Source organism: Rhinolophus sinicus, chromosome 17 (genome assembly GCF_057876585.1).
Source record: "Rhinolophus sinicus isolate RSI-liver-muscle chromosome 17, RSI-T2T, whole genome shotgun sequence".
In the NCBI taxonomy this organism is placed as follows: Eukaryota; Metazoa; Chordata; class Mammalia; order Chiroptera; family Rhinolophidae; genus Rhinolophus; species Rhinolophus sinicus.
In genome coordinates, this window is record NC_142517.1 from 155977460 (window position 1) to 156081965 (window position 104506).

At 37.0% G+C, this 104506-nt stretch overlaps 1 protein-coding gene across 4 annotated transcripts; it reads right to left on the reverse strand.

Annotated features, from left to right (window-relative positions):
* Positions 1–1548: 1548 nt before the first annotated feature.
* Positions 1549–93950, reverse strand: GALNT3 (polypeptide N-acetylgalactosaminyltransferase 3). 4 transcript variants are annotated; one of them, XM_019727335.3, is made up of 12 exons: positions 43878–44761; positions 33979–34061; positions 23513–24138; positions 19250–19422; positions 15742–15891; positions 13865–14099; positions 13275–13392; positions 11543–11743; positions 9404–9535; positions 9089–9190; positions 3609–3761; positions 1549–2707 (listed from the first exon to the last, which is right to left on the reverse strand). In XM_019727335.3, exons 3-12 carry the CDS (start codon positions 24025–24027, stop codon positions 2585–2587), a joined length of 1902 nt encoding a protein of 633 aa, XP_019582894.1. In that variant the 5' UTR covers positions 24028–24138; positions 33979–34061; positions 43878–44761; the 3' UTR covers positions 1549–2584. The 4 variants fall into 4 exon arrangements, with proteins under 4 accessions (XP_019582894.1, XP_074193400.1, XP_019582895.1 ...); XM_074337299.2 differs by lacking the exons at positions 33979–34061; positions 43878–44761 and adding an exon at positions 93756–93950; XM_019727336.3 differs by lacking the exon at positions 33979–34061 and having other exon boundaries at positions 44353–44761.
* Between the last annotated feature and the right edge of the window lie 10556 nt (positions 93951–104506).

Here is a 104506-nt window from a genome sequence, read left to right on the forward strand (position 1 = left end):
TAGAAAACAATTTAACTTTGTTCTAGTTTACCCTAAGCATTCAATCTTGTTTTCTCAGAAAGAACAGCTCCCTGAACCTTTTTGCTCTTATATTTTTATGGTTTACATAGCATTTAATTAAATGTCCAGCAACAGTAAGGTCAATTATCTGGTAACCATAAAAACTTACAAGTTCTTCACCACTGGTTGTAGTAACAGGAGACGTTAGTGTACTGCTTATTTTCTCCTGTGGTAATTGTGTGATCACATCCAGCTTCTCAGCGAGCCCACCCGTCAGGCTGACCCTAGCAGGTTCGGCAGTGTAGCTTACCAAGTTCTTGGGACTTGGGCCTCTGGAAGGCAGGCAACATGCCAGGTCTCCTGCAGCATGTGTCATGGTAGCTTCAAACTGAGCAAGAGTTCCACAATTTCACACTTGAGTACATTCAAATATGTCAGGTGGATGTCAACCAGGCTTCATAAATAGCTTCCTGTTAGCACTACCCTCACCCCAAAGGACAAATCCCTAATGAAAGGAGTTATATGATACTTGAGCAATAGCCTGAGGCTCCCAAATCAGGTAAAAAGAACTCTCCCTTTAATGCATGTAACACAGCCATAATAAAATCAACCGAATTAATCTAAACAAATTTTGGTTGGCTCTTGACATGACAACACATGACTAATACACAGAGGGCACTCATTTTTATTCTTTTAAATACGTTTTACTCAAGTTAATTTATAAAATATCTTTGAGGATTGTTTTATTTATTTCTGTATTGTGAGATATAACAAATTATAAGAGCAATATTCGCTCTAGAATAAGAAACTGAGAAACAGAAATTGTCCATGTAAGTCAGCACTAGTGTGTATTTCACAATACATATTAGTATTAACCACAGTAATAAAGAAATACCTTGGTTCACTAAAGAAATATAAAATATGAATACTGAGCTGTCATCTGCACCATAAAACATATCATAATACCACTCATTATGCTATTTCAAAATTGTCTTTCTATTTGCTCCGTAAGACCTAAGTCAAAGGCAATATGAGTGTTACTTTGCCTATCTTAACTTCTGTCCAAAGTTAGACACACAACAAACGGTACTTGAATTGAAATGAAAGTTGGCATTGTAATAAGTTAAAAGCAGGATTAAAAAAAAAATTCAATTTCACGTTACAAATAATGAGAAGATGGGACTAATCATTTAAAAATATTTTCTTTTGTAAAACTAAGATTCTGCCAGGTTTAAAATATGAAGCCAATCATACTTTACTTCTTAAATAAGAATACAAGAAATCTATATATGAAATGACCAGAAAGAAAGTAGTGTTAAATTTCCTAAGCAAGCACCACTTAAAAAAAAAAAAAAATTACTCTATCAGATGCTCAAGGAAAGTTATCAAAATTAATATAAAGTTTTCTAAATATCTAACACAGAATCTTCTCCATTCTCCATTTTTTATGCCATGAGTATCAAATGTGTGAGATTTTCCTTAAGAAATATCTGATGGATCTACAATCAGTGCTTAGAAATTCAGTACAAAATTCATGCTTCCCCCATCTATTATCAATTGTGTATTTTATCCAAAAGAGAAAAATACTTAAACCAAATAATTACAATAGTGATAAGGATTTGTTTTATTGTGTTTTCCACATAGAGAGAAATAAGGATTTTTGGTGAAAAAAATTCATTACAAAGACAATTTATTAATTGAACAATAACAAATTGAATCAATAGCAAATCAAATTTAGCTTTAAATGAGTCAAGTATTCTGCATTTAAAATTCAATTTCACAAACATTCAAGATTCATGAATTTTGGTAAGAAAAAAGACTGGCAGAAAGGAAGAAGACACTTTTTCAACAGATAGTAATTTATAGTGTTTTTTAATTGCTTTGGGAAAACACACAGTATAGTTACTTAAGAAAAGTCTTTTCAGGAAGACTTAAGTGCTTCAAGTCAAGTGGGCTTCAGACTAAAAAATATTTTAAAATTTGCCAAGAAATTGAAGTGTTAAAAATAGTCTTCTGCTTATTAATTTCACTTCACGTTTAAGGAAACATTTGACAGATAAGTAAACAAAAGGTAAAAAGAGTTTACCTGCATTTTCATATAATAAGTTCTAGATCTATAAAAATTTCCTGGTTTGTACACAAAGGCCAATGTTTGACCCTCATTGATCCATTTCTATGTAGTTAAAAAAATACAGTATCAAATCTTTCTCCCTCCCCCCAAAAAACTAGAATATTTTAAGTCGTGAGTATGTGAATGACACTATGCATATCGTCAAGTGTACAAAACACACAAACATCACTTTACTTGGAAAATTATTTTCATCATACTGTAAACATCTCTTCCCCTACATCTGGACATTTCAAAATAGTCTTTGGTATTATTAGTTATTGTGCTTTGAAATGGAAACAAGGGATTTCTGTAGCAATGCTACATAGATATTGTAAGATATAAATAAGAAAAATGCACTTGGAATAAGTTACAATTAGCTGCTTTTGCATAATTTTCAAAAATTACAGTGTATGCCTAGTCACAGTTTTATGAGAAGAAAATCTCCTTTTTCAACTCCTTAATTTTAAGGAACACTTAATCAGTTTGGCTAAAAATCCATTTTTGGAGTAGATCTGATGGATTGCATGACACTAAGCTTGGATGCTCTCCATTTGCTGAAAGGCACATTTTAAAGAATGGATTATATAGAAGTTGATCCTAGAATAAAAGGAAACACAACAGACATTAAGTTTCAAGACTCATAGTTAACTGATAAATACAAAAACTACTTTATGGTCTCATAGAAGCTAAAGGGAGACCTGCACACCAAAACGGCATCATTCTTAACTTGTGATCTTTCTAAGATCAACTATGTCTGATAAAATCTTGTCGGTTTCTGGTATAAACAACACTATTTATGCCACTACAGAAGGTATTAAATAAATGAACACAGGTATACAGAGCAAGATCTCAATCAAGTTTTCAAACAAGAAACATTCCGTTAACATATCCATAAGTGACAAAATCTTTAAACAAATTGTCAGCCATAGAGTGTTCTTGTATTGCACAAAAGAACTTTCAGGTAAGAATTACTAGGGTCCAGCTAAGCCCTAAAACATACTTCTAAACAGAAAACACCTTTCATGTGTTATCTCAGTTCTAGATTCACACACACACACACACACACACACACACACACACACACACACACACAAATTACTAAAGTAGGGAAGGAAAGAATTAAGCACTTTAGGTAAGAAAAAAATAGTGATTTTCTTTTCTCTCTGCCAGGAAAAAAGTATGCCTATTACAGAAGCATTATAAGAAACTTTAAAAAGATAAATATGGACAACTATTATTAATAATTCACAGAAGTGCTGATCTGCATAAACCATGTTGTAAGTAAGCAATTTACAATTAATTTGTTCCTAAGAATATTTAATTCATAGTATATTATCTTTTATCACATAGGGAGACAAATATAACAAAGCTAACAAAGGCTAAGAACTTCACATGGATAACATTAATACAATATGCTTCACACATTTTCCCAAATAAGCAATCAGAGCTATTGAAAATAGTAATTACATAAAGGGGTGAATTAAGTGCACTGAGGTACCTTATGAATCTCCCATATTTGTTCTCCAGTGGCAACTGTCTTGTGACCTTTGTAGGTACACGCCTTCAGCTGAACGAGACCTTGAGCAGCATGGAGGCACAATTCCTTCTGGATGTTATGCCGAATTTCATGTTGAGCAGAGTATTCAAAGTACTGTGAAATAAAGAATGTTACTGACAAAAGCACCCTATATGCTTAGTTGCAAAATAACAGCCCAATTAAAAAAAAAAAAAAAAAAGAGCAACTTAATGAACAATGAAGTCATGTCTACTTCAACAAAATAATACAGTAAAAATATGTATCAGAACATAAAGTGAGTTTTTATGATAGAAGATACTATAACTTTTCTCCAGCCTACTACTAGCAGGTAACTACTTAATTAAGAAGTTATTATATTCTTCCCCATATTAGAAATTGGAAGTTATCAGGTAGGATGGAGGCTCGGACAGGTACTCCATAAAAAAGGGCCTGGAAAGCTCTAGCAAGCACATTAACTGTCCTCTTCCTCCCCACAAATGTTCCTTCTCTCTTATTCATCTCAATTACTGGCATTTTCATTTAATTCAAACTAGGAACATTTAAAAGGGGTTTATCTCCATATCTCAGTTTCATTGCCTGTAAGATGGGTAACTGGTAAGTTAATAGCTCCTACCCCATAGTACATGCAAACCACAACAGTAACTGGTACATGGTAGGTATCCAATACATTTTAGCTATTGTTACTACGATTGATGTTTCTCCCCACATTTCTGATTAACTATTCCCTTACTCCTACTGAATTTTCTTTAAATTTTTTTACCATCCCCACTCATCCTTACTTCCATATCCTCACTTCTCTTGTTCAGGCACTCAAAATCTCCACTGCAACACCTCCAGTGATCTCCAATTTCTGCTGCTGTACTTCAATTCACTCTACTGCCTGAGTAATTGGAAACTCACTCTGCTTAAACTCACTGCTAGACTTTTATAACATGTATTTGACCTCCTACCTCCCTTGCTTAAGTGCGTCACTACTGTAGTGAAGATAAAGCCCATACTCCTTAAATGGTACATGAAATCTTCCCTGGTCAATCTTTTATCCACCATTGCCCCAATTATATAGTATGCTCCTTTCACACAATTCTACCCACACAGAACATGTATATCCATAATTCTTTGCTGTGCTCTGCCTGGAATATCTTTCATCTCTGCTTAGTTAACTCCTTTTCATCCTTCAAAGGCCAATTCACATATTACCTTCCTTTTTTAGTTCTCCCTGAATTTTTCCTACTGCACAAAATGACACCCTTTTCCAGGTTCCCATAGTCCACTGGAGATCTTTCACTGCATGCTATTGGAAGTGGGTGTGTAGCTCTCTGGCTGCACCAGAGACCAAAGGTACAGTGTATCTAGTAATAACATTCATTACAAATCAAGTATTTCATAATGTTGACATACCAAAGATAAAATAAGTGAACATAATTGATTTTCAATAAATAAATAATTAGTCTTAACACTAATATTTATTGAGACCCTGTTATGTGCTAGGCAGAGACTGTTCTATACCCTTTCTATGTATTACAGTAGACACTCTACAAACATTAGCTGAATTAATCCTGCGCTCCCCTGGTCTCAGTCTCATGCGTAATTTACTTCCTTCCACAAATATCATGTCGGTCATTTTTATAACTGATAGTTCTACAAGATAGGACTTTGAAAGAAAATGGGTTTAGAGCATGAAAACAGCACTCTGGCTATACTTCTTTAAGAAAAATAAACCTTAGGATCTCAAAGATGGTAAGAAAGGCTGCCCAGTATTTTATTTTACTCATATTATTATTTTTTTAAATCATTAAAAGGGACATGATAAGGAACGGACGATAGTTGAAGATACTTAGGCAACAAATAGCTGAGGATATTGGAGAAACGTGTAACTCAGAACCAGGACAAATAATCCGAAGGGAAAGTGGAAGAAGCAAAGCATTGTGTTAAAAAGCCATAATGACAGCCTGCATTGCACCAGTTTACCATCAATTTTGTCACATTATCAAAATACTTATTTTTACTTGGTTTACAAATACTGTCACAATGGAGTTTTATGTTCTGAAAATATCGTTATCTGTCAAAACAGTTAAAAGGAGTGTGAGGAAATGATCAAGTTAGCTACTATCTCAAAAACGTTTAGCACTCAAGGAACTAAAATCTGCAAAGTGGTTTAAGCGCAATGCTTGATTGAAAATAAAATTTAAAGGCAATAGACCAAAATAAAATGGAGGGACCTTGTCTTTTTCACTACAAGAGTGCAAGTCGCATGGCTGTGCTAGGGTGATAGAAGCCAGAGTTCTCTTCTTAAATATAAATTGGAAAATATTATTCTCTTGCCCTAAACCGTCAGATGGCTTCTGTCATATTCAAAATGAAACCCAAGTGCCTTAACGAGGCCTGCAAAGTCTATGTGACCTGCCACTAACCTGTGTCTCTGACCTCATTTCCCACTCTTCCCTTCCTAGACCACTCTGCTCGAGTCACACTGGCTTTCTGCGTGTTCCAGGTACCTGCCACGGGGCTCTGGCCTCACCTGCCCTGTGCCAGGATGCTCTCCTGCTGGAACATCCTTCCTCTCCCAACTCCTTCAGGTCTCCTCTCTAAGGGCACCTTCCCAAAGAGGGCTTCCTGAAACTTGGAAACACCTCCCACCCCCCAACACACACACGCACACCATACCCCTATCCAGTTTTATTTTTCTTCATACCCAAAATTACATGTCTATTTTTTTCCCGTCCTTCTAGAACACTAGCTCCAGAAGATCAGGGACTTTATCCTTTTCCCTACTATTAACAGTGCACGTTGCATTACAGGCTCTAAACAAATATTTGTTGAAAGGATATATTAATTCTTTCTTCACCCCCACATATCTGAAAGACAGCTATAGTCTACTTATAACTTAAAAATTATATTAGAGACAAAACTATAAGAAACATCTTTAGGCAACGATAAGAGAAAAACAGATAAAATAATGTATAAAACATATCTTCAACTTTTATGATAAAACAAATGTAATGCTAGAGAAATCCTGAAAGAAATGTATAAGCATTTACATCTAGTGATAAGTGATATTACAAATAAGTAAATATTTCTCATTGCTCGAAATCTTAATTTTTACTTTTACTTTTTACTTAATTTTTACTGTTTCCAAAAGAACACAATTATTTATATATTTTTTTCTTCTAATATATAGAGGGAAAGGAAATGTTAAAAAATATGTATATACCATGTTTCCCCGAAAATAAGACCTAGCCAGACTATCAGTTCTAATGTGTCTTTTGGAGCAAAAGTTAATATAAGACCCAGTATTATATATTATATTATATTATTATATTACATTATATTATATTATATTATACCCGGTCTTATATTAAAATAAGACCAGGTCTTATATTAATTTTTGCCCCAAAAGACGCATTAGAGCTGATGGTCTGGCTAGGTCTTATTTTAGGGGAAACACGATATATGTACACACATGAGCGTGCATGCATGCATGCATGTATATGTGTGTGTGTGTGTGTGTGTGTGTGTGTGTGTGTGTGTATGTGTGTGTGTATCTTCATCCCATTTCAGAATCACACCTTAACCATTCAGTGATGAATCCTGTTCAGTAGCTGTGGCTTCTGGGCACTTTTGCAATCTGCCCCAGTGAATTGGTTGATTTGAGTGAGTAAGGATTGGAATTAGATTAAACTGAGGTTAATGAGTAGGAAAAAACATAGAAGATGATGGACCAGGAGATAAGCTGACCCTTTCTTCTTAAAACAAACATCATCAAAGGGACAGCCCGGTGGCTCAGGCGGTTGGAGCTCAGTGCTCCTAACTCCGAAGGCTGCCGGTTCAATTCCCACATGGGCCAGTGGGCTCTCAACTACAAGGTTGTCAGTTCAGTTCCTCGAGTCCCGCAAGGGATGGTGGGCAGTGCCCCCTGCAACTAGCAATGGCAACTGGACCTGGAGCTGAGCTGCACCCTCTACAACTAAGACTGAAAGGACAACAACTTGAAGCTGAATGGCACCCCCCACAACTAAGATTGAAAGGACAACAACATGACTTGGAAAAAAGTCCTGGAAGTACACATTGTTCCCCAATAAAGTCCTGTTCCCCCTTCCCAATAAAATCTTTTAAAAAATAAATAAATAAAAAACAAGGAAAAAACAACAACCCTAACATCATCAATGTCCCATCCAGTTAAAATAAGACATCAGGAATATTTAATATTGTGAAAATCCTCCATATACATCTTGGACTCTGTACCCAAATACCTACAATTCCACCAAAAAAAGACATACCAGCTCCTCTCATCAGTACACCTTTCATCACACTCTTCTCATTCCAGTCTCATTCCCAGTAGTCACCTTACTAATTCAAACATGTTTTGAAATGTCATCTTTCCCAGAAAAATGTATGGGTACCTCGTCTAATTCATATTCCCTTCTCTACACCCCCAGAGCACTCTGAATGCCTTATCCCAGACCTTTTCATCCTGACTGTAACTGCTGGTTTTGAAATACAGATTTCCTGAAGGAGTTAGAATATAAGTGCTTGAACCCAGCAGAGTATCTGGCATGCAGGGGTCACTCAGTGAATTTGCTGAATGAATAAATGAGAGAAAGAGTCTTTTCATTCCTGGAATTAACTTGCAAAAGGCAAGGCAAGGAATCTAAAAACTAGAAACAATATTTTAATATGTTCTCTACCCATAGTAGGACAAATAGTAGTGACATTTGAATCTTAATTGGTAAAACAAAGAGGCATGATAAGCAGAGACATCATCAATCAAGGAGAATCAAGATCATACCTTTTTTTTTTTTTTTTTAGAACATTTACTGTGGACTACAAAAACAACTTATAATGCAGGGCAGCCAGATGGCTCAGTTGGTTAGAGTGCAAGCTCTGAGCAACAGCATTGCTGGTTCAATTCCCACATGGGCCAATGAGCTGCGCCCTCCACAACTGGATTGAAGGAAAATGACTTGGAGTTGATGGGCCCTGGAAAAACACACTGTTCCCTAATATTCCCCAATAAATTAAAAAACAGCAACAACAACAAAAAACATATAATGCTGCTCTTTTGGTGTTAACAACTGTAATTTGCTATAGAATCCAGTTAAATATACCCTTTATGTATAATTTTGCAAAATCACCATGCCAATATTGACACACATCAAAATCCGCAAAAAAGATCCCATTTTTATTTCAGATGGCATTATTCTAATATTTTCTCATTTGCCTTTCTAATGAATGGGTAAACAACTTCAAATTATTTGCAGAGCCACAGTGAAAGCAAAATAAAGTACTCTGTAACTTCAATATAAATTGCCAAACTTAATCTAAAAACATTCACACACCAGTTTACCTGACTATAACACTGATTTAGGACTTCTGAAAAACATACAACTTACTTGCATTTGTAAGTGCTAATGAGAAGGGAGGATTTCTAATGCAGTGCTTACCTGGTTTCCCCCAAGTCCATGGCACGTATACAAAATTAAGGGCTTCCCTCCTTGATTATTTTCTCCAACATCCAGACATAAAGGCTGACCAAAACTTTTAATCTAAAGGAAAATTTTCAAATTACAAACTTTAAAAAAAAATAAATCTATGTGGTTTATATATTTCTTCAATCAATTTCAAGAAATAGTGTAAATAATAATAAAGTAAAATCTCAAAAGCAATAAACCAGAAAGTATTTCAGCCATTTCCCCTGAACCACATAAATGCTGGTGGCAAGGAGTATACCAAGTAAAAAGGAACAGGAAAATACTCACATATCCAGATATAACAGGATTAAGGTCTGGCACATATACTTCTGGATAAATATTGTTCAGATACCACGTAAAATTTTTACATTGAAGGCGGTGCTTTATTTCAAATCTTTTTGAAAGATCACCAAATGATTTCTGGAGAAAGATGAGAAGGAAAGGGAAGCCTTAATCAAAACAGCACTGATAAAATACTTCAAATGATACTATTTGTACTTATCTTTAGGCATTAAAAATTTTTTTCCTCAGGGAAATGCAAGGTGAAATTTAACCGCATTCACCATTCATCAAGCAACAAGTATACCTACCTGCTCATTTCTGGCTTCAAAGAGAGTCAAGTACCACTGTGGTGCTGACCTAGTGTTATTTTATCCTTCCTTTGTGCCACAAACCTGCCCCATGGGACAAAGTTCTCTAGCAAAATGGAATGGGCAAAGAAGTGGTAGTTGGGAGCATTCAAAATTGGTCCCAATTTTATACCCCAAAATGATCGGTAAAATGAGGTGTGAGAAAGAAGGTATAGAGAAACAGTGCCAACACATAATGGAATTTATATCTCTTCTTTAGTCAAGACTGCAAAAAAACAACACAGTTGGGAATAATTTTTTCTAGTCTTAGGGGTGTTGCTTACTCTAATGGTATCTTAACAATAACAATGTATTGGTAGAAAAAGGCAAGTTTTTAATGAATTGCATTTTGTTTTCCTTTATTTTAAGGGACTAAGGAAACCATTTTTTTAAAAAAGCATTATTAAACTGGAAAAGTGTTTAGTCTGTAGGCAAAATGTTAAAGACAAATTATATTTGGTACCGAAATATATGAAAAGATACACACTCAAGCTTGTTAGTTCAACTGCAGAAAATATTTTCTCTGCAAACTTCAGTCTCAAACCCACGTGTCAGCAAAAAATATGCAACCTAACGGACTTCTGGTTACCTTATGCATTTTACAATATAGATCCCTTTGCCCTAGGGTAAAAATGGGGTTTGTTGGCTGACTTGCCCCCTGTGGTTGACAGGAGAGCATAAACTGTATTTAGAGATCATTTGCCGGCTTAGCCCAGTACCCTTGGGCAGCACACAATCTGCCTAATTTGTCTTGGTGGCCTTAGGCAAAAAAGATAACCTAACCCAGTAGTGCTTTGACTTTGCATCCTACTTACATGGAGACCAAAGAAAGGTGAAAAGAGGTAACCAGATCTTTATGCCAGTCAACATATTGATGTCCTTTAAATCCAATATATGCCCACTCCCCACAAATCAGCACTGTTTCTTATAAAAAGAGTTGGGTGCCATACACTGAAGCATGTTCTTAAAACTGTCGAGTTTATTTACCACATCTAATATTAAAACTATAGGAAGTCAATTCTCATGTATTAAGCATCACGATTCTGCAGAGCTTTTATCTATGACAGGTCAGTAATAACAACAGTACCAAACATTTGTTAGCACTTATTTCCTTATTTCACAGCTATTCTGGGAGATAGGCAAGTATTTGCTCTCTCTTGAGACAGCAAAGAAAGAGACTTGGTTGAGCACACGTTTCATGTCCAGTCAACATCTCAACCACCTCATGAAGCGCCATCCCTGACTGACAGTCTCAAAGGGGCTTTGCCAAAGTAGCCCTTCCAAGTGAGTAGTAGAGCCAGAACTAGGAAAAGAAAGAAAGAAGGAAGGAAGGGAGACAGGGAGGGGTGGGGGAGGGATGGGAAGGGAAAAAGGAAGAAAGGAAAGAAAAGCCTTGATACTCCTGGCTCAGTTTCCTGCTACATTCTGACATTTTATCTATCTCCAGTTCAAAAAGCCGCATAGCACCATTCTTTAGGTATTAAACACATCACGTAAGACCAGTTAAAAATGGTTCCACTTAATCTTATTGTTTTGAGAAAAATACTGAACCAAAGCAGTTACAAAAACTAAATGACTTGCATATTAAAAAAGGACAAGTAGAATGCCTAAATTTTTTAAAAGTTTAGTCAATTTTTCTTAAAAAAAAAAAAGCTGGCATCAATAAGTTATGTATTTTATGAGTTAGAAAACTCAGTTTCAAAAATAGCTTCATACTTGAGTTGACTCAAATAAGTAAAAGAACTTGTGAACTTGGCATGGGTTTTTACTGTAATTGAATTAGTTAGCTCTAACTTACTTGTTTAACAATTTTTGCTGCATCTGTGTTTCTCCTATAAAATATTTCCTTATAGTCATCCATCCAGACTTCTGCAAGGCGAACCTGGTTGCGAGCAATCACCTGAGTGCCTTTTGGAAAGGTATGAGGGCTTTTGCTGCGAAAAACATGTCCAACAACAGAGCAAGGCATAATCTCCAACTGCCCACCACATTGCCACACCTGATAATTAATGATATTTGTTTAAATTTACAGTATTTTTAAAAAATCAAAGTGTTGCTTTTAAGTTCACCTTTAAGATATTAATAAGAGCAAACTATAGAAAAGAGGTTTATCACAACTTCACAAATACTCTCTGTCCCCTGCCAGCTCAACTTAAGTTCTTAAATATAAAAACTAATTTTATTAAATGGTATAAACACGAAAGTCAACAAAAGTATATGTTCAGAAATTTAATAAAATAGTGATTCCAGATCTTTCATAAAAATGAATCCCCAAATTTCGTTTTGCAAACAATTATGCAAGCCCTCTAATATACACAGAAAACCAAAGGCTGTTCTGCATTTGACTTCCATTTTGTTACACAACTTACATGATTATTCCACTTGAACAGTCTCTTTCCCGTGGCATGAACTAGCAGTCTTGGAGTAAGTGGACCCACACTCCATTTACCCCTTTCATATTCAATATTTTAGTCAAGAAAACAATTCCAGATAGTCATTAATGCCAAAGTAAAATCTATTACATTTGTAAAGTAGTTGATCATCATAAAAAAGAAAAAAGAAAAAAAAGAACTCATACCTAGAGAGTCAAAAAAACTTACTAGCATTAACTCTAAATAAAATGGCAAATCATTACATCAATACCTACTCACTTAAATAGCTTGACAATCAGTTCGGCCATAAATAATCACTAAGCAAAAAATCTAAAATTAAGTCATGTATAATACTATATGCTAGTATTAGGGCAAGTGATCATATTCTCTCTCTCTCTTCTTCTTTTTTAAACAAATGAGAAAACTGAGTAATATGTCCAATTTAACAAACTGTGCTTGAGGTCTAACATGTGCTAGGGGTTCGGGATACAGAAATGAATAAAATAAGACCCCTGCCCTTAAGCAGTTCAAACTTGGCTAAGATCATCACTGCCATTATATGTTGGAGCCAAGGCCAAAAACTTAAATCTTCTAACTCCTACTTCAGTTATTTTTCTACTGCATTCCAGCCTAAGGGATGAAAAAATGAATGACAAAGTCATTGCAGAAAATGAATTCATACAGTCAAATAAGTAAATGTGGAGACCATCCAAACCCTTTATTTCGTTTCTCATATTAACTTTTAATATGTATATGGGGAAAAAAAACTCTCTTTTAATCCAAAGAGTTAAGTTCAATATCCTTTAAAATTATACATAAATGTTTTTCCATTCTGACTCCCTTGACAATGAACTTATTTCCTGAAGCACTAGATTTAATTATATTTATCTTGGCTGGAATTCAGTAGCTACAAGTGCATTAATTGGTGTTATTGCCTGGACACAGGCGTTTAACTGATTCCTCGTTACATTGGCAGCAATAAACAAATATATTAAGTTACATTTTAAAAGGAAATGTCCTTATTCCAAAATTTCTAGCAATTAAATTTTAGAAAGCACAAAAATTAAAGATTGCACACATGCTGGTAATCTGTATCAGCCAATTAGAACAAAAAATGTATTTCATTGTTTAATATGTACGCTATATTTATGAACTTACTCTGAAAGACATTTCTATATTTTCACCTCCCCAGATTTCCATTTCTTCATCGTAAGTTCCAATATATTCAAAATAGTCTTTTGATATGGAAAAAAGGCCTCCTGCAAAAGTGGGTGTCCTGAAAAATAATCCATTGTCAAACTTTTGTTAGAAAAACCAAATAAGAAAACACATATTTAAAGAGCAACTCAATCAAATTCACAAACATTAAAGAGAGATCACAATTTCAAAGGTTTTATAGAGATTAATAAAAACTGAAAATGCTATCTTCAAAGTCAAGTTGTGGGGTGAGTACTTTAAGCATCCCTTCCCCACAAAGCAAAATTATTAAGTGTCTTCTAACCAAGCTTAAAGATTCTTAAATAATGATTATGAAGACATAAGAGCTCACCTATTTCTACTTCTTAACTCAGTAACATCCTTTGTAAGTACATAAATAAATGACATCTCTACTCCCTACATATAGAATGTTTGTGTTCTTTATTTTGTTAGGGTGAATTATCTTGGAGGCAATTACCGTAAAAAGCAAAGCCTGCATACATATTCAAATAATTGTACTATGTATAAGACTTTGAGAGCAATCATCTTACTTAATTGGGTAGGTTTCATCTTTCCTTCTTTGCCTCTCATGATCGGGAAGTGATTCCCAGCCAAACGAAAGGCTCCAGTCAAAATTTCCACGGTTATGGTTACTTCCATAAGGAGAAGGTTTGTTGAATTCAAATGTGTTCATGTCTATAGATGCAATATCTGGACTCACAACGGCAGTGTAGTTCTCAGCTATTCTGGCCAACAAAGGTTCTAACCAACCATAGAAACACTCACCTGGAAGGAACACAATTTTTATTAAGTCTATGAAAACATTGAGGGTTTCTTCCATTTGTTTCTTGGAAGTGGGTTTACAGAGAAATGAGAAGAACAGTCATTTGTATTGTGAACATTTATATAGGGGAGATTTCTTAAAGGTTTCTTGTGATGAGATAAGGGTAGGATGAAAAATGTAAAGCAAGATTCAGCATTGTCAGGAAAATTTCCCTATAGATGATGGGAAATCTATCTTTTTTTGTTTGTTTTGTTTTGTTTTACCTTAGAAGGGAAGCAAAATGATACTGGTGTATTTAAGTTTTAGATGATGTATTTTTCTTTATGGGTCATGAATCAAAGATGACGTTTTGTTGATCCATACCACCTAGCCCCCAAAGTGTTCTGATTTACTTAAACTCGGCTACCAGAGTAAGTGTAGTAATCAAAGTCTTCACTTCTCTGACTGGATCTTTGGAGAAAATAAGGAGTCAGAATATTCTGGAATGGAGAAGGACCATTCAAACCTGACCCAGTTATACTGGCAAGTGGGGCAAAGGAATGCCACTAAAGTTCGGGGCCCTGGTCACAGGCCAAGCTGTCTCACGTAACACACAGAATTCCGGAGATTCCAGTGTGTGTAGTCCTACTCAGGGCTCCCCATCAAGAGGAGTTTGGCAGTCATGGCACAGGAGGAACATCAAACACATTCGCTTAAAGGGAAAGAATGCCAAGTCCGGTAGTACTGTAATTTTGGACCACGAGAGGGAATACTGGAAAACAGATCACTTCCTTTTAAAATCACTTCTTTTGGATTACCTTCAGATCTCTCTTCAGTTTTTAAGTGCCTGATATTAACAGAATACTAGATGTGTTAGCTCTAAAAAGATTCTGACAAACCCAAAAGCCCTTCTGTGACAATTAAGGTACGCGGGTAACCATTTGCGGGGTCATACATAACCAAGGGTTGGCCAATTCAAATTAAACACTCATACAAAAAGTAAAATTTACTAAACTTAGAGCTAAAGGGACTAAGTGGCATTTTAGTAATACCTAACGTGTGTATTAAACATTGACTCTAAAAATACCTTACAGATACTTTATTTGAAATCATTGACATTGAAAAATTACATTAAAATACAAAAGGAAAAAACCCAGCAGAAACAAAAACTGACAGTGTTCATGGGAGAGATACCAGAAAAAGTTAGGAGGGGGAACCCCTAACTTGGCACAAGAAGGAGTGTGCGAATCTTTGAGAAAAAAGAAAAAGAAATGAAATACACAACTTAAAAGTGTCAGTACAGGGACAAAGTTTAATGATAGGGTTGATCAAATTTAAACAAACAAAACTGTCACTCATTTAAAAATGTTTTTCTTTTTGACAGAACAAGCAGCTGAAAAAAATCTCAGGCAAGGATAACTCACAGGGAAAGCTGGTCTCTGAAAGACATTAAAGCCGAGGAGCCTTAATCATAGAGTAGGTAAGAAATCTGCATAAGTGAAAGGAAGTTCCTAGCAGAAGTGTAATCTGCTTGGCCTATAATCACCAGCTGAAAATGATGTTAAAGAAAATGCAATTAGGCATTCAGAAAAGGCTTCCTTACCTTTTAAATCAGGGGGTAGGGGAAGAAAAATGTTACAACTATATCTATACATATATACTTACAGTGAGCATCTAAAAATGTGAGCGTTTCAGCTGTTGCTACTGTTGCTCCTAGCAACCGCGCAGTGATCAGACCTTTTCTCTCTCTTTGTCTGACTATTTTTACTATAGAAAATTGTTTTATATATTCCTCTAGTTTATCATGTAGGTACTCTGTAAGAAAAAAATCAGGATTAACTCAAGTTTATTTTCATGTATGACATATAAAAGCTAATAATGAAACCACAGGGCAATAATACCTTCATATTCATAATCTCAGCAGTTACACACATTCTTTCATTAAGATCAAAATTATATCTTTAACTCATTATTGAAAAAAAAAGCTATACATGCAAATATTAACTTCTGAAATATTGTAACATATAACATCATAACACATACTTAGCCTGTACATGCCATATCAATAAATGTGACTGATTTGGGGGGAAATGAGAAATTTCAAATGGAGTGGACCCCAGGAGTTAAGATTCATTTAGAGGTCTGACAAAATTAAGGGAGTAAAAGAAACTAAATTTGGCCAAAAAGATTTGATGATTTTTAAAATTGATATTTAATTTGGAAATTTAAAGAAAACTGCTGAGTATCAAAAGGATTCTCTGTTACTTAGGCAGTGGTCAAAATAATTTGAGACCAAAATGTTGAGAAAAAAGCAAATAAGAAAGTCCAGGGCTATAGCAGTTTGGGTATATTTCTATAAAGACTCAGCAGAAAATTTTCGAAAGCTTTGGAGTCTCCTGACACAGAATTTTTTCCAATAAAAATATGAAAGAAGAAAGGAGCATATAAATCAGGAATGAAGCTAAAAACAGGCAAATTTTTAGTAATAGATGTATAATTTAAGATATTCAATATTCCATTTTGGATGAGATACATTATAAGCAAGAGTTAAGACAGTAAGTAAAAGGAAACACATTAATCAAGTCAGTCAAGTGTTGTTCACATTTTTAAACAATATCTTAATCCTACTTTTTCACCATTAAATTTTTTACTTCTTATTGAGTATATAATACAGTTCCTCCAGTGGGCTTCTTGGACCCATAACACAGCCTCAGTAAGATTTGGGAAGATGTTTGCCAGATTTCAGAAGCAAATGCAGATGGCTTTATCTGTGAATGTATGTTTTTAAAATTCTCCAGTAGTGCACATGAGAGACTTGCTTATTCAAAACCTAAATATTCATATAGGAAGTGACAGCCCAGGAAAAACTTCTGTGGAAAAACAAATCTAAACATTGTTGTCTCTGAGTAATAGGTTAACTTTTTCAAACATCTTCTATGTACCTCAGAATTAATTATCTGAAAGACAAGCAGGATTGTAATTTGTCTTAAAAATATAATTATGGATATTTCTGCTTTAATCATAGACTTGTAAAATAGAAACTTACGAAATAAAAACATTTCAAAGGTCTTAATGGGGATTTTTTTTTAATGGAGTCACTAGATCCCGTCAATAAATTGTTCCATTGTTTGAATTTAAGAAATTGTTTCCTTTACCCATACCTGAACTTCCTATAAATTCTTATCTGCCTCCTAAATTTAGTCCCCATCCACACCCCAATTTTTGTAAGGTTAAGAGCACAAAGCTATAAAATCAGACCTGGTGGGTTCAACTTATAGCACCATTATTTTTAGCTGTGTGACTTTGGGAAAGTTATTTCACCTTTTTGTAACTCAGTTTATCTATAAGATGGGGATGACAGACTTTACCCTCACAGGGAATTGTTGGGAGGATAAAATGAGAGATTACTGCACAAAGGAAGCATTTAACACAGCACCAAGCACAAGGCCTGTGCTCTGACAATGTTGGTTACCTTTTGTTTTGGGATTTCACTATGTCTTTCTTACTTGATTATCCACATATTTATGCTGCTTTTCCCTAAGCCAGTTGAAATCAGGGACTATGGTTTTTACTTCACAAGTTATTCACAGAACTAGGGACACATTTTCCATACTGGGTATTTACTAAACAGCTTTTTACCTGACTCAATAAGGCATATTACACTCGTATGCAAAGATACCCCTCACCAAGAAAGCTGTTTCAAATCTATTGTAAATAGCTATAAAGAACTATACAAATATTCATACCCTTTGATCAAGCTGTCCTACTTCTAACTTATCCAAATTTTTAACTCAAAAGAAGGAAAATAACATAAGCACAAGGACATTCATTGCAGTGCAATGTATAGTAACAATATGAGGTGAATAAAGGTGAATGGTTAAGTAAAATACATCTAGTCCATAATTATCATTAAAAATTAAGTTTTGAAGGTAAAAGAAATGGGGTACTCATATTTCATGAAAATGTCAGATCTTAAAACTGGATTTCTGACATGGATATATAAATTAGGTAAACATTCTATATTTATTAAGGCAGTAATTTAAAAAGCAAAAGATTAAAATGAGTGAAACAGAAAGTTTATGAATTGATATTTTTCATTCTGATTTCCTTTAATTTTATTAATTTTGTGCAATTAAAAAATAGAAGTTTCTTAACTGAAGGCTTACTAGAAGTAATGGTTTATTTTATAGTAGATGTTGCTTTAAATTTGATGAAAGAGTATTAACTCCATTTTACAGAGGTGTAAAAAGCTCATTAGTGCTAGAGCTGGATTTTGACCTTAAGGAGTCTGGCTCCAAACTTGGGCTCATTCAGGAATAAATTTTGTAATCACTGAAAATACCTGTTTGGTATTTAAAATGCTTGTAATGTTTGAAAATTTAGCAAATTAGAGTATTTGTCAGATTAGACTTGTGATTTCAAGGTAAAATATGTAATTTACTGACTATTGACTTATAATTTTAAGTGGCAATTAATTAAAGAATTTGGCTAACTTTGTAAACAATATTGGAAAATTTAAAAGAGCCAAATTAAAATAAGATGTGGTGACTTATTAGTGATTTTGAATGCCTCATTTATATTATTAATTAATTGTATGTCATTTACATTAACTCACTTAATCTTCAAAACAACCCTGAGAATCATGTACTATTTATGTATCTCCTCAATTCCAAGCTGCACAATTGGATACATCTTATAATCAATGGCATCTTAGTTTAATTGGCGTGAGGGTTTTATATTCTAGTGGTATATAAACTAATGACATATCATATAATAAATTTGATGAAATATGGCATTTTTCCCTTTTTACAGATAAAGAAACTGAAGCATAGGGGGTTACATAACCTGCCCCAGTTGCATAGCTGGTTAGAACCAGACCTGGGATTTAAACCAAGGCAGCCTGACTCAAGGCTCAAGTCTGTGCTCTTAACCACTAGGCCTTACAACAAAAGTCACACATGGAGGACTACAGTGTTACGAATAACAGTGTTTCATACATTTCTAAGATGTAAAATATTTGAACATAGACCCTCTTGGAATCTACTGCTATCCACTATCTATACCATCCAAGCTCTGAGATGGCATACAGAGAATACAACATAACCAAATAGACTTTGGATAACACCACAGGGATTTACCTGGGAAACAATCTAATTTGCATGTGTTTTCTTACCATCTACACTAGCATCGTCCACCAAAATGATTTCCTTCAGCAGTATGGCAGGTGAAGAATAGAGCACACTGTGGACAGTTCTAAGCAGTGTGGACCACGCTTCATTATGAAAAACTATTATGACACTGGTGGTAGGCAGAGGAGGACAGCGCTTAAATTTTTGTTCAATACATCTAGAGAAAGTCAAAGTAGAAGAACAATTAAGAATTTTATTGCTTTATGTCATGGCTGTACCATTACTAAAACTATTAATATTTATTTAACTTTTATCAATACAGAAATGTTAGTGAAGTTTTTTACTATGTAAGATGGTCTTAACACTATGTAACTATAAGTAAACCGAAACAGAATTTTTTACGAGCAGACCACTCACCTACAGATCATGTCCACTAATATGGATTACATGTCAAGGATTAAAATATGCTATTGTAAACTTTTTCAACAATATAATTTTAAATACAAATAACATTTGAAATAAGGAAAATAACCTCCAAGTGAGACAAATGCCTGTAAAAATGGCAAATACTTGCAATTGCTCAAATAAAAACTGAGTTTTTCTCCTTCCTTATAGAAATCATACGTTTTTCTTATTTTGTACAATTTTTAAAACTACAATTTTATTAAGTGAATATTCATCTTTGTACAGATTATCTTAAATTAGATATTTTACTAAGTATGTAATATTTTCCAAGTTTATTTAACTAATTTACTTAGTCTATGTTCAAACCAAAAGGGAAAACATAGTTTACTATATATAATCTTTTTTCTCACAATGTTGATCATTCAGCAAAACTTAAGTTCCTACCATATACCATATGCCATGTTGTGTTACAGATTTTGCTCCAATAATTCAATCTATTGTTTAATTGAGATCTAGCATTTTAAATATTTCTTTTAAAAAAAATGTATTTAGAAATTACAAGTCCTATATCCCTATTAAAAGTCCCGTGTTCCTGTTGCTACATGAAACACTAATAGACACAATGAGACAGTGAGTAGTTTTTGACTGATTAGCGGTACTACCCATCAGCTATAAACATTAGTTATAAATTGATCCTGAATTCATTTTTATATGAAGTGCTGGGGTGTGGGTGGACCTGTATAGCCTCCAGCCTTTGAGACTGGAGCTGGTCACAGTCCCTTGGCCTACTGAGTTGAGGTGAGAATCAAATTAAATAACATGTAGGAGAGGGTTTCAAAACATTGTAAAACCAAACAGAGTGACCTGGAACATAAAACATGTGTGGTTTATGGTAAAGATAAATAAACAAAATAACTGTATCTTTAAGTTCACTTAAAAACCATAAATAGTTGTACAATTCTAGACAACAAAATTCTCCCACACAGTCTAAAAGCACTATAAATATAGTGCTGTTCTAACACAGATAAGGAAGCAAATCATTCACTCATTGAGATGAGAGCCCAGAACACTTCCGTTACTCTACCAGGGCCAACGGAAAACCAGAGCCTCCGGTCTGGGACTAGAGACCTGGGGCTGCCAATCCTACAAACTCTCCTAATTACTCTTATAGCCGGACCTCAATACAAATTTGTTTTAGATTCTTTTCTGAGAGGAGGTCTTCAGGGTGGAATACCTATTTGTAATGGTGGAAAAGAAGTTACATTGGGAATAAAGTATTGAGAGGATGTCAACACAACTGAGCAGGAAAAGGAGAAGGTTCTGAGTAAAAGGGATTTTGCTCTCTAGTGCCTTCAGGATTTCAAAGTGTAATATACCTGCGTAGTCAAAGCCAAATAATCACATTCACCCTCACTATTAGATGAAAGCAAATTATTTATTTTAAAATGAATTTTGGATGAACTACCAATTAAAAATAATGTCCAAACACAAACTACCTATTCATATGTGCTCTTAACTCATAATTACACAGAAACAAATGTCTAAATATAAACTTGAATTTTTAAGACAGAAAGTTTTATAAACCAACATAAACTATAAGCAAAGATTATGAAAAACTCCATATTATAATATTTTGTTTTTTAACAATAACAACAACAAAAAACTCCTTACGATTTGCTGTCTTGTAAGTATTCTGGGGAGGGAGTTTGAGGATTTAAAAGAAAATTTCTTTCCCTACATTTATTTGCCATGTGACTAGTATAATATTAATCAAGAATCACAAAAAGGTTTTTTAAGATTTAAACTATCAAACTTCACAAATATTCACTCCAATAAAATATTATTTTAATCTTGCTATTCATTCCTTTGGTTTAAGGTAGGGTTTATTTGCTTGATTGATAACCACTAATATCAAGTATAAGTGTCATGTTATGTCATTAATGCAAGTGGTAATAAAATTTCATACTATGATTTCATAACCCCCCTTTTTTTAATAATGATTTTATTTATTTATTTATTTATTTTTTAAGGAGGGCGCAGCTCACAGTGGCCCATGAAGGAATTGAACCGGCAACCTTGGTGCTATTAGAACTACACTCTAACCAACTGAGCTAACCAGCCACCCCATACCCCCCTTTATTTTTAAACAATTAGCATGTCAAACTTGTGCTTTAAAAACTGTTTCACATGCATTTAAAGCAGTGAAATTAACATAACTTATCAAAGTCACTGCATATTCCCAATCAAACCATTTGAAAAATTTGGAATGCAGAAATGTGCTTAAATTAATCAGTCACATGACCATTTAGCTTTGGGAGAAACTGGATCTCTATTTCTAATTGCATGGAAAAGATTAACAAGTCTTCAGAAAATGTTTTCCTTCTGATATAGGCTACACTTAAAAGAAAGTATTTAAAAATTAAAAACATAATAAAGAAAATATTCAATCTTCACCAACTCTTCACAGTTCTAGGTATCCATGCCTATACCAAAAAGGGTTCTTTATGTGCTTAGTTGTTTTTTTGCTTAATGAATATTAACATTACTGAATGTTAATGCAGCTTCTCAATGCTATATTGGGGCTGGGGGGAAGCTTATCTTCAGCTAACATTGATTGTCATGTCAAAGAATAAAAGTCTTGATTTGTGAGGTGGATTGCTTTCTGGTGAAGACCTCTTCCCAAATCAGTAAAATGCAACACTGTATTTTAACCTACTAATAGAAAAAAAAAAATAGCTGTACCACGTTATTAACAGCTAGAATATTTTATAGACATTCACTTGTTTCTTCACACATTCATTTTAAAATCGATGAGCAACTTAACCCTAAATCACACAGATTAGAATAGAAAAACAGAAATCTAATCTATACAACTTTAATGCAGAGGGACTCACAGTTGGAGCAGATATTTATGACCAGATCATAAATCTAGAAAAATATGAGTGAAACAACAGAACAAAATCTACAAAAGTCCTTTTCTTCAGGTTAATTTCTAAATATAATTATAATCAGAAAGTAAAATATGTAGTCATTGTTTGCTTCCAGTTTGTCCACCTTGCACTTTCAGCAAATCTACAGATGGTTTGAAAGTACTGGAAATTCATTTTAGCTATTTCAATTCAAACAGAGCATTTGAACACTACCTCAACGGTAACAAAATGGTTAACTGAGGACAAACAGCATAGTAGAATCTGGGGGAAATCTGAATCAAAATACTGTACACTAGAAATAAACATGTGAATAAACTGACAATAAAAAGCAACGTTGGCCTGTCAGAAGCTAAAGGGAGAGAACATATTCAACAAAACTCTAGAGAAGGCATCATAGTTGAATTAGTAATTATAACAATCTTGTCCCTTAAAAGAAAGGTTACAGAACACAGGGCTTTCTGAAATATAATTACAGCACAGAGAGTAACCACCAAGTCTGTGACTTAATTCATAAAATATTGTTATCTAACAGCTCTAAAATCTAGGCGCCTTTTTTTTTTTTTTTTTTTTTAACATTTCTATTCTATAGTAATACAAAGAGGAATGGAAACAACTCCTCCACCTCCCACATTTCCCATAAATACTGCCCCATATTTCCTCCTTAATACATGAGAAGGCTAAAGCATGTCAGAATAGTGGAATTTCTTCGTGGTTCTTTAAAGGTCAGACCTAGAATTCAGTTTCTAATTTCTAAGATAAAAGCTTTCCACATCAACAATGCCTCACTAAAATTATATTTGGACATCTCGCCTCAAAAATCATAAGCAAACAAATAATTAAAACAGATTAAAAAAATGGTATTTGCTGACATTTTGCCTCAGAGTGCTAAAGAACAAGCAGCTTCCTTAGGTAATAGCCCGCCCCTGCAAACCCGGACGATAAACAGTAGACAATGAATATTCTTCAACGTACTCGGGAGGTCGAGTGTCTGGTCCAAGATCTCGGTGTAAAGAAATCCTGTCACTTGCAAAAGCATTAAAACAGTGTTTTGCTTCTCCAAGTTCTTTTTCCTTCTGCTCTTCGATACTTAAATTGGTTGTCTTGAATGCTTTCCCAGAAGCACCAGGTGCATTAGAATCCTGAGGTGGGCGGTCAAGAACGGGTTTCAATTCTGCTGCTGTGTAATATCCTTGCAAACAGGGTTTCTCACCAGCATCAATGCTTTGTCTGACAGGTGCTCCTATTTGCATTTTTGGCATTGCATCTTTAATATTGTTTACTGCTTCCAGCATTAAATCAAACACCTTGTTTTTGTTTTTCATGTTCCTTTCCATTCTTGATTCCTCTTTGGAATATTGAACACTTACTTCTCGTTGCATTAAAATCAAAAACATTACAAAGAAAAAAATTACTGCACCAAGCTTCCAGAACTTTTTATGGTAATGTCTTTTAAGATGTAATTTTACTAGTCGCTTTAGGTGAGCCATTCTGACATTAAACGTTTGTCACTTGACAAATAACAGTTATAGTTTCCTCTTTTGCTTATATTTTTTATCATAGATTTGCTGGCAAGAAGATTTCGTTAAATGGTAATATACCTATAAACAGAAATGATAGATGGCGTTAGTAGCTATTCATTCCTTTTGGCATGGTTCAATTCATTCATTCAACCAACAACTGAACATGAGCTACAAAAAACATATTCTTATGGTTAACAAGAATACAAATATATCTTAACCTTCAAGAAAATCACACTTTTGGAAGGACACCATTGCTTTAATTAACTACAATCTATTTGGGCTATAAAATATCAGGGCTTTCTCTCCAACAAACAAGACATTGTGAACTCTGGCTAATAGCCATTACACAATATGCATACATTATTTTTATAAATATATTTTGAGTCCAAAATACAGGTATCTTAACTTAATAATCAAGGAGCAAAGGACTACATTAAACTGATTACAAAGAAAGGCGGAATCCATAAGAAAGCAAAGGTATACAGCTATACATAAAAAATATTGCCTTTTATTTTATGAAGTCTGCCCACAACCTATGAACCTTTATTCTAACTAAACAAATTATGATTAAAAAGCAGCATCACCAACAAATAAGCTGGTATTCTATCAGATTTGCTCACCTGACAGTACTTGTGAATTCTGACAGAACCAATGAAGACCAGAAAATTAAGAGCACTGATGATTGCTATAAAATAGCCATTTAAAAAAACCCCACACAAATGCAAAATCTAACAGCAAAAAGAAAATTACATTAAGTGTTACTTGTACTGTCTCCAAAGAGCAACAGAGATTTTTGAGTTATTAAAGCAGTATTTGGTCTGATAAAATACTGCTTGCAGTTGACCCCCAAGGACAGAGCAGCATGTTTACTAAAACCTAATATAGGCCACCAGAAGCAAAAAAAAGGAAAGGAAAAAAAGATGACGGTGATGACAGCCTGAATCGCAGTGAAGGTTGATTTTCTGCATAATGCTTAAAAAAAATAACGTGAATGGGTTTTAGTGCACAATTACATACCATGCACCATTATAATCATTCAAGTAATTTGCAAGGGTAAAGGGGAAGGCCTGTCCTCCCTAAATCCTACACATATTTTAAGGAAACTGTCATTTATAAAAGTGAAAACTAACATTGACACATTATTCAGCTTCTCTTCCAAAGTTATCACTAAATTTAAAATAAGAAAACCAAGTTCTATGGTGGAACCTCTGGCCTTTAGCAAGAAAGTTTAAGCTGAATAAACAAAATGGCAGAACTTAAATACTTAATTCTATATACCATTTCTAATTGGACTGCTCTATATTTTTTTCGGTATGGGATAAACACTTTGGCTCCAGAAGATACCTTAATTATGATGTATATTGCCCATAAAAATGAGAGTCCAATATTTCTGAGCTTTGGTTGCTTTAAGAACCTCATATAAGTATCAAAATGACCCCTTTAGCTTTTTACATTGTTTGAAGACATAATATAAGGAATTTGAAAACCATAGAACCATTGTGTAATTTCTTATGTTTCAACTGTTTTGCTAAGCTGTAGCTGCAAAATTAAGACACCTCTTACCTTCAAGGAGCAAGGGCTAGTATGAAATATGGCACGTCAACAAGCAACCACAAAGCAGTGTAACATGTGCTACGATGGGAGACTATGAAAGCAAAATGGAGGATAAGGAGAAATGTTAGGGAAAATTTCCCAGAGGTGACACCGCTGGGCAGAATCTTGAAAGATACTCATAAGCAAATTTTAGGCGGGTGGACAAGAGAGAGGAAAGAGAAGGAATGACGGATGTAAAGGTATAAAAGCAAGAAAAGCTGTGGTCAATCCTGAGTAAAGCAGAAGAGGGAGGCATACGTATGAAATGGCAGGACCTGAGGCTGGGAGGTCTCAAATTTACAAAGTGAATTTGGAATCTACCAATTTTTGTCCTGAATAGATTCAATGAAAAGAATTGGATGATTTTAAGGAAGGATCATAATCATATTTGTTTTAAAAAAAATCACAGGTTCCTCAGCACCCGTAAAAGTGATGCATACAAACAAACAAAGAGAGCAGGAAGCATGGAGGACTGATTCAAGAGTCAGGGAAGTGGCATCAAACAGGACTTGGTGAGAGAAAGGGAAGAATGGGGGGGTGGATGGGTAAAGTGACAACATTAACAAATTAGGGAATATAGGAAGAAGGATAGACTTGGGGTGGGGATTAGGGAGATAATTTGTTCAACTCTGCACACGAGAAATTGGAGATGCTGGTAGGACTTCCAAGGTGAGTTCGCTTAAGCACAAAAGACATGTGGGACTGAAAATTAGGGAGAAGCTCTGTGCTAGATATGAAAATTTGAGTCAGTCTCAGGGCACAGAAGAGTTCACCTATAGTATATAAAGTAGAGGTCAGAGAAATAGCTACATTTAAGAGGTGGGGGGGAGAGTAACTGGAAAGAAAGACCAGGGGAAATAAGAAAACCAAACAATGGAGAATCAAGTGAAAATAGATTGGCAAATAAAGTGGTCTTAGATTTTACAATCTGCATCTTATCTTTGAGAGAACTGTTTGACAGTTGGTTGATCTTTAAAAGTAAACTTCACTGGACCTGGTCCAACAAGCTTTAGTGCAAAACCAGAAATAAACCATGGCAGAGAATCCAACAGACTAGTTGTAGTCATGCCCCCAAGATCCAAGGGCTTAGTATCCAGGTACTTTTAGACTAACCAGGGCAATGACCTGATCGAAGAAGTTCCAGGGAGACAAGGATGAGCAAAATGTCAGGGTGTCAGAGGACAGTGGTCCCCAACCTATGAAATACAACCTGATCACCTTTCCCTAACCACAGCTTCGCAATAGATAAATAGGAATAAATCAACCTACGTTCACCCTCCTTTCTGTTCCTGGGACAACCACTAAAAATTCCTGTCCCTAGTGATGTCTTAGTGATCCTAGATTTCTTCAGTAGCCAGAGGTAGGCTAGATTAGAAATTTGAGGAGCAATGAGAGAGATAGTCTCTTTAGGATGTTTTAACACAATACAGAACAAGAAATAGTCCAGAGGAATCACAGAAGGAGACAATAGAACTAGATACTTCCACAGTAGTGATAGTTTTCCCAAAACATTTTATGTCAGGAATCATATTTGTGGCTATGGTGGAGAACTAGAAAGAAGGAGAGAATGAATGAGGCAGTTGGAAGAGAGCTCTTTTTTTCAGAATAAATTATAAACTATAAGAGTTCATCACTAGGGCAATAATCCCTTATTGTGTGTGTGTGTGTGTATCTAAGGGAGTCACTCAGTTAGTAGGTTTTAGTTTAGGATGTCTCTGATGGGGGAGTTAAGGAAAGCTCGTGAAGGACATGCATAGTGTCTCCCTTATTCAGGGTTGCTTTACTGGCCCTTACACATTGATAGTGGGCACCCAGTAAATGTCTGTAGACTGAAAAAGAGAAGGAGGACCAAGATTTCATTTACTATTATAAGAAATAAAAACAATAGTTGACTTTTGTTAAATATTAATTAGGTCCCTGATACTTTAACATTTACTACATAAATCCTCATTTAGTCTTCCAAGAATCTCGCAAAGCTTTTTATTCCCATTTCACTGACAAACACTGACAGTCCAATAGAATAAGTGGCTTGGCCAAGGTCATTCAGTTTAAGTGGAAGGGCAGCATTTCCCCAACTGTGTTCAAACGCAGGTCTGATGTAAAATCCTGATTTTTTAACTAAAGTTATCTGAAATAAGGTATATCAAGAGTCAAAAACTGATAACCTAAATATAAAAGCGATAAGGGGGTAACCCAGGAGGAAAAATCTGAGTAGCCTCATATTACCTCAGGTAAGGTTTTCAGGGCAAACAAGTTTAAACAAAAACTGTTTTCAGAGCATGTTTTTGGAAATAAAGATTGAAGATGAGATTGAGATCATGACAATGGAAGATTAAAAGACCGACACCTTTTATTGGCAGAGTCTAGGAAAGTAGGAACATGATGCTTTGCTCTTTTCAGATTATTTCTGAAGAGAATAGCCTTTTTTTATTGACCGCTGATCAGTTCAAATTCCAACATAGCTTCCCCAGGGTTTTTTTGTTTTGTTTTGTTTTGGTTTTTTTTAATGACTTTTCTGTCCTTTGCTGCTAATGTGCAACAATAAGCTCTCATTAATGAAAATTACACTCAACTTTAAGTATCCCCATCAATGGGCCTTAACTCTGGATACATATTAATGGAAAGGTCTTCAAAAATGCAGTGCCTTTGGCTTCACCTCTAGAGAGTTTGATTTAATTGTTCTAGTGGCAGGGCCTAAGCCCTGCTTTTGTTATTTTAGGCTCTCCAGATAATTCTAAAGAACAGCCAGGGTTAAGAATCACTGGTCTAGGTCACAAAGCTTTGGGCAAATCAAAACTACCACCAGATAAAGAAAGGGCTGTATCCATCCCAAAGCAACCATATTATGAATTCCTAATCCTCCAAAAACAGGTTTTTCAAAATAGATTCTTGATATAAATTGAGCAACAGCTATTTTGACATGAGAGAGAAGAAATCCAAAGCAAGAATGACTCAAAGTTTCCTGAAAAGGGTCAGGAATTCATGCTGATATAAAATGAGGCATTGAAGTTTTATTGCAAATTATGATGCTGTAAAATCATTTTTAAAATATTTTGTTCCTATCATACAGAAAAATTGAAACTCTGAACAATAAAACAAACAAATAATGCAAAAGGCACGTGATAAATTCATGAGCAAAACAAAACCAGGATCCTTAATTCTTATCCCTGGGAATAATGCTATCCATTTTCCTAGACCACGATACCTGCCAAATTTGAAGACCTATGTGAAAACAGCCAATGAAACAAAGCAAATCTCTCCTAGAATCAACTTCTAACTGGACTCAAAAGTTTGAGAATTGAAAAAACAACAACAAAGCAAAACAGCAAACTGAGCATATAAGCTATATTCATACATTAGAAATGATTAGCAGATGAAGGGTATGTTCTTCTCATATTATAAAACCTTTAAACACACCTACCCATAATGGTCATCTTCTAATGATAAAAGATCAGATTCACAGAAGAAGAGAGGAGGATACCATAAAATATTTAAGCTGGAAAAAAAATTAAATAAAATTCAAAGGTCTTCTAGTTTCTAAATCCTTATAAATTTCTAAAAATTAAAATTCAGTGGCCTTCTGGCCTTAAAAAATATTAATCTATGTCCTAGTATATATGTAGATATTACAAAAAGGCTTTAAGAATAAATAAATAAAAATCTACAAAATGATACTTTGGAAGGCTAAAACAATATGCACGATTCTAACAATCTATGAGACTGGGTTAAAATCAATAGATTATTCTCAGGGGTAAAAATATGCTTTTATCTCAACAGAAAAAAACTGAACTCTCACCAACTAAAATAACCTAACTATAAAGCTGTAGCTTCCAGTTACCGAGACTATAGCTTCTCAAACTTCAATGTGACAATACCTCTACTGGGGATGTCGTTTAAATGCAGATTCAGATGGGAAAATATCAAGATAAGGTAAGATCTACCTTTATAGTCATGGTTGTCCCTCCAAGGGGAAATTGCAAGAACTGTTAGTTTAATTTAAAAATTCCAACTGAAGCAATCTTCTAAAGCAGTGAAAAGCAGAACACTTCATAACTGCATGTGAAAGTAGCATTTAATAAAATAAGAGGATAGTGTGGTTTTTTCCATTTCTTGTTTCTGTATTTGTGACGATAAAACTTTACAGCTCCGGGGACTGAAGGTCTGGTTCCAGTTGACTTTAATTGGCACAAAGCCTAATTGGTGTAAGAAACGTGCTTGATGCTGAGTTAAGGCATGCTGTAAAGAGTTAAGGGTGATCACACAAAGCCAAGAATTACAAAATTACATCCCCAAACCCTAGCATAAGTTGTAGCTTTTAAAAAGTACGCTATTGTGAATGAATACTGATTGGATCTTTGCCACACATAATCACCTGGATTTACTAACTGAATTACAAAACAAGACAACACCAACAACAAACTTTCTCTGACAGTAAACCCTTACGTGCTTGGGCAGAAATTTTATTCAGTGCCCCTCATCTGCTGGTGAAAATGTTAGGGACTGGAGGAGTGGCAGGAGGTGATTTCTGCTTGCATTTATTGGTAGAATCAAATTTCATGGTGAATTGCTACTGCAGTTTATTAGTTCTGGTTATGTTTCGGTCCATGAACAGTCACATCCTTGCCAGCAATTGTTCTGAGCAGGAAGTGACTTGTGGATGTATGACAAACAACAAACACTGATGCAAAGCAAACTGCATTGAGTCAGCCACACAGCCATCTCGTAGGAGACAGCAGCAAATGTACCTCAAAGATCCCAGCTCAAGACAAGTAAAGTTGTTCTAGGTGGCTGGAAAATGCTGCCAGCTGACAACTAACTACATGTAATTGTCATAAAGTAGGATGACTTTTGTCATAAAGTAGGACAACTTTCTGAATAAAGGTTATCTGCAGGTTATGAGAAAAAAGCCTAGTGACAGAGTTTGACCTCCAGCAACTGTGAGGCACAGGGTTTAACAACAGAGGGTAGGGTCAGACATCCAAGTTCTCAGCTACACGTGGTCAGATAAACATCTCCATTAACATTATCTCTGAAGGTGAAAGGTTAGACAGGTTCTTGATTTGTGGACCAGCCAACTCTATCTTTGCAGTTTGGAGCAAACAAGTAATTATGGAGCTATACTACCCATGGCGGAGCGGTGAGAATGGGGCTCACATACTCTCTCCTGCCACATCTGCACCTATGAATGAATTTCACGTAACACATAAAAATATATATGTTGATTGTTTATGGCATACTAGAGAGTAGAGGAATTCTGAGGAGTGATTCGAGCGGTTCCACAGATTATCCACTTAACTGATATTTCCCCCATGCAGAATCATGGCATTTTAAAAGATTTGTCCATCTAATTAGTTACCTTGTAAGCACAGTTGATGGTTTTGGGATTTATAAAGACAAAGAAATTACATAGTGATTTGAAACAGGAAAGTTTAATCTATTATTAATAAAGGACTGGAGTAATGGGATTGGCTAATGAGAGTTAAAAAAAATTCTAAAGTACACAGGATATACGGGGCAACCTCTACCCCTAAGGCTGAGATGAGGGCCCAAAAAAGAGCCTTTCCCTCATCAGGGCTGAGATCCAGAGAGCTCTACAGAGAGGGCATAGCACTGACTGCCCGACGGTGGAAAACTCACAGAGGTACCTCACTGGTGAGACTTGCCAGAAATCTGCTCTCTGGAGTCCCAGGAGGAGTCATTCACAGGGAGGTGTGAAGTCCTGGAAATTGCTAGGCAGGTGCTGAGGAAAACTGGCTACTGCTGCAGCCTGGAGCTGAGAAGCTGCCTTCTGCAGAAGTCTAGTGCGCCTGCATGTACCTCCAAACCAATACAGCTCCAGGCTGGTGCCCGGCTCCCTAGGCACCCAGTCTTGTGAGATCCCCAATGTGCACATGTGTGGGGGTAAAGAGAGAGCGTGGGAGGAGTGACCTGGGCAGGGGAGCAGGTCCATGTTGTCTGTGGTTCCAGGGTACATCACTGCTGCCCTGGTCAAGCTTTGGAGAAAGTGCAGGGGCAGGAGATGCCAGCTCTACAGAAACCTGTGCTATGTGGTGACTAGCACTGGATAAAACCGTGTGGGGAAGCCGAGCAGTAGAGAAGTGTGCCAGCAAGAGCCTGGCCAGTGAGCCACTCTGAAACCAGGAAGAGAAACGGCTTCCCATCTTCACCTAAGAGGTCAAAGGCATCGTTTGAAGGAGAGGAGGCAATACAACAGGAGTTGTTATTATAATAAAGGAGTCTGAGTCACTTGCTCACACAACTTGCACTTTACAGGTCTGCCTAAGCTCTGTCCCATACGTACAATTTCCACTTGATGATAGACTGCTGCTATGCATGGCCGACCTTAGGGCTAGGTAGGTCAGACAACACCCAGTTAATGATGAGAAGCCTGGTCCACGTGGTAACCTGACACCCATGGTCCTGCATTCAGTATCTACCTAGTAACAAGCCAAAATTTGTTTATCAAAGAGTGAACAGTTTTCTGGAGGAGTCATAGATTTCCTGCAAAACCCCTGAGTTCTGCACTGTGATCCTGCTATTGGTTTTTACCAGAGGTTCTATGCAGCATCCGTATTTGCTAGATACTTTCAGAATCATTGGATCTGCTCGCTCAGTTATGAAGCTAAAATGGTAGCACAGCATGCACTGGTCGTGGCCTTGCTGCACAGCCTTCTCTTGCTCTGATCATCATTAAAAACTAGCAGCCTTATGGTTTACTCTGTAGATACCACGTTTCCCGAAAATAAGACCTAGCTGGACCATCAGCTCTAACGTGTTTTTTGGAGAAAAATTAATATAAAACCCGGTCTTATCCGGACCATCAGCTCTAACGCGTCTTTTGGAGCAAAAATTAGTATAAGAAATTAGTATAAGTAATCTTATACTAATTTTTGCTCCAAAAGACGCGTAAGAGCTGATGGTCCAGCTAGGTCTTATTTTCAGGGAAACACGGTAGCTCCAAGTAGCATATTAAAATGTAGTGTATGTTGCCTCCAGAATCCAAAAAGGTTTATTGAGCAAAGTGACCAATGAATGCCCATAAATGTTTGACCAGAGTGCCACTGAATTTTTGTTAGGTGGAATTTTTACCCTGTGGTTCTCATATGCTTGACTAAGACATCTAATGTACTTGCTTCTTTCTGTGCCTCAGATACAACCAACATAATAATATCATCAAGGCAGTGGACCAGTGTGCTGTTTTATGGAAGATTAAGATTTCTAAGACAGGAGAACAGACCTGGCCCTGAGGCAAGACTGTGAAAATATAGTGTCAGCAGTGCTAGAAAAAAGCAAATTGCTTTTGGTGGTCCTGGTAAATTGGTATGGAGAAAAGGCAATTAACCAAGTCAATAGCTGCATAGCAAATGTCAGGGTCTTGATTTGATCAAGCAAAGATACTATATCTGGGTCACCTATTACATATTTGAATCAGCAATGATTACGTTTACAACAGTCCAGTCATTTTCTAAGATCAATCGACTTCTGCACAGGCCAAATAAGGGAATTAACTAAAGATGTGATAGATATCACAAGTCTTATTTCAGATCTTTGACAGTGGTATTAATGTGAACAATTCCCTTAGGGATATAGTATTCTGATTTGCCTAGAAGGGAGAAGTTCCCAAGTCTTCCACTTAGCTCTCATATCACAATGGTCCTCAATCCATGATTTAGACAGACAATACAAGTATTCCACCAGTTATTCAATATGTCTATACCAATTATACATTAAAGAACCGGGGAAATAAGCATAGGGTGGAGCTACTGACCACCTGGGCACTCTGTGAGTCAGACTTGAACTAAGACTCCATCTATTACCTACCTGAACACTGCAACTTCCCATTTTGACTGGTGGGCCACAATGGTATTTGGGGTCTCCAGGAATTAGCATGAAAGGTCTGAGCAATCCCTTTTCCCCGAAGCACAGTCTCTCTACTAAACGGCTACTGGTCCCTTTGGGGAAGGCTTAGTGGAAGAGTTATGGTGCATGCTTGCGGTGATGGTGTAGCATTCTACCTCGAGGGGATTAGGGCTCCACTTCAAATAAAGAAATGTGGGCTTGTGAATTGTCTTATGATTCGAAACTGGGTGAGACGCTTTGACCCTCAACTGTGTTAACTAAAGTCAAATGCTTTTGCTATCAGACCTAGAGTCTTTTCTGTCGTATTCACAAAGTGATACTGTACTATGACCCACCTATTTCATTCATTAGAAGTCTACCAAAGAAAGACATTAGTTAGCTACCAAAAGCATTTGTGGACCAATGCTTTCTGATTATATCTATGCCTCTGCTTCTATACTGTCCCATTATTGTAAATATACCTACTTCTGTTCAAGTGCTGCCATTTGCCTTCTGCTACTGTGAGATCCCATCATCTCCAATGAAATCAGGGAGTCATTTTCAGTGGCCTACGAAAGAGAGTAACCACAGATTTTTTTTCATCAATGCAAGGGTTCCCCTCACTGTTTTTCTCAATACCTTAGTGAAGGGAATGTCTACTCAGTCTTGTCATAGAATAGAGTTGGAAGTGGGATGTGCAAGTTGCACAAAATAGATCTCGTCAAACATTTATGAAGGAGTCTAAAAACTCACAAGTAGTAAGACAATTTCTGTCCATTTATTCACGCTTTGAGGCCCCAGAATATTAAGGGACAGGGGAGTGGGGAAGTAAGACTCCTTACTCAATTGCTATCATTTTGCATTCACCTGTCTACAGGTTCATCCACAACTCATTTAGTAGATATTCATCTTTCACCTCTCAATTTCCATTCCCCTCTAGAAAAAGCGTCAGCAAACTTTCTGCAAAGGGCTAAATAGTAATTTTTTTCCACTTTGTGGGCTATATTGTCTCTATTGCAACTATTCAACTCTATTTTTGTGGTGCAAAAGCAGCCGTAGACAATACATAAATGAATGGACATAGCTGTTTATAAAACCAGGTGGGAGACTGAATTTGGCCCAAGGGCTGTAGTTTGCCAACACTACATTTAAAAAGACTTCAATGTCAACCTTTATATAGTTCCCTATACTTACCTATTCTCCGTTAGCTGCCATATCCCCAGATATAAAAGAACAAAATTAATTCGCCACAAACCCATAACATCAACTTTTAAAAATTATGCATAAAAGCAATGCCTGCCTTTAAGATTAGGCTATATATGTGAATAATTTGAAGCACACAATATCTCTCCATTTATCTGGTTACCATCTGAAATTCCTGCATTACCCACTCCTCATGGTAAAATAATAAAAAGACCTTTTTAATACATGTTTCAGTTGGAAATAAAACAGTGTCAGCCTAAACTTTAATTCTTCCTTCAAAAGCTGACCTCAAATAGGGTAATTTTCCTCAGGACCATACATAAACAATTACTACACAGTGAGGTCTATGAGACACATGCTGAATGCTAAGCTCCACATTAAAAAAGGGAGGAGTACCTATTTAGTGGGATTTGTACTTAATTCTTCAGGCAAAGGACAGAGGCCTTGATGGAGCTTACGCAGGGTGATGACCTACTTAGAACTAAAATTTAGAATGATTACTCTTGAAGCTGTGCTGAATATGGGTTTTTTGAGAGAGGAGGCTGGAGGCAGTTAGGAGACTATTAAGAATAATCCAAGCAAGAGATGAGTGGAAAGGGTGTGGAGGCTTGGGAAGAGATTTGGGAGGTAGAATTAGATGAACTCAGGGAATAAATCAATGGGAGGCTGGGAAGGTTGTTAAATTGTGAAGTATGCTAAGGATGGGTTTTTGACATGTTGAAAAACACCAGCTGATGGAGTGCTCTCTGTTCTGGGTTATTTGCGGAGATAGACCCAGAGCTAAAATAATGGGCAAGAGGCCATGAGCACTAAAGGAGGTGATGACAGAGGGCAAAGGGTATAAGAAGGTGAATGAAGCAACAATAAAAACAAGTCTTATCCAGTTCAAAAAGATGGACCATATCTGAAAAAACAAAGGTCATTGTCAAAAAGACCAAAGAAAACAATAATTTAAGCCTTCTCTGCACTATTAATTGTCCCCCAGAAGGGCTCACTCTGCCATTAGGTATTTACTACCCAGTGTCCTTTTGTCCTTTTACCCTTATCCCATTTGACTAGGAATTACTAAATGGGCAAGGTCTCATGTTTCCATCAATGTATTAATCAAGTGAGAGAATAACTTCTAGAGATTTATCCCACAGATACACTAGTACACAGGTGAAATGACAACATGTCAATTTGCACATTAAAGCATTGTTTTAATATCAATTAACCAATTAATTAATCAATTAATACCAGTAGGGAGCTAGATAAATAAATTATGATAGAGTCATATGGTGGAATATTATGCCAAGTTAAAAACAAAGAAACTACTTTATATGCCTTAAGTTATATAAACAATAAATTAAAGGAAAAAAGCAAGATTCATTTGCTTTTTGAAAAGAGGGAAAATATATGCATATTGTTCTTATATTTAAAAAAGATAGCACTGGTTGCCTTCTAAGAAGAAATCTGGGTGTCAGCAGACAACAATGAAAGAAAGAACTATTATACACCCCTTCTTACTTTTTAAAAAACTTTGTACCATGCGAACAGAGTAACTACTAAAAAAAATAATAATCAATCAGAAAAGAAAATGTGAAGGTAGAATAAAGATTTTTCTGACAGGCAAGATCTCAAATTTCTTAATTCCATTCAGCATTTTTCAGGAAGCTACTGGGGTATGTGTTTTACCCAAATGAGTGAGTAAATAAATAACAAAAGTCACAGTATCTATGAAATAGAGACTCCATCAAAAATATTAGTCAAGAAAAATCCTGAACAACAGCTATGCAACGGGCCTAGAAAGCAATAGTCTAAATTGGAATAAGAAGACAGCTTCTGAAAGGGACCAATATACCTGATAGGTTTGATTATGCATAAAAATCATACTGAGAAGATGCTGGAATATGTAGAAATACAAATTAACAGACGGAAAAATGAAGCAAATGTTTTTTTTCTTAAATGAGTTAATTATTAACTTCAGTATAAAAAATATGTATCTATAAGTAAGGAATCATACTCATAATACACTTGCTTGACTCAGTAGTGAACAGCATTTACATACTACATAATACTAAAATGTAAACAAAAAATGTGAGAATTGTATTGGAAAGTCAAGGAAAGAAGAGCAGGGGCTATGTATGTGCAAGAACTAAATATTTATTTACCGTAATGGGAAGTTAGTAGATAATGTCAAATACCGATACAGTAAGAAGTAGCAATATAGGCATATTATTTCAAAAGGTAAATAGAAGAAACATCTCAAAGAGGTGAAAGTGGTTGTCTTTAGGCATCAGGACTGGGGAAGATGAACAAGGACTGGATTTTTGTTGCTGCGGCTGTTACATAAGTCTTCCAATAATCCTATTTAATTTTATTTATACATAAGTAGTACTTGGAATCAGACCACTTAGATGTGAATCGTGGCTCTGACATTTCACTAGCCTTATAACAGAGGCAAATTACTTAACCTCTCAATGTCCCTGTCTCTAAAACAGGGAGAATAGCATGTGCCTCGTAGGGTTGCTTTGAAGACTAAATGATTAATTCATGTAAGTTGCTTAAATACACCTGGCATATAATTGCTCAGTAGTAAATATGGAGAAATATTTATTCTGATAATAAATGTTAATTACTGTTACTTGATAAAAATATAAAGGCATTAATAACTACAATCTAATTTTTAAAATATGAGCCGCATATTAAAGTCTGCTCCCTTTGTGAATTTTAATTTTCTTAAAGTTAATACTCTCACATACTAAGTAGGGCTTTCTTTAGGCTACAATCTTCACTCTAACCCATAGTTAGGGGGGACGGAAAAAAGAAGACTAGTGAAATATTGCAGTTAAATTAAGTGCTGAAAAGGGGGGGGGACGCTCAAACTGGAATCTGAAAGATGAGTTTTAGCCAGACAGGCCAAAAGAGGAAGGAAAAGACACTTGCAAAACCCTAGAGGCAGGAAGTGTGCAGCAATTAAAAAAGACTAGTAGAGCCAGAGTAGAGAGTAAAGATGAGAGGAGTGCGTGCGGGGCAGGAGCTCAATTGTGCCAGGACTTTAGGTCGTTCTAAGGAATCTGACCTTAAACTAAGGCAACGGAGCGAGGGCTTTAAACAGGGGGAAAGAAGACCTGATGTTTTGAAAAGATCACAATGAGTGCAGTGTGGGGAACCAACTAGAAAGCATCCAAGGATTCAGACACATAGGAAGGCCATGGCAAAGGTCCAGGCAAGAGGTGATGATAGTAATATAAACAGAGAAAAGTACGTGGATCTGAGAAATATTTCTTTAAGAAGTAAAACTGACAGAACTTGGAGATGGAAGACTCCTAGGTACCTTCTGGACCCCCCCATTTTGGTCTAATCTAAACAAATTATATTCTTTATGTGAAAGCTGCCCACTGCCCAAACCTCTCACTATCAGTAATGCACTCAATTGTAAAATAGTTATAAACTAAAGCTTCAAGCCATTTTGATCACAAAATTAGCTTTTCACTTCTAAATGGCAAAACCCAGGTCTTGGAATAGAATCAAAAGGCACAAAAATAACATGGAATTGAAAGGAATGAGATGGAAATAACAGCAATCTAAATTAAATGGGCTAATTAAGTACAGTGAAACAAGTTTCCTACTCCTCAATTTCTGCAGTCGCTGCCATTAAAAAAGCACATATCTGCCTGCCCAGTGCCTCTCCTTTCCTGTGCCTCTTTTACATCAACGTTTTACTCCACAAGAGGCTTAGAGGAAAGAGAAATTTTACATGCTTTGCAAATAATCTAAAAAGAGGGTGTGGGGGGGGCGGGCGAGTTGTGTGTATACAGACAGGTGCAAAAGCAGACTACAAGATATCACATATGTAAAGCACATAGTAGACGTATGCATAGGACATATCACCCAGCTCAGGTGTATGTGGATGTGTATAGAGGGTGCAGTTTCCTAAATGTGGCAAGACCTCAGTTGAGTCTTAAGAACCAGTAAGAGTTACAGAGGTGAAAATAAAGGGAAGGTACTCTCAGCAGTGGGGCATAACAAAACAATAGGACACAGGGAAACAAAACCAATGAAATCTGTTGCTGGAATATAAGATTTGGTTTACGGAGTATAGATCCATGGTTAAGCAAGGGTCAGATCCTGTGGGACTATTTTAAGGACCGTAGGTCCTATCCTGGAAGCTATGGAAAGCTTTTAAAAGATTTTAAGCAGAGTAAAGAGATGATCAGGTTTATACTTTTAAAGAGGTCATCAACTTAGGGTTTCTGCTAAGGGTGACAACACCATCCATTGAAGACATCAGGTAGCAGGTGGCTGTGGTACCCCAGTCAAGAGCTGATGAGACCCTGAACTAGGGCAGAAGTGGGAGAATAATTTGTGGGGGAAAAAAATAGGTGGAAAACGTTAAGTGCATTCAGTGATCTGACAGGTGTGAAGGCTATGAAAAAAAAGAGTAAAAAATCACCTCTAGATTTCTGGCCTAACACCTGAGTGATGGATACTGGTACAGATCCATAACCCATTCTCCAAAATCCCTGGAGCCAAATGTGTTTCAAAATTCAGAGTATTTTTGATGGTAGAAGGATGATAAGGTTTCCATACCCAATATAAGCGATTAACCCCCGCAGGGCCTGGGACGGTACCATGTACTCAAACACAGTAATATTTCTCCAGCAGCACACATCCCACCAAGCAGGACAGACCACAAATAGCTTCCTGACAGTTCCCTCAGGTTTTGCAGCAAATGAGTTCAAGTTTTGCTGACAAACGTGTTATCAAAAAAATTTCTTTGGTTTCAAGATATGTTTTGCTTTTGGAATTGTGAATAAGAGTTGATAAATTGTACTGATACCTACAAGTAGAATACATAGAGTGGAACAAGTTGTCTTTGTGTGGTTTTTTTTTTTTTTTTTTTTTTTGCTTGTTTGTCCTGTTTTTTTATGGGAAGAAGGCTCTGGTTTACACATGCTATTTTCTCGGGTCATTGTGACATCCTGAAGATGTCCAGCAGACAATGGGATAGATGAACAAACTAGTCTGGACAGTTTGAAACTGAAACAATTACAGGGAAAATGTGTACTCAGGGAAATGTGCCCTATTTAGTACCAAAAATATGAGCCCAACTCAGAGAACGATTCAAGGAGATTTCATCTAATTGTCAATAGTCACCAATGACCTAGACTTCAGAGTCCTACTTGGCTTTGTTTCGCCCTAAGTTAATGCACTTTGGTCTCTTGCCATGGTTGGCATTGATTCGAATTCAATGTTGCTATTGGCAGTACATTAACTGTGTTAAAAGAATCCAAATAATGTAAAACTAATCATTCTGATACTAACTATATGCATAATTAGATAGGTGATTGAAAATATTTCCATCTGTTTATGGTAGTTACCAGAGGGAAAAGGGTGGGAGTGGAGGTAAAAGGGTAAAGGGGGTCAAATATATGATGACAGAAGGAGATTTTACTTTGGGTGGCAAACACGCAATGCAATACACAGATGATGTGTTATAGAATTGTACACTTGAAAACTACATAATTTTATTAACCATTGTCACCCCAATAAGTTTAATAAAATTTAAAAAAATAACTTCAGGGGAAAAGAAAAGATATTTCCTTCTCAGATTTTATACCCACAGAAGATCTGTGATATCAAATGCATTTTTACACGTTATGGACCAGAGAACTGAATATGCCTGAAAACGATTTGGGCACTGATCATTTCCAAAATATTAACTACACAAATATTTCCTTTGGAAGAAAAATTCCTTCTACCAGGAATGTGAAGGCAGGTTAAAATTAAAAGCTTCTATGAAAGGTTTAATCATCTCATCCAAGCCTGCATCCCTACAGGCCACTGAGGGATCTAATGTAACCTTCTTGGAAGAAAGGAGTATGATTCCTACAATTTTTCTCTCATATCTGTTTTATAGTAAAAAAAAAAAAAAAGACATAAATTAATAGACTACCAAACAAATAATAAACTGGCCTATGTTTACTCTAATTTTCTTCAGACTCCAACAAGCATTATAACTCAGCCATACAATGTAGAACTTAGAATTGAACTGTACAGAATTAATTTTGTATTTCAAATCTTCATGTGATAACTGTTACCATCAAAACCCCATCAGAGTAACCCATTTAAAACACAATAATGTACAATGAAGTTTTATGCAGTTCCTAATGTTTGAGAGATTTAGTCTAGCACCAGGTCCCTAAGTCTCAAATCGTCCAATAAATGTTTAGTAAGGATTACAGTACAATTTTATATGTTTAAAGAGTACAGTTTTTGATTTTTTTTTCCCCTCTTGGGAGTGTGTGGGGCAGGGAGAGGGAGGGAGCGAGAAAGAGACAGAGACAGAGAGACAGAGATAGTAAACTGGTAGAAAAATAAGCTTTAAAAAATGTAAATTCAATAGGATGCCACTATTTTCATTGTAGGTTCCAGCCTATTTGTGATCATAAAATCAATCCAGTGTGTTGAGACCAGTATGTTTAAAATAAGAGAACATCCATGCCATGTTGTAAAGTATTGTTTTGTGACCCTTGTTTCATTTATATATACACATACTAGAGTGCACTGCATTTATATACACACACACTAGAGGCACAGAATGCATTTCTTACTGAGGATCGCAGTCCAAGAAAGTTTAAAAAACACTGGTGTTGACAAAGTAGGCTTGCCAACCAAAAATCTGAAGTGTTGCAAAAGGAGGGGGACCCTGGATTGTTGCCTCATAAAATACATTTTAAGCCAATACAATAAAAGATCAGAAGACTAAATTATGTTGTCTATGTTGACTCAAAAAATTAACTGTGGCTCTGAAATACCAAAGAAGGATTAAAAAATCTCAATCCACATGGCATCTTCAAAACACCTGTGATTCACAGGGAAAGAAAAAGAATGATGGCCTCACTCAGTCTCCATGGAGTCAGGTATTATCTGGACAAGTAGAAATTAGGGTAAATCAGATCTGGACAAAGAACAATTGACAATTATGTCATTACAAAGTCCTTACAAACTATATGAAAGACAAAAGGATAAACATCTTATAAGTGAGAATGTGGGTGGCAAAAAGTGAAGATAAAATGAGCCTTGAGTCAAGCCACTGGAATCATAATGCCGTGTGTACCACTAACTTGCTGCGTGAACTTAAAAATTAGAATACCTCTCTCGGCACTGGTTTTTCACAAACTGGATGGGTTAACCGGATCTCCAAGTGACAAGGAGATCCAAGGAGAGGAGCTTCCTGATTTGCTTTACAGCTTCATTATCTGACTCCAAGGAAGTATTATGGTTACAACTTTACAGATAGTTTAACTAGGTACACTGTTACTGTAGCTAATGCAAACATGTTACATTTCTCCCTAGAGTTAAAAGATACTCTAACATCTGCCCCAATAATCAATGAGGATTATATTAACACTCTAAATTCAGGGAGCAACACCTAAAACTAATTTTTAAATAGTATGTAGCACATTTGTTTCTCTGTATGATGACAAGATTAAGAGGGCGGCAAGACTAAAGAAAAGCAGAAAGCACTGGTTGAAAACATCATTAATAATTATGTCCTGTTATGCTGTGGTTGACTTTTTAGCTTTAAACTGCTCCCTTTTAAAAAACAATGCATGCTGCCTAAGGCATTTTTGTTAAACATGCAATTTTAAATATATTTTAAAAAACTAGTAAAGATAAAACTAAAACAAATCTAGGCAGTGGAACTGCCATTAAATATTAGAAATTTCTACATAAAAATGCTTGTTAAAGCAATATAAAAAGATGCATAGTACTAAATTAATCAGAAAGTTTAAACTAATATGTATACTAAACTTCAGATATTGCAAGTTAAATTTAAAGAAATCTAATTGTAGGGTATGAATTTAACCTCATATATTAGGTTGGTGCAAAAGGAACTGTGGTTTAAAAGGTTAAAAATAATTGCAAAAACCGCAATTCCTTTTGCACCAACCTGATATTTTAGCCACAAACTCAAAGAAAAATTTATACAGTAAAAGAAGCAACAGATTTTCCCACAATTCGAAATTCTCAAATTAAAATACAGCAACTTTCTGATTTTTTTAACAATAGAATTTGAGTTTAATGTCTTTGTTATGAAATATAAGCGCTATAGAAAATTATGTTAGCTTAACGTTTTCTAATAATCAGAAAAATTGGTAACTCGATGGGGGTTCTAAAAACAGAAATAGTTATTTGATGAGTTTGAAGTGAACTGTTTTGATGAATTTTGAGAGAAGGAAGTGCTTTGATGAGTTTGAGAGAGAAGGAAATAAAAGTCTAACGTAAGCACCGGTTTCATCCTCAATTTTTAGGCTTCAGGAAAGCCTAATTAGGCAAGGAAAGGAATTTGGGTCCGGCACACCCAGGTTCAGACGTGGCAGGTCCTGAAACAAAGTGGTTTTTTTTGTTGTTGTTTGAACTTTTGAGTCATATGCCACAGCAAACCATAGCCGCGATATACAGGTCATTAAGTCAACAGGTTCTTTAACGAGATGGTGTGCGGTTGGTGAGTGGCAGTTGGGTTTCCTCCCGCCGCGAAGAAAATAACTCTTCTTGATCAAACCGGAAAGTGGGCGCAGCTCTGGCTTAGGGAGTGCACCCGGAAAAATGCAGAGAAGAAACAGAGAGAGAGAGAGAGAGGGATGTCCGTGTCCCGACCACAGAGCTCTTTCCAAACCACCCGGAAACCATTTAAATGACTCGGGCGGCCGCGGTTTCCAGGCCAGGGCTGTCTGGGGTCCGGCTGGGAAAGTTGCCTGGCAAAGTCATGCCCTTCTGCGTTGCGGGCTTGGCCTCCTCCGGCACAGGGGCGGGAGGAGACTGGCAACCTGTTAGCCCGAGTGGAAACTCGGCCGCCTCGCGCCTGGCCCACCCTCCGAACCCCCACTCTGCGACCCTGCCCAGGGGCAAGCTCCGGGCCACCAGGACCTCGGCCCAAGTCCGGCTCTTCTGGAACTGATAGGGGTCACCGCGGGTGACAGGGCTAACCCCGGGGCGCCACCTCCCCCCGGCCTCTGGCGCCCCTTTCGGCCTCTCCCGAGAGGGCAACTGACATGCTGCTCTCGAGACCATCTCCAACCGGCCAGCGAGGCCGTACCCCTCTGGCCACCACGTGAACCTCCGCGCCGATCACCCCCTCCGACTCCACCCGGAGTCTCCAGACCCCGGGGCCGAGCGCCGGCCCGCCGCCTTACCTGGCGGGTGGGCAGGGCAGGGCAGGGTGGCGGGAAGCGGCGGCCGGGCGGGCGCTGGACGTGCGCCGGGCGCCAGGTGCAGGTGGTGACGGCGGCGGCTCCGGTTGCTGTCGCTACAGTTGCCGCTCAGTCCAGCTCCTCCTCCGCCGCCGCCTCCTGCCTTCCCGCTGGGCCTCCTGTGTTGCCAGGAGAGGCCGAACCAAGGCTCCGCTTCCTCTCGAAGTCTCCCAGGTGAGCTCCAGCCTGCGACGTCGGCAGGGGCGAGGCCCCCGTCCCGCGCCTGCGCGCCAGCCTCCTGCCCCGCCCCAGCCCTACCTGAGCGCTCCAGGTGAGGACCCGGGACCGCGCGCGGGGCGGGGGCACCGTCTTGGCAGAGGGCGGCCGCCGAGAGGCTCCTCTCCCCGTGGTCCGAGAGGCTAGTTTTCCGTGCGAGGCGTGCCTCAACCCGTCTGCATCTAAGGAGTCCTGCACTGACCTGGTGGCAGTGGTCACCTCGTAAGCAGCGCACAGTCTGGGTCCTTGGGAAATCAGAAGGTCTAGATTTCCCCCCCACACTTCTTTCCTTCTTCTTCGGTTCCCCAAAATGAAGGGGTGCGCTGCCCGGAGGCTGGGGAGTCCAGTGCCTCCGAGGACCACCTCATGACGGCAGCAACTGTTGGCTCGTATGGTTTCCTCGAGCAGGGCTCAGCAGCTTCTGTCACCAGTTAGGTTAGCGAGCTGTTGGGGGAGCTTCCTTCCAATGCAGTCTTGATTTCATCACTTGACTCACTTCAGCGCAGCTAGTGGTTTCCGTTTCTGTAAGTGCGCGCTCTGGTAGGGGCGCCTCTTGTCCAAAGGAGGAGCCTCCCTCTTTCAAAGAAGAACCTCTGGCATTTGGCAGAGCCTCGCTAACTTGGGGAGCATCACCACTCCCTGGGTTGCTATCGAAGGGCAAACCAATTCCCAGATGAGAGGGAAAGCAGCGACAATAGAAAACCGCTGTCCCTGTTTGGAAAGAGACTGGTTTCCTGGAGAGGGCTTGCTTCTACTGTAGGTTTGCTTAAAAGCTCAGCATCTACTAGGAAGGTGAGAATACAGATTCTAGGGAAATAATGGGCTTTGCTGTTGTTTTTAAGAAAAAATAATAATTTTTTTCATGGTATTTTTTTGCTTTTATGATTTTTACTACTTTCTGTTTCAGCCTTCCTTTGCTGTTATGACAAACATTGGCATACCTGAAACCAGGATTTAGAATGATCTTTACACCTTCCTATGAACTCATTCATTTATTTGGCTCTATCTTCAATATACATAGAAATATAAATAGAAAATAGCTGTAAACGTTTTAGTGACATGCTTAGATATAAGGTAACAGGTTTTTCTATAGTTTAGCTGTGGCCTTCCTCCTGCATTTTGACACATACTCTTATGGTTCTTATTTATTGGTATATTAGTATTATGCATAACCTAAAAAATATGGTGTGGAAATACTGGTTAGTACAGTATCAACAGGTATATTTTAGAACTTGCCTAGCCTGACATTGTTTTATCATCCATAGTACTATTTTATACCACACCTATGAATTGGATTTAAATTTTTAGTGTTTTGCTTGTTTTGTATATTGTGGTTATTTTGTAAGCATTTTACGTGTGTGACATTTTAATAGCAGTGTCTCCAAGCAATGTTTAAGCTCCACCTCTATCCCCCATAAAAGTTCAGGAGCTAAAAAAAAAAAAAAAAAAAAAAGTTCAGGAGCTATTTATGTATATGATCATACTAACTTGATAATATTCAGTAATATTTGTCCTTAGGTCCACAGCGGGAAACACTAATTACCCAAATCCACCCCTCCCCCCAGCCTTTTTATTTATTATTTCTTTGTTTATTTATTTATTTAGGTTCTGCAACTTATTTTGCTGTTTGCCTCTAACTGGAGATTAGAGTGTTAGTCTTTGGGAAATTTGGGAGGTCCTCAATGTACAACCAAAAATTCTGTATCACTTGTCTTGCACCACCCATTCCTGAATGAGACAGGAGTCAAAGATTATCAGAGTTTTGGTGTCCCACCAGGCAAAGATAAACAATTTTCCCTGACAGAGCAGGACAGAGCAGATGGATATAGAATAACAATCTGGAATCTAAGGACTGAGATGCATTGACAGCAAGACTAGTAAAGTCAAATAACAACGGAAAAGAGAAGCTCGGGCAGAGCTATAAAAAGAAGGAGCAAGCAAATATGACCAAAATGCTGCATGAGGAGTGAAAAAAATATAAAAATCAGGAGTTACTAAAAATTGCCAGTTTTATAACAGAGACAGATAATTTAAACAAAGAAAGCAGTATTTCTGGGTCTGGCATACCTGCCAGCATTACACATACTATTTCATTTTGTTTTGAAAGCCGTCTTAAAATTAATGAAAATTTTTAACTTAACAATAAAATGAAAATGTTGCAGGCCCAAGGGAAAAAAAAAAGTATTATGCTGAAATGTTTAATGCCCTAAATCTAATCAGGTGAACAGTTTCCGAAAATATTATCCTATTCAAAATTATGAAATAAAGAATTTGCTTTTTAAAGGGGAAATTAGCATTTCATCATAAAATAAAATCCAGGAGCCTTACTGTAGACATGCCTCTCAGAAACAAGCTTATTTTAATAGTATATGTTTGGCATATAATGGCAATTAAAAGAGAAAATTGAGCAGATTTTTACACAGGAAAGAAGAGAGACAAACATTTCTCCCTCTCTCTCCTCCCACCCCACAATGCACATGCACACACACCAAGACAAGCCACAAATATGCCCATTTATATGGATTTGAAATAATACTGTTTAATAATTCCTGTTAACATTGAAATCAATGCCAAGACCAGTATCTGGCACTTAGTAGGCACTCAATAAGTATTCGTTAATTGAATAAATTGATCCGTTGAATACCGCTTAAAAAAAACAGTCTGCATAATATCTTCAGCAGAGTACAAATCCAAAGAATGGTTTAACCAAACATTATTGAGAAATAATCTGGGGCAAGTAAGCAAAATGGACTAAGAATCTGAAGGACAAGCTTCTCATAACAATAGCTACCAGTTATCATGTGCCTGTTTCATGAAGTTCTATGCAAAGCACCTTATACTCCTACAAGTTACTTTACTTCTGGGCTTAAATTTTCTCTTCCACAAAATAAAATAATGGTACAAGGCGATCTCCGTGTTTCTTTATACTCTGATTCATGTAAACTCCATGATAAAAGAATGTTCACGCACAAAACAAAACAAAACACAAAAAAGCCTCTTCTGAATATAGGAATCATATTTACTAGAAAACAAAGAAGATATGTATATGATTTGAAAAAGATAGACATTTTAATTCATAAAAATTAATCATAACATATAACGAGTGAAATTGCCCGTATTCACAAAGTCCAACTTTAAATATTTTTAGCTTTTTAACAGCTTAATTGTTGGTTGCCCCTGGCTTAGCAACCTTAGTTTGAAATATGTTGCCTGATTTAGACTTTAAAAACAATTTTGCCTCATGTGGGAATTGGAGTCTCTAGTCACGATCTCAAAGTCAAACTGAGATACTTGGCTTAAAAACTAAACAGATTGCAATAATTTCTACTAAAAGAGCTAAAAGGCTATTGATTCAAAAGCAGAATAGTACTGGTATCATAGTGAAGAGCCAAAAATATGTGGGTTTTTTTTTTTTTTACTACAATTCAGTATAGTAAACTTCCCATCTCCCTTGGCCTGCACCATATCCCTGTTACTCCAATACCATGAAGAGAGAATTGTGGAAAGACTACCTCAGTGCAGTGTCATTTGCTGCCAGATCAGTTACTATATATATATATATATATATATATATATATATATATATATATATATATATATATTTAAATAAAGTCATTAGAAGACAGGGATGCTCTTTCATTGTGTTTAAAATATTACAAGAGTTAAAACAGTGAAAACAAGAATAGATTATTTTTAGTAATAACTTACTTTGCCACTGTTTTCTATGAGGATTGCTTATGACTTTTTTTTTCCTCTAAAAAATATCAGAACAACCATCTGGGACTTTCAAAGAAGTACAAATTTCTATGAGGGCTCTTATTGATTTAAATTGCAATAGAACTATGTCTTGTTAATCTTGTATCCTTAATGCTTGGCACATAGTAGGTGCTTAATAAATATTTGATGAAATGGATTGAATAGAGTGCAGAGTTTCAAGCTTTTAAGCACTAGCATAAGAGCAAAACAAATGCCATGCTGAGTCAGGCTAATATTCAATCTAGCTAGCTTTAAATCTGACAGTGGCATCGAAGTATATTTTGTGGGAAAAGATGGTGACAGTCTTGCATGATGTTGACCTCAGAAATGTACTCCAGGTATCCTTGACTCACTCTTTCCTAAATTGATTTATATTTTTCTGTAAAATGATGTCTTAAATTGTAAAGCAATTCATGTTCATCATAGGAAAATAGGAAATACAGATAAGCTAAAAAAAAACAATTTTGAAACATCAAAAATCCCCCATATAAAGATGAATCAGTGATAACTACCAGACCCTTTTCTATTATATATCTTTCTAGATACTTTTATATTGAAAAAGTTGGAGTGGAATGGGAGATATGGAGGGAGACAGAGACATGTTTTAAAATAAAAACTTGCTTTTATAGCCAGAGTGTTCTATTTAACATATCTTTCCATGCCAATAAATCATTTTTTAACAGCATTATTTTTAATTACTGTGTGGTTTCTTTTTGTATGGAAAATCAGTCCTACGAAGCCCTAGAGTAAATTTGCATCTAGTATGAGGAAGGGGTCATCCACTTGCCAAGCCATGTGCTGTGAATTCTCTCTGCCGACTGGTGACATTTTCTAATTCAGATTTCCAATCTTATTGGACAAGAAGATTATTTCCAAATTCTGCTATTGCAAACAGTGATGTGATGATTACACTCTCATCTAGTGATCACTATTTCATCTGTTGAAATATTTATAATGATTTTCTTCTGACTTTTAATAAGCTGCTTTGTATCAGTCATCCAAAATCCTAAACAACGGTGATATCATTAGAGGCATCATATCACAAAGACAAATTGTAGAAAAATACATTAGCAATTTATCATTTTCTATTCATAAGAGTATTAATACTAGTTTCCAAAGCTTTATGTAAGGGATGCTCATTATAAGGAAAACCTTATCACTTGGGTAATATGGAGGTACCGTATCCCACTTATTTCAAAAAGTCAGGTCCCTTACCTTCTCCTGATCATAACACACTCAAATTCCCACCTCTGAAAATCTGTGTATCTTTTGATCTGATATTCTTTCCCCTTTTCAACTCTCTAAACCCCCTCCAGCCCAGCTGAAGGCCCTAGTGTCCCATGGAGCCATCTGGATCAGCCCAAATCACCCTGATATTTCTTAATTCAGTGCAGTGACATAAAGTCAACTTCCCGTCTCCCTTGGCCTGCACCATATCCCTGTTATTCCAATACCATGAAGAGAGAATTGTGGAAAGACTACCTCAGTGCAGTGTCATTTGCTGCCAGATCAGTTACAATATTTTTTTTTTTTTTAAAATAAAGTCATTAGAAGACAAGGATGCTCTTTCATCATAGTACATCTGGCACGTCTGGGTATAATACATCTGGGTATTAGACCAAAAGAAATAGCATCATTGTAATTAAGTTAAAGAGAGAAATATTGTTTTTTTTCATGCATCTTAGCAGGGGAATTTTGAAGGAAATTATCATTTTTCAACGTCTTTGATTTTTAATTTATTAACAGAAAAGTCACTTGATGCCCAAGATAGAACCTCATCATTATACCTCCTCCCCCACATTTAATCACAGAATCAGAATGGACCTAATCTTCATTCCCAAGGGACTCAGCAGATACGAAGACCACAGCCTACTCCTCCCTTCTGCCAAGCTTCATGGACAGGAGTCCCTGACATGCAACTGGCATTGGGGGCTACACACACACACAAAAGAAAATCACTGCTAGGAAAGAGAATTTGTTTATTTCTATTGGAAGGGTTGGTGGATACCAGGAAAAGAGGAGTAGCGATGGCGATTTTGTAGAATGCATTCACAGGGCTTAGGAAATGATAAAGATGGAGTAGAATAGAGGATTAAGAAATCATTCAAGGATTTATTCATGTGGGACAGTCTCTGAAAGCTTAAGGAGAATCTTTGGGGACACACGTCCCACCCCCAACCCCACCTCATGGCCTGGTAATGTGGCTTCACTCCTGGGAGCAAATATGGAGCAGAGCAGGTAAACTAGGAGCCACATCCAATTTCATTCCTGCTCCCCTTCTCCCCCTACGACAAACTCTGTGCAACTTTAGAATAACTACCTAAATTCTGTAGTAAAGATCTTAGCTTTCACCAAGATCCAGTGTGTACTGAGTCACAGTAAGATGGTATCCAGTAGGGCCTCTAGTAGCCCAAACAGTGTTCTGTGTGAATTAGAAAACGTCACCAGTGGGCAGAGAGAATCCACAGCACATGGTTTGGCAAGTGGATGACCCCTTCCTCATACCAGATGCAAATTTACTCTAGGGCTTCCAGCTGGCTGAAAGGAACGAGGCTGCACTTCCACTTATCCTTTGGCCGGACACCTTTATTCAGGGCACAACATCCACAGCCTGGTGTCCAATCAGGTGAACTCTGTTTCCTTACCCTTCGAATCTGTGCACTCACACTGACCAATAGAATATAATGGAAGTGATGTTATGCAAATTCCAAGGCTAGGCCCTAAGAGCTTTTTCACTTTCCGCTTTCCCTCTCTTGGAATGTTGCTTTGCCATGAAGAAGCCTGGAATGAAGGACCGTGGAGACAGAGGGGCCCAGCTGTCCCAGATGTTCCAGCTGTGCTCAGACAACAGCCAACCACCAGCTAAATGCAACAGTATGACGAAGCCTAGGCCACCACCAGCAGACGAACCACCTTGTCACTCCACAAAATAAAAATATATGAATTTGGGCCGGCCCCGTGGCTCAGGCAGTTGGAGCTCCATGCTCCTAACTCCAAAGGCTGCCGGTTCGATTCCCACATGGGCCCAGTGGACTCTCAACCACAAGGTTGCCGGTTCAACTCCTCGAGTCCCGCAAGGGATGGTGGGCTGTGCCTGCGCCCCCTGCAACTAAGATTGAACAGGCACCTTGAGCTGAGCTGCTGCTGAGCTCCCAGATGGCTCAGTTGGTTGGAGCGCAACCTCTCAACCACAAGGTTGTCAGTTTGACTCCCGCAAGGGATGGTGGGCTGCACCCCCTGCAACTAGCACCAGCAACTGGACCTGGAGCTGAGCTGCGCCCTCCACAACTAAGACTGAAAGGACAACTTGAAGCTGAATGGCACCCTCCACAACTAAGATTGAAAGGACAACAACTTGACTTGGAAAAAAGTCCTGGAAGTACACACTGTTCCCCAATAAAGTCCTGTTCCCCTTCTCCAATAAAATCTTTTTTTAAAAAAAAAATACGAATTTGTTGTTTTAAGCCACTAAGTTTGGATGGAGTTTTTGTTTGTTTGTTTTTTAACTATTTCATCAAATTTGGTTTTTTTTAAAACTTTTTTATTTATTTTAAGTGTGGTTTTCCAGGACCCATCAGCCCCAAGTCAAGTAGTTGTTTCAATCTAATTGTGGAGGGCGCAGCTCACACTGGCCCATGCGGAGATCAAAACGGCCACCCTGGTGTTATGACCATGGTGCTCTAAACTACTGAGCTAACTGACCGCCCCAAAATTTGGTCTTTCAATGAGAACATAAACACTTTTTACATTTGGACATCCTTTGTGCTCTCCTTATTCATATAGAGACAACTTCTGAGATTCAAAAGCTTGGAGTTATTGGAATTTTTAAAGTCTAAGCTTTGATTGCCTCTACACAAAACATAGGCCACAAACCATATATTTTAAAGAATATATGTTCAGCCTGAGTCAGTTTTCTATCCCCACCCCAAAGATGATCAGATTTGTACAGATTGGGGAGAGAGAAGAGAATCAGGACCAGGCAGGGTTGGGACAGCTCTGGCAGCATGCCTGAGAGGGAGTCCTGTAACCTCATCACGCAGGGGTGCCATCCTGCACAACTCCATGGGCCACCACACACACAGAATAAGAAGTGCAGTAATGCAACATGCAACCTAAAAGCCACACTGGTGAGGGGCCTCTGAGAGCCAAAGGGAAGCTGGGCTCATAGGCCCTGCCTTGGAGAGCAGTGAGATCCCTTGGGTTAGTCCTTGCCCAATGTTGGGTGAAAACAGAAAACATATATAAATGTGGTCTTGAGGCAGACCTGACTTAGATAGCCCCATAGCCCTCTGTGCCCCAGGAAGATTCAGAGAATCCCCAAAATGTGTTCCAATGTAGGTGACTAGGATCTGCTTGTTCTGGTTAATTAAATGATAATGGAAGAGAGGCATGCCCATTCCTTTACCAATTGTCTACTACCTTTGACACGAACAAGGACAGAGTCAAATCCTTGTGACAGAAACTGTATGGTCTGCAAAGCCTAAGATATTGACTATCTGGCCTTTTATAGAAAAAATGTTGGCCAGTACTTGTTTTAGATGAAGTACAGAGAACTGGGAAAACCTAAACCTTGTGTAATAACACAATACAAAAATAAACTATGCAGACCATGACCAAAAGACATGCTGGGACCAGGATAGAGTATCAGCACCTGACAGCCTGGATACCTGTGATGGCCTAATGCTGATTATTCCCCACTCCCAACCCATACCTTGCACGAGGGAACACCTATGGAATGTAGCTGAGTCCTTTGCGAAATAGGGCATGTCCCTGACTTTACTGAGTACACCACCTGGTACAATAGGAATTTGAGAGAGAAATTAACCTTATGGACATAGAAAAATAATTTTAAGTTTCTATGTCTGATTTTGTCTTCAGAAACTAGCACCCTACAAAGCCTTCCATAGTGATAAGCACAAAAGCGATGCAAAAGAGGTCTATGTTGAGTGCTCCGCCTGAGTGGGTTTTGCTTTGGTTTCTTACTTTACAACACTTCATGTTGGCATTGCTATTCTATATAGTTGTTATTCACAGCTCTGTCTCATATAATCTTTCTCTGATAATGATGATTATGACGATGATGATGCTACACAGTCCTTATTATTTCCGTTTCTTCCCTCCACTGTAAGGTTTTCTCTCTCTTGTCCCAAACCCCCAAAATAAAAGAGAATGATGGATACGAAAACATCAATGAAGTGAGTGCAAGGAAACAGCAGGTTAGGGATTCTGAGGACTGTGGTTTATGTCACAAAAACGTTGGTAAATGCTTTGGATGATAAGGAAGTTGCTTATAATCCGTTGCAAAGACTGGCGTTCTTGTACTGAGAAAATTTTACTTCCTACTTTGAGCTGGAATGGTGGGGGCAGAGAGAACATTTACTGAGTACTAACTTTGTGCCAGGAATTATTCGAATTACTCCTGCATAGCTCATTGAGCCTCCACCAAACCCCTGTGTAATCTTCCAGGTGAGGAGACCTCACTAAGAAGTTCCAGGGTATACGGCTAATAGAGCTAGAGTGTGAAAGCAGGTCTGTCAGAGCCCAAACCCATGCTCTATTAACTGCATCATATCATAGAAGTTATAAAATTGTTTTTCCTTGAATCCAAGGGTGAATGATTTGGCATCTTTAGCTTGTCTTTCTTTAGGCATTCATTGACAATTTTTACTTTCACAGTTTCAGTTCATTCATATAATGATAACATATGGAAAAGTTAAACAACATAAGGTTTTTTTCACATATAAATTTTACAATATCTCAAACATACTAAAACCAAAATTATTAATTTTGTTTCATATAAAGATTTCTTTAAATATAAGATGCTATGAAACAATGTCATACCAAAAAGCAAGCACACTGATTTCTACAGTCAAAACACAGAAGATCACAGATCTCTAGATAACTCAAGAGGATAAAAGAGTCCACAAAACCATTTCAATACAGTGCTCCATTTCACAACAGGAACATAAGTTGGCTCATTTGGGTACTTTAGGTATAACTTAAAGTATAAGAATTCAAAAAAATGGATTGTTAAAATACTGGTATGATTGTATAGTAACTGGGTATGTGATATTTAAAAACATAAGACTAAATCCTCCAATGCAAAGCTTTATATAATTATTATTGTTTATTAAATATATAGCATATTTTTTTCCATTTAGTTACAACTAGAAAAATATAAGTAAAATACCTCCAAACTGATATTTTGACATAAAGAGTCTGTTACTTTTAAGTAATACATAAACTTTAGTTGAAAGTGAAATACTTCGAATAATTTCTGAAAAAGAAACTGAAAGACTTTTAGACCAGTTATTTGTAACTAAACCAATCTCTTGACAGAAGCAAAAGTGTTAATTGAAAAGATATAATAAAGTGAAATAATTCGAATAATTCCTGAAAGAGAAACTGAAAGACTTTTGGGACCAGTTATTTGTAACTAAACCAATCTCCTGACAGAAGCAAAGCTGTGAATTGAAAAGATACAATAAAGTTTATTAATATCAAAAATGGAATTATGAGTTTTGTAATTTAATTGTATTGGAGCACACAAAAACACACTATATGGAATTGCAGTGTCTGCATTGTCCTTAGTGATTCATTCTAGAAGTGTATAATGTAACCTGTTCAGTGAAAAGGTAGACTAAATTAAGAATCCTCATGTATAAATATATTCTACAATATCTCAGTAAGTTTTCAAAATAACGTTGTTTCTCAAGATCGTCAGATGCAAAAGACGTGGGACAACCTGTCAATTTGTTTTATGGAATTTGACCTTTTGTAGCATCAGAGACATAATTAACTGGACTGACTAGTTCTGTCATATTTTTAAGTAGCAGTTAAACATTGCCATAATCTCATAGAAATCAGGAAATAATGTCCCAGACCACACACAAGTAGATGAGATATAAAGGAATAAATTATATTTTAAAATATTTTGCTTACATACAATAATGGCAATGATTGTGTAGCACCCTTTGCTTTTTATTGTCTTTACCAAATATTGAGCTGTTTCAAAATAGTATTTATTAAATACATGCAGCATATAAAGAATCATGATGCAATGAACAATTACATACTTACAACCTACTTAAAGAGAGAATATTACTCTAAAAGCCCCTGGGGTATTCTCTCTATTCCTACCACTTTCCAACTTTGAATTTTTGTTAATTATTCCCTTGCTTTTCTTTAGAGTATCGCCACATATGTTTGTATGCCTAAACAAAATACTGGTTAATTTTGTACATTTTTGAATTTTATATATTATGGAAATGTATGTGTGATGTTTTGCTATTTGATGTTTTTTTGCTCACTATGTACACAAAATCTATACATGTTTTTACATATGGCTGTAACTAATTTTCACACTGTATTGGGTTTATCCATCCATTGGTGAACATTTAAAAAATGTTCAGGTGTGTGTATGGGAGAGAAAGAAATTACAAACAGTGCTGATAAGAACATTGTTATACTTACCTTCTGGTGTGTGTGAAAGAGCTTCTCTTGAATAAACACCTAGGAGTGAAATTGCTGGGTTATAACACATTCACCAGAAAATGCCCAATTGTATTCCAAAGCGTTTATATAACACACCCTTATAGTTTGATGATATGCTCCTTTGCTGAATTATATATGTTCTATCTGTCTCTATCATCTATCTATCTATCTATCTATCTATCTATCTATCTATCTATACACATATCATTATATATTATTTTTTTAATGTATATGTTACTTTTTTTTCCCCTGAAAGTATTTTTTATTCTAGAAATCTAAATAACAGTATTAGCACTGCTTCCTCAAAGAACCAAGAATTGTGAAAGATGTGGTTGATTGGGAATTTTTGTTATTTGTTGCCAGGAAACAAAATATTAAGGAAAAAAATGAGAAGAATGTTTTAGTTATGTCTTAACAGATGGAAAAACAAATGTATTTATCTTTCACTTGTCCTCTATTACACTACCGATGTCTTCATTTCTAGGATTGTAATAGGTATTGACTCCGTTCTCCATCTTGGTCTTTGGTCTTCTAAAGAAGTCCAAGGTGACATTCAAAATAATGTGTTAGACAATAAACCAATTTCAGGGATGGAGGGAAAGCTGTATTTCTTTAACTATAACTCCTAAAAATCATTAGAATAGGAACACTGGAAAAGATTTAAATATCTGTCGTCTCCATCATTTTTTTTTGTGTACATTTTTTTTCATCTTGTAACAATTCTCCAATTTAAGTTTCAGAGGGCTCATTAACTGCCCAACTGGGGGTATATTTCAAATACTCTAAAAGTTTAGGCTTACTTAACTAAAATCCTCTGGGTACAATACTACCAGAAGCACATGCTTCTCATTTATATCTAATAAGGTTCCTTTAATCAGTGCAGACCTATAAAAATGTGTTGTTCTTTAGAAGGAACATTTTGAAAAATACCAAAAATAAAACATTTCTTTTTTATTCCCTTTGTGTAAACGCCCTACTTTTCAAAAGTTCCTAATGTTATAGGAACTGCAAATTATTTAAATTCGAATCAAGCAAATGATAATATTATCTTGAAAATTCCTTGAGGGGTACCCTCCCAGCTCTTGTGCTCAACTGATTAATGTATGTGTCCCTAGGACCACCAGGAACAGAAAGCTGTATAACCCTATCTTGCAGTTAAGATACAGCGGCCTAGCTATTTCATGATGTGTTCATTTCAGTCGGGCCGTGCATTCACTGATCTGCTTTATAAATACTAAATGAGTAACCAGAGTTATTTATAAGAAATCCTTAGCATTAACCTAATAAGGAATTATTATTGGACATTAAATACTATAAGACACATGTCATACGCGTAGGCTTCTACTACAAATTAAATGGAGAATTGCAGAAATTTTCTGAGATTTCCAAGTAAAAGATATATGGACTCTAAATTATTTGGTCATTGTTATTGCTTTGTTGATGGAGGGCTACTCAGTGCAGAGATGCTTTCTAGTCTACGATTCAATATTGCAAAGCAAGCATATCAGCCATTAAAAAATCAAACATCTTAAGCTCAAATAATAATGACGGTCAGTGAATATTAACAATGCTTATTATGTGTACTAAGCATTTTACATATCTGATTTCATTTAATTTGCACAAAAGCCCTATGAGGTAGGTAATACATTATCATGTTGCAGATGAGGAAACAAGCTTAGAAGATTATATAAATTACCCAAGGCTACAAAGCTACTGAGCATCAGACTAAGGACTCAGCCCCTTCAGGCTGATACAGAAGCTTGTGTCCTTCATCACATTGTGCAATATAAAATTGCTGATGGTCCAAACACTAGGTATATACATACACTTACGTCTGAATGAAATGAGAACTATGTACACTATACTGTGGGGAGTAATATGAAAGCTCATTCACTACCCCTCTCCCTTCAAGGAGTTAAGAATGTAGATGGTGGGGGTATAAAACATGAATACAAATACATATACGCAAAAGAAAAAATATAACCAGTGCCATATATGAGATATATTGTGGCAATGCACAAAGGGAAGAAATTCTGTTGGCGAGAGGGACAAGAAGAGTCTTTGTAAAGCAGGTCATATGAATCTTTGGAGGAGAGGTAAAGTGGAAAGTCAGGATTTTGCACTAAGCATGTAGTGCAGCCAAAAACTTAAGGTATGTTGTAGGAACAACCTGTTCTGTTTCAACCTGGTTGGGCTAGACAGGTTATGCACAAAGAAGACCTAGTTGCCAGGAGGAAGAATTTGTGCTAAGTTATTAGACAAAGGGGAGTACTGGAGGCTCTGAAGCAGGAAGTGATATTCTTTATTTAACATTTATGGGGTGTTAGTATGTCCCAAGCATTGTGCTAGATGATGGAATAGAACAGATCAGTCAACTCCCTGCCCTCAAAGCTCTTACAGGCTGAGGGGCAGAAAGAGGCTTATTTTCACCATCACTGAGAAAGCAATGACTGTGTACAAAATGGGACAAAGACTGAGTAGGAAAGAATTTTGATGCTTTGGAATTTTGCTCTATTATCTCTTTTTAAAAAAAATAAAGATTTGTTTGAGGATAATTTTGGACTCTTCTTAAATTTATTTAAAAATAGTATCATATAGGGATCTTTTTCTATTTACAAAAAACACTTACATAAAGAATCTCAACTTCACTGAGTATGTTCACAGATCTGCAAAACATTTTCTCGATAATATTGTCCTAGTAAAGGTAATTTACAAAGTTTATGTCAATCATTATTAAAATTGCTCTTTTATCATTTAAGGAATATTATTCCATGTCAGAACTATGTGGGACAAATTTCAGAAAGACAAGGCTATTTTTTACAGATTGGTTAGTTGCCTAATATAAACTGCTACTGCAACTAAATAGATACACATGTTGAAGGGGTGTCTTTGGAACATCTGAATCTGGCTGTGATCCCTCTGAATGTAGTAAAAGCACAAGGTTCCATTACAGTTGGAAATTTTTGTAATGACCAAGTAAGTATTACAAATATAGGAAAGCCAATTTAAAAAAAAAAGAGGTCAACAGGAAAGGTATATAAACTGACTATCCAACTGTGATCAAACACCTTCAGGAAAAAACATTTTGCATTAAGTCCTACTTGTACTAAAAGTTTTTTAAAAGCTCAGAAATGTAAAACTTAGATTTTTGAAGCTGAAAAGTAAAAATCACTGAATTTATCCTGAGGTAATATCTCAGAAAATAGCAGTAAGGTTAGTACTCCAAAACAACCAAATTAACATGAGGACACCAACAGATATACGGTGGTGTTGGTGAGGGGGGATTAATTAGGAATAAGGAATCCGATTGCAGCCAAACTTTAAAAAATTTAAATAGAATATACTAATGCTTAGTTTTTTTAAACATCTCAACATATGATATTGACAAATGTGGAGACAGCTGGTATAACTGTATGTGTTAATGGCCAACATAACTAACATTTACTATAAAAATTTTTCCCAAATAATTTTTCTATCATCAGATAGCCATATATATCTAGCATTCTTTGGTTATTATATTTTTCTTTCTTCTTTCAAGATTAAAATATAAACTTTTATGAGGCCTGACAATTAAGTTCCCAAACTTGTTGCAACAATGTTGCTAACCTTTTTTGATATCAGAGGGATTGTTCATTATGAATTTGTACCAGCTGCACAAACAGTTAACCAAGTTTATTATTTGGAAGTGCTGAAAGGCTGCGTGAAAAAGTTAGACGACCTGAACTTTTCCCCAACAATTCATGGCTCTTGCATCACAACAATGCACCAGCTCACATGGCACTGTCTGTGAGGGAGTTTTTAGCCAGTAAACAAATAACTGTATTGGAACACCCTCTCTACTCACCTGATCTGGCCCCCAATGACTTCTTTATTTATCCGAAGATAAAGGAAATATTGAAAGGAAGACATTTTGATGACACTCAGGACATCAAGGGTAATACCACGACAGCTCTGATGGCCATTCCAGAAAGAGTTCCAAAATTGCTTTGAAGGGTGGACTAGGTGCTGGATCAATGAATAGCTTCCCAAGGGGAGTACTTCGAAGGTGACTGTAGTGATATTCAGCAATGAGGTGTGTAGCACTTTTTCTAGGGTGAGTTAGTGAACTTGTCAGAACTCATATGTTCCCTTACTACATCTACTTTAAGACTATTCTAAATATTGAAAACAAACTGTTTTTTTTAAATAAAATTCCATTGGAGCTGTTCTCTGCTCATCATATCTTAGCAATATAAAGATTTTTTTTCGCTCAATAAATTGTATTCTTTATGAGAGAAATTGTTCCTTAGAAAAACTTTCGCTTTCTCATTGTTTCCATACCAATGATATTTCACCCCACTGTTTACATGTCTTGAAATTTCACAACAGCAAAAATTCTACATATATAAATTCTACACAAAAATTCTACTACATATTGTACCATTCTCTGGTACCTATTAAGCATGTCTTTGGCTGCAATTTAGAAAAAAAAATCTAATAGAGATTTAACAAATAGAGGTTTATTTTGTCATGTAGTAAGTCTAGAAGTAGGTGGTTGCTGCCTTTGGCTTATTCAGCAATATAATCAATAACTTACTTCTATTTTTCTACTCCATTGTCTTTAGCATGTTGGTTTTCCTTCAGTTTTGTCACTCCTATCAGAGTAACAAAAATGACTGCCGCTGGCAAGCACTTCATGCGTCCTCAAGCTGGGACAGAATGGTGGGAAGTGCTGCCAACTACTTCTGTCTTTTTTTGTCAGAAAGGCAAAAGCTTTCCTGGTACCGTGTTTCCCTGAAAATAAGACCTGGCCAGATAATCAGCTCTAACGTGTCTTTTGGAGCAAAAATTAATATAAGACCGGTATTATATTATATTATATTATATTATATTATATTATATTATATTATATTATTATATTATATAAGACCTGATCTTATGTTATAGTAAAATAAGACCAGGTCTTATATTAAGTTTTGCTCCAAAAGACACATTAGAGCTGATTGTCCAGCTAGATCTTATTTTTGGGGAAACACAGTAGCACTTTTAGCGTCATCTCCTTACATTTCAAGGCCACCACAAGTTTCAAAGGACGCTGTAAAAGGAGGAAACAAGATTCTCAAGATTGACTCAGACCATTATGAGACATTGCCCAGGGATATGTACATTGACATTTCAAACAAAATAATAAATTCTGTCAGCAAAGAAGATGGGGGAAATGGATATTTGGTAGGGAGCAAAAGCCCTAAATGTTTGTCATTTAGAATGTAAAATTCTTAAAGACTGGGATTGTGTCTCTTCTATTTCCTGCCTTATGTATAGGACTTAGGTCATAAGAAAAATTGTTGACACTACAACTCCTGTATTAATTATAGACAGAGTATATCCTATATACTAAGGCAATACCCCCAAATTTCACTCAGTAGTACTGATATAAGAAGTACTATACAAAACTAGAGGTATATATATATATATATATAGTCTTAGTCTTATATATATATAGTCTTAGCTCAGGCTGCTATAACAAAATACCATCAACTGAATAGCTTAAGCAACAGATATTAATTTCTTACAGTTCAGGAAGTGGGAAGTCCAAGATCAAAGTGCCACCAGATGCAGTCTCTGTTGAGAGTGCATTTCCTGGCTTGCAAACAGCCTGCTACCTTCTCACTGAGTCACATGATGGAGAGAAAGTTCTGTAGTCTATCTTTTCTTCTTATAAAGACACTAATCCAACATGAAGACCCCATTTCATGACCTCATCTAAACCCAATTACTTCCCAAAGACCCTACTCCCAAATCTATCACATTAGAAGTTAGGGCTCATTATATGAGTCTGGGGGGACACATTCAATTCATAACATACATTATACACTTATATATGTAATATACAATATAACATTATATATCACACATATTTGGGGAGGGGGGGTTCCAAGTCTTTGAGTACTTATTGTACATTTTTGTGACCAATAAAATTGTAAACATTGAAAAATACCAACAGAAAAGCATTCCAGCTTTTGAGACATTTAAGCTGAGATTTTAAAAAAGCTAAGAATACAGATCCACTTTGAACTAACATGTTGTGTTATCTATATAATAATATTGGCCTTTTACCTGGTATCTATTATGTATTAGCCATATAACATATTTTACTTTAATCTTCCTAACAACACTGCTGTGTAGTTATTGACCTCAATTTAAGGATGAGAAAACTGAGAACACTGAGAATTTAAATAACTTGTTCAAGTTCACCCAAGTCATAAGCAATGGAGGTGACATTGGGACTATGTCTCTTCCCCCCTTCCGCCACAAAGCCACGCTGGCACATAGTACACACACCACCATGTGCAGCTGACTACATTTTGTGAATGAAAGCTTGCCTCATTTTATAAAATTGCTTTGTTTTACCCTTTTTTATTCCCAGTTCTCTCACTGGCGATTTAGGGAAATGGGTAGATGGAAACAAGATCAGATTATTGAGAGATGACAAAATAATGAGAGATGAGATTATTAAGACAGACAATGTGAAGAGTGAGAAGTGAATGAAAAAGTAGAAGAAGAGCAAAGAGAAAAATTGGGGATGATGAAGGGAGCAAACAGGAAGAAGGGAATGAATACTGACTGGGTATTTCTCTGGGCCTGTGGATTGAGGGAATGGCAGTATCCCACTCCACGTCCCTGCTTTCTCAGATCTCTGGCCAAGCGTGTGGCTTGGCACTGTGCATCTAACATTTAGCAGGGTTCTGGGAGAGGCTCATGGTAGTGACTGAATTACCCTTTTTCTAGCTATTCTTGTGTTCTAATCCTTCCCTAAAGTTCTTTTGTGATTAATCTCAAACCACATAAACATTTAACTCTCCTTTTAGATACATTCCAGAAGCCTGTTCTCAAACAAGCATAAATTAATACTCTAAATTTCAGTAACCACAAACTAAGATTAATCTACCCTCATGTCACTGTGTTCTTCCTCTTCAACTGAGTTAAAAGCATGATGTGCAAAGGACCTCATTACCCATTCGCACCTACTTTTACCTCATTAGTAACATAGCACAGAATCTCAGATATGGAAGGGAGCTTAAGCTCCTAACCACACAGCCAATATCTTAATCCATCTCTATTCGTAAACACCCCCTCCCCAACTTTTTTTTTTTTTTTTTTTTTAGCAATATTCAAAGTTCTTGGGTTTTTTGTTTTTGTTTTTTGGCTATATTTGAATATTTCCAATCCAGGGAACTCACCTCTTCTGCAGCTAGTCCTTTCCATCTTTGGATAACTTTGACTTTTAGGGAGAGCTTTCTTATTTTGCCAGTCAGCATAACTGATGAAGTCCACAGTAGTAAAAAGCCTGAAAATGTCAGTGACTTTTTAACAACGGAGGCTTATTTCTTGCTCACATTATGTGCCTATCACAGGTCAGTGGGGCTCTGCCCCACATGGATTTCCCCCTGGGACCCTGGCTGACAGAGAAGCCCTTTTCTGGGTCATTGCAGATCTCTGGCAGAGTAAAAGAGATGGTGGCAAATCACGTGCTGTCCCTAACAGTTTCCACTTTTCATTAGCAACACAAGTCACATGGAATCCTCCCACAGGGAGGGGAAGGGCAGGGAGAGAGATGTCCCAGAGAAAGGCAGCAAATATTTTGAATAATAATATACCACTTATTTCTTCAATCAAGATCCTTTTCCAACAACCCAGCAACCTGTGGTCTTTGCTCATTGCTTTTTCTTTCCACCAGTGTTACAAATGTTAGAACACTGCAGCCATATTTTATTTGAGCTGTCTCCTTTCTAGTCAAATCGCCTCCAATTTCTTCATCAAACTATTCCCTATATTTATTTAATGGTCTCAGCTAATGTTCTCTTCAGAGCTTATTCAGCTGTCTCAGGTCACCTGGTGAGAAAATTATTGATTTATTCTCCAAAGAAGGACTGTATTCCCTGACACAGTCCCCTTTGGGATGATGGGGTTTGGCTGGCACTGAACCTTTTAGACAAAAATAAAAACATAAAATAAAATAAAGGCTTTTGTTAAGCTATACCTTATGTAATAGCTCTCCATATTTTTCATCAGCTCAGATCCTTAAGCTTTTGCAAACTTCCAAGTCCTTTGGCTATTATATCTCAGAATGTGAAGGTCTTTGAGCACTTCTAGAGAGCAGATGTACTTAGTTAACTTATTAATTTCAAGAAGGTTATGAATTAAAACAAAACAAAACAAAAAAAAACTTGTATTGGCAAAATTGCCCAAACCTCCTATTGTTGCATAGGATGGTTCAAATGTGGACTTTGGAAACAATTGGTCTTAGATCAAACCCCATCCCACTAAATACTACCTATGTGACCTTGGGCAAGTTACTTAACCCTAAGCTTTTATTTCCTCATCTAATGAGATGGAGATAATAACAGTTATCTTCTTCTTGTGGTTGTTGAGGAGATTAAATTACACAACAGTGGGCTCAATGAATGTCTTCTCTGGTTACCACACTGGGCTTCTATCACTCGGACTTATCTCTCCTGCCACTCAAGGAGCAGGTCCCTTAGAGCAGCTTCTAGGCTCACCAGAGCTATGCACACCTCCCTCCTCTCCCCAGGATGTTTCCTGGCAGCCTGAACGCTCTCGTTCCCAAATTGGCACTATCCAAGCTTAACCAGCATCTCTCAAAGTGTTGGCTAAGAGCAAGCTGTACTGGAATCACCTGGAGGGTCACGTGGTCCCATTTCAGACTCTCGGACAGAATATGGACTTGGTGAGTCTGAATTTTAACAAGCTCCGGGTAGGGTTACCAAATAAAATACAGGATTTGTGAATAAATCTGAATTCCAGATAAACCACAAATAAATTTTGTTTTAGTATAAGTATGTGCCATACAATATTTGGGACACACTTATACTAAAAATTACTAGTTATTTATCTGAAATTTAAAACTAACTGCATGTCCTGTATTTTTAATTGCTAAATCTGGCAAACCTATCCCAGGGATTCTGATGCCTACTAAATTTGAGAATCACTGGTTTAGGAAATCTGACAAAAATGTCAAATTCAAATTTGTGAGTCCCCTCACCTACAAAGGAAATAAAAAACAAAACAAAAAAACAAGCCCACAGAAATAACCTAGATATCCCATGAATCCCCAAAACAAATATGCAGAACAGCAAGGGTACAGTTTTCTCTTCTTCAAAATAGGTTAACTTTTGTTAGCAGCTACAATAGCAAAATTAGACAATCCAGCAGCCAGGGAAGAATCCATGCCCCAATTTCTCTCGTACTATTTTCTATGTACCATGTTTCCCCGAAAATAAGACCGAGTTTTATATTAATTTTTGCTCCAAAAGATGCATTAGGTTTTATATTCAGGGGATGTCATTGTGAAAAATCATGCTAGGACTTATTTTCCAGGTAGGTCTTAGTTTCGGGGAACACAGTAGCTTTGGTTTGGCTTTTAATTTTCTCTCTCTCTCTCTCTCTCTCTCTCTCTCTCTCTCTCTCTCTGTCTCCTCTACCACCCCCATTCTGTTGGCCATCACCGTTTTATGTTCCATTTGGCACTACCTCTCATTCTTCCAGAAGGTATCTTGGTTACATCTTCCTCTGTCTGCCCAACTTCCTAAATATCACAATACTTCACCACATAGCCATCTTTTCTCTTCTGATATTCAGTCTGTTCTTTTTCAATTTTAGTTCTCTGATGGGAACTTCCTAACTCATAACCCATTCTCCTTTATGGGCATTAATATAGTAATGCACAGTGTTTGCATGATTTTTGTGCATTTACAGAGTCCTTAAAGTAAACATCATCTTAGTTGATTTTCACAATAACCCCACAACCTAGGCAAATGAATCACTGACACTCAGAATATTAAAGAGAAGCTGTGGCATCAGCCCGTTTTTTTTTGTTGTTGTTGTTTTTGTTTTTTATTTATTTATTTATTTATTTATTTATTTATTTATTTATTTAATTAGTTTCAGGTGCACAAGACAAAGCAAAACTTAGACGTTTATCATTTATATCCCTCACACTGTGTGAACCCCCCTCCCCCCATCCACTATCCCTCTGTACATTCCCAAACAGCCCGTTTTTTTTATTCCTAGACTAAGACCCTTTTCACTCAGCCATTGCCTCATCTCAATTTATTACACATAAACGTTGCTCATTTGTCATTTTAGGATAGTGATTAAAATACAGTTGTGTGACCTTGGCCAGGTATTCTTGAAACTTTCTAAGCCTTCATTTTCTCATTTGTAAACTTAGGCTAACAATAGTACCTACACTGCATTTAATGAGATGATCTGAGTCTTAGCACAGGGACAGCATGTAGTAAGCACTTAGGAAATATTAGCCATTATTAAAACTATCCTTTAGGCCATTCACTCTCCAGGCCCAACCCTTCTCAATAATGTCTTCCAGTAAGTAGAGACAGAAAAATGAGAAAATTAGATCAAAAACGAGCAAAAAGAGAGTTATCAATTGCTGTGCAAAGAGTTAATGATGATCTACACCACACTTCCTCTTTCATACTAACTCCTCTTCCTCAATTCCCACAATTTTACATCTGTGTACAGTGAAAAAATTAGCCCCCCTGAACTAGAGTTGGCAGTCTGGAGAGTAACTGATTGAAATATTAGGGTCTTTAGTCTAAAGCAGGAACTAGAGTATAGTACCAAGAAAATTAATTTTCATTATTGGCATCTTGTCTAACTTCCTTGTTTATACTAGCCTCCTTCGCTTTTCTTTGGTTCCATAGTAACTATGGTATCCAAATGACAGCTGTTTATATCCTCAATATTATCTATATTTATTGTCTTTTCCAGTTAAGATCTTTAGATGAAAATAGGCAGTGTAGTATCTTGAGCTTCCCAGTGAATGAGATAGAGTGCCCATACACGGGTGACTTCAAAGCACTTTTTTGATTGCATCTATCAGAACTATGTTCTTTAGAAAATACTCAGGAAAATGATGCTGTGGGTAATGGGAAATTAATATGAAACTGTTGAATAAGAAAAAGAGAAGCTATCTAGACAAAGTTAGGGTTACTGTAGAGTACAAGAAGAGATATAAGCAAAGCAGTTCCCTTTTTTATGATTGGGTCAGCACTTGCATCACTGTTGTGTCTCTTCCAGGCAGCACACAGCAGCTATTCCAAAGAACAGCCAAGGCCATGCTTGGGCACAGTAGAGCAAGCTCCTTCAAAAATGTTTTTTGAAGAAATTTGGTAGTTGATTTCTTTTGAAAAGACTAAAACTGATCATCAGTGGGGGGAAAAAATGGAATTTTACAGGACTTTATTATGTTTATTTTTAGTTTCAAGTCCGTGAGGGGTTTTTGTTGTTGTTTTGAACATATTTTTGGAAAGGTGGAGGATGGGTGGACATCATAATCTTTGGTGTTGTTTAGAAACTCTAAATGTCTTCATCAAATTTAGACTAATACTGACAGAGATTACTCACCTTTAGCCAGTGACATAGGTATGATAGCCCCTTTACTTCTCTATCCGGGGAATGTTGAGTTTTTTCCTCTGAGATGTGGAATTTGTTAGCATTATTGCTCTTTACTATCTAACAGATTGGATTATGCCCAAGTATTCTACGTGGGCCCTCACATGAAAACTGCCTCAGATGCCTTCAGTGGCTAAAATATTCTGTCTTTGAATAATACAAGAAAGTAGAATATACCTGGACCATATACACTTGACCTTTCTCTGACTACTGAGATTCTAACACTTTGGTGAAGCCATTTTATTTGTTACCATATTCAACGAACAGTTCAATTTCACAAATACTGAGTGAGCAAGCACCATGTGCAAGACATTCATTCAACAAATATTTTTCAGCTTCTTCTATATGTATCATGCATGAAAGATTTATCTACAAGGAAAAGAGAAAGAGATGAAGAAGAAAAGGAAGAGAAAGAGGAAGAGAGGCAAGAAGACAAAACTATCCCTGCTGTCAAGAAACTTTAAATCTCCCTGGGGAGAATACATAATGGTATTAAAATTCATGTGTTGTCTCCATAGACTGAGAGTGGGAGGGAGTATATCCTTGAGGAAATAACAGTGTGCTACCAGAAAAAGGGGAAGTGGATTCTGAGCAGGCAAAAATTACTGCTGAAAAATACAAACTGAAACTTGAGTAATGTCCTAGGGAGAGGTAGGACTTTAATTTGAGTTGAAGCATAGGCATTGGAAAATATATGTGGTTTGGGTTAAATATAATTTTGAACCTGTCTTTACCAATGAGCTGTGTGACCTTGAATACGTTTTTTTGCCTATCTGAGCCCATTCCTAAAAAAGGAATTCTGACACCTACACCTAAGTATTAATGTAAACATCTGCCCAAGCCTCTTGTCAGCCTCACATAATGATCCAAGTGTCTGGTGCCAACACTTAGCTATTAAATTTGAGCAAGTTACTGAACCTATTAGTGCCTCAGTTTCCACATCTAAAAATGAAAGTGCTAATAATAGCAAATGTACCTCCCATGGTTGTTGTCAGAATTAAATAAGTTGATTATGTAAAGTACTTAAAAGAGTGCCTACACATGGTGAGACCTATAATTATTTGCTATTGTTGCCAAGTGTTTCAGGATGCAATATAAGCCATTAAATTAGCATACTGTCGGGATAGCAGATACCCAGTGAGGTTTTTTGTTTGGTTGGTTTTTAAATTAAATACAGTGCACTGTGCTAAATGTAGTGATAAGTATAAATCTGTATTTTAAAAGAAAACAATGAAAGAAATTGTAACCTAGTCATAAACAATATTTAAAAGCAACTGTAATAAAGCATGTGATAAATATTACAAGAAAGAACAGATATATCCTATATTGATAGTTCAGAAATATAAGAGGTCAGAAAGAAAAAAATAAAAACTATAATGAAGATATGCCCTACAGGTATGGGAGTCTAGGGAGAGAAGTGGGTGTATCTTCCTGGGTGGAAGTAGAAAGAAATAGTGATCCTTGAGTCAGCAATGCAAGGATAAGTAGGCTGTTGCTGGGTGGACTAATATAAGACATTCCTTGCAAAATCAACAATGTGATGAGTTCAAAGACATAGAAGATTGAGTGGGCTATGTGTGTTACAGAGAAAAGCAAATCATTCAAGGTAGATGGGTCATAAGGTACAAACTTGGGACCATCGTGCGACTGATGGAGGTACAAAGATGAGTAAGAAATGTAAAAAATATTTTTGGATAATGCATGCTGGAAATTATTTTTGTTCTTCACATCCTTACTTCCTTGTCTCCCTCCCTTCGGATTACTTGTTACATGACATAACTTTGATATAATAAAAGATTTTTCTAAGTTATAATGAGACCCCAAATGGGGCTCTTTCATTCAATATCTGATTTATGCAGTTGTCTTCTTTCACTCCCATGGCCCTGGAGGGCATGGACAGAATAAAATTGTTTTACAGTCCATGTGGGCTTCGTACAGAGTAGGCAGTCAATACTAACTGCAGAATTGAACTGAATGCTTTGACACTTTAAAGGCTCTGGAAGGTATCCTCTTCACAACTTGGTGGCAAATTCTTTCAGGAACTGAAAGTTAGCTGTTTCTTGAGGGAGCATAAGCTTGTGAAGATCCTTTTTCTCTGGTTTAACAGCATCTCCATGCTCATTTTTTTAGGCGTTAAACATTTGAAAAAACAGTGCTTTTTTTTGTTTGTTTTTAACCTTAAATCAATGTACATCACTGTTTCTGTTTTACACAGTGAATTCTTTTCCTATTTTCATTGTGAAATTATTCAGGTGAAAAGACAAAATTTTGTGAAATCTAATAAACAGGGAGATTTTAAAATGAGGTAGAGAAGTTGATCTAGCAATTATACTTCCAGAACTTTATCCTACTTGCACATGTGTTCAAAGACTATATATATATATATATATAAATGTTTATTGTTTACTGAAACACCGTTTGTGGGAAAAAAAGCAGGTAACAACCTGGTGATCCCTCAATAGAAAACTTATTAAATTACAGTACATTTGTATAATTAAATAGTATGCGGTCATTCAAAAGAATAATGTAGACATATATAGGTTTATTTGAAACAATTTCCAGGGCAATTTTTAAATTATAAATAAATAAATAAATAAATAAATAAAGCTACAGAATAGGTATAAGGAAGAAATTCCCATTTGTGAGACATAAGAAAGATTTACCTCTGTGTGTTTTATACAGTCATTTATTATATTATATACAAATGCTTGTTGAAGGGGTTCAGAATAAATCTCCCAAAATGTGCCACTTTGGCCTGTGAATTATTTTTAGTTGCAGGTATTCAAGACCCAGCATACTCAAGAAAAACTTTTACCTCTTAATTACCGAAAAAAATTTAGATACGAGCATGACCCAGTAAAAGAGCTATTTACCAGAATTAATGTCTTACCTGAATGACCTATCTGTATGGCAGGACAAACATCTAATTACCAAATATCTGCTCTTCTTATTGTCCTGTGAATTACCCTCTTCCTCTTTGGAGCCTCAGGCCTCTATCCCATTCCTTAGCTCAGGACAGGGTATGAGCCTACACTGCCCACTTGTCTGTGGGTCTCTTTGTCTCTGTGGAGCCCTGTATCTAATTACATTTGTTTTTCTCCTGTTAATCTGTTAATCTGTTTTATGTTAATTTGATTATTAGACCAGCCAAAGAACCTAGAAGGGTAGAAGGAAAATATTTCCTCCCCTACACTGTATATACACAGAAAAACTTCTGAAAAGATAAGCAAGAAAGTACAAATAGTGATTACTTCTGGATGGGATAGACAGCAGCCACACTTTTCATTGTATATCCTTTGTAACCTGTATTTTTTTATCATGCTAATGTATTATATTATTATTATTATTTTAACTGAAGAGGGTAAACTAATAGAGAGAAGCCATTTTTGGTCAATTCTATACTGGTTTACTGGAGACTAAGTAATATACAATCTGGACATAAATGCCCATACTCATAAACCAATAATTCCCAGCCCTGCTTTTATTACAAGGACAAAATAAAAATAAATGGCAATTTATTTTAGTTTTAAAAGGAAATGTATTTTATACATTTTTGAGAAAGAAAAAGAGGTGGTGTTTTCAAAAAGGAAGCAGTGTCCTAATGAACAATCCATTTGCATTCCTGTGTATATTTAAACTGAGTATAAACTAAGAAAAATTGTTCTTGTGGACTCCACAGTAAAATTGCCTTAATTTTCCTATATTCAAAGGCCAAAAACACCAGAGATCCTATCGTTCTTAACTTTAGCTCATTTGAGTAATATTTCTCTTTGCTCTGGAACACAGTTAGCTCTTAGGGAAAGAGGCCAACTTTTCAGTTTCTGCTTTTCATGGTTTTTATCTTCCCCTCGGCTTCAGTGCAGGTCAGTCACACAGATAAGCATTATGCCCAGAATAAAACTAGCTTTGTTTATCTGGACTAATAAATGAATGGAACCAGTTATTTTCATTGGCTTGGTCTGGAAGGAAACCAAACTAATTTCCACAGACCTTAAATTGGACCTACACCAAGCTCCTTGTCCTCATTAGTAATAAGAGCAATAATGATGAACCCAAGTATAAAAGTAAAAATTTTTATAAAAGGAATACGTATATACTGCTGGGAAAATTTTGGCTGAAACTATGAACTGACCTTGGGGGCTCTGTAAGCTCTGAGAAGATCTGCTTCATTTCCATTTCAATGGGTTTGAGGTTTGCAGGTCAATGGAACCTTTCTTTATGTTCTAGAGGCTCCAGTTTCTCTGTGGTCAATTATCCTAATCAAGTTATTCTGCTTTATGCTGATGAGCAGAATATTGGTATAGGATCATCAAAACTTTTGCACAAATCTCTGTTTTACTTTGGAAAATTTTACATCTCACAATTGTATTTCTAGGGAGGGGGAGAGAGAGAGAGAGAGAGAGAGAGAGAGAGAGAGAGAGAGAGAGAGAGATCCACCCACATTTCTAACTACCTAAAGAAAACCACTATATTAACATTTTCATGTACATCCTTCCACATAGTTATATAGATAGACATTAGGTACACACACACATTTTTTAGGTAAAAAATGGGGTCATATCATACTCTTTCAATTAACTATACCCCTAAGCCCTTTAAAATATGCAAAGATATATGGATTATTAGATAGGTATATAGATAGAGCAATCTCCACCTCACTGTTTATAATGCTGTAGGGCTTCTATGTATGTATTTCACCAATCTACTCTTAATGAACATAAGCAATTTCAATTAAATTTTAAATAATGCAAATATCCATGTGCATTTGTTTGATTCTCTCTTTAGGTTATATTCCTAAAACTTACTGACTACGGATATTTAAAATGTTTGAATATTTTAAATTCTCAACTTACCCTCCAAAATGTTAAAACCCAGAGCATGGTTTTAAAATCTTTAAAAGGTAGTTTCTACTTCACAGGAAAGTTATTTGGAAAGAGCCTTTGGGTGAAAGGAAGTGGTGAGGAGGGATGAAGGACTAAGAGATGAAGATGATAATAGATGCATTTCTTAAAAAAAAAAAATAGTGAGAAGGTAGAAAAATGAGTACAGCTAGGAGATTTAAAAAAACAATATTAATAATAACGAAAAAGGTGTGTGTTACAGGAAGTCAGACACCAATTCAACCATGTTGCTGAGAGAACACTTGTGAGTCAACAAGTTACCCAAAAGTTTTAGCTTGAATGTTACTGTTTTGGTAAGAAGACAAAGATAGCAAGAGGTCTTGCCTAAGTCTATTTTCACATATAGATTCCAAGTTTTTCAATGGGCTGTGAAAAGAAACCCTTCTTTTCCCACTACACGTAAAAAATTCATTGTCGTTTCCCTCATACATCTTTAGTTTGGACCAGAACCTACTGGGTTAGATCTAGTTAACAAATGCCCTCCAGGAGAAAATACATTGAAAAAATATATTTAGAAAATAGCAGTTATCATTTTGAAATTTTTCCAAAGTGAATTAAGATACTTCTTACACTTCTACAAATACTGAAATCCAGGTGTGTTTATTAAATGGCTAAAACCACAGAGGTTATTAGTTTTACAAAACAAACTTCATTTAAATAGAAAAATGTATCCTTCTGGATATGATTTCTCTACTTCCTCACCCTTTCTCAGGTGCCTAACATCATCAATTGACACATCTTCACCCCTACAATCCTCTCTTCTTCCAGTCCAGCTCTGTCCATTCAGGACAGGACATTCAGGTAGGGCCCCAAAGATCATTATTTACCTCAGTCTCCACATCTTCACTGACAGCTTCAGTCTTTGACTTTGTTTCCTCAGGGCACTCCTAAATGGCGCTCATTTATCTGATGAACTCCTTTGAAAATTAATGACTGATGGCAGTTCAGTGTGTCAGATAACAAGAGCAATTTAAAAGTGGCTTTTAATGCCTCAGTGGAAAGAAATCTATTATCTAAAGGGAATTGAGGCTTTTTACCCTGTTTCCCCGAAAACATAAGAGCTTATATTATATTATATTATATTATACTACATTACATTTCATTATATTATATTATATTATATTATATTATATTATATTATATTATATTATATTATATTATATTATATTATATTATATTATATTATATTATATGACCCGGTCTTATATTTATTTATTCCCTCATTGCGAAGAAGCAAATGGTTTAGTGGCCTTTTAAGAAAGGGGATATAGGAGAGGGTTTCAAGGTGAGTGGGTAAAAAAAAATGAAAGGGATTAAAGAGTACAGATTGCCAGTTATAAAGGTAGTCACGGGAAGTAAAGTACAGCAAAAAGAATATAGTCAAAAATATTGTAATAACTATGTATGATGTCAGATGGGTATTAGATTTATTGAGGTGATCACTTTGTAAGGTATGTAAATGTCTAATCACTACGTTGTACACCTGAAACTAATATAATATTGTATGTCAAACGTAATTGGAGAAGAAATTTTTAAAATACTAATAATAAAGCATCCTCAAAAAAAAAATGAAAGAGTGGGGACTTGAGATGCAAACATATTGAGCTATTGCAAGTCAGAAAATATCTTTAGTGTATCCTCGGGTTTGATTGTGGTTTGGCACAGTACAGAATTCAAGGTTGGAAATCATTTCCCTCAGAATGTTGAAGGCAGTGCGCCAATTGGAACACGGCCCATGTTGCTATTGAAAAGTTCTGCTCTCGATTTTAAATCCTTGTCATGAGAGATGATTTTCTCTCTGGAAATTTTTAAGATCTTTTTTTTTTAATTTCTGGATTTCTGATGATGAACCTTGATGTGGGTCTTTCTTCATTCTTTCCACTAGATCCTTGATGGGTCCCTTTAATCTGAAAATGTGTTCTTCAGCTCCAAATATTTTAATTCTATTATTTTTTTATAATGTTGTCACCTCTAATTTTGTCTCTTCCTTGGAACTCATTAATTGGATATGAAGCCTCTGCTTTTCTTGTCTTCTCTGTCCTATTTTCTATCTCTTTGCTTTTTATTCTAGTTTCTGAATGATTTCTTTAAAATTTGTGTTTCAATCCCTCTGTTTTTTTTTTTTTTTTTTTTTTTTTGGTACTGTTATATTTTTTGGGTAATTTTAACAACTCTATTTTTCCTGACTATTCCTTTTAAATAGCATTCTTTTTTTGTTTTATCAGTGCAAAATCTACTTTTGTCTTTGAAGATATTACACACAGAGACTACTTCCCATAGCTCCATGAATGGTTTCTAATGCATGGTATAATAGTTAGGACTTTAGTTTCTGCAGTCAGTTCAAATGCCAGTATTGCTACTGACTAAGACAAATGACATTGGCCAGTTATTCGACCTCTGTTTATCAGTTTTCTCAGTAAAATAGAAATAATGAGAATACCCATACATAGAATTGTTGGGAGGTACACATGAGATTAATATGTACCAAGCACTTAGAACATGAATACTGGAAAATAGAAAGCCTATGTAATATGTTAGTACATCCATTTCCTCTGGGTTCTTTTTTTTTCTATTTTGCTTTGTTTTAGCCTCCTCTTTTGTGTTAGATATTTCTCCAATGCTTGGTGATTGTTGGCTGTGTGTTCATATTTAAGCATGACGAACTAAAGAGCTGATTGTATGCTCTTTTTGTGCCTTTGCACTGCTGAATTGCCATGTTGGCTACCTAATTCCCTGATGCCATCATGCTGCAGAGACCACATGATAGAGAGTCGTGCTTAAGGATAGCCAGCTATCAAAATCACCACTTGCAACTGCATGAGACATCCCAAGTGACAACCTCCTCACTGAGTCCAGTCTCCCTCCAAAACCATGAGAAGTCAGAATAATAAATGATTGCTGTTGTTTTATGCCACTAAATTATATAAAAACTGATAAATAATATATAGGAGGAAAACAGGCTCCAGAATGAGCAAAAGCCTTACCTAGTATCAGATCTTGTGACTTGAAAGTTTCAATTACTAGCACTGCCGAAACAGCCTCCCAACCTCTGTTCCTTTAGAGTCTACTAGACAACATCCTTGTGTGATTCTCTATAGACATTAAAAATGTTTCTCTTTTCATTACAAAATAAATCATAGAATTACAGCTGGGGGATTATGAGAGGAGATGCCCCATCTAAGACATAGTAATCACTTGTTTTCTAAGTATTAAGATAAGGCATAATGATAAACCATCTAGAACAAACACAGTGTAATTTTTACCTGGATTAGTAACTGTTTTTCTCTTTTATCAGTTCTCTCACTCACCTACCGTGCTTCCCCCAAAACAAGACTGAATTTTATATTGATTTTTGCTCCAAAAGATGCATTAGAGCGTATTCTCAGGGGATGTTTTATTTTTTCTTACTTTTTCACAACAATCTACATTTATTCAAATACAGTCATGTCATCTTCTTCTGGAACATAGTCATAATGTACTAAATGCGTCTATCTGGTTGATGATCTTAACTGGGGTTTATTTTCAGGGAAACACGGTAAATTCATCTATGTTTATTCATATGCCAGAAACAGGATTTCAGGAAAGAGATTCCTCTGCAAACTCAAGAGTGCTTCAAATTAAGGGGGAAAAAAGCGAGATGAGAGTGCCAGAGAAACCATCTCAGGCACAATCATTTGAAAAGAGAAGCCCACAAAAATTAAGTCTTTACTTTTTCAGCATTAAATGATGTGCAACATAATTGCTAAGAGTATATTTGTTTAAACTGTAGAGCAGCTATTACACTGTGAAGAGGGATTTTGGACTTTGAACATCTCGACAGAGATGTTGTGTTTAAACATATTTATTTCAAGTCAATAGACACTGCTTACATTTCACTGCTCATTTTATTTCCACCATAGAGAATGAGATTAGACTTCCCCTAAAATAGTTATTGCTACAAGGAGGGGTAAAAGCAGAGAGTAGTCAAGGAGATCTCACAGGGGAAAAGGTAACTAAGCATCCAAATCGAAACAGCTGTAAACCATGAAATCAGCCGTTCAAAATGTAACTGTCAAACTCAGCCACACTTTTTGAAAATTTTACTCTGCATTTATTTGAAATGCTTCAAAACTCTAAGCTGAATCTCATATTAGGTTAGCAGTGGAAATTTTACCTATTCTAATATTATTCAATTACAGTAAACTATGGGGAGCTAGTGTAAGTGGCCAGGAATATAGTTCCTGAAATCATTGTCATCATCATTCACAGGTTGAACCTTAACCCTTAGCAGTTAAATGCTATGTGTAACAATATGCAGAGGATAAATATTTATCCCGTAAGTGATTTATATTGAAAGAAAAAAAGATGGATACTTTTCCAAATCTTACCTGCCTCAAAAATAATTCAGCCACTGTATTAATAGAGCAACTCCTTGTGAAGTGGCCTCACGCAGGGTTGTGGTCGAGGCAGTTGGAAACTGTGGAACAGAGGAGTGGTTTCAAACTCGAACTTGTGTTACAATCACTTAGAGGGCTGGATGAGCCACAGCTTTCTGGGCCCCATTCCCACAGCTTTTGATTCAGTAAGTCTGGAGTGGAGCCTGAGAATTTACATTTCAAACAAGATCCCAGGTGATGCTGCTGCTGCTGGTTCAGGACTACAGTTTGAGAACCACTGAAATAGAGCAATCCAAATCATTGTGATGAGGACCCCTCAATGCACTGTGTGTGTGTGTGTGTGTGTGTGTGTGTGTGTGTGTGTGTGTGTTATTAAATACAGACACACAAACAGCAACACCAGCCATTTTAGGAGGAACCACTTGCATTCTCTGAGAGTTTACATTTGTTCCCATGAAAAGTAAGAGAAAGCAAAATAAAATTAAAGTTACCATAAACTCATCCAGAGTTATCATAAACTCATAAAACCAAAAACTGAATTGGTGGTCTAGAAACATGGTGATAATCACCTTCATAGTGAAGGCACTGTTGGTAACCATTCTATTTACATCACCTCGTTTAGGCCTTGTAATGATGTTATGATGAATGTGTCTATGTCCACCTTTTATATATGAAGAAACTGATGCATAAAGAGGCTAAGAAATAGGATAAGCCACCACCCCGAGGTGTTCCCCAGGTTGTGGGATGTTCACCAGGAGCATCCCTGGCAAACCAGAATGTGGGTTGCCCTACACAGCAGGTGAACTAGTTGCTAAGTGGCTACGAAAGGACATGGCCAGGCATACTGCACTGACAGCTTGGGAACACTCCATGGCAGCAAGCATTTCTTTGTTATACGGTGTTTTTTGAGTGCTGACTGAGATTGCTCTACCCTTAGACTTGAGAGATGTTCTTTCTGTATGATCTGTAAACCATTAACATCTGAACATGCTTTCATGTTCCCATGAGGCTCAAAGGGCAGCATTCACAGTATCTGATATAATGTCCTAATTTTATTACAGAGGAAACTGAAGCCCAGAGAGCGTAACTTGTTTGACCAAGGTGCCATTTAACTTCCGTAAACCACCTTGAGAGTAAAAGGAATAGATTGTTTATCCTCTAAATCAAAAATCCTTAGTACCTGAACCAGGTTCAAAGAGAAAACTGTCAAGTATATAAGATTACAGGTCATTTTCAAGGAGAACAAAATAATATTTCAAACTGGTGGTATTAAATGAAGAAATAATCTATAATGTGTGTTTTCCATCTTGTCAATTAGACTATAAAAGACAAGAACACAAGTGGGATAGGTGAAACTCAGAAGATGTATTAAGCATAGATTAAGTAAATAGTAACCTATGAAACATGTTCAATATAGATAGGAAAAGTAGAGCATATGTGTGTGAATGTAGATAGAAAGGGATGGAAGGACCAAGTGACATTAACTATTCATCACAAACTAAATAAATATGCATCAGTTGTATAAGACAACAAATAGTCATGTTACACAAAGTATGTGATGTAATGTGGTAAAAGCACCTAGAAGCGGAGCTCTTAAACCAGATGTGAAAGGGAGGGTTCCCAGAAAGGGTGATACATAAACTGAACTCTAAAGGCTCAGAGGAAGTAAGATTGGGGTAAGGAGGAACATTTAGATGGAGACAAACAAGTAGGTGGTTGTGTATACAGACCCAGGGCAAAGAATCCTTCTTAGTTGATTCTATGAAAATGGTCAATGTCAAAAAGAACCCAGGGTGGAACTCAAGGGGCTCACAAATTTTCTGAGAAAATAAATAAGACAATATATCACCTATGACTTGCTTATGTTGAAAAGAGCTCAAAGCATGTATGAATGTCATCAGTAATATTACATACAGTTTGGGCCTTGTGAAGATGTATAGATTTAGACTTATCAAATCAAGTCAAAAGAAATTAAAGTTCAAAAATTTTATTAACATAATGTCATAAATGTCTTTACTGAGGGATCTAGTTTTTGTTTTTGTTTTTTTCTTGTTTAATACAAATAGAGTAACTGAAAAGGGTGAAATCTGGACTAGTATTTGTTAAATAGAAAATAAGTATTGTCACCACAGTCATTATCACTAGCTTTATTATTTAAATGACTCTGCATCCGTGACAAATAATTAGCATACATTATCTTAATATGTGCAATTGTAAAATAGGTACACTTAAATCCACTTTAACTGAAAATAAGGCTCTGAGAGTTGAGGTTTATAGAGCTTAGTGACAAAGTTGGTATATGAACCTTAATGTTTCTGATTCCAAAACCTTTCTATGAAATGCATTCTGATAACAGATGTTTAAGTAGACTTTAATTCCTATAACTCAAATCAGTAAAAAATTCAACAGTTTGATAGTACCAGATGTTATTCCAAGTGCTTTTTATGATTATATAACACTTCTATATTTCTCACTAGCTATATGCAAGAGTCAAAAAATAAAGTCCTGAGCTGGCCTGGTGGCTCAGGTGGTTAGAACTCCATGCTCCTAACTCCGAAGGCTGCTGTTTCGGTTCCCACATGGGCCAGTGGGCTCTCAACCACAAAGTTGCCGGTTCAATTCCTCGAGTCCCACAAGGGATGGTGGGCTCCACCCCCTGCAACTAAGATTGAACATGGCACCTTGAACTGAGCTGCCTCCTGGATGGCTCAGTTCGTTGGAGTGCATCCTCTCAACCACAAGGTTGCCAGTTCCATTCCTCGAGTCCCACAAGGGATGGTGGGCTCCACCCCCTGCAACTAAGATTGAACATGGCACCTTGAGCTGAGCTGCCTCCTGGATGGCTCAGTTCGTTGGAGTGCATCCTCTCAACCACAAGGTTGCCAGTTCGATTCCTCGAGTCCCACAAGGGATGGTGGGCAGTGCCCCCTGCATCTAAGATTGAACACAGCACCTTGAGCTGAGCTGCCTCTGAGCTCCCGGATGGCTCAGTTGGTTGGAGCGCATCCTCTCAACCACAAGGTTGCCAGTTCGACTCTTGCAAGGGATGGTGGGCTGCGCCCCCTGCAACTAGCAACGGCAACTGGACCTGGAGCTGAGCTGCGCCCTCCACAACTAAGACTGAAAGGACAACAACTTGACTTGGAAAAAAGTTCTGGAAGTACACACTGTTCCCCAGTAAAGTCCTGTTCCCCTTCCCCAATAAAATCTTTAAAAAAAACAGAAAAAAAGAAATAAAGTCCTGGTGCCAAACCTGCCCACAATGTTCAGTAGGCAAAGGTTTTTCCTTGATAATCCAAATTGCCTATTTCCACCTTATCTACCACCAATACGACTGTAAGGATTTATTTAGCTTCTTCATGGTCTTTGCATTCTTCCCTATCTATATAAAGGAGAAGATGAGGGCCAGCCCGGTCGCTCAGGTGGCTGGAGCTTCGTGCTCCTAACTCCGTAAGGCTGCCGGTTCGATTCCCACATGGGCCAGTGGGCTCTCAACCACAAGGTTGCCAGTTCAATTCCTCGAGTCCTACAAGGGATGGTGGGCAGTACCCCCTGCAACTAAGATTGAACAGGGCACCTTGAGCTGAGCTGCCTCCTGGATGGCTCAGTTGGTTGGAGCTCGTGCTCCCACATGGGCCAGTGGGCTCTTAACCACAAGGTTGCCAGTTTGATTCCTCGAGTCCCACAAGGGATGGGGGGCAGCGCCCCCTGCAACTAAGACTGAACACGGCACCTTGAGCTGAGCTGCTGCTGAGCTCCCGGATGGCTCAGTTGGTTGGAGCGCGTCCTTTCAACCACAAGGTTGCCGCTGGTTTGACTCCCACAAGGGATGGTGGGCTGTGCCTCCTGCAACTAGCAACGGCAACTGGACCGGGAGCTGAACGGCGCCCTCCACAACTAAGATTGAAGGGACAACAACTTGACTTGGAAAAAAGTCCTGGAAGTACACACTGTTCCCCAATAAAGTCCTGTTCCTCTTCCCCAATAAAAGCTTAAAAATAAATAAATAGATAAATAAATAGATAAATAAATAAATAAATAAAGGCGAAGATGATAAGGTCAAACCTGCAACTTCTCTCTAGGGTAGTCTATGTATCGTTAGGAGATAACACATTATATCAAAGGACTATATGCTTCTGAAGGTGGAATTTTAATCACTGACAAGTATCCTTAGGAGATAGCTTTTGTTTTTTTCTCCTTTTAAGAGCTGGGAAAGGATCCAGGCATAGGATGGCAGGATGTGCAATAATTTGGGGGAAAGGAAATCGTCTCTTGCCATAGGTCCCTCACTTTATTTATAATGACTCTATTTCTGGATCAAGAGTATTGTGGAAAAATTGTTAATGAGTATAGATTTTTGTTAAGTGATAAAATACAAAGTTGTTAATATTAGTCTTTATGTATCTATCACATATATGTACGTGTGTGTTATAAATTCACCACTGTAAACATTGTGTGTGTGTTATAAATTCACCACTAAAAACATTAAACATCAGTGGGGACAGTTATCCGTATCACTGGGTAAGATGGATCTGTCCCAGCAAAGGGCCTAGAGTGCTGGGAATTGGAGCGGGGTGGTTTCATAGCATACCAGAAGGCAGAAACCCTCATGATTGATGAAGAGTCTTAAGCTGAGTCACTTCCCATAACACAACATCATTTAACTTGAAGGTTGAAGCCTTCAAATATGCCACCCGAGATTCAGTAGCTTCAAGGGTCAATTCCCCTTAGAATGCCAAGAAGAATGCCTCTATAGCTCCCGCACCTGCATAGAGCCCAAGGTGCTGCTCTAAATCAAAAGAAACACCTTCTTTCCAACCTGAAGAGAGACAACTAAGAGTGAGTCATCCTCACTACTTCCTGTTTTCTTTCTTATTTGCTGGTCAAAGGTAGTGGGAAAATCAAGAAGCGCTGAATACATTTTATTTTCTCCTAGTGTTGGGAAAAAATTATCTGCTATGGAGGAATGGCAATGAAACTTTAAAAGGGCTTTAGAATGAAAATATGTGAAAGCTCTTGAGCACCCTTATCTCACACCAATTGGTTATTCTTTTTAGATTGGCCTGAAATTAAACCAACCTTTGAAGACAAAACTTCACAGCAATCTCCAGGATGAGAAATTATGGGCTCATTCATTCATTGATTCTTTCAAAATATTTACTGACTGATTTAACACTTCCATGTCTTCTTGTTGAACATTAAAGCAGAAATGAGAACCTAACTCTGACAATCCGATGCCTGACACTGAGAAATTAGAAGATTAAAATGAAGATGAGACTTGGTCTTGGTTTCCTCCTAATGTTTTTAGAAGTCCCTGTCCCTCATCTCAACTGAATTTTCTGCTGATGGTATAAAAGGTTTCTTGTGCAATGACCAGGGAATTCCTGAGTCCCTGAGGATCATTTAGAAGAAGGGATTAGGGCCATCTGTGAATCACGGTGGTTCCCAAATCATTTGGTTCTCAAATGCTTATAGTAAAGAGCTTGTGATAACAGGTTAGGGAGCTATTCACTTTCTGAGCTTCAGTTTTCTCAGGTTTTCAAATGGGCCTTAAAAGAAAACAAAACCTACTTCACAAAGAATTGGAGATAATTTCCACAAAGAACCTGCTCATGGCATGTGAGATAACACCTTCAAATTTGCTAGGTCAGGCCCTTTGAAACCAAGGTCTGTCAAATTCAATTTGCAAGGGATCTAAAGTTCCATATGAGAGAGTCAGACAAAATGCTTCACCAGTTCAAAGTAGGGAACAATTTGTTTCTCCCTGGAGCCCCCCCACCACTCATGGGCTATGGGATGTGTTTTGAGAAATGGTGCCATGGCAGTAAAATCAGGAGGCATCCAGGCTTAGCCTTGCCTTCTTCCTACAGTCACAACCCAGAGAGCTCCCTTAGTGTTTTTGCTGGACAGAAAGAAAAACTGAAGTTCACAGAAAATTAAAGCCTTACTCTCTTTGTTTGATAAAGCTGTTTGGAAGGATTACTATATAGTTTTACATGCAGTAGCTATTGAGGGATCTAAATCACTGAAGAACGGGAAAATCTGTTGATACAAGTTTCTCATCAGGATGACTGTGACTAACCAGGCTGGCTATCAAAGATGTACACTTTTAGAGGAGTTTAGGTCATGGGTAGATTTATGTATATTAAAACAAAACGAAACAAAACCCTACCATTTTGACAAACTTGAGGCTATGATATGTGTGCATTTGTCTATTTTGTCTCATAGGAGAGAGACAGAAAGCTCCAGAAGATTATGAGCTGTGTTGTGCCTGGCGCACTGTAGGTGCTCAATAAATGAATAAATAAATGAATGTCAGCAAAACCATGTGAAAAGATTTATGTGATGAACAATACGGTAAGAATTAAACAGAATACTAAGAAGAAACAAAGTCACTAATTTATTGTTATTAAATAGAATTTGAAGGAAAAGCCAACACACCTAGGAAGGCAGAGCCTAAAAAACCTGAAGAGAAATGGAACAGAAACCTGATCACCCAGAACCTGCCTTATCTCTGGCCTTAGTGTTAAAACAATATTTCCTTATTGCTCAAACCAGTACTTTTATTATTTGCAGTTAAAAGCATCATATTGATCCAACATCAATGTATTTACTTCCACTGAAGCATATTTTTCCAATAACCAGAAATGCATTTATTTCCTGCTCCAGACACTCCTTCCCTTATTGGAAGATCTAGGAAGCCAAATGAGTTATCATTTCTCTCTCTCTCTCTCTCTCTCTCTCTCTCTCTCTCTCTCTCTCCCCCCCCCCTCCCTCTCCCTCTCCCTCTCCCTCTCCCTCTCCCTCTCCCTCTCCCTCTCCCTCTCCCTCTCCCTCTCCCTCTCCCTCTCCCTCTCCCTCTCCCTCTCCCTCTCCCTCTCCCTCTCCATCTCCATCTCCATCTCCATCTCCATCTCCATCTCCATCTCCATCTCCATCTCTTTCTCTCTCTTTTTCTACTCCCTGAGGTTGGAGTCCTTTAAAAGGGTATCTGATAATTAGGGTGTAGTTTTCCAAAGGATTTAACTATCTTTAGAAATCCTGCTGAAATACTGCCACCCAGAAACAGTGCCCCTCTCTAGTCACTAGGAAATTCAACACACCCCAGAGCAAGACATTTTTTTCCTCTGGGACAATGATAGAGATCGTCTGTCCTTGTCTTCTTTGCTTCTGTTTGTATAAACCATCACTGTCTAAAAGAATTATAACATAAGCTTCAAATGTAAGCAGGGAAATTTTACAGTAACCATATTTTAAAAAGGAAAAACAGGTGAAATTAAATTAATGATATATTGTATTTAATCCAAATACTTAAAATATCACGTAGTCAATATAAAATTATTAATGAGTTATTTTGTATTCTTATATTTGTACTAAGCCTTCAAAATTCTGTGTGTATTTTATACTTACAGCACTTCTTAATTTGTTCTAGCCACATATCAAGTGCTTAATAGACACTGTAGTTTTAGCTGGGCACAAATCTATATTTCTGTAACAGTCTAAGACATTATAACATTTGATTAGGTAACTGCATTACCTTTTATTGCAATCATCAGAAAACTAGTGTCATTCCATCCTTTTATCGGATTTAACGCAATCTTATATATGTCACAGTTTCTAATATTAAGATACAATATTAATATTCTTGTATTCTTGATAGGTATGAGGCAGCCATTTCTCTTTACCCAAAGATTTCCTTCTTATTCTTTACAGAATGCCATTTTTACAACTATTAGATGGAAACATTATCATTAATTCTAGGAACACTTACTTTTAAACTATGGATTGACTAAAGGTAAACATAGAGTGTCGGTTTATTACTGGTAAGCAGAGTAACTAATGCAGCAAACAGATACTAAGGCAAAAGCAAAACTTTGCTAGTTGGTCTTTTGGTTAAATACGTGTTTTTTTAATCTGACTAGTTGAATTCTATCTTGAGAAATATATGAACTGAATACAAGAGACAGTGTAGCATGGTGGAAAGAGTATTGTCATCAGAGTCAAACTTGGCTCTATTTCTTACTAGCTGTGTGACATTGGACATATTTATTAACTTTTCTGCACTTTAGTTTCCTCACTTGTAGAATGAGAATGAAAACGTACTATGACTGAGACTGTTAGGTTTCTCCCAATATCCATTCTTCCCTTCTTTATCATTAATGACCCTCCAAAAATGACCAGATACCAGGATGCCCAAGAGAAAGTCCATGTTTCCAGCCTCCCTTGCAGCTAAGTATTTATGTGATTAATTTCTGGCCAAAAGAGTAAAAATAGAAGTAGTGTCTGCAACTTCCAAAAAGTTTTCTTAAAAGAAGAAGGAAGATGTTCTTTTTAATTCCCCTTTTTTCCCTTCCTGCTGGCTGGGATTCAGACACGATGGGTGGAGTTGGAGCAGTCATCTTAAATAATGAGAGGATGGCAGAGCAAGAGCAGGGACCTGGGTCCCGTATGATCATGAAATCAGCACAAATGCCCTAGATCATTTACCTAGGCTTTTAGAGAAGAAAGTAAAGCATTTCTATTTTGTTTGAGCTATTGTTCTTATTTATTTCCTGTAACTTATTGCTGAACCTAATACACACCTAATCCCTAGGGCTGTTTTGAGGATTAAATGGGACAGCATATGTCAAGCAGTTTGTACAGTTCCTGGTACAGAAGCACGGCAGTAGCACTCAATGTATGACTGCTATTATTGTTAGAATAAAATAGCTTCATACAAGAGTCACTCTACGGGTCAAATGAAAACGTATAAGTGAATATGCTTTTAAAACTATAAATCTAAAAAATTCACTGAATAAATGTTGGTCACAATTATCATTGTGATTATTAAATTATTGCAAGAAATTACCTGTCAGTAAATGCTACTTGAATTAATCTATTTAGGCCAATTAAAAAAATAGATGCAGACTGCTTTTGCTAGGTTTACTTAGATTTAGTCAATTGCGAATGTCTATAGGCTTGTCATTACATTGATGCTTTAAAACTTAGATGAAATATTCATTTGGGCAAAACCTATTTAGAGTATGACATCTATTGTTTCATTTTACTTAAAAAGTTCTCTATTACAAATTCAATGTAGTTCGTAGTTAAAATAAATTACAATTATAAAGACTTAAGTAAAATAGAAGAGTCCATCCCTTTCTTTTTCTCTCCCATTCCTTCTTTATAATTAACTAAATTAATTTAATTAGCAATTCCCTGTGAGTAAATAACTACTGTTTAGTACAATGATATACATATAGATTTTCTTTTTACAAAAAAGATGGGATCATTTTTTTCAGGAAGTTCAAAATTACAGAAAAGAAACTCTTGCAACAGCTGTTGGTTTTGTTTTGTTTTGTTTTCCAGTTTAAAATATCTCTTGAACACCTTTCATGTCAACACATATCCATCTACCTCATTTTTAAACACGTTCTAGGACGTCATTTAAACATTTAACTAATTAATTCTTGTAAAATTATTTGTGAAACAAAGGAAACTAAAATATAGTAATACCATATTGCCCCAAAAATAAGACCTAGCTGGACCATCAGCTCTAATGCATCTTTTGGAGCAAAAATTAATATAAGACCCAGTATCATATCATATCATATCATATCATATCATATCATATCATATCATATCATATCATACCATACCATACCATACCATAGCATATCATTTTGAAGACCAGGTCTTATATTATAGTAAAATAAGACCGGGTCTTATATTAATTTTTGCTCCAAAATATGCATTAGAGCTGATGGTTTGGCTAAGACTTATTCGGGGAAACACGGTAGTAGGTAGCAACTTCTTAGTGTTGTAAGAATTTCACTAGATAGTTCAAGAAAGTGCTTAGCAAAAAGTCTGGCACATAGTGAATTACTAGTAAGTAGAAATATTAGCTATTATTATATTACTAATAATAGTAATTAAAGTCAACCATCTCTTTGAGCTCAGTCTCAGTAAATTACTATTGTCAAATAAAGTGGTTTCTTGTCATATACACATGTATAAATGTATCATTATGTATGATATGCATACATACTATATACATATATATGAAACAGTACTCAAAACACATAGTATTCCTAATTTTATATTTTCATTTTAAAGACCCTACTTAGGCTCTGTTGAATGGTGGATGTGGGTGTCATGTTACGGGAGAACTGTCAGACTAGGTAGGTTCTCTTCAGGATCCTGTGACTACCGAGCTTAGTACCTAAAATGAACAACAAATACAGTCTATCCCTCTGCCAGCTCATGAAGTGTGAAGAAGGCATTTAGCTTCTAGGGCATTTTGATGAACACTTGTTGGAAGGACAGAAGCCTGCTAGGTGGGGTCCAGTAGCCTTTGAGATAAGTGTGAATTGAAATGCACCTAATGTCTCCTGAATAGCTACCAGGTAACCACTGAGGCAGTCTGCACGGGGAGATGAATCACAGGGTGCAGTGTGGGTAGTAAGTCCCTGGGAGGAGCCAGTGGGTGTCAGAGGAATCAAGACTGCGCACTGACTGATGCTGACTAATGGCTCTGGGGCAGAGGAGGGGCTGTGACAGGACCTCGCACTCAGAGGGGGCAAATGGCAAATCTACCTTGATAGATGGTGGCCTTCACCTTGTAAATCTGAGGATTTTGTTGTTTCTCAAATGTCTTAAGTGTCATTATAGCCTGAAAAAGACTGGGTAAGGGAAAAAATGAAATACACACACACACACATATATATATACATATACACATATACATATATATGTGTATATATATATGTGTGTATATATATATTTATATATATATATACACACAAACACATAACTCTGCCTTCAAAGATGTTTGGTGAGCAGGTAAATAATGTTAAAAGTAATCCAGGAGCACTTCATTTCTTAAATGGAGTGTTCAGGAATTTACATGTATCTGAGGTCAGCAGTAAGGAACAGTGGACAAATCACTGCTAATCCTCTTCCTGAACATTTCTGATTTCTTGTGAAGCTAGAGTCTTACTTGGTCATAACTGGATCAGAAAGAACACTGGGCTCAGTACCACCATATACCTTTTTTCTCTGTACAAGAGCATTTGAGGCCCTGGAATCCCTCCTTCACTCTTCTTGAAAAGCTCTGTGCATTGAAGGGACATCTTTCTATAATGTGTCCGCCAGGAGGGGGAGCCTTTTGATAATTCACACAAAGATCTTGCCTTCTCTGGGTGACAGACCTAGGTTTGGATCTTAGCTGACGGGTCTGTCAGCACCATTATTCCTATTTACAGCCTCAATCCTAGAGACTCATAGACTCATGGAACTTAGAGCCAGTTAAATACCTCAAAAATGATCAATTTCAACTCGTTTTGCAGATGAGACAACTGAGCCATAGAGAAATAGTTTTGCCCAAGTTTAGATAGCTAATGATAACTTTTATTCAATGACATTAGAATACAATCTTTGATGAGTTTGTTCATAGACCCATTTTTACTAAGGCAGCATTAAAACTGTCTCTATTATGTAGTTATTGATTGAGGTTTAAGCTATAATTTCAAGCAGACAGGTGAAAATAAAGGCAATTGTGCTTCATGTTTACATCATAAAAAAATATCTGGTTCTCAGTATAGATTTCCACATTCTAATATTTTACTACCATTCTAGGTTTATAACTGAAATGCTGTAGTCACTTCCTCTGATAAGTCTTTCCTTTCCTCTCCAGAATGGGTTGGGTATCCCTCCCATGTGCTTGTCCATCACACTGGGCATTATCTCTGATAACATTTATGACATTATATTGTAGTTTTTATTTATAATTTTGGTTCCCTATAACCTATAAGCTCTATGAAGGTGAAAACTTAGTGGGTATTTCTTTGCACCATTGCATCCCCAGTACTTAAAATATTGTTCAGACCTATAAAATGGGGTAAATATACATTTACATTAGAAGACAAACAGAAACAGAGAGAGGGGCTCATGTAGAAATAGGGATGAAAAAATGGAATGAAAAATGTTTTAAAGAATGAGTTAGAGGTAGAAATAAATGAAAATAATGAATTAGTTCCCTAATTTACAAAGTTTTAAGATTTCTAAGTGTATAAATATGACAAAGCATAATAACAACATTACATCTTTGCTTTTTGTGTCTATTTACACAAAATTGTGTAAATTGTGGGGGTGTTTGAGGTGTGTGGCTGACATACTCTATGGTGGTCCCCCATGATTTCTGTCCCGTAGGATTCACACCTTTGTGTAATCCATGCCCTCCCCCACACCTGTTACCAGCACCTGCTTCTCACCAATGAGTATGGCAAAGGTAATGAAGTGTCACTCTTATGATATTACCTTTGTATAAGATTGTGTCTTGCTGGCAGACTACTGTAGAGACTCTCCATGCTGGCTTGATGAAATAAGCCCAGGGAAAGCCCATGTGTCAAGGAACTGGGGGTGGCCTGTAGGAACTGCAGGTGGCCGCTAGGAGCTGATAGCAACTTCCCCACCACCACTGCCCCCGCTGACATCCAACTAGGGCCCTCAGTCCCACAACTACAAGAAAGTGATTGTGCCACCAACCTGAATGAACACAAAAGCAGATTCTTCCCCAGTTCATCCCCCAAACGAGAACAAAGCTCAATTGACACCTTGCTTGCAGCCTTGTGAGAGACCCTAAGGAACGGACCCAACTAAGCCATGCCCAGACTCCATACTCACAGAAACTGTGGGAAAATAAACATGTGCTGTTTTAAGCCACCAAGGTTGTGGTAATTCATTGCACAGCAAGAGATAACTTATATAAGGTGTTAGGTTATAAAGAGGCTATAAAGATAACTAGCCCCCACAGGAAGGAAGGAAGGAAGGAAGGAAGGAAGGAAGGAAGGAAGGGAGGGAGGGAGGGAGGGAGGGAGGGAGGGAGGAAGGAAGGAAGGAAAGAAGGAAAGGAGTTATAGCCACAGAGTTAAAGTTTCTTGATTTTATTTTAGGCTTACTTTGGTGATTTTAAAATCAGTATAGAAAACACCCAAAGAAATTATAACAATTTGTTTTTTATATATCAAACATCAAATAAATAGCAAATAGCAGATCTTTATCTCACCTGGGAAAGAATGTAAGAAATTTAGGCAAATTTATAGCGGTGAATTCCATGAACACATAAGACTAGAAAAGTTTTTAAGAACTTTTCTATACTCATAAGAAAAAGTATACTCATAAGAACTTATAAGAACTTTTTTCTTATGAGTATAGAAAAGTTCTTATCTATACTCATCTTCAAGGAAGGCTTTACCTAAACCCTCTCAAACATATGACAGTGATGATGACGACATGAATATTATGAGCTTCTACTTATTGTCAGACAGAATAGGAAGAAACTGATTTTTATGGAGCACCTACAATTGTCCATATATTGTACTGCAAACTAAAATAAAATTATATTAAATAATAAGCCTTTCACAAGAAGCCACAAATATTATTTTCTCCCATTTACATACACGCACCCATGCACATATAGAGACACATGGAGAGAAAGTACCTGTCAAAGTCAACCAGCAAATAAGTTGTGAACTTGTGATTCAAACCCTTATTTAACAGTTCTCATTATCTGGAAATTCCCCCAAATAATCCGATTTCCAACTATCATGCCATATTTTAAGTCCAAGGATGCTACATCCTGATTTACTCCAATTATTTTATACTACAAAAACAGTAAATACGCTATTGGGAAAAGATGTAAAAAGGCAATTCACAGAAAAGAACTCCAAAAGGTTAATAGTTATATAGTAGAGTGAAATGCAAATCAAAATGAGATATCCCTTTATACTCATCGGATTGGTAAAAATTAGAACTTCCAAAAATGTGAAGTGCTGTTAAGACTTCGAAACCTTTGTATGAGGTTAATGGCCATTTAGAACTGATGAGATTAGTTTGTAACATTTGAAGAAATTTTGCATGTTTATACCCAAGGCCCAGCACTAGACTCTGCTACTTAGTTTGTAGAAGCTAGCAGCTGGTGTCCACTTAGATTTTTATTAGGGGAATAAATAAGCGAAATGTGTCTGGTGCATACTGTGGAATAACAGGCAGTGGCTAGAAGCAATGAATTAGTACGTATAGCACCATCTTAAATATACAGTTAAGTGAATAAAATGTACAGCAGAGAATAAGATCCATACAGTACCACTTATATACATCAAAACATATACAAAACAAGTTCATATATTTTTCAAAGATATTTACATATTCAACAAGATACATTAAACTCATTAAAATGGGTTGCCTGTAGGGGAGGGAAAAAATGGAATGAGGGTTGTGGGGGGTAATTAAGAACAAATTAAAAAATAAAAATAAAAAACATATGAAGGAAATCAAAAGAGGGACCTTGACCAGACTGATGATTGCTCATTATGAACTGAAAGGTATGATTAACTTATATCTCAGGTCTCTCAAAAGACAACTAAAAATGCTATGGAATAAAGCTCTGTTATCATTGGCTTAAAGAGCGACGATGACCTGGGCTATCTGAATTAGAAAATATGGGTGCGCAACCTTTTATTTGGAAGAGGAGCGGCATCAGGATACAGCCCTCTCAAGGGCTGAGGGAAATAGAGGAAATTTTTTCCAAAAATAGAATGGGTAATTTCTTAGAATTGTACTTGGAGAAAACATGATGATGAATGTTTTGGCAAGGTGTTAGAACTTGTGCATCAGTCTTGTCTTAATGGAAAATAATCTGTTTGACAAAATCATTCTATTTGAGCAGAGCAATCTTGTGGTAGATCATTACTCTGTATAAACAGCCAAGAGAGCCTTTTAGCCTGGATTTCATGGCACATGCCACTCATGTGCTGTCCAACAAGGGCTATGGACCTGCACTCTCTGGTCCGTGTGGATACCCAACTCAACAGGCAGGGCACACCAATGGAGTTTTTTCTTTTTTTAAAATCCTGGTCAATGTGATTTCACAAGGAAGAAATTACTAGGCATAGCTGATATATTCCTTCCCAAGCAATCACACAATTGTGACATTCCTTAGACATCAGGTTCAGAACATATTTTCAGTCTAGTATTTTAGAACTCACTTAGGAAGTTAGAAATTATAAATGAGTGAATAAATAAATAAAGTCAAACCAAACAAACAAAATAGAAAATACAGGATACATGTCCCTGTCTTAAATATAATTATCACCCTTAGCTACAAATATGAGGAAGTATGTCCCACAATAAATGTTAATACTTAGCTGAAAATGATTTTTGCTCATTTTGGTAGCAGATAGATGGAGGAAAAAGAAAAACATGGTGAATAATGAAGTACTTCATTTATTCATCCTCTGGGGACTGTCAATAGTACTGAACTTCAACACATTTGCAAACTCAATCTGCCTTTTATCGGTATCTTTCTCCCCAGTCTTTTGTCACTTCTTTCTGCCCTGATTTTTTTTTTTAACCTGTTCTACCCTTCCTTGACCTATCCCCCTGCCTACCACAGTCATGTCATCTCCTGAGGGGTAACGTGGGGGTCCATGGGCTTTATGACAACCACATAACAGAAGTTATTTTCTCCTTACTTCTGGGTGTGTGTACCCAACTCAAATACGCAAGAGAAAATCTAAAAGCTTAGTGGCATCCAAAATAGGGAATTCATTCTGTTCAAAATTATTTTAAATCAAATTATCATGCTTTTATTAGGATTTTTCTGTCTACTAATAGGTAGATATGCCCCATTTGGAGTTCATAGTTCCATTTCATTCTATGAGGTGGTCAACCAAAATACCAGATAGAATTTTAGTAGTACCTATTTCATGGTGCAGCTCTTGTATTTTACTACAGAATTCAAAATGTTTTTTTTTTCTTTTCTCTCTTTACTTACTCCAAAATTTTCATAGGCTAATAAAATTTGAATCGTATTTTGTTCTAGTTATGTCAACAGCAAAGTTTAGCATCGGAAGGAACAAATGTTACTTAATCTGAAGGGAAATGAATAAAACTTCTCAGTTTTTTTTCTTTTAGAATGCCACACTCCAGATATATACTTGTAGAGTAAGCCTCATGAATGAGGCTATGTCTACACACTTAGCAGCCAGCTGAATTGTAACAAAATAACAGTGACCAACTTTGGACTGGAAGTCCTCTGAAGTTGAACTATCAGTATGGCCAACAGTACCTAAACTTTGACTTGCAACCATAAGCCTTTCAAAACACCAAATAGAGTGCGCTATTCTTAGCAGGTACTCTATAAATAGCAGTGCACTGTTTCCATTCCTTTAATCCTCAAAATAGTCTTAACTCATAGATATTTCTATCTCACATTTAAGAATAAAAGAAAACTAATAAGAATTACTTGGTCCCACTTGGTCACTGTGAGAAATGTATCTGTCTACCCAGGCCGGTTACAGAAGCTCAGTGATACCTGAATGGGTCTGCATTCTCCCAACCTAGAGGCTCCTTTAAGCACCAGCCACCATCCCTCTTTTCAGAAGTGCAGGTGTTAGAGTTTAGGAAGGATTGGGTGGGATGGGCTCTGCACTAGTCATGCACTGCCAATTCAATCACATGACGATCAGAGGACAGCCTGAGGACAACTGAATGCCTACAGGAGTAACTCTCAGTATGTACGCACGGTTAGAGAGCACACAAGGAGAGCAACACTTAAAGGTCTGAAAAGCATAAACTCTAGTATGCCTGGATCTGGCAATCACAATCACACACTAATCCAACAATGTTTTACATCAGTATTAATGGAAGCTCCTTTTTCAAGTGTGCACAGGTTATTTTCCTGAAAGGAATGAAAATTGCTAGAAGATTGTCTTCTAATTCCTATCTTAATTTCTCTAATATTATTAAATAATAATCTACAGTCAATCCTGATGTCACAGTGAGACAATATTTCAGTGTAAATCTAACATTTCATTACACCCTGAAACCACAGATATATCACACATTTCATGTAATGGATAGTCCCCAGAGAAAGAACCCCATTCCTTAAAAAGTGACAAAGCATTTAAGCATAGCTCTAAGCAGTAACATTCAGACTAGGCTCACCAACAAGTGATAGGTGACAATTTTCAATGAAGAAAACTATCAAATATAATGTAATCAGTTCACCATTTGGGGCAGAAATAAAATAAACCATATTTGATACATTCTGTGATACTATAAAAACTTTTAAATATAGCAAATGCAAAAAGAAATGTATGTATATCTACATTTTTTTTCCTGATAATACATGTACATACAAATTAGGAGACATATACTGGCAATTAAAATTTAAAGTAATTTTAAGATTTAAGAGTGCCCAGTAGAAAGCCAATTTTAAAGTATAATATGGCAAAAATTAAAACATCTATAGCTCATTAAATTCAAGAAGAACATCATCGTTACATTTTCCTCCTTAAAGGTCAACAATTAATCCATGTTATCGTAATTCATTTTGTAATTCATCTCAATTTCATACTTGCAAGATTAACTTGTCTGCAACTTCCCTTTGATACTCTAGAACTCCAAATTCTTCCCAGGCTTCTGAAAATATTGCTATTTTCTCCTCCTTGATGTATAGGAGAAGTTGCTTTTAAAAATAAACACATGTGAAACATGAGTTTGCATTCAGTTATACACTATCTTGGTTCAAACTGGGAGCAGATGGAGGGTAGTATACTCACAAAAAGGTAACTGTCATGCAGAGTCTTCAATTAGTTCATTTTATATTTTCTTTCCTTTTTTCTCCTTAATGAATGAGAGGAAAATAAATCTTTGGCATTCCAAGGGAGTGATTCTGAAGGGTAACCTCCATGAGATCACCTAGGTGAACAGCTGTCCGACAGCATTGCAATAAAGTAAGCAATGAGGTTATTCCAAAGACCAGCTGAAAAGCCCCAGGTTCCATCAGTGGCCATGATTGAGGCTCGCCATGACTTGGACGCTGCAGCTGAAACCTCAAAGACTTATGCACCGAGCAACAATGAAGATACTGTATAATCAAGTAGGATTACAGCAAAAAAACAAAACAAAAAACAAAACAACAACGCAAAGTGCTTTCAGGTCATAAGGGATGATTATCACAAGGAAAAAGAAGTAACTGTTGGATCTAAAAGACAACCAGAGAAAAAATTTTAAAAGTAAATAAATATATCACCACCCTACCCCAGAAGACATTAAAATCACAAAGGAAAAATTCCAGAGGAAATTTAATAAGCTCACAGAAGAAAAGGCATTTATAAAATCCACTGTAGGATGTACACTTTGGTAGGTGATCTGCAAATTTAGAAAAAGAGACTGACTCATTGTAGAGGTGCATTATTGAAGAGTACACAGTGTCCAGGAATTCTGTTGCTTCTTTCATCAGAATCAACGTGACGTTTGCATTAGTAAGGACGGTTGAGTTATTAAAAGAAAAGAAAAGAAAAGGACAAGGAGCAGAAGGGGAAGAAGAAGGGGGAGGAGGAGGAAGAGGATGCGAGGGAACTATTAATAGTATCAAGCCAAGAAGCAAAAGGGAGTGTCAACAATGTTTATTTCCCAATGTGGAGAGGGCTCTATTGAGATATAATAAAGTACCTTCTTTTTCCTTCAGCTAATACATAAAGTTAAAACTCTCCAGTACTCCTGAGAAAAGATTGCTTCTACAAATTATGTACTCTTTAAATACTATTCAATACGTGTTGTTGAAATTTGGCTCCTGAACAAGGGACAATTGTATTTTTCATGTGGCAAAAATGCCACTGTGTATTTCAGTTAGTTGTGCAATGCCTTGCCACTGTTTTGTCTCATGGGTATGTGCGTCAATAATGTCATCTGATAACAGTGTTTCTTGTCCTCTTAGGTCTCAATATGCCTCATGTAAATTTTATTCTCCCATCACCAACAGTGATACCCTACTTAATCAGGAAATCTTTCGTAGGAGACTATTGTTAAATGCTAAAACTTCTCTCCACAGGAAGTTGAGAAGGAACCGCAGAGTTTAATACTTTCCTCAGGAGATTCTGATGCGACCCTCAAGTGTTGTAAAGCCCTTTCCCTTTTGAGAATCACAAATCTTCCCTGTGGCTGTAAATGCTCTCCCTTTTTGAGAATCACTGATCTTTGAATGAAGACAAAGAAGTTATACTTTTCTTTCTATGCCAGGTTCTAGAAAATGGTGTATGTATCCACTAGAATCACCAAGGACATTCATTCACTAACCCGTATTTGGTGGGGCTTGCTCTTTGATATATATATTTTTTTCTTGCAGCAATGACAAATTTATGCCTGTCCACCACTTGGCTGTTTGTGATCACCAGCAGAAGACGTTTATCTGGGGTTAGGTGTCTAGACAAGCCATGGGACAGAATGAAGTTTCACTTTGGCTTATTTACTCAGTAATTCTAACCAAAGCTAAGAAACCATAGATCAAAGCCATATGTTCACAGTAATGTTAATGGCAGCCTCAGGTCTAAGTAAATTATCCCGGCCTTTTGCTCAGATGTTTGACTGTTAGGAAGTCAAAAGGAAGAGGTCAGGCCACAGTTTGGCTGTCACTACGTTCACTAGCACCTAGAACAATTAGCTTTAGTAGCCACAGAAGTCTTGAAGTGCTTCATGACTATCTTTCTATCCCAGTGAATAAAAAAGTATATGGCTAAAAAATCTCCCTGTAAGTCTGCCGGCCGGTGGATGCTGTGCTCAGTCCTGTTCCCCTATTCAGGATCAAGGTGTTCCTTGCCCATGATGCCAGGTGTGCTGGCTGCTGAAAGCTCACAGCTAAGCCCTCTCTAAGAATTATCCTGGGCCTAAGATTACATGCCTTTCTGGGGAGAGAGGAGCCCGCATACAATGCAGGGCCAGGAAGAGGGTAAGAGCAGTGAGAAAATGATCTTGGGTGACAAAAAAAAACCTCACTAGTCAAGTTAAATAATATTTTATGGCTTTTTAAAAATAAAAAAATGAAAGAATCGAGTTGACTAAAATGTCACAATTTTAAATAAAGAGAGCGTGGGTAATGACCGACTTCTCCTTTTGCCTGAAGCTTCAATGTGGTTCTGCACAGCACTTACTGATCCCATCTTTATTTATAATGTTCAATACTTTGTTCATTGTAGATGTGTGCATTCATTTATATCTTTTAAAACCGTGCATTAACATGTTATATATCTCGGTTACTGAGTTTACTGGCACCTCTATATTTTGTCTGTGAGGTGGGTACTTTCCTTACTTCACACGAGTCTTAGCCCTGGCAGGTGGTAGCAATGCCTGGCTCGTTTGCCGTATGGGTTGACAAAGCTGAAGGGTCATCACAGCAACAGAGTCCTTGTGGGATCAGCTAAAGACTTTCCTGGGACTTCATCACAGTTCAGGCCTTCTTCCCTCACTCCCTTACCAGTGTTATTCCCAAGAGCACACGTGCAGGCAAGTTTCTGTCTCTGAGTCTGTTTCCTCTACAATATACCCATATGAGGGAGGTGGAAATTGAATCTCAGACAGGTTGAGTGACATGCCCAAGTTCTCAGAGTTCCTAGTGACAGAGATGAGAACCCAGGTTCGTCTAATTTAAAGCCAGTTCTCCTCATCATAACACCCTGCAGACTAATGCCAGAATTTGGGACTATAGTCAAGTAAGCCAAAGGTCAAACCCAGATACCAACAATCCTCATGTACTCTCCTGATTGAAATTCCTAATTGGTGACTGGAAATTGAGCTTTCCGATTTCCAGGAAGTAAGCCTCTGATTATGTCAGACCCTGTGCAGACAGAATAATGCCACCCCACCCCAAGATATCTACATCCTAATTTCCTGAACCTATGAATCTGTTAAGTTACAAGGCAAAAAAGGATATTGTAGTGTTACTAAGATTATAACGCACTTCCCAATATAATCACAAGTGTACTTAGTGTAGGGAAGGAGGGAGACAGAAAAGTCAGGAAGCAGAGGTGATGACAGAAGCAGAGGGCAGAGGCATCCGACCATGAGCCAGAGTGAGGTGGCCTCTAGAAGCTGGAAAAGTCAAGGAACAGATTCTTCCCTAGAGTCTTCAGAAGGAATGCACCTCTGCTGCCACCTTGCTTTTAGCCCTGTAAGACCTGTTTTGGACTTAGGAACTGAAAGAAAATAAATTTGTGTTGTTTTAAGCCACTCAGTTTGTGGTCATTTGTTATCTCGGCAATAGGAAACTACTTCGGACCCCTAAAGCAGAGTTTTTGTCCTGGCATCATGGCACCACTCACATCACTCTAAGTTGTAATGGATCCCTAGTGGAATTCCGACACAACCATCAGAAGAATTTAACAATGACTTCTCAATTGTATTATATTAATTTTCTTTTTAACAACTTGGATATGTAGAAGGGTTGATGATCTATTTTGACCCCAGACAGTGTTCTCCTGATGACAGACGGAAATCCAGGATGGGCAGGATCAATCTACATAAAAGGGGGAGAAATGATTGATATAGAAAGGCCAGCAAGAACCAGGGACTCTTCAAAGCAAACTTTTTACTTTTCTGATTTTTCAGTAATATCTTTTGAATTATGGATATTATATTCCTATTATTTTCATGTGGAACCAACCGTTCTGTTTTTCTTCTCTTTCTTTGTTGCACTCAAAGAGTTTGTAGCTTAAGTTCCTCCTGCATTTGAGCAAATATAGACATTTTTTTTTTTGTCCTTGTCGACTAGACATTTGGATCTAATGGGCCATCAAGGTTTACTATAAAAAAAACTGAATATTAAAATTTTTCTTTTGATTAGTTATAAGAAAGAGAACAAAATACTTTGACTGGAAGCCAGAACAAGAGAATTTGGAGCGTCAAGAAAATATCTTGAACAGAAACAGAAGAGTAGAACTTCATTCCAAGCAAGGAAGGAGTTCTGTCACGGGGACAGACAAGAAAAGGAAAGTACCAGGTGTACGAGAGTCGGGGGTGGGAGGTGAGGGAGAAGGGGCAAGAGGTTATAGCTAAGCAGATAGGACCTTAAGCAACCTTGCAATAATATTCTTGCCCCAAGTCTACAACAGCAAGATATGGTTCTATCACCAGTGACCTCATAGGACCAGAGTCATCACTAGGAAGCCTAAGCTTTTACCCAAAAGAACATCTCCTGCCTCTTGGGGCTCATTTAGCTGTACTTGCCTTCAGCTTCTCCTGAAGATTTCATTCCATCAGTTAACATCTTATTTGGAGCCTCCCTGAAGAAATTATTCCTCAAAATTTGCTTAGTTCCTGTCTGATTTACTGTCACCTAGCAATGCTCCAAGACATATGTGAGCTCCAGAAAAGGGGGCAGGAGTCCTGGACACTTAATGGGATGGTATAACGAGGAATTATTTAGAGCGAGATGGAACCAGCCTGAAAGCTTCCCTTCCCAGCATCTCCCAGTCTTTCCCATGGCTTTCTTTTACACGATAAAATAATGTGAAATATGAGAGCCACCTTGCACCGAGGAAGGAATATGAAGGTCAAAGATCTTATCAACCATCAACATACTCTTTGAAATCAATATGGAGAAGCACTGGTCTTTATGGAGGCCTCTTCCCTGATTTGGAAAAGCATAGGCCGACAGTTATCAGTCTGTTGAAACTCTCAGTAATACAGGCCCCAGTAAATCCTAGTTAACACTAAAGTAGGGCAACCCCTGTTATGTCCTGGTTTGGGTTTTTCAGACAACTGATAGAAAGAAAACAAAAGAATTATGATTTTGAACAAATAATTTACCATGTTGAAAATGACTTTATCAATGAAAGCTGAGTAATTTTCTCCATTATTTAACTGAAATTTGTTCTTTGTAAACTGTAGTTGGTCCGCTATGCCAGTGTCTAAGTGCCTTCTTCTTTTTTTTCCCTTAAGTACTGGATTAAGTCCTGTGGAGGGAGACAAGCAAAAGGATCAGATGGCATGCTTGTAGTGGAGCCTCCAGCGCTATCTGCCCAGCAGCCTTCTGATCCATAGAGGTAGACCTGGGTAACCTCTTTCACTGGATGGCCTCCCGCCTTGCCAGAGTTGGGGGGAGTCAGGACTATGGGCTCCACATCAGTCTCTGCATGTGGCTAAATCTGTAACATACGGTGTTTCCCCGAAAATAAGACCTACCCCGAAAAGCCTCAGTTAAGATCTCAGCCAAATGGATGCATTTAGTACGTTACGACGATGTTCCAGAAGAAGATGACATGACTGTATTTGAATAAATAGATTGTTGCACATGAAAAAATTGTTGCACATGAAAAAATAAGATATCCCCTGCAAATAAGCCCTACTGCATCTTTTGGAGCAAAAATAAATATAAGACCTGTTCTTATTTTTTGGGAAATACAGTATAAGACCCAGTCTTATTTTCGGGGAAACACAGTAGGAGAAGTGAAATGTCTGTGAGGGCTGGGGAATAACGTCTTTGCCCAGTGTGAGGGTTCTACCTTTGCCTGTGCAATGCCAGCCAGGCACAGACTATTTCAGTGAGAATTTGTTGAAAGACTTGAATTAGTAAATGGATGGACAGATGAATACAGACATGCAGAAAGCAGCCGGGAAGAGTAGTAGAGTCCTGTCTACATTTCAGTCCCTGGTTCCAGTTGCTTCCCTACATTGCTGACCTTTGTAGGCCCCACGAGATCCTTGGAACCTTACATGTGACTTAGGCCATCCTATGTTGATTTTGTTTACTTCCAAATTATAATCACTAATAATAATGGGGAACTAGGAGTCTTCTTCGAGGCAAATATGAAAAAAATCTACAGCACTTATTTTCTTTTTTATATGCGTGTATTTACATGAGTGTATGTGTATGTATGTGTGTGTATAGTGTCATGTATAAATATATAAGTGCATATATCCAAAATAACTGGATAGATTAATCAATATCTCTGAGCTCCTTTCCTTATACTCTAATGAAGGGGTTAGACAAAATGATCTGAATGTAATGGGTAATGCTTTCTAGGAATTGTCAATGGTTTGTTAGTAAATCACCAGAAGGTATACTCTTGCTAGAAAAGAGAGCCCAAGATAGGCACTTTGGGAATTCATACACTTTCCATGTTGTATCGTTGCTGAACAGTTTGACAGCTCTTTCGGGAAATGCATTCAGAGGTAGTCGTACATTATTTTAACTCCTCTCATGCAGGCAGCTCTCCAGTCTGAGGAAAATGGTGACAAAGGGTGCTGGTAAGACCAGTTTGGTTAGAAAAATAAAATTTAGCTGTAAAATAGCAGTGAGACTTTTCCCCGTGAATTGGCCCTGGAGGCAGACCCACATGGAGTGCCATGTCAGTATGGACAGAATACTGGTAAGAACCACATAGCAAAATGAAGTGTCCAAAAGACGAATAACCTGCAGTAGGCATCCCCAAACTTGGCTGCCATTTTTGTGGATGGGACCTTAGTATCCTTCCCTCATCAAGTAAAATACCGCGCATGTCCCAGACAGTCAATAAGCACGGGGTGATTGATGAAACCAAATTAGTAATAACAGCTATCAGTGTTTGAACCCTTGTTAGTGTCAGGTGCCTTACATATATTTTCTTATTTCTCAATGTCAACAGTCCTCCTTTTAGTCCCATTTTAAATGTTAGGAAACTGGGACTTAGAGAGCTTAAGGAACTTGCCCCAAATCACACTGCTAATGAGTGGCAGAAGATGTAAGTCAGGTTGTCTGACCCCAAAGCCTACTATGTTATACTGTTGCTTTCTTCTCGGTCATAAATGGAGGTCAGTGAGAACGACGCAAAACATTTTACCTTATACCTGATTTAACTATCAATTATAAAGACTCTCCATAAAGTAATATTGATCTGTTCTCCCGAATAGCATCGGCTGCCTAGAAAATAAGGGTAGGGGCTCATAAATCGTTCAAAAAATTATATGTAAGTATTTTTACAATGTGGAAACATAGATTTCGAGCTGTCACTTTCATTGTGTATTTTCACAACGTCTGAAAGGGCAGCATATCTTCTATAGCACTCGTCTCTCTATCTCTCAGCTGTTCATGTGGGTTTTACTGGCATGTATCATTGTTCTCCCTTCTCCGTATGCCCTAAGGTAGGGCACTTCTGCCACCCACTGAAATTCACTTCTAAAAATCTAATAGCTTTGGGGGAAGAGCAGAGGGGTTATTTTTTCAAGCTAGTGAAAAAGGAACAGAGCTGGTTCTTCCCAGATGCCTGATTTCTAGTCAGCATGCTGCTCGAGTGCCTGGTTGAACACATTTCAGACATCCTGTGCCTAAGGAGAAAAACACCACTCCTGCCTCATGTTGCTATGGTAACTGATGCTCAGCAGGCAGTTGCAGTTTCATTTAACATAACTGGCTTTTAGAACTTGAGGGGGACGTATGCTTTCATGTAAGAGAAAGGGAAATACGAGTGGTTTAATCAATGTGTCTCAATTTAACACAAAGATACAGGTCCTTTCCACTGTCTGACCATAGCGTGTGCAGCTCCATTTATATCTGTATCAGATCTAAGGCATCAAAGGGTGAAATATTTCTCTCATCATGTATGAAGTGCACAAAGTGGGCCGAAAAGGAGAGACGGGTTGTGCTGGACCCTTTGCGAAAGGTTTTTCACTTTATAAAACCATCTCGGCTTGAGAGTGCATAGAAGAATTGCTTCCTCTTCTATCCACAAAGGAGGCCTGAGAGATGTTGCTAGGCAACCTCCCACCGAAGACTGGGGCGCTTAGAAATTAACATAGCTGACCTCCCCATCATCTCTGCAGTTCTGCTCTTCAAAACCATTTTGTGAGGCCACAGGACTCGAGAAAATAGATATAAAAATAAAGAACTGGGGAAATAACTCTAACTTTTTCAAGCAAAGACCAGTATTCACGCAATGGAAAAAGGCAGCAGTTTAAAAAGCAGGTTGAGGGGAAAATGGTGTTAGTTGCTAGAGACAAGAAACTTGTATTTTAAATAATCTAGGAAATTGTCCTCAGTATGCTTTTAGAAATGTTTATAGCTGCCATGTAAACTATCACAGCAAAGGGTCTGAAAACACGTAAGGGCAAACAAACAATAAATTAGTTTATGGTAATATAGATCTAGCACATATTTTTAACAAAAAGCTCAATTCTCAATCCTCAGCAAATGTTTTTCTTAAGCTCCCGTCTCCTACTCTCTTTCCTGCCACTACATCATTAATATGACACTGGTTGGTGTAGGAAGAGATGGCATTAATTTTGCAAGTAGGTGAATATTTGGAAGGAAACTGCAAAGCTGGTCTATGAAGCAGAGTGTATGCTCCTGTCTGCAATAAATTATTTAGTTGGATTTTTAAAATACCTCATACCACTGGAAAATGCTTATAGAAACATTTTAAGATAGGTTGTTAAATTTATAAACATTAAAATCAGTCGAAATTGGTGGTGCTAGGGGAGGTGGGGAACAGCAAAGAAATACTGAGCTCTTTTCAGTAGATTTGTTTTTGTTATGGGTGTTTGGGTAAAACAATTCTGAAACTATTTTAGATGGATTCAAGGATTGAAGAACTGAATAAGTATGTTGAGATTGTTGGGACTCAGGGTCTCACTGTGGAAGAGGGGACAAATGAAAACTGGGGGGAAGCAGGAAAGAATCCTATGGAGATAAACTGGAATTGGAGGAATTGGTGTAATTTCGTGATTTCTAAAATGTGTCAGTATGTGTGTATGTGTATGTATACATGTGCATGCATGTACGAGTCTGTGCACACATATGTATGTGTATATATGTGAATGTATGTGTAAAAATACATGCATTTTTCTATTTGCTGAAAGGGTTAGAAGCAATTCACCCTGGAAACAGTGAGCATACTTGGCGCTTAAGATCTTGGTCTATAATGCCATTCCCCCAATAAAGGGAGCCAGGGCTCCTCAGAGAAATGGCTGATTCTAGGGCTGGAGCAGGTTAATTAGAAGTTGAGCCTGGGACACTTTGTTATGCTTGAAGGTAGAAAAGTGCTAAAAAAAAAAAATGATGAGGGCAGTCATAAGGACCCAGGAGCCAGCCTGAATCAGCTTCTGCTGGCCAAACCTGAAACAATTTGAGCACCAAAATAATTAAGAATGTTAATGAATTATGAACCATTAAAAAAAAAAAAAAGGAATTCATGAACCCGTATGATATTAAATGATAAATAAATGACATAAAAAGTAAAAAATAATAAATAAGCAAGGGAGGGGCTCTTGCTTACAGTAAAATGCTAAAGCCTGGTTGGTTAGTACATGTGGAGAAAATGCTGATGTTAGAATATCCTTTATAACTATCATGGTAAAGATTAGATCAGGCAAGGAGCATGTTAATCTAGCATAAATTTCTGAAGAGGAGCAGAATATTTTTATGATGTAAAAGTATCTCCTCACAGATTGATTATCACTTGCAAGGGAAAAAATACCAACTGTATAGTGGGAAAATCTGAGTTCTCAGAATTAATATAACCCATAGGGCAGAAGGACATGGTGTTCTTCCACATGTGAGACCATGAGGACACATCACTTATACAGTATTATGGCCAGGAATGCTGAACTGAAATTGAATCATGAGGAAACAGACAAACCAAAATGGAGAAATATCCTACAAAAAAACAAACAGACAAAAAGGTAGGGATAGAGGACTGAATTCTTGAAATGATTGTGTTATGAAAGACAGAGAAAGGCTGTGGAAACACTCTAGATTAAATGAGACTCCAGACACGACAAGTAAATGCAGTACCGGATCCCACAGTGGAAACTGAAGGAAAAAAAAATGCTATAAAGGACATTTTTGGATCAATTGGTAGTAAAGAGTGAGAGATCACAAGTACTGTAATCTAAGTTAAGTTTACTGAAGTTCATTACTATGATTATATTGGAGAACAACCTCATTCTCAGGAAATACACAGTGAAGTATTCAGGAGTACAGAGGCATGTGTGATGCATGCAACTGATTCTCAAAATGTGTATATATATGTGTGTGGGCATAAACGCATATACAAAAATGTACATACACAGAGAAGGCACAAATGATAAAGCAAATGAGGTAAAATACTGGCAATATTTTAGCATCTATCTGGGTAAATGGCATGTGGGTACTCTTTGTACTTTTCCTCTTCACGCAACTTCTGTTAGGTTCTAAATGATTTCCAAATGGAAGTTTTTAAAAATCAACCAAAAAAGAAAATTTGTGTCTCTTTTTGTAGGAAAAAAAAAATGTTGGAACTAGAATAATGAATGTTTACATTTTAAGAAATCTATGAAAACAATAACCCAACACATACAGATAGATATTACACTTCATAAGGGACAGTCATGTGTTAGCACAGAGAAGTGATGTCAGGATCCAGACACATCCCATTTCTTCCCCTTGCCTATGGGTGTGGTATGTGTTCAATCATTTAAATTTTGCTCTTGGGTGTTCTCAATATCCTGAATTTTCCACTATCCCCACATCTTCCTCAAACAATCCTCTGCAGTTTGTGACTCTAGTCAACGTGGAAAATTG

What these genes read in the sequence shown, in the direction of transcription:
- GALNT3 (XM_074337299.2), bottom strand. Translation starts at nt 24,027, where the DNA reads ATGGCTCACCTAAAGCGACTAGTAAAATTACATCTTAAAAGACATTAC. An exon ending in ATCCTGTTATATCTGGATAT is followed by an intron (nt 9,191 to 9,403) that starts GTGAGTATTTTC and finishes ATTTTCCTTTAG; the next exon opens with ATTAAAAGTTTTGGTCAGCC. An exon ending in AAATATGGGAGATTCATAAG is followed by an intron (nt 2,708 to 3,608) that starts GTACCTCAGTGC and finishes CTTTTATTCTAG; the next exon opens with GATCAACTTCTATATAATCC.